Source organism: Epinephelus fuscoguttatus, linkage group LG1 (genome assembly GCF_011397635.1).
Source record: "Epinephelus fuscoguttatus linkage group LG1, E.fuscoguttatus.final_Chr_v1".
Taxonomy (NCBI): domain Eukaryota; kingdom Metazoa; phylum Chordata; class Actinopteri; order Perciformes; family Serranidae; genus Epinephelus; species Epinephelus fuscoguttatus.
Window position 1 is genome coordinate 29,706,663 of NC_064752.1, and position 119,546 is coordinate 29,826,208.

The 119,546-nt window shown below is 41.5% G+C and overlaps 6 protein-coding genes across 22 annotated transcripts; 4 read left to right on the forward strand and 2 right to left on the reverse strand.

The window, feature by feature from the left end:
- Window positions 1-1,292: 1,292 nt before the first annotated feature.
- On the forward strand, window positions 1,293-2,576 carry id1 (inhibitor of DNA binding 1, HLH protein). Its single transcript, XM_049587648.1, has 2 exons — window positions 1,293-1,790; window positions 2,012-2,576. The coding sequence occupies exons 1-2, from the start codon at window positions 1,308-1,310 to the stop codon at window positions 2,045-2,047; spliced, it is 519 nt and encodes a 172-aa protein (XP_049443605.1). The 5' UTR covers window positions 1,293-1,307; the 3' UTR covers window positions 2,048-2,576.
- A 3,655-nt stretch (window positions 2,577-6,231) lies between these two features.
- Window positions 6,232-40,915, reverse strand: ncoa3 (nuclear receptor coactivator 3). Of its 4 annotated transcripts, none has more exons than XM_049577587.1 (23): window positions 40,801-40,915; window positions 22,738-22,805; window positions 20,601-20,705; window positions 20,168-20,328; window positions 18,756-18,856; window positions 18,354-18,528; window positions 17,632-17,823; window positions 17,368-17,454; window positions 16,906-17,049; window positions 15,382-15,529; window positions 14,685-15,274; window positions 12,788-13,770; window positions 12,550-12,673; window positions 12,119-12,328; window positions 11,664-11,870; window positions 11,192-11,309; window positions 10,907-11,078; window positions 10,146-10,517; window positions 9,851-9,997; window positions 9,497-9,740; window positions 9,214-9,406; window positions 8,855-9,077; window positions 6,232-8,000 (listed from the first exon to the last, which is right to left on the reverse strand). In XM_049577587.1, the coding sequence occupies exons 3-23, from the start codon at window positions 20,684-20,686 to the stop codon at window positions 7,989-7,991; spliced, it is 4,689 nt and encodes a 1,562-aa protein (XP_049433544.1). In that variant the 5' UTR covers window positions 20,687-20,705; window positions 22,738-22,805; window positions 40,801-40,915; the 3' UTR covers window positions 6,232-7,988. The 4 variants fall into 4 exon arrangements, with proteins under 4 accessions (XP_049433544.1, XP_049433535.1, XP_049433515.1 ...); XM_049577578.1 differs by having other exon boundaries at window positions 9,506-9,740; window positions 12,089-12,328; XM_049577558.1 differs by having other exon boundaries at window positions 12,089-12,328.
- A 2,336-nt stretch (window positions 40,916-43,251) lies between these two features.
- On the forward strand, window positions 43,252-73,059 carry zmynd8 (zinc finger, MYND-type containing 8). 8 transcript variants are annotated; one of them, XM_049579666.1, is made up of 22 exons: window positions 47,721-47,816; window positions 48,653-48,775; window positions 52,983-53,050; window positions 53,973-54,124; window positions 57,021-57,242; window positions 57,451-57,564; window positions 58,090-58,155; window positions 58,363-58,455; window positions 58,555-58,642; window positions 59,443-59,498; window positions 59,628-59,705; window positions 59,825-59,940; window positions 60,023-60,522; window positions 61,277-61,411; window positions 61,576-61,731; window positions 67,253-67,786; window positions 67,930-68,451; window positions 68,645-68,841; window positions 69,385-69,465; window positions 69,576-69,654; window positions 69,761-70,000; window positions 71,146-73,058. In XM_049579666.1, exons 3-22 carry the CDS (start codon window positions 53,026-53,028, stop codon window positions 71,319-71,321), a joined length of 3,630 nt encoding a protein of 1,209 aa, XP_049435623.1. In that variant the 5' UTR covers window positions 47,721-47,816; window positions 48,653-48,775; window positions 52,983-53,025; the 3' UTR covers window positions 71,322-73,058. The 8 variants fall into 8 exon arrangements, with proteins under 8 accessions (XP_049435607.1, XP_049435599.1, XP_049435623.1 ...); XM_049579675.1 differs by lacking the exons at window positions 47,721-47,816; window positions 48,653-48,775 and adding exons at window positions 49,381-50,273; window positions 50,488-50,531; XM_049579650.1 differs by lacking the exons at window positions 47,721-47,816; window positions 48,653-48,775 and adding an exon at window positions 43,252-43,390.
- A 776-nt stretch (window positions 73,060-73,835) lies between these two features.
- On the forward strand, window positions 73,836-96,935 carry dido1 (death inducer-obliterator 1). 7 transcript variants are annotated; one of them, XM_049561198.1, is made up of 17 exons: window positions 73,836-73,957; window positions 75,477-75,571; window positions 77,400-77,518; window positions 77,804-78,884; window positions 80,284-80,680; window positions 81,721-82,089; window positions 84,510-84,729; window positions 87,668-88,229; window positions 88,347-88,506; window positions 88,653-88,769; window positions 88,859-89,020; window positions 89,334-89,490; window positions 89,600-90,107; window positions 90,375-90,522; window positions 90,625-90,714; window positions 90,817-91,012; window positions 92,606-96,935. In XM_049561198.1, exons 3-17 carry the CDS (start codon window positions 77,437-77,439, stop codon window positions 96,313-96,315), a joined length of 7,959 nt encoding a protein of 2,652 aa, XP_049417155.1. In that variant the 5' UTR covers window positions 73,836-73,957; window positions 75,477-75,571; window positions 77,400-77,436; the 3' UTR covers window positions 96,316-96,935. The 7 variants fall into 7 exon arrangements, with proteins under 7 accessions (XP_049417155.1, XP_049417366.1, XP_049417436.1 ...); XM_049561409.1 differs by having other exon boundaries at window positions 88,859-88,972; XM_049561277.1 differs by having other exon boundaries at window positions 73,849-73,953.
- An 838-nt stretch (window positions 96,936-97,773) lies between these two features.
- LOC125895394 (opioid growth factor receptor-like) lies at window positions 97,774-101,260 on the reverse strand. Its single transcript, XM_049587168.1, has 8 exons — window positions 100,665-101,260; window positions 100,291-100,353; window positions 100,157-100,195; window positions 99,734-99,788; window positions 99,477-99,555; window positions 99,326-99,392; window positions 99,096-99,244; window positions 97,774-99,000 (listed from the first exon to the last, which is right to left on the reverse strand). The coding sequence occupies exons 1-8, from the start codon at window positions 101,205-101,207 to the stop codon at window positions 98,655-98,657; spliced, it is 1,341 nt and encodes a 446-aa protein (XP_049443125.1). The 5' UTR covers window positions 101,208-101,260; the 3' UTR covers window positions 97,774-98,654.
- Window positions 101,261-108,031: 6,771 nt separating this feature from the next.
- On the forward strand, window positions 108,032-112,224 carry LOC125890541 (potassium channel subfamily K member 15-like). The gene is made up of 3 exons (XM_049579229.1): window positions 108,032-108,419; window positions 108,528-108,950; window positions 111,129-112,224. Exons 2-3 carry the CDS (start codon window positions 108,668-108,670, stop codon window positions 112,088-112,090), a joined length of 1,245 nt encoding a protein of 414 aa, XP_049435186.1. The 5' UTR covers window positions 108,032-108,419; window positions 108,528-108,667; the 3' UTR covers window positions 112,091-112,224.
- Window positions 112,225-119,546: the final 7,322 nt, after the last annotated feature.

Sequence of the window (119,546 nt, forward strand, 5' to 3'; positions counted from 1 at the left end):
TGATGCATGATGAAGTCTACACTATCTGACATAAACTTAATTCTAGCAAATAAACTGCATTAAATCAGTTTTTTAAAGGCAGTAAAAACTGTGCAGAGGGACACACAGTAGTCAGAGAGGGCTGTGTGGAGGAATGCCACAGTTATTCTGTGTTAAAATAAAGCCCTCCTCTGACAGCCTGGGCTCTGCAGGTGCGCTGGGCGGTAATCTCACCCCGCTGCTTTAAGGTGATAAATGAACGACAAAGCTCCGGAGCCGGTTTGTTCTCAGGGCTCCGCGCGCCACGCAGGTGAATGGAGGAGTGCGGAGTTGCGAGCTCTCTTGTTTGACGTCTCCATGGAGACCGCCCGAGCGGCGCCAGGCTGACAGGCGTCAAGGCTCGGATGAATGGGTGACGTCACCGCGCTGGCGCCTGCCAGTCTGCTCGGGCTTGTTTGGACAATCTGGGGGGAAGATTCAGAACAGAGCGATGCGATCTGAGTGTGCACACAAGGCTGAGCACACACTGCAGAAACATGTGAAGGAATCCGTGAAGCTGCTGCTGCTCACACTGGGCTTCCTTCAGGAAAAAGAGAGTCTGTGCTGCGAGGAAAGTGCAGTTTGTGAGCATAAAGAGAGCTTTGAGTTTAAAAGGCACAGATTGTGTCCAGGGAGAAGTGGTGTGGAAACAACCAACAATCTGTTCTCATGTAGTAACGATATTAAACTAATGATCTGATAAATTAAATGAGCTGCTAATCTCTTTACTGACATTCCACACAGTTTACAAAAGTTGGAGCTTCGTCATCTTAAACTAATTAACAAAAAGTGAATCTGTTCCCAGGATTGTGTGGCCACTCTGTCCCATCAGTTGTCTTCCTTCACTGTACCATTGTCATCCACATCTGCAGAGCCATCAACAATTGTGAGACGCAAATCTAGGGCACTGTGGTAGCCTAATTATCATTAGCCATTCATCCTATTCATCCTGTCCCATCCCACACACATTCTCACAGCGCATACCCAGGCATTCACCACCCCTTGACTGTCCCCAGGCAATCTACACCTGCAGAGTCCCCAAGCCATGGACAGCTGGATTCCCACATATTACCCATAAAAGACACACATTTGTTTCCATTTGTAACGCCATCCCTCAAACAGATTGTAAATCCCGATAACCAGGCGAGAGCGCTCATTGGCTGAGAGTGCTGTTGTGGACCGACCCATCAATACAAACGCCGCAGTCTCATTGGCTGGCTGTCTTCAAACAGGACCACTCTGGCACGCCCCCAGCTCCTGCTCCGCTATAAAGCCGAGGAGGTTTGCCCATGTGGATGTTGCAAACTGTCAACATAGCCTCGCTAAGAACTCTAAGAGGAGGAGAAGCCTCATTCCAACACAACCTTATCTCATCATCTTTGGACACTACACCTCCTACTCTAATCAACATGAAGGTTGTCGGATCTACCTGCGCCCTCAAGAGCAAGGTCGGCGGCGAGGACATGGTGCGCTGCCTGTCCGATCAGAGCCTGACCATCGCTAAGTGCAAAATTCCGCTGCTGGACGAGCAGATGACCGCCTTCCTTCACGACATGAACAGCTGCTATAGCAAGTTGAAGGAGCTCGTGCCCACTCTGCCCACCAACAAGAAAGCCAGCAAAGTGGAGATCCTGCAGCACGTCATTGACTACATCTGGGACCTGCAGGTCGAGCTGGACGAGCCGGAAAAGAGCCGCCAGCACTCCGCAGGGAGCGTCACCCGCACACCGCTGACCACCCTGAACGCAGAGATCGCTAGCATCGCAGTGGAGGTAAATATCTCTTCACATGCATTGCTAAATAAGTCTGACAATTGCTCAGTGTCCTGCTAAGCTGCTCACACCACTGTAACATGTTCTTGAACGTCTGTAGCCGTGCGTAAAGTTGCTGTGTCTGTGCGTAAAATTGGATTTACGCACCGGTTTGCTTGTGACTGCCTCAGATCCGTGTAACGCAGATGTACTAATCAGCTCTCTTTTTCCTCTCCCCGCAGAATGGATGCTCAGACGACAGGATAATGTGCCGTTAAGAGCTCATGGAGCATCGCACCATCACCCCACAGCGAGCACCGCGAAGAACCAACAAGGCTATCTGATGTGACCTCTCGACCACATCTATAAAAAACCTTGAACTGTGTAGGGACGTTTCAAACTCCCACTGCTAGAAAAGAAATTGTGTGGACATCCTCCTTCGGCGAGGATCTCTGTCACTCAGGGCTCTCGATTCATCAGAGGGCCCTGAGAGAAGATGAAGACCGGTGGTGTCCAGATATAGACTGGGTTAGCCGGGGGACCAAGACATGATCAGTGCGACCAGCATCGCCTGTTGCTTGTAGAGTTTCTAAAGAAAGCTAATGTTTCTGTTACGCTCTTTGTATCTTGTGTAAACCATATAGAGATATTCAACAATTTTGTAAAAGATAAAAACGTAATTTTTCTCAGATTCCTGAGCGACAAACTGTATTGTATATTACAATGCCACATTATGTGAAGATATTGTTTTCTTACAATGTACTTTATTGGTGTTTTTATTAAAACAAGACAATTATTTTTCAACAAGTATTCTCCTGTCATTGTGTGTGTGTGTGTGTGTGTGTGTGTGTGTGTGTGAGAGAGAGAGAGAGAGAGAGAGAGAGTGAGAGTGTGTGAAGTATGCTATAAGGTGCAGTATCACAACATATCCCTGGGGAGTTTTCAGTGTCATTTTCTTTGTTACAACTAGAACCATAGTTGTGAAACACGACACTGGGATGATTATTATGGGCTGTTAAAGCCTTATTATCATGGTGATTAAAAGCAGGCCTACTCATAGTCATTTGAATAGCTTATCTTGCTGTTTTGGGTACTTGGGGGAGTGTAAAATAGTTGTCAGTAAAAAGTGCTACACCTAGCAGAAGCTGTTAAGTCATTCAGGTAACATAAAACTTAAACTGGTGGTCAACATAATGGCTCCTAGCCAGTTAAACTGGTAATTTGCCTCTCTATGGGTCATTACCGTATCACATTACAAAAGGAAGTCTCATGTTAAATCGTCGAGTCTGAAGATCTTGACCAACTGAGTGTTTGAAATAAACTTTAACTTTAAAATAATCGCAGTAATGACAAGTTACATGTTTTCACAAATCCAATGACAAAGATAAAACGATATAAAGAGGATTGTTAGGCAGGAAAAGTGACGTAAATGAGATAAAAGTTTGTTTCACTCCATAAAACATCCATTTAAATATGGTGTTTCAATAAGTTATCGTGTAAATCAGCAGTTTTTTACTCTCCCCCGGCACCGTAGGGGTTAACATGGCTTTGGCGAGGCGATTCGTTATAAGATTTATTCTGTCTCCCTGGTGCAATGTTTTTCCCATTTCCCTGCGGTGCGATGCGCACAGCTGCAGCCCCGGCGTGGCCAGTGTGTGATTGTGTTTGTGTGATAGCTTTGTGCCAAGGGCAGGGGAGGGCGGCGGGGCCCAGACTGAGCGGCGCCTCGGCACACCTGGGGAAGTTCAGGTTAAATAGCTCCACATTCCTCAACACACAGCTGATTGAAACATTAACAAACAGTAATCCACGGGCCAGGCCGCAGATGGGCCGGGAACCACGCCAACACTCAGAGAGAGAGAGGGAGAGAGGCAGAGTTGCTCACGGGGAGAGATTCCCACAGTACACTCGTATGTTCTACATTTACTATTAATATATACACTTTGTGTTTTTTAGAAACACACACTGCTCCAGCTGTTTGAAAGCGTCCATAATTAGCTGAACTGAATACTCAACATATAGGCTACAATTCCTTAATGCTTTCCTTTATACTGTAAAATCATTAATAGCTGCGAGTTTCTAATAAAATCATCTACATGGCAGTTACACAGCCTTCTTACGTAATCTGGTTGAGCTGAGGAGAAAATGCAGACCAGCCTATTGTGGTCTCCATAATAAGTCTGTACGCGATATTTTATTAGCATTAAATCCAATTAGGTCCACGTCTTGGATTGGATATGTGCCTCTGTCACAATCATTATTATTATTATTTTAATCCGTCTGTCTGTAAACATGAATTAAACCTCACGTCCCTTCCTTTGACTCTCTTGTACCTGGCGCCCTCTTGCGACAGTGAGATGAATTACAGGATAAAAAGCCTGTCAGCGGCTGTTTGTGGCAATTGATATGTCGGAGAACACATTAGTAGACAACGGCGCCCCCTTCTGGTATCAGTGCCATGAAAAGGTCCGTTTATAAGGTGTTTTCTTGCTGACATTAAAATATATAACATAATATCAGTGTTTCCATTAAACAAAAATTTAAAGGGTACCTATGCCCATTTAAAAAATTCATACGTTATCTGTTTGGTCCAAGACAGTCCAAAAAAATTAGTAAACATAAACAAATCTCTCCCAAATCCGAAAATCAGAGTGCTAAAGCTCAAATCTGTGATGTCATCAAGTGTAAAGTCTCATCTGAATATGAAAAAGAAAACAAACAGTCTGTGGGTCCACAAAATCAGGCTCCTGCTAAGAATCGTATGCCTCCGAGCATGTTCTCCTGACAGTTGTGCATTGTTAAACAATGACATCACACTCATGCATCAACAATGCTGGAATGTTGCAACAGGAAGGAGTCACGGCAGAGAGGACAAAATGGTCTAGATGACAGGAGTGCAGCTTGAAATGTCTGTAAGATGATTATTACAAGTAAGAGTAAATAAAACAGCAATATAATAATAATAAAAAAAAATTCAATGCAACATAGGCTTAAATTCCAGAGATGACATGTATTTAACATTCAAGTACCACTGCTTTTCAACCAGACAACATGTCCATTACCAGGAGTAAAAATCAAGAGGTATCACTGTACTGAACTACATTTGAGGTATTTGTTTTGTACGTTATTTGAGTGTTTTCATTTATGAAATGTATATTTGAGAAATATTTTACCATGCATTTAAGATAGGGTAAACATGTTACATCAGTGTATATGTAGTTTAGAGTCTAACTAATTAGTGTTTCACATGAGTTGTTTGGAGTTATACTTAAGAGAGATTTACCCCCTAAATGTGTCCGACCCTTTCATTTAAATAACTGTTAAAGACCAAAAGGGATGTAATATGCAAAATTTCATTACAAAAAGTTAAACTACCAGATATATTTATTTATAGCAGAGCTTTGTTTTTTCTTCTTTCCAACTCCACAGATCATTTCATGATCTCCCAGATGTGTGCTGTGACCTAAAGGCGGGGCCCCACCTTTGGAAATCACAGGATGAAAGTGTATTCAAAATAGCTGTTTGTTTTCAGTTTGGCCCCTGTGATTATTATCACAAGGGCCATTTTTCTGCAGATTGGCTACTTCTATTTTTTTTTCTTAGAGGGGGAGCAGACACACACACACACACACACACACACACACACACACACACACACACACACACCTATACAACCTTTATTTGGCACAATTAACACCCATTTTAGTCAATCTATATATGTGGGTGTTGGCATATCTGTATGCATGCATGAGTTATATATGCAAATATAAATATTTGTGCTCATACACGTATGTATACGTATATGTGGATATATATGTAGTAAAATTTTTACTTTTTTTTGTTCCTTCTTTCTGTTTTTCTAACCCGGTGTATAAAATACAAAAAAAAATTAAAATATTGTATTGTACACTTTGTCATTGCACAGATTCACATTTATTGCAATAAAAGTAAGTTAAAAAAGACTTCTATTTTAAGGATATTTGCTAATAATACTTATGCACTTTCTCTGAATTTTGAATACAGGACTCTTGCAAGTAATTGAGTATCTTTACAAATACTGCTAGTATTACTTGGGTAAACAATCCAAGTACTTCTTCCACCACTCTGCCTCAGAGTATCACGTCTCTTCTCAAGTGCTTCTAAAAAGTTCTGTCACGATTTATATTTAAGGATGCCTCTTCCATCACTGTCTAAACCCAAATACGTTAATTGTATCCAGGTTTTCTTCATTACAACACTAAGCAGTGTAATATCCAAACTCAAATCAAAGCAGCTTTTTTTTCCCTGACAGAATATTAAATTTAAAAATGGAAATGGGTAAATTCCACATTAGCATCTTGCAATAACCTGACGGCAGCAGCTCTCATCAGCTTTGTTTAATCAGAGTAATTACTTTGTCCGTGCAACAGATATTAACTGTTATAGAGTTAGAGTCAGAAGACAAACACAGCACCAGAGCCACGAGTGTTTAAATAGAAATTTGTATTTACATCAATATCAACATCAACAGAAAAAAATCTGTAATATACATCCTGTAAAATGACAGCTTATCTTACCTCCAAACAAAAAAAACACAAAAACAAACCAAACGATCTCTTGCCTCTTTTTGCACTTCATTCAAACTCTACAAAGTTCCTGTTTCCTGAAGTAACAAAATCTGGACACAAAATGAAGTTGTTTTCCTGAAAGATAGAAGAGATATTGATATGTCTTGAGGTGGATTTCATTCCATTGGTATTTCTCGTTCACAACAAAAACATGCTTTGTTTTCTCTGGATGTCGAAACGTTCTGCTGTGGGGTTTGGAGTTTCCAGTCCTCTCCGTGCTGCACTGATAGCCTCCCACTGTGGAACAACTTCGCCCCGTGCTCCTTATGCTTACAGTACAAAACCATCAAATGCTTTTACAGATCCATGATATGTACCCATTTACCATCAGACTAATATAACACATATCATAAAAAATGTACACCAGAAAGCTCAGAAACTATACAGAGATGTGGAAAAATATCTTTGGATTGCGCATGTTGAGAAGGTAGATTCAGCGAGTTGAGTATAACAGTCAAAAGAAGATGGTGTAAATAAAAAAATACACACAGACACAGACAGAGCTGGTGGGAGAACACTGCAAGGACCAGGCGTGTTGGTGCGCTGAGGAGTTCCATACAGCTCACCTCATGCAGAACCCAACAAAATCATATTTCATGTCATCGACTATCCCGACAGAATTCACTTCTGCCACCTTCCGATAAAACCTCTGACAGCGTGAAAGCTCAAACCTTCAACTCATCAGATACTTGTCACAAGTAAAAGTGCCTCGCTAAAACATGAAATACATGACTTATCGGAAAATTTAAAAAATACAGCATTCGGAAAATGACAAACGAGGGAAGGAAACCCCAAACACACCTGCAATATTTGCAAGGGCATTAAAAAAAGAAAGCAAATCAACCAAATCAGTTTTGACCTATGGGACACAAAAATACAACCAGGTCTCATACTTTGTGCAATAATGGGCCTTTAAAAAGCACATTTGATATATTTTGTAGAATATTTACAATTCATATTCACAGAGGACATTTGAGACATCTAATACTGCAGTACCATTTGTTTGCTTATAACAGGTGTTACGATGCTCAGTTACAGTCTAAAGCATAGAGGCAAGAGTTATTGCTCCAATCTGCATAACATAGTAAACTGTGCTTATAGCTTCCGATGACTTCAAGAATGAGGAGCATCCAAAGGATAAGAAAGAAAGAAACAAATAAAGAAACCCATTGTTGTGAAGGCATTGAATCTCTAGTAAGGCTGTAATGATGAAGAAATATTGCATCGATCTTTGTTCCACACAGAAGCCTCCAGGTAAAGTGCAGCCACAGCTAGTTGTACCATAGTCCCGTTCTGCAGCCTGGCTGTGACGCTGAATGCTGCCCGACAGCCCCCAGGTAACGCCCGTCAACAAACACAAACATGCGCTCACCCAATATACAGGGATGTTTTGTTTGTCAGTCACCTTGACAGAGTTACAGTATGTGAGTCTGTCTTTGTCGTTCACTTCCTCCAGGACGAGCAGTGTGTTGTGCTGAGTCTCCTGCGTCACCTTTTATGCTGGAGAACTCCTATGTGTGTGTCTTTGTGTGTGTAGGTCCAGCTTTTCTCGGGGCTTGGACCACTCTGCCACAGCTGAAAGGCTCCAGATTCTGCTGTCAGCTGCGAGTCTTCAGCAATACTTCTGCAGAGAGAAAAACAGTGAGATGTGCAAACTCTCCTACAGGTTCTGAATTTTGCTTTACATGTCTGATATCTCCACTGTGTGTCAGGGGGACATATGCTTCTTCATATTTTGTGTCTTATACACAGTGTTACAATAAAGGATGTTCATAATAAACGTGGCTTCAGTTTTACATAATGAGGTAAACATATGTAGAAGTAATCCCCGTGACCAAAAACCTCAGGCTACAGACTGTTTTGAACACTGCTTTCAACAGTTTTTTTTAAATTCTGTCTACAGTATGATGTCATAGCATGCTGGATTTCTTTTTATGGTCATCTGCTCCAGGCACGCTGCTGCAAGTGTTTAGTATGTAGCCTCCAATGCTACATGCACATGCTAACATCATGGATACCTGATCTTGGTTACTGATGTTATAAATTTCGTAGCATATTCCTGCTGGAACGTGTCTGGTTGTGTTTAGAAGCTTTTATTGGTGATTTCTCTCTGTTACGACACAGACTTTGGCTTTTGTTTGATGTAAGAAAAAATGATGCTGCACATTTGTGATCACTCGTTAGCACAGTTAGCCTGTTATATTGCGTGAATATCACTGTCTCTCTGGATGTCCCACAGAACCCTGTTCTCAAACTCTATATGGAAAAACAAGGAACGAATAATCGACTATTCGTATTGAACAGCCAAATCTGATTCGACATACATAATTCTGAGCTGGTGCAGCCCTAAAAACATGTTCTCGTAGAAACCTTATATACAAGTATGAACCTGAAAATAGGCATAATAGATCATCTTTAAAACATCTGCTGACCCTCATGTAAGGCCACTGAAGTCCTACGTGTCAGTATATTACCTACCTGATCAGGTCCCATTGGCATTCTGCCCATTCCCATAGGGTTCATGCCTATTTGGCCCTGCATCTGGCCCTGCATCTGGCCCTGCCTCTGTCCTGGCATTTGGCCCATCTGTCCTGCACCAGCCCCGCTGACAGGCCCGGGTCCACCCATGGAGCTGTTCATCATCATGGGTCCAAACTGGCCCTGGTTGCCCTGCTGGGGGAACTGTTGCTGGGGGTATGTGCTGGAAAAATAAAACAAATTTTGTTTGACACAAGTCATTTACCTCTGCATATTCAGAAATATCACATGAGGAAAAACATTTCTGAGTATGGTGCTAAAGTGGTGATGATTAAAGAGAGAAGCCTGATGCTACATACTTGTTGCGTGGCATGCCGCCCTGTGGCCAGCCTTTCATGTCCCCAGATGGGTACATGGGCCCTCCCTGTGGATTGCCTTGCATCCCCTGCATCATGGTGTTCTGAGGAGGACCTCCCATTCGTCCCTGCATCATGTTTGCTGGTGGGCTGCTGCCTGGAGCCATGAATGATGGGTCCCCCTGCTGGTTCATCCCTGCAAGAACAACAACATGAGAACAGTGATGAGTGTGAAACTTGAATATCCAACAGGAAATGACACAGAGCTCCGCCTCAGTTGACTCACCATAGTTACCTCCATAGTTGAAGCCCTGCTGCCCAGGCTGGTTCATAGGGGGGCCTCCCATGGGACTGTCCATGCCTCCTGGTGCGGTGACATTTGGAGGAGGGCTGAAGCCTCTTGCTGCTGCCTGTCCCTGTCCCTGCTGCTGTTGCTGCTGCATCAGCATCATCATCCGCTGCCTCCTCATCTGCATGGTCATCATCTCCCTGCTGCGCTGAGCCATCATCTGGGCATTCAGGAAACCAGGCTGCAGACAAACAAATACTTTGACCTTCACTCTACAAATGCTGACTTGAGTGAAATTAAGAAGTGGCAAGTGAATGCACACTACATTAGATGTGGGGAAACCAGACTGACCTGACCACCCATGCCTGCAGGCTGCATGCCTGGTTGCATGCCAGGCTGCATGCCAGGCTGCATACCAGGTTGCATGCCTGAATGCATTGCAGGGTTTCCTCCGGGGGCATGTTCCATCTTAATGCCTTGTCGGGTCTGGTTCATAAACTGCCAGATGAGACGAGATGGAGACAATTACATATACCAGTTTGTTTTTATGTTCACTATTGACACAGAATCCAAGAAGCGGACCTGCTGTATCATAAATTTAACAATATAGATGTGTGTGTGTGTGTGTGTGTGTGTGTGTGATCACCTGCTGTCCTTGCAGTCTCTGCTGCAGCTGCAGTCGCAGAGGTTTGGTGGCAGTCATCATGCGAGGTCGCATCATGTTTGCACGGGGGGTGCCCATACCAGCCATGCCCGCCATGCCAGGAAAGCCCCCTGTCTGACCCACTTGATTCATCATGGGGTTGAAGCCTCCAGGAGACTGGCCCTGCATCGTGTTGCCACCATAACCAGGCTGCATGCCCATAGAGGAGGGCCCCGGGGGCCCCGGGTAACCTTGGTTATACATGGGTTTTTGGTCCATGCCTAAGGAGGAGTCTGGCCCTGGGAAAGACTCCGAAGGCGGGCGCTGACCCTGGCCTCGCTCTGGGCCCTGTTGGTTGCCTTCAGGTCCATGGGTCTGGGGTAAATAGAAGTTGCATGTCATGCTAGTTTGAAAACATTGACTTTAGCTGGATAAAGGTGTATGTAATTAGACAACTGACAGAGCACTGACATAAAACACATAAATATTAAACAACAGCGAAATAATTACAGGTATCACAACAGGCTTACAGATTGGTGGTGCAAGAAGCTACAAAAAATTGGGAGCTAACTAACATTTACTATAAGTTGAGGATTGAGAATCCACATTCAAATCACAAATCACACTGTCTAATTAGATAATATAAATTCATCTTCGATTGAATATTAACTTGAATTACTATTGCTACTTGTGTTACTATTTCCTGTTGACAAAATGAGTATATGTAATACTGTATATGATGTATACTGTTGTGAGTCTTGTACCTGTCCTACTATTTCAGGGATGCCAAGGGCTCGGTCTATCTCCTGCAGAGCAATGACATCAGTGGTATTGAGCAGAGAGTCCAGCTGGTCAAGAAGTGCCCGTTCATCACTTGGGCCCTCACTGTTGACCAGGGGCCCCAGCAGCTCCTCCAGGGGGTTCCCAAACTGGTCCCTAACACAACAAATGACAAAGAAATCACTTAAAGACAATATTAACGCCATCTTCTGAAGTTACGGTCTCAGTTGGAAAAAATTTAGAGGGATAGGGTTGTGTAAAATGTTAACCTGTTTTTGTTACTCTGCGGCCTGTCCATTCCCATGGGAGCGTCTGGCCAGGAGGGGGACTGAGGTGGGGGTCCATGTCCACCAAACGGGCTCATACCCATACTGGCTTCATTGTTACCTGCAGAAGTGAAGATGTGTAGTGTATGATTAATGTAGAGTGGAAACAATGACTACTTTTACATGCAATCAGAGTATAAACAGCTGCATGGAAAGGGAAATATTAATAGAATATTAATTTTTATTAGCCATGTAAACAGTTCAGTAAGAATATCATCTTTTTCAGAATATAAGTGAAACCTGGAAAATGTCTTGCATGGACACATCAACAATGAGTCAAATTATCCACCCAGTCAATTCAACTGAAAATGACTCCAACTCAGATATTTAAATTACTCTACTATATTAGGTACCAACAAAGTACAAGCTCCAAAACATGCAGCAGTTACAGTTACAAACACATCATGTGACATACCCATATCCATGAGTTGCTGCTGCAGCATAGACCTGGTCTTTCCAGGTACACTGTTGGAGCGGTTAATCATGGGTCCTCCCATTGGACCAGAACGACCCATGCCTGGGTGTCCTGGTCCGGCCACAGGGCTACCACCGGACCTCGGCATCCCCCAGTCCCCTGGTGCTGACATGGGAGGTCGCTGCGGCATTCCTCTGCCCATACCTCCTGAAAAACACAAAGAGCACAAACATTTAGTGTTTGTAAGCTCAGCAACACAGTGAATACTGGACCAAGAGCGTCTGTACTTTCAGAGAAAGTGGGTTTAGCTGACAAATTCAAAGAAAGTAGCATTGAGAAAACAAAGATGTCTGCTCTGATTGACCCAGGTCCTCATAGAGAGCCAGGCTGTCTGGGGCATGCTAAGAAGTAAGTGTTTAAGTTACTTGTTGGATTGCCCCGTGGTGAACACACACCCATGCCCCCTGGAAAGCCATTCGGGATGGGTCCAGGCCGGATTGGCGCATCCATCTTCTCCTGTTTGACCAACGTGGGACAGGGGACGTTCCGTCTACCGGCGAGCCCACCACCTACTGCTACCTCTCCACCCATGGGCTTGGCATCCATGGACAAGGCTCTTTGATAGGCACTACGCTGAGCTGGAGGCATTGGGCCTCTATCCCCATCTGAAACACACACAATACCAAAGTTAGGTCTAAGGTTACGACTGCCACTGACAAGGAAGCATCTACAGTGTGACACTTCATGCAAGACTCAAGAAGTTATTAGACATGCCAAGGCTGCTATGATTGTTATGCTTACCCTTCTCTGTTTTAACACATTAGGCACCTTTTTGCTGCCTAGTTAGACCTGATAATATGATACTCAACTAGACGAACTGACTTACCATGTAAACTTTCAGGCATATTTCCCTGTTTGTTTCCTACTTCCTTCCCCGCTCTGGAGTCTGGCTCAGGGTAGAAGCCAGAGTTGTTCCTCGGGACACCCAGAATGGTCTCCAGGGTCTCCGCCTGAACCACGGAGACACAAGAATGATAAGACAACAGTGTTCTACTTCAGATTTTAAATTACATTAAATGCATAAATAAGGCATAACAAATTGTTATACTGGGCAAAAGCCTTACCTCATCAGATGGCTCTATCTTGACTTTGCCATCCATGCAGTGGGGGTCTGAGCTGGTGACCCCTGCACCCTGAGCTCCTCTCCCCTCCAGCTCCTCCAGCTTTGGCTTGATGTCTCCACCTTCTTTAGAGTCATCCTTATTGAGGAGGTAGTGCAGGAGGGCGTGGGGCTTCTCCTTCTTAGGGCTGTGCTGCTCCTGCTTTGATTCAGATCCCCTAACCCCTCCAGTGGCTGCGGGCTCCGATGTCTCTGAATCCAGGCTGCTCTTCCCAGTGGCCTCGGCTGTGATACGAGCCACCTCGTCCGGAGTGTTTCCATTCTGCAGAAGCTTGTGGAGGATCTTGTGCTTCGCCTGCAATGACTGACTTGTCAAATGTCCTGTGCTGCCAGAGGAGGATACGGTGCTGTGATTCCCGCCTGTAGAGGAGGACACTCCTGTTGATGAGGAGGGGCTAGTGACACCGGCTGTTCCGTCCTTAGCCTCCGGTGTAGAGCTGGGCCCGGAGCTCGGTGTGTGATTAGGTGGCACCAGCTCATCTGTAGGGGAGGTGAGGAGCTGCAGAAGCTTCTTGTGGCACTTGGTGTCAGGGACTCGTCGGTTGGGTTCTCCCCCTGCCGGACCCGTCTCTCTGCTGGCCTGGCTGTCTGGCTTGTCAGGTAGGCCCTCGCTGGTGGGCGTGTGTGGGTGCGGTTGAGACTGCTGCTCTGCTCCGGCACCCAGTGAGCTGCCTGGGCTCTTGGAGTCGGAGTAGGCTGGGAGGTTTGGTTTACAGGGTCCCCCTGGTGCTTGGTTGGTGGAGTTGATGCTCGGGGAGCTGTCAGGCTTGTGAGGGGGAGGAGAGGTGAGGGGTGAGGGCATAGGATTGCCTACTCCCTCACTAATGGCTTGGAGGGCATTCAGGGAGCTGCTGGAGAATGTGGTCCCTCCTCCTCCTCCGCCTCCAGAGTTACCAGGGTGACTGGAGCCCATGGGAGAGTTCATACCTGCAAAGGACACAACCAGAGACATGTCATCAATGTATGAAGTTGATCTAACTTCAAAGCGAGGAATCTCAGCCTGTCTGTCTGTGTGTAATTTGCATATCTAGACAACCTTTCAACCGATCTACTTCACACTTGGTAGGTGTATTTTTGGGGACCCACAGATGTGCAGCATCGAATTTGTTGCAATTTAGACATGTGACATGTTCAATATTAATAAACTCTGAATAAAAAAGCAAACAGGCTCTGTGGCTTTGTGCCACAGTGGGCGCAGGCCATCAGGGTTCTATAGACAGAGTCAAGCATGTCTCACTAAGTGTATTTCACCATGTTTGCCATAGTTATAACACTGATAATGAAACCACCAGCAAAATACCTCAGCTAATTAAACCCATGATCTACTTTATAACCCATTGTTATGTCAAAGCAAGTGACTAATACACCTCTTTGGAAAAAAATACCTCCACTAAGTGTATTTAACCTGTCCTTGAAGCAAAAGCAAAACCAGTAACATGTCTCTGTTGGATATATGTCATTTTATAATGTTTTACTCTGTAGAAGAAGTACAGAGAGTAGTATATCACAGAGTTGCAATTTTTGTAATTTTAGGGGTCATTTATACAGGGGTACAGTGAGTTCAATATCTAAACATCATTATAAATCTATGGCTGTTTGGGGCCCAGGTGTGTTGCTCGGGACCCAAATAAGTGCAGAGCTGAGTGTGAAGTTGTTTGTAAGAGCAGTTCTGGAGAAAACTACATGCAGCAATACCACAGGCCAAACAATTAGCCCGTTCCAAACAGCATGTTTTCAACAGGCGCTACACTACTGACACAAATGTCACAAAAAGTGCAAGTGAAAAAGACTTTGTACATCCAATTAATAGTTCTGGAGAGTTCTATAAGTTTGGTTCTTACCTCCGGGAGAGAAGGGGCTGGCACCCATCTTGGGGCTTCCTCGGACTCTGGGTGAACCCATGACGTTGTGTGGGGGGCCGTTAATCCCTGGACTGGCCTGGGGGGGACTGGTCATTCCCATCCCGTACCCTCCACTTCCAGGTCCGCCTCCATGGAACTGACCCATCTGCTGATGCTGGTGCTGCTGCTGATGCATGCCATGGTGGCCCATCTGATTCATGGGCCCCATTTGGTTCATGGAGTTCATGGGGGAGTTCATTTGGTGCATGGAATTCATTTGATTCATCTGAGTCATTTGACCCATGTTGTTCATCTGATGCATGGAATTCATTTGATTCATCTGATGCATGGGATTCATCTGGTTCATGGGATTCATTTGATTCATCTGGTTCATGGGGTTCATGCGGTTGCCCCCAGTGTATGGAGGCACTCCTCTTTGTTGCATGTTGCCTTGTTCAGCCATGCTGTAGCCCCTGTTCATGCCAATGCCCCCTCCTGGGCCCATGTTCATCTGCTGGTTGGGGTTGTTCACACCCATGTTTTGAGGCCTCATTCCTCCTCCCTGGTTTCCACGATAACCATTCGGCTCCCTGCAAGGTTATACAATAACGAAAAATGAAAACAGAACAAAATATAAGCACATACAGCAAAGTGAGACAACCTTTCTTGCTGGCTGCAATTGTTAAAGCATTTGCACCTTTGTAGCAAGTGTGTGGAGAGGAAAGAGTGCGGTTCATTGGTGGTGGGATTCCTGCAGAGGTCACTCCTGGTCTGGGCTGTGACTGGGGTGCCATCAGAGAGCGAGAAGCGGTAGAGTGGGGTCTCCGCATGGCCATTATGGAAAGCTAGAGCAGAAAAAAGAGGAATTAAAGCCCTCCAGAACAGCTGATAAGAGATCAAAGCATCTGCACATTAACAACAGAAAACACTTTAAAACAGCTGCCAAGGTTGTGGCAGGGACTTGAGCTGTATTTCCACATAGTTGATATATACATGCTGTTCTGTACTGCGAGTGCTGGGGATAGTCAGAATCTACTGCTGTGATAACACAGATGCATTTTCTAGATGACACAAAGGCATTGTAAAGGTGTTGCTCAACTAAACGACCTGCTAAGAGTTCACGTGTAGGCCTGTCACGACACTTGCGCTATCAACTTAATCGAGGTTTGCAAGAACTAGCAAGGTCATGATGCCAGAATAAACAGCAGGGTTTTCCTGACCATTACAAGACTGTCTGGCACAGCTCCTGAGCGTTTTTTTTCTCCACTCCACCTAAGCTAAATGAACACACAAACTACGTTCGCTGTCATTTCTGGTCGCTCTGCTTCTGTCCTCTTGTCTACTCTCTGTGTCGAGAGTTTCACTGTGGGCAGGGCTCAGTTCTTCCACACAAACACACATGCAGATACCCATGCCTTTTTATTTAGGATATTTTACATTCCTTATACCATTGCCTGAATATTTTAAGAATCAAAAGTTTATTCTTCTTTCAAAGGGTGGTACTAGCTTAGATGTGCTTTTATATTATATAACATATCAGTGGCATAAGTTGGTCTTGAAATGGCAATAGTATCATTTATCGCAGTTATTGCTGGGATCACACATCAACCACCAAAGAAGTTATTGTGACAGGCCTAGTCACACGTACCGCTTCATCTACTCTTTCACTCTTTCATAACATTTACAGCGACATCTGTGTTAATTTGGCAAACAGGATCAGAGGCTGCTGTCTGTTTGATGAGTAAGAAGAAAGGGTGGAACAAAACTCCAAGCCGCAGAGACTCTCACATTACACAGGAGTTACAACAGTACTGAAAATTGAATTAAGAGTTTTAAAAACTAGTGTTTTCTTTCCACCGCCCCACAGAGTGCAGAGTGTTATTCACTGTGTCTCATAATGCCTCCTGCTGTACTGGAGATGACTCATTAATGGTTTGAGCCTCTTATTCACCTAGCAAGGGCCATGTCCCACATACCAAACATTTTAATGAGGTGACTTGTGTTTTGGTACACTCCCTGTATTCTTTTGTCATTGCTGCATATCCTTCTTGACAATGCTAGCACTTGCTCTCTTGACGCCTATAATAATGGATCATGCCTTTGCCAATGTCTGTGACCATGCTTTCGTTTTAAGTAATCACATTCACATGCAATGTTGTGTTATTGACCAGGTGATGGTGACATGGGAGGTTAAATGGTAGGGAGGTGCAAAATTACATACCATCTTGATAGTGCCGTTTGTAGGACCACGGTTGTCCCTCACTTCGATTGAGGAACATTTGCATGCAGCGCCTCACCAGATCCTCCCAGCCTGGACGCATCGTGGTGTGAAGAGAGGTGTTCTGTTCAATTTCAATCATTTTACCTGCAACAGAGGATGCACCACAGGGATTACACGAACGTTAATGGTTAATAGTGAACTTCTGATGTGGTGAATATGATTAATGAAGTATTTAAAAAATCTACACTGTACGTCTCTAAATATCTAAAATGATGTGGTTTGAAATGTCACATTGTCATGTCAGCACAAGTAATGAATTCAAGTGGGGGATTTTAAAGCTGATGTTTTGACAGCCTCCACCAGTACTATCTAACACAGCATTTATAACCTGACCTAGTTTGATTGTTAAAGCTAGTGTGCCTAGCAGAAACGTTCCCAAAAGTTGTGTCAAATGTAACTTACCAGACAGTTCATGGCGTGTGCTAAATCTCTCTGTCCTCTCCACCGCAATGATGCGTCGTGCCACACAGATCATACATGACTGCAAATCTGAGTAAAGAGACAATGCAATGATAAGTCCTTATTTGACTACACTGGGGGAGAGAGTGGACATTCAAATATCTTGGGGGTATAGTGTCATGTGCAACATTCAAGTACAAACTGACCAATAAATACAACAGATGGCATAGGCATAGGCATACCAATAATGTCAATAATGACTTTTACCTTCTCCCTCCTCCATCATGGCCCGGGGCTGAGTGAGGGCAAAACACTGCATGGTCTCATAGCGCTGGCCCCCAGGCCGCTCTTCCGGCAACCCATGACTCTGACCATGAACAAAGTTCACCAGCATGCGACAGTTGAAGGTGTGGCTCTTTTGCCGGGGTGCCTCTCCACCCCACGATGCCCCATTTGGTGCTATGAAGAGAAATAGGCAACAGGAGAACAGATGACCGTGACTGTATGTGTGTGTCCAAGAGCATTTTGATCAAGAGGTATTACTTCTAAGTATGAGTCAATACACTGTTTTTTTGTTTAAGGAAAATCCTACATAGCATATCTTATATGAAAACTCAACTCCTGGCATTTGCTTGTAGTGTTCTTAACCAGTGTTTTTCAAAATGAAAATAATGGCAGAAACAGGCGAACCAGCTTTAAAAGTGATATATTTTTCTTTTTATATAAGTGCTGTACCGTGGATCTAATTAATGTCACTGTGAAGAGTGGTTTATGTGGATTGTGGACTGATACATTTTTATAAATGTAACTGATAAATATTTAAAGAAATTTTCACAGGTTAAATTTGAGACTGGTATATGGTGTGGTAGGCGGTAGAATAAATGTTTAAATGGGTTAGCCCAAAGCAATCAAGCTGGGGGAAATACAGCACGATACATGTGTGAACTTGAATTAGTTTGCACCCACACATTTATAAACCCTTGTCTCACCATTAGACTTGGGGAGATTCTTGTGAAACTCCTCCTTGTCCTCGTCATGGATGATATTGTACACACTGGTGTTGATCAGCTCCTCCTGCTTGTACTGCAGGTACTGCGTCACGTTGTCTGACACAAATACGATGTTGCCCTCTCGGTTGACCACAAACAGGAAGCCATCCAAGGCCTGAGAACAGCAGGACCACAAAAAGGAGAGTGAATGGAGGGAGAGTTAGCAATAAAAATAACATTATATATGTCTTATTTGGTTACTATTTTTGCCCCTCCATAAACCAGCTGAGACATTTGTATCTCCTCCAAGTGAACATCAACAGCGAAGCATTGGTCCAGCATATGGAACAGCAGCTAATTAGTGTTGTTCTTCTGCCCCCCAGTGATTGTCCCCAAGCTGACCTGTAGGAGCAGCGGTCCCAGATGGTCCTTGTCAATGACCCCTTGACCAGTGGAAGACACATCCGCCTTCTGGACATCGTCATCACTGCAAGAGCTCTTTCCTGAGGACAGATGAAGCACACCACTGATGAAGAGAAATGTCCTTTTGCAACAGCTATCTATACCTTTCAATTTCTTATTTGGTACTTATATTACAAATCATCTCTATGGTGTAACTCAGTTGGTACAGCTATTGTTCAGAGAGCATCACTTAGTGGCAGTGACCTTAATTTTGTGAGGAGGGCATGATGGGCATGTTTTTTGGCCACAGTATAATTGATATTATTTTACAGTATCTACCCTGATCATGCTATGATGTCCAGTTAGCTGTGGGAGCTTCTTCCTAAATATAGTGAAGTAATTTTTTAATTCTGGCCAGCAGGTGGCAGCATGAGTCACGGATGAATGATTAGCATGCCTTTCTATTTTTAAAGTCAGCATGTGTCTGAGGCTTTGTTAGATACCACTCTATATAGCAGGGCCATCTGTGGCGCGAGACACTGAGCAAGACGACAAATAGTATGACACTGGATTTAATTCCATTTCTAACCTAACTAGCTGTGTGAGCAAACAGAGCTCAGAGGGTTGTGATTGACATGAAAAGGTGACACTACAGAGACTGATCGCAAAGAGCAAAGATGTGTAAACTGGGGGAGGGAAAAGGTGTGTTAAATGGACAACAGACAGAGAGGAGAAGAAAAAAAACAGAGGCCCTCCATCATTCCCATCCTGTAACTATGGCAACCTGGCTGCATAACACCGAGGCCAGCAGTAGCCAGCTGTGACCCTGTGGGTAGATTCCAGTATGATTGCTCTCTCTCTTCCTTACCCACTTAACCTCACAGATCTAATCTCATCCAAGCTAAAACAGGTGGAAGAAAATATCCTCTTTTGCGTATCCAATCACGTTGAATCTGCACAACGATTGGAAAATGGCCTAAGGACAGGAACGACTCTCTATATGGTCTGATTTCTGAGTCACCAGTGACATTTGTCTCCCAGAGAGGAGCTCGGTTTGGCACTAACAGATACACGCTGTCACTTACAGCCTTGAGCCACGACCACCAAGGATTGGTCTCAATTACTGGTGTTCGTTTACCCCCAGCAATACAAACAGCCCAACTGGCTGTCAGTCTGAAGCGGTCTGGCCATGAACCAAACACACCACTTCATCACTGGCATCATCTGTCCTGCAGCAGGGTGCTTGACAAGATTCAGCCTAACTTAATTCTACGTTTACTCCCCATAACAAGCACAGAAAAATATGAGGACAAATATAACGATGACAAAAAATATATAAATAAACCAGTAGGAATAATAATAATGATGATAATATTAATTGTGTATGTTTGTAGTGTGTACAGTGTCGGTACCTTGCTCTTTGATTTGTCTGATCTGTCTCACAGTCTCCTTGAGGATGGCACATTTGTCAGGCTTGACGTTGAAGCTGTCAATGTTGGAGAGGTTGGCAGAGATGAGCTCAGCCAGCTCCTCGATGTACTTGCTCTCCTGTTCCCTCCGACGCTTGTCACACCTGCCGGGGCGCCAAGGGGATTAGACATGTTACCATGACAACCTCACCTCCCCATGCCCCGTCCGTATGCAGGCCATACGGCCTTGGCTCAGATGCTTCAGATATTTTGCTAGCAGCAGACACACATTTGAACCAGGGGAGGTAGGGACGTTTACAGGAGGCCAGGAGGAAAGAAAGTGACCTTGTGCACTTGCTGACATTCACACCAGAAACAACAGCAGACAAAGCAGACTGATAAGTGACCGACACTTAACAGAAGTAACAGCACTCACCCTAAGCCTGGTGTGTCACAGGTGGACAGTTTACGTTTGCGGTCGGAGCACAGTGGCTCCAACGAGTTGTCTCCTACGCCACTCATCTTCAGCGCATATCAGCACCTGAAAGCAGAACACTGCACATCATATATACATGTATACGCACAGACATCTGGGCGGTGCAGAATCATCAGAGGGAATGAACCGGGACTGTGGTTTTGTAAGCTCATATGCGTGTGGTACAAACAAATCAAAGGATAAGTGTGGAATGGAAAGTGCCCTCAGCTGTCGTTTCTTTGCAAAGTTCAATCAGAAATTATGCCAAATTCAGGCAAACCTTGAAAGCTCAGTGTCAAGTTATGGGAAAAGAGAATCAACAAAATCCCCAAGCTATTGAGGTTATAAATGAAGTGACTTCCAAGGGAAGAGTAGATTGTAGATTCCTACAGATTTATGAGGGTAGACTATCCAGTTAGTAAAGCAGCCTTGGTTCCTGCTTAGTGCTTGATGGGAGTGAAATCTCATCTGTTCCACTGTGAGGAGCGACTGATGATGATGTAGTGATTTGGAGCCTCGGGGGAGATGGGTCATCCTGCGTTCAGCCAGCCTACCCACTAGAATTATACCACTCTTCCAGCAGTGGCAACACACATACACACTGCGTATACAAACTGTTTCCAGTACACTTGCATGTTCAGGCATGTCGCGGCACATTCTGTAAGAGAGATGAGCTACTGTCCCAGCAAGGCACATATTCACCAGCCTGCCTCTTTGTCTAACTGCCTCGGACTGTGTGGAGGGAAAAAAAAATACACACCGCTGAGGCTTGTGGAGCCCAGAAACAATCCAGACGAGTTTTCGCAGCGCATTTCAGGGACTAGTAAGAATTTACTCTGCATTCTCCATACTAGGCTACATCCGCTCTTTCTTCCAATGGGTTTTAACTGCTGTTTCCCCCCATACCATCCTAAGACAACCCCTCCCTTCTTTCCCTCCCTCCCTGGGTGTAGCAGTCCTGAACTGAGGACCCTGCCCTTGTTTTCTTGCTTTGGCATTGCCCTGCATCTGACCCCCTAAGAGTTCACGTTAGAGGAAACCTCTGTAGCCAGCCTCTAAGGTCACTGCTCTTTCCTATTCCCACCCAGAAACACACACAAAGCCGTAGCGTGCGGCTGCACAACCAGATTGTTCCACTACAACTATCCTCGACTCTGTGTCTGCATGTGTGTATGTACACACACAAACGCTCTTAAACACAGAGTGAGCTCATTCCAGAGTGGAAAAGTATAGAACGGATGGGAGCCATTATGCAACTCCTGCTCCGCAACTGCAGGCTAGGACATGCAGCCCAGTCACCCACCACCACTACTCCTGCTAGAAGAGCACCAAGTCTCAGACAGGCACTCTGCACCATAAATCTGCACCGCATGCTTCTTGTCTGTCTACCTTTCACCACCCCTCTCTAAATCTGCCTGTCCTGCTCTGGCTGTGACTCTCACTGCCTTCCCTCCTCTCTTTCTTCCTTCCTTCCTTCCTGGTTTCTGTCCTAAGGCTCACCTCTGCAGCAGTGGAGAAAGATGACATCAGCCCTCAGTCAGCCTCACATCCTGAAACGGACAAACAGCAGAGCTGGGGGCTGCTGGGGGCCTTTCTGAGAACAGGGAATGCATAGCAGGGTAGCACAGTTTCTACTTTGGTCATGAGGAAACAATGTTGGAAACTTCTGAGCTTCTGAATCTCTTTGCTTCATACAACTTCACCAAAACAACTATGTTCTCATGAGATTTAAACACAAGTTACTGTGTTGTGTTCATAATCACCCTTTTTAAAAGCCTGACTGAAATCTGAAAACTGACAACGCAAGTACGCAACGCTTCTGGAGCACAGTGAGAGATTGCAGCCCACCAAAACCACAGATGAGTCTCAACAGGCCTGGCAGTACGCCACTAACCTGAATCAGCTTCATTTGACAATGTGAAACTTGCTCAGGGACAAGATGAGATATGTTGCACAAACCATCAGGCACAAAAACAGCAGCTGCTCATGTGAGAAATACAACATCTCATAGTTAAAAATAAAATGGTCTGACAACAGATTGTCCACCTGGGGTGTGTGCATGAGCGTGTGGGTTTTTATACATCTACCACATGCTCACCTTGACCAGTACAAGTCCCAGTCAAGCTCCATTCAGGGTCTAGTGTCACTTCAATGTCTCAACATCTCCTGAAAACACAAACAGGAAACAAAATGATCATTAACTGTAGTGTCCTCTGAATGTCTGGATGTCAGCATGACTGGCTCCCTATTAAAATAGCATGAGCTCTTTGTATATTTTGCTTTCACAGAAATTCATGGGAGAAAACCTGATTTCTAAAATTGCACAGGAAGCCACAGCAGATAGCATCCTGTTTGCGTCCTCCCCTCAGCCTGTTCCACTGCGTCATCACTTCCCTTTCCTGGAAATGTGGCCACTCATCCACCCAATTTACATATTCGGTTTATCATGTTGGACCCCTGTCGTCCTGGTTCCTACTCACACCTTGTATGATTGCTGCTGGCCTTCAGAGGCTTTCCAAAGCTCGGCTGATTAAAAACTGAGACAACAAGACAGTTTGCAAATGACCCCATCCTCACAAAAGGTCAGAATATGTCACCTTTCTTTCCTACCATTTTTTAAATTATACAGTACTTATATATGTGACACTATGCATGTGCTATTAACCATTCTTTCATAATCTTCTGTACTTTAATACTCACAGTAAAGAAGGCCCTCTGGGGTTTTGTGTTTTCTCATCAGAGCAATTGGATAAGCTTTCATCAAAGCAACAGAAAGGGATCTCTCTTCAGCTGTCCACCAACATCTGTCTACAGTTATTCCATCTTAAAATAGCAGTGACAATATCATACTCGAAAATTATATCTTCTTTCTAACCACGTTGTAATGTCAAAGGACAAGTCATGGGGTCTCTACACAAAAACTGTGAGGGCCCGGCCTTTACTGTTTGGGTACAAACTGCTCCTAAAACCAGTAACCTTTGGCACCATCATACTACTGCCACAGATAAGCCTGTCAGATGTCCTTTCCCTAATGAAATCTAACAGTAATCACACTGCTACAAACTACAGCTACAAAAACACTTGTGTTGCTTTATATGACAGCTTTGCAAGTAAAAACACATGCTGATGTAAAACACAGGAACAGATCGGGCTTTACACTACTCAATATAGCCAATCCCAATCAGTTAAAAAAAATGCCTCAATCGAGATGGGACTGGGACATCCCCAGTTTCAGTTTTGCAACTTCTTTAAATGCCACCCACTCCTACACACTTGACCTTTAAGATTCACTGACAAAAAAAACACCCCACACCTGGTGTTCTTCAACAATGTGCTAAACAATAATTACGGATTTAAAACATTAAAAAAATGGATAAATGTTTTAACTCCTAAAAAGACAAAACAAACTAGATCATGATTTCTCCACTCAGTGTTATACTTTGTAGTCGAAAGTCTAACTCACAATCATCACAGCCACACATCGCTCGTTGCAAGCCTGCAACCTACTCTGCCCACAGTTTGTGTGTGTCTGTGTGTGTGTGATCCTCCACCACAGACCACTGATCACATCAGTCCTAAACGCAGGGCTGCTACTGAGCTAATGCTGCAGCTGAATAATTTAACACAGAGAAAGAGAGAAAAGTGCTCCCTTTCCGTCAACTGTCCAAACACAGTTTAATAATTCTGAGCTGATTCTTATGAACACCAAAACAACAAATCAACAATTCACAGAATATTTTCAAGCATCTTTTAGTTTTGTTGTATTGTCAACTCTTATTCAGGCCCACTATTGTTGTTAAAGTTTATTAATCCCTGTGTTTTCTGTATTTGTTTACTTACACAGGCACAAACACACACACATACACGCTACACGTAAATGAGTAACTTCTGTAAGTGAAATGTAATTCAAACCAGGAGATATAAGCACTGGTATGAATATGGGCCGCAGCAGGAGGAGGAGTCAAGGCAGGCTGAGTAGAATAAAGAGGGGGAGGAGGTGGGAGGACAGAGAGGGGGAGGGGAGGAGAGAGAAGACAGTGCACTGACACTAATAGTGCTGCTGGGTACTGGATGCAATATTGTGTATCTAACACTGAAACAGTTTCTAAGCTAAACCTGTTTGCTACTTTAAACATAAAGTATGTCATACACTGCCTTAAATGAACAAAATGTTAAAGCTGCAGTGAAATAGTGCAATGAGATAAATAAATAAGTAAATAAGTGCAAAACAGAACACTGTACGTGACTAATGCTGAGTGCTGTTGAGCAGATTAATTGTAGGGGTAGGAACAGAAGTTGTGGGTTGTTGTTGCTAGTCAAGTTGCCTTTAAAAGAGCAACCAGAGTTTTACCTGCAAGGCCAGCAGGTATCTGTCAAGCTGTGTCCAAATTCATCCCCTATTTTTACCAGCCGCAACAAGGTGGCTAATATTGTTTTCAACTTGTGAGCCTGTCTATCATCTGTGAGTCTATAACAGCTGGAATTATCTCTTATGATTAGTAAGTGCCCAAATTCACAATTCACTGCTTGCTTTAAACTAAACTATGTCATATGAGGAGTAGGGAATGAGTGGAAGAGGCATTTCAGACACAGTCTCAGTGTTGGTATCTTGTTTATAACAAAAACTCATAATTGACATAAAATACTGCTTATGCTTTGAAGTTGGCAGTGTACACTCAAAAGATATTGAAAGCATTATGTCTACTAATGCACTTCTATGGCTATAGTCAAAATTTAACAGTTAAATGTAAAAGTTTTCTAATTTCTAATTTCGAAATGACTAAAAAGGCCACCATGCTTATTCTACAAGGGCAGGGATTGAGCTTTGACAGTGAGTTTGCTTGTTCAGCTGGTCAGAAGTGACAGTGAGCAGTGAAGGGACAGACACAACGTTATGTACTACACACCTCATTGACTGTGAGGGATTTTGCTTCCTCATATCAAAAATGAAGACACGATACAGTAGTGGTTGTCACCAACATTGCTACCGCTACCGTATGAACCATGTTATTTAACTCATCAATGAAACGATTATCTTACTATGACACAAGCACTGTATGCCTCAGAGCTCTCATATCAAGCACAGCTTCACTAACACTGAGTAAATAAGGGGAGTGTAGGGAGCATCTACAAAAACATACAGGTCTTATTTGAGTCATTTCAGTGTTTCTGCAGCCTCTGTGAATGTTTGACGAGTTGCGGAGATACAAACATGTAAGACAAACTACTGTTAGATAGCTGAACGACTCTGGGGTGGTTTTACAATCACACTGAAACTCTGCTCTTTTCAACTGATAAAGTTCCTCATTAAATTGAATGTTCTGAACACGTAAACATGTTTGAAGAGACAATATAAGGGAACACATGAATTGGTGTTGTTTTTCCTGTGTGCCTACAAGGTTTAAGCAAGAGAGCCAATCGCACTTGTGGAGCAGAAACGCCTGTAGGGTGCTCCAGGGATGACATTTTTCTATAGGCCAATGCAGAAGTTAGCATTGCCCTGATTGGTTTCCTCGACAAAAAGCCAGTGGGGTTTTTCCATTGGACTTTGGATTACTGCAGAAAATAAGCTCTGTAGCAAACAAACATTTATGGTACTTACACATTTGTTCGTCTTCACAAACACCTCTTCAATGATTTTTGAAGCCTAAATGCAGTTGCCAGATGTAAAAAGCTATTGTAAGGCTATAAATAAACTATACTATGGTTGCGTGATTTAACATCCCTACCACAACAAGGCTGTTTGGCGTGATGACATTCTGTAGTCTCATTTAGCCACTTGTTAGCAACCGCTTTTTTACAGACACATAAAAGCTTCAAGGGTCATGAGTGGGGTATTTACTGATGTGCTTTATGTTGTAGAACAAAATGTAAAAGTCTCTAAAGCTTGTGTTAACCACAGACCTTATTTTGGCCATCTAACCAAAAACCCATTAAAAAAACTTATTGACTTTGAGATGAGAGAAGTGTGAGTGCAAAAATGCTAACTCATTTTCGTTTTAGGACTCATTCCTGTGGCACTCTATTCTCTTACAGATATGATGCTGATGAGATTACTTGAGTAGAACTTGGTATTGAAAGACACATTTTTTGTACTCTGTAGTATCAGTTTGTATTATGAAAGTATATTATTTTTGATACACAGGCGTTTGGCTAAAGGCCAGAGAGGCAGCAATATCAGTCAGTCAGGACCAGAATAGTGAGGAGGACATTCCTGCTCAGCCTGAAATAAAGCCTGCAATCTGAGCTCCCTGAGACAATGAGTGGCAGGCCCAACAATAAACACTGGCCCACCCAAAACAAAGATCACACAAAGTGGGGCACACATACACACAATTACAGACCCCCCAAAACACACCCAAAGCACATGTGTCCAAACTGTTTTCATTATAACTGTGTGTGAGAAAGAGAGGGGTTAAACAGGCCAGGGTTTGAGAGAGTGGAAAAACACTGAAACCCCCCCCCCTGAAAAAATAGGACTTTCTTTTCAGGATCATCGCAGACATGAGCTACCAGAAGCATTTAGCATCATTACTTCACAGCACTCAAACACACAGACACCACACAGACAAGGTAATAAAGCAACAAAAGGTGACCACTAGAGTTTGGGACATCAAGAGCAAAAAGAACAAGAGGACAGAATGACTTCCTGTTTTTCTTCAAAGACCTTCTCCACCTCCTGCTAAGCATACAACCAGCTACTGGGTGAAGTGCAGCTGGAGCTCACACAAGACCAAGTAGTTTTACCAAGAAGTGCACATGAGAATTTCCCTCCTTTCCAAAGAAACACCTTGAGTTTTGAGGTAATCGGGAAAGTATTTACATATTGATGTTACTGAATTTCATCGGCTTTGCCCACTTTCTGTGGGTGTGATGGCAAAAGAGGGGCGAACAAAAACCAGAAAAGCAATTTGGAGATAGAAAGCCCTCAGTCTAAAGAGACTGTTGTAACGTGAGTGAAGCTCTATGTCCACATTATAGGATGAGCTGCCTTCATACCTAGTTTGATGTATAACTGGCTGAGGAATGCATTGTCTCTTATAATCGACGTGTTTTTGCACTAAATAAAACAGTGTCCACGAAATTAATAGAACCAAAGAAGCATCATGTGGAGCTTGTTAGTGACAATTAATCCTGTGCAACTAACTGAGCAACTTATGGCAAATAAAGTTATCTAAATAAATCACAAGCTCTTCATAATGTATTTATGAGGATGTGGCATACTGAACTACTCAAATAATCACAATCTAATAAGCTTTGTATGCTCACATCAGCAGCTTAATCAGTAAATATATTTCTTGCACCACTGCACTTGTGTTTTCAGAGACACACAGGGGAAGAAAAAAAAGCTATGATTGGTCAATCAGTGTTAAGAGGAGGGGTTTAGCAAAGGGTCATTAGCAAACTGTCTTTCTTTAGCCCCTTTTAAACAGAGCATTGTTTCCCTAAAAATGATCCGTCATTATGCCGGCTTTGGCGTTTTATACTGAACCAAACAACACTGGCATATTGCTGCCACAGTGTGTGATTTTAGGTAGTACGTTGTCATTCCAGAGGCAAAAGAGGCGTGATGTGTAACACAACAGCGTCAGTATCAAGTCACATTTTACACAGATGTCAATTCAACTCTGTAGCCCCTTTTACCCTGCCTCTTCAAGGCAGGAATTTCACGCCGTTATTTTGCCTTGCCTTTCTGTGTAAAAAGCACAATCACGGAATGGGGGACAGAGTTGTCTTGCCTTTAAGTTGGCAGTGGAGGTAGTGACAGCGCAGAAATTATGTCATTTTAATAGGGACAGTCAGCAGGACAGGACCATGAGCAGGATGGGTGTGACATTTTGACGATGTGTTTTGTGTGCAACCCTCCCTGGGAGATTCAAAAAGTAGCTAGAAGCAGTTAGTGGCTAACTCAAAGAAGAAGAACAGCGGCAAAACCATGAGGTGAGGGAGCTCCTTACCCTCCGAGCTAAGGATGTCAGCCGCCATGTAACAGTGATGGAAAGTAATTGTTATTATCACGTTAATGCCATCATTACTGTTTATAAAGCACGTCATATGTCACACTAGAGGCTGACGCTGTTGTGTTACAAGTCATGCCTCTTTTGCTTCTGTGATGCAGGCTTGGTAGTTAGTGCTGTCATAACAAAGTTCTATTCATTTGAGTGAATTATCAGGGAAAGTGATTGATGTTATCTTTGAACTCTTCCTTGCAGTTTTTTTAATAGTAAGTTTTGTTTACATTGTAGATGAACAGATATTGGAATTTAGATTTAACAACTAACTTTACATTTTGAATCCAGACGTTAATTTGGGAATGATCTTTGCTACAGCACAACCCACAATTTCTGACACTTGTGAACTTTCAATGCTGCAAACTCCATTCTGGAACCAATCATTTTTTACCCTCGCTAGATGGCAGAAAAAATAATGAAACCATGGACGGCATTACTGCTCTTGCTTCACATAATTTAGAACCATATTTCACTTTGTTTAGCAGCCATCCATCATCGTGACATTTTGGGGATTCCCCGTTATTTTTGAGGGAAGATAACTTCCAGAAGCTAACGTTTTAGAAATTTTCAAAAACCCTTGTTGGTAAATATCGCTCATTAGCTGTTTTCCTGCCAACATCACACATGATTTTAATGAAACATGGGCTAGTGGGACTTAGCTGGAGTCAGAGGGTTTAATGGCAAGATGGAGAGTGCTGCCACACATTGTGATTCAGGGATGGAGATGAGGAGGACATGTGTCAAGCATGTGTGTACAAGTGTGGATTTTGAAATAGTGAAGCTGTAAATTGTTCAGAGAAAGACTCCTTTTAGATGCTGAGGCAGCTGTGAAATTCCAGCAAGGATTAAAAACCAGACTGAAAACACAGGCTATGTCTCTACGTTTGTCTGTAGTGTGTCTGCCACTTAAACAATATGTTTCTGTCTCTTGATTACTCTGCATACTTTTAATGTGATGGTCCATTCAAACCATGTCCGAACTGTGAACTGACACTGCCAAAAATAAAACAAATACAAAACCAATTTTGTTTTATTTCTGCTTGAAAAAATTCACTCACTAGGAAACGTTTTTCGAATTAAAAGCCTCAACAAGGCTGATCTAGAGTTAAAGGCGTACAAGGAGCAGTTCACAGTGGAATAAAGCACACCTTTGAAAACCACGGTAGTGACGCAAATGTGAGAGAGGAGGACAGAGAGGTGGAGTTGGGAAAGTAGACAGAAACACACCCTCACAGGAGCTTATTGGAGTTTTTAAGTATTTCAGAAAAGCATCAGTAAGAAGCCTCAGTCTTTAAAAAAATCCAACTTGAAGGTTCAATCCAGGCCTAAAATACATGACTAATGCTGCATTCACATGCTCTTTGGATGGTCCCATTTCCCAAGACGGGAAGTCGTTCTCCTGACTTTGGTAGGTTCATGAGCCTATTGCTCCAAGCATTTAAACAAAATATTGTTAACAGTTTGAAGCTTTACATTACAAAGTGATTTTGTCCCAAACTTGTTGCTGCACCAGTTCATCCCCTCAAACTACTAAAACATTGCCTTACCTGACAAATGTTAATAAATAACTTGTCAAATTAATCTAGATTATTATCTGGATAGCACCTAATGATAACAACCTAATACCATAGTATGAATTACATGTGCGCAAAAAATTGACATGTAATGTGTTAATTATTAATTAATTACAATCAATAGGACATTTACTTTCGTTCCGCTATTTCTGCACAGACTATAGGGTCAACTCGGCTACTCGTGTACCAAAGTTTCCGCCAACTTTCCGAGTTGTTCCAACATGAGGGGGTGTTCGCATGAATGTTCCCAGTTGAGAACTTATTTTTCTGATTATTCCAACATCACATGAATGCAGGGTAACACAATGTGGTCTGCCATGTTCTATACATTTAAACAGTTTCCAGATCTAATGATCTAAGTCACACAAACCCTTTGCAGAATGAAAAATAAATGTGGGGTGAATTATCAATAAATTAAACACGGCTGAGCCCATCTGTGACTCATTTACACTGTCTGCAAAACAACATACTGTTGTTGACGTAAACTACATGAGAAATTTTCTCATAAAAAACATTTACAAGAGCACATAAAAATATATTTCATGTATGAAAAAGTGGCTTTTTCCTCAAACTTGTAGTGCACATGATGCCCATAGATGCATGTGGTGACGGAGAGAAGATAGTTCAAAGCAGAGAGAAACTGCCTTCACAGGATTGCTTTTTCCCCCTAGAAAAAAACATCCCCCACCCATGCCCAGTGCACACAACACACACAGATCTCAGACAGGCTGTGTGTGCATCTCCTCATTTTTCTCACACAAACTGCATCGTGTAGAAAAACCAGGGAAAATAAATGAAGGTGGAGACAAAGAGATGGCAGATTCCACTGTGTGTGTGTGTCACACATGCATCTACAACTATCCATCATTAATACGGACAAAGAACAGAAAGGGCCAGGAAAGGACGCACACGGGCACAGATTCAACCAGCTAAATCTCAAACAACCCCTTCATTTTCCATAAGCTTGACGTGTTGGTGTATATAGCGGGGTGATAAGAGTGAGGACACGGCATCGTCCAGAGGAGATCACAGCAACCAAACAAAACGCGGGCGGCTGTGATCACATAAGGCTAATATTATGGAAATTAGTTCATTAATCAATGGCTAAACAGCCTTTTATCTGGAGAGCCAGAGCGCCAGGGCCCGATCAGCCGCCATACTGCCCATTGTGATAACACACACATCTTTACTAGCAACTGATGGAGATGCAGTGAGAGGAGACATCTCATGTAGCCTCAGATAATTCAGTGTGAAGATATGTCAGCCATTGTTATTACTTTTTAGATGACCTCATGTTGATATTAAAAGAGACCGTGGTTGGTTTTAACTTTCAGAAGCAGTGCGTTTGTGTACACGTTTCAACTGTGCCACTCAGTAAAAAAGCAGATATTCATTTTCAGACCGCAGCGCAGCTCTGACGATTTTCTCTCTCCCCTTCCTCCCTCCCTTTCGCTCTTGTGTGTGTCTCTCTCTCTCCTCCCTCTCTGTGCTCCCTCCCCCCTCCTCTCCCCACCGTCCCTGTTGGATTGGTGGAGTAAACACAGGAAGAGAGCGGGCTCTGTTCCACCACGCCAGAGCTGGGGCTGGGCGTTCCTGCAGAGCTCCTGCGCCGGGGTCAAAAGTTTACTGTGGTTTTCATTTCACCTTTCCTCAGCCAATCACAGCGCCACACTGCAGCGCCTGAACTCTGACCCCTGCAAAGAATTCCACTCAAAAGATGGTCTGACGCCAGTTTCACAACTGCACCCCCTCCCATCTCCCATTTTTCCCTTTACTACTCCTTTTCCTTTCTTTCAACTGGCCAGTTTCATGTGTTGACAGAGCCTAGGTGAAAAAGATTCCAGAAATGAGGTACGAGGGGTAACGGAGAGCAGGAGCAGAACTGGGGTTTTAACACACACAGCCATGCTTTAACAGAAAACTATCAGTACATGCTGTCTTTTATCTCCCAGCATGATGAAAAGCTTACAATGGCAAAATAAAAAAACAAAATGCCACAATTTACCTAAAAATCTGGGAAGGACGGGAATCATTTTACGATCCACCACATACCTGGAGACCATTTCAGTTGTTTGTTTCAAACCCAGCGCAAAAAAATCCATAGAATTATTACTTATTATAAAAAAAATAGAATATAAATCTAATTCTTGTTCAGTAGGTAAGGTGTACGACTCTACTCTTTGGTTTTTCTTCTTTGTGTTCCTTCATCTACGATGCTTTACTGATCCTACCACACATTCTGCCCACCACATGCAACAACATCAGTTCCAGGTTAACACTATTAAAAGCATGTTTAAATGACTTATGAGGACAGGCTGGATACGGGGTCACAAGGACCAAGTGTTGAAAGACAGACAGGGAAGGAAAATGGATGAAAAGGGACGAGGCACTCTGCTGGGCTTGTATCACAACACTCAGGAATCTGTTTACGAATCAAATCAGAGTAGCTCAGTCTGACTGGACACACACACACACACACACACACACACACACACACACACACACACACACACACACACGTGCGCGCGCTGAGCCATAATCCAACTGTGGGTTTGTTTTTGTCTTGGTGACACTGCACTCTGTTCCCATCTGCTGAGTGATTAAGCTTGCACCGCTAATCAAGTCCCTCACACTGTACATGTTGAAGGCAAAGGACGACTTACACTGATCAAAAATAACATATGCTGACCTCTACTTTAAACTGCCTTCTTAGGCCACATCCACACCAATACGTTTTCATTTTAAAACGAAAAAGATCTCCGTACACAAGTGTTTTCGCACCATTTTAGAAATAATCTCCTTCCATACCAATGTTCTTGCAGACCCACATACTGCTCCAAATGTAATCAAATTTGATGTGTTCAGAAAGGCTTTCAAACTGTCAAACAAAAAAGTATGAACCAAAGGAAATACATGGCACAGTTTTCATTTTATGATGTCTTTGTGGAGGAGGCTGTAAGGTGCTTTGGATTAGACTCAACTTATCCTATACTGGTCCATCGATAGGCCAACAACTTTTTTAGAGTAAGAGATTTGTCATATTGATGTTGTGATGATGGCACTCCACATCGTCACAAAACTCAGCTAAGCAGCTCCAGTGTGGAGCCTTTTCAAGGTTTTGAATCTACTGTTGTGATAATCCTAGATAACTATAGCTATTTAACAGCCTTATTTAAGTTAAGTTTGTCCTACAGCAGCAACAAAGTTTGCAGGCATGTGTTTACATCTTCCAGTTTAAGTAGAAAACAGTTAGGCCTAGGTGCTTTCAGAGCATGTCCCTCCTTTTGTACTAAATCACTGAGTAGCAGCACTACATTGAGTAGTATTTATACTGATAAGTGTCACTGGTAACGATACCCATTCCTACCTGTAAAGTCCTGCCTCACTGTTCTTGGGCTTTTGGCCTTAAATATCTTTGATATTTCTGCATTACTGTGCAACTGTTCTGCAGCTAAAAATTAGGCTGAACAATATTATTAATATTAATATTAATTAGTTAATTAATTAATCAATTAATTAATTAATACAATTATTTTCTGCAGGATGAGATGATGACTATCATCACTTTTCTTCAAAGTTCAAAGTCGTCACATCAAACTTGAACGTGGACTAAACATAACGCATCAGCAAAACATTAATACTGTACCAGGTCAAGTTTAATTGTCGAGTCCAAAATCTTGATCACAATTATTACAGAACTAACTGTGCAGTCTTCCTAGATCTTTTGCAGCCTGCTCATTTCTCAGTCAGAAGAACTCATGACTGGTCCCTGTCAGACACCTCCTTGAATGCTACATTTAAAAGCTTAACAGTAACGTGTTAGCACATGTTGTTTGTAGCATTGCTGTGGCAGCATGAACCCATTTTCCCTGGAGTATCTGCAGTTATGTAATTTCATTACACTGAACCCCTTAGATCAAAATATTTACACAATCACATCTTCAGGGAAAGGAAAACAGGGTATCCTGTATCTTGCACCTCATTTGTGAAGTTCATCATGATGATGGACTTTTTACCGTTGGTTGTGTACTGGCTTTATTTGCATGGGAGCTTCATATACCCTGAAAATCTGTGAAGCAAACAGTACAGTATATAGACTGTAGTAGGCTTTGGTGATTGAACGAATGTATCAGCTACTGGCCAAGTACATCACTGGTTGGTTTTAGGTATATTTTGGGCGATTTTTGTGATTTTAATTTGCTAATTTAATGGTCTGCCTCCAAAGAAAAAGTGGGAGTGTTCAGTGGGCAGCTTGCACAGTGCTAAAACAAGGTATGGAGACAGGTTCATGTTTAGTAAGCTAACCGAGTAGCTCAAAGAGGTCAGCAATGGCAGAGAAAGAGAGCAGGAAAAAACAGTATGTAGGGCCAGTACATTTTTTTTTACGTCTAACTTGGAGTAGTGGCAAGACTAACCAAGACAGTTTTGGAAAGTTTTTTTTGTTTTTGTTTAGTTTGAATGAAGCGTGTTTTACGATAAGTTAACAAGGCAATTAAGATTGTAGTAGTTCGGAGAAAGAGAGGAGAAGGTGTATGTTTTGGGCACAAATATGTCATTAATCACCAGTTGTTGGGCCGACAGTGGCAGGTTGGAAATGTTTAACATATCGCCCAACCCTAGGCTGTACTGCCCTACAAGTACTAAACAACAAAACATAACTCCATAAAGTTACTTGCAAATATTTTGTCAGGTAAGTTAGATGTAGATAATATGAATCTGATTGCAGACATATGTTCAATTATTAGAACTTTCTAATAGATTTTACATTTGCATTTTAAGAAATGGCAAAACTTAAACTCAATGTTTTGCACATTTGATGCCTATGGATGTGTAGGACAAGGACTCTTCTAGTCAGTCTGTTTTTATATTTAAATAAGAATAAGAACTGTAAATATTGACCTGTGAACTTTGTATTCTCTACTGGTGGTCTTATTATTACATCTTCTTGTGATTACTATCTGTGCTTGTCTGTCAAAAGAAATTTACTGAAGCTTACTAAACCATGTGGGTTTACTTCCACATTGTGCCAATATACACTTATTCTGATCTGCACTACTGACTGTGTTTTTGGCCCCCACAACTGTCAAAACTCTGCCATCCCAACTTAAAACCAAACTCATAAATTGCTCTAAATAATGTTTAGCTTTAATCCCATTTCAAGGGTGGCCACATGGAACAGGGTAGTACAGACGGTGGTGCTAATTGAACAGGGACCTTTACTTCTCCTAGTTTTAGTCACACCACAGTCATATAGAATCACTTGTTCCAGTATAGCAATAGCAATCAGATGAGCATATATGAACACCACAAGAAACAGGCCAAATGGAAACACGGTGATCACTTGCCAAAGGCAGAGCCACCTCCATATAAAATACTGGATCAAGCTATTTGGCCAACTTTTGTGAGTGTTGTTTAGTATATAAAAATACTGCATTGATGCAAAGCTTGATGTGATCATGTGGCAATGTCAGGAGGAGGCAACCTTTTGACTGGAGTGTTGCCTTAACAACAAGCCACATACACAGGGTTGACGTCATCAAGCAGAGTGAAGAGCAGTAATGCTGAAAGGAACATTTTCCACTTTGTCCAGAGAGGAGAGGAAAAAAATCAGTCCAATTAAGAAATGAGTGTTGTAGAAAAAAGGAACAGTAATAAATTATCTGACATATGCCGTGCCAGTGTTGACATGCTGTAGTAAGTCTGGAGCCTTTAACGATGGTGTGGAAGTCTGTCATTCACAACTTGACTTTTCTTTGAACTCAAGGCTGCAATAAAGTAGAAATCGCACTTGTGGAAAATCAAAATGTGGTCTAGCACAGTGCTGTGAGCAAATGTCTGCACATTCACTGCAATTTGTGGTAATTTCTGTTAATGACAGGAGCTTTTAAATTGCAGGTGAGCTATAAGATAGGAAGCAAGCAGTGCCCCAACAGGCCCTGCTTGCATGGTCACATACATGTGCATATCCTCTCCCAGCTTGCAGCTGCAGTGCCATGCCAGCCACAGCTGCCTCTCAATCCAGACAGACCCAGAAACCACAGCCCGCTGCCACATAAGTCTACCATCAAGCTGTTTCATCTTGGAGATGTATAGAGAGGAATAGGAACACAATGTAAACAAAAAGAATCATTTGCACTGTTCAACTACAGGGGATTGAATGAGGGGAGTGAAGGTGAGCTTTGTGTGACTTTGGGACAGAGAACCTGCGCACTTTGCAGATGTCGAGGCCAAAGCCCCTTGTTGATTTGGCTGCAAAGTAACTATTTTGCTTGTCCTATCATACCTTTAACAATTTTGGTAGCGTATACATGGGACAAGCAAACTGTAGACAAGGAGAAGATGGAGACAGTCCATGAAGCAGTTGAGAAGTTCATCCAGAAATGACACAGTGTCTCTTCCCCTCTTCACCAGCCTCTTTCTCCTTCACTTTATGCTGAATAACAGACAGAGAGAGCATCTGGTAGCAGTTATCTCACAAACCAAACTTTTTTTCACCCTTGCTGTCTCTCCCCCCCAAAGCATTTTTTATAAAAGGGGGCCCTAAACAAAACACAAACAAGGTCTTGCTAACATTTTACAATGGTAACAAAACTAGGCCAGGGAGCTACCCTCCCACTGGCTTGTTCAGGTGAACCCGTTTTACGAGCATTCTTCAGCTGGGGGAGCGAAAGTTAAAGGGGGAGTTGAAGTTAAAGAGGAAGGGCAAGGAGGGGAGGGGGGACAAAGCTCTTGGCACCCCCTTCCCTAATAAACTTTTGCCTTCCTCCAATCAGCAAGGACTACAGAGAGTGAACTGTTCCAAATCCTTGCTGGTTATAAACTGGAATTGGGTGCAATGATTGCTTCAGGCTGCCCGTTTGGCTTTCAGAAGTGTGTGCATGGCTCACATATGGCTCTGCTAGCCTAACACTTGGGTATTACCTCAGAGTTGAAGAAGAGGGGACCGAGGGGATGAATGAGATGTGACTTCAAATAGAGTTGGAGTGCAAACTGCACCGCTTGACTTTGGACTCAGTGGGCCGGCTGTCTGGCTTCCCTTCACTAGTGAATAACAATCTGGTTTCAGCAGCTTTCATGTCATATTCTCACTCTCACTTGTTTGGGCGAAGTAGCTGTAAATATTTTAGCAGTGGAAACACGACTGTCTTGTTGAGCAGAGTTTTCTATATTTAGTTCTACAGAGGTAGGCAGAACCTACCTGTTGAGTACTACCACACCAGTGAGGGGTATGGGCACTTGAACAAACACAAAGACAGCTCACTGTCACTGCATGAGTGACCTTGAGATGTGGGGACTACACAGGATGTTTTACACAGCTTGAGCTGACCACAGGAAACTTTCTTAAACCTTGGTTGTAAAACAGCCTCCAAAAACAAGTCAGAGTCAGGTCTGATGGAGTAAAGCTTCAGAGGATCCCATACAAATGTTGAGGAATCGAACTTGACTTGGAAGCAGGTAAATCCCATTAACATTTAAGAAAAAGTTATAACTGGAAAATGTAAAGATGTACTTTCCCCAAGTAGCAAGTTATCCTTAAGAGGCAACAACTCTGGTATTTTTCTTGACTAGCCTTACACTACCTGTACTGCTGCCTAAAAAAAGGTAATAAGACCATGGAGTCATATTTCAATTAGGGGAAACAATCAGGCTTTCCTTTCAGCTTTGTGTGTCATCAAAAGTCCTCTCAGAGGTACTGCACACCCACACAGCTATTAATCTTAAATTGAACACATACCAATTGGCAGTTATTCGAAACGAAACTTATTATCTCGGTCTCTCTTTGCGCACACAGACTGACGAAACACTAAAAGAATGCCATCTATTCAGACATCAGTGACACAAAAATGCAGCTTGACAAAGACAGATTAGAGACAGTTATCAAAAAGCGGCAAGCTCTCCCCTTATTTTTTTCTCCTTTTCTATGATACCAGTCAGTATTTAGACTTCATTGCAGCCACAAAGCAGACATATTTACTAAAGGTTGTAAAGAAGGAAGACCATACAGCAAATTTAAATTGGTGTAAAATGTTGTGAATTTTTTGTCCTTAAGTTTTTAATTATTTAAAAACATTAATTTTTAAACAAATTTATGAGAACCTCATAGAGAATCAAGCTTTTTAATTCAGCATGCTGACTTCAGAAATTCAGTTTGAACCTACTGTGCTTCCATGTGCATATATAATTATGCATATGTAGTGTTTACAATGTAGTGGGCTGGGGCTAGTGCTCAAATGGAGAACTGGAATCAATACAGAGAATCAGAATTGATGAAATCCAAACATTCCCCAACCTTACTGAGGAGCTAAGGGTGTCACTGAATAAATTCAAACAGTCAAATGTAGTGTATTTTTACAGAGATGTATTATAGGACATGCTTGATCCCCAGATTTATTAGCTTACTTGATCTGTTTCAGCAGCAATCTCACTTAAAGAAAAAAAATATCATATTGTAACAGGATGCTAAAATATTCAACGCCAAAAGTAAAATGTATGAGTAATAACTAAATATCAGTAATGCCAAGAAACACTCATTTGATTATCAATCAGGCAATCTGATGTAACCACAGAATCTGCCACCGGAGAGAGACTTCTCCCAGTCCCATGAGAAAAAGTGATAAGTTAATGAATTATTGAGAGCACAGGGGCCAGCAGACAAAGAGCGAAAGCCATGCATCCCAGTCACTTCTTCACCCCATCTGCAGTCAAAGAATCCCCCCAAAGATTGATTCATTGTTAACGCAGCCTGACACCCTGTGTGAGGGAGAAAGAAAGTGGTAGATAAAGGGACAGAGAATGGGGGACAGGGGGCTCCATTTGCCAAGAATATGAGCAGAAGCAGTTCATTGGACAGGTTCCCACAGTGGTCATTCTACCACTTACAAAAATACCACATACGTGGGCTTGAGTAATGGCATTCCATCAGACTCAAAATAAAGACAAGTTAGCTCATCTGACGGCTGAAGACTGCACAGCACCAATCTCACTTGTTTATTCCCAGCTACATGCCATTTAAAAGCCCACATTATTGAGATATCGCAGCCTATTCAACAGCCTGCATGAAATCATATAAGCAGGAGCACTCATCAGTAAGCCACATCCTATTTGATAGGCTGTGTAGTAATGTGAAAAGGAAAAACATCCAGATTATTTCTGAAACTCTCACGTGGAAATGAGCATTGAGCTGTAAATACCTGCAAGTATTGGCAGGGATGGCCCCAGGCGATGAGAGCGACAGCACACCTAGACCTCAACCGTTTGAGTGGAATGACTAACCTACCTCCTTATTGTCTGCCTGCACATGAGCATGCTCTCCAAGAATGTCCTCTTACCACCTCAAAAACTGAGTGCTCAGCATACACCTTGTCGAGGACAGGGAAAGCAAACCTGGACTCTACCTGAACCCTGAGAGTGATCATCCTCCCCCTGCACTGAAACACATCCATCTCCCTCTGCCAGCCTGTCTCTCTCTCTCACACACACATGCGCCTAAATATGATTTATCAGCGGTGAAAACCAACATTTATCATACTGTGATGGGCCATTATACCAGCCATTACAATCACGGATACGTAATCTCACTACAGCCATGCAAATAAATAACAGATGCTGTGGATTCTCCAGAGCAGCCACACTCAGCTAGTCAGCTCGAGTTGGGTTGTCAGCAGCAGTGGAGGACAGCAAAAATACAAGGTGGTTAATCATGCTCTGCAGCTGGTTAACATCATAATTTATCAGCTACTACGAAAATAACAGTTGTTTTCTAAGCATGTGTTCGTCTCTCATTTCATATGACTTGACTTAAGTAGTTTGTTGCAATTTATTTAGATGGTGTTGCATTTAATGTGACGATTTAAAGGTTAAAAAAACTATTCCGCAAACAAAATGCAGGTACATTACATCGTTTACTCTACTCTACATCCACGGAGCCTAGATATGCGTAACAAACGAGCAATAAACAGCTGTATTGTTTATTTTGTTTCCCAAGACAACTACTGCGGTGTAACTTAAACGTTAGCTGTGAACACAGACAATTCCTGCAGCCCCGCTTGTACCGAAACTCTAACGCAAGTCAAACCGTCTGATAAAATCTTCAGTGCTCAAAGCAGTTCAGCTGTGTTGTGGTCAGTGAACACAACACAGTGGCTCTACAAAGTTACCATCACAGTTTTAAAACACAAACTCATCATAAGAAGTGCTGAGTATCAACGGCTAACGTTCGGCTATTGCACCCCAGCGAATCAGAGAGCCTGTATCTCGTAAACTTTGTAGCTAACGGATAATGAAAACACCAACGGACACCGTAACCGTTAAAAACGGCACATTAACAAGTCAAGCCTAACGTTAATTAGCATTTTATCGATAGTTTATGAGCCAATATTATAATAACAGACATTCCATAACAAATAGTGGTAAGGTGGTTCGTTGTATCACGGTAGCTTAAAAACCACAGCCTGCTCGGAAGCGGAGCAACACCAACTGTCCCTGTGACAAATTTGCACGTTCAAACACACACACTGCCGCCTGTGTTCGAAACTTAGCTATAAATGAATCATAAACTAATTGCAAAAAACTCACCGGCTTCGACGCTTTCATTGAGTAGGGCAGTTTCTTTTACGCCTCTACAAACTCTCCGCCATCTTCGGCAGGACCGTGTTTGTTTAAATGCGAAACACTCCCAGAGCGGAGGGAGCCAGCTTGTAGCAGCGCGACAGGGCGTCTGGGTAATGTAGTTGCTCTGCGTCGCGAGCCACATTAAACTGCTTGACACGTACTGCAAACGAACTACACGTACGCCAATACCCTTGGGCGATATGAGCAGCAGTCACTGATATTATTAGGGGAGAGATTTAAAAACTTATTTATAGGCTGGCAGAAAAGCAGCTTTATGCAAATGACTTGTCATATCCCTGGAGTATTATGCTGTTATGTTATTCACTTTACAAACAATTACAAAAATATTTTTCACAAAATGAAAAGCTTGAATACTGTTTTAAATATTAAACAGAACACAAGTAGGCATTTGGAATTTATTGTAGGGAAACATATCCTACACATTGTATGAGGGCTGACTTCCAGTGAAGCACAATCTAAAAAGCTGTAAATTTTTTCCAATATTATTTCTACTATTTTCAGGATGTATGATGAGTAGTAGGCTACAATCTGAATTAGGTGGGAATAAATATAGGCTAATTGCACAATATTAATTTGCGGTCATGATTTGTGGTCCCTATATCGTTGAACAGAACAGTCCACCTGCTGCATCACATTTGGAGTTTTAGTACCTTGCAATTATGTCAGTTATAAAGTGACAACCACTCACATACATGCCAACATGTGCAGCCTGATACCCCACATATTGGGTCCAGTGTCAGTTATACTAGATGGAGTACAAGTGGAGCCAACGTGGCCCCTGCATAGCCACAGTGGATGGAAGAAACTGTCTCCATGGTGATCTCTCAGGCACACTAGTTTTGAGTTTTTACTACTAAGGCGGGTGTGAGGGCCAAGATGGAGGCAGAGCAGCAGGATGGGGGGTGAAGGGAGTAAAGACGAGGAGAGCCAGAATTAAAATCTTGGTAATTAGCCCCTTACTTTCTCTTTCCTGCCTGAGTATAATTCTGCAATCAGCTTAAAAACTTTGAGGTGGGAAAATTAAAGGGTGTGTATGCAGGACGGAAATATCTGTACAGTTTATTTGGGTGAAGCACACAGCTGCTGAGAAGGTTCATTACCAAAGTCATAGCATTTTATATTGTGCTGCCAATTCCCAATTTACTCAGACAAAGATATTGTTGGCACACATAGTACTCAAAGTGTTACACAACTAGCAGAGATGCACATGTAATCTATACACTATTCATAATATTAATGCAAAACTTGATTACATAAAGATTAATCTAGATTTAGGCGGATTGTTTGCTAATGTTAGATGATAATTAATGGCTCATGACATGATGAAATCACCTTAAGTAAAAAACAAGCACTACGCATTTTTGTTATGTGTGTTTTTGGTCTGTTTGTATATCTGCATGGGTGAGAGAGAGCCTCAGTTACATTCCATGGAGACCCAAAGAGGGGCCCAGTGGCCCTCTGTTTGTGCCCCTTCCCCCACAAAACATGGCAAACTGACCTCCCCCCTCAATGAGTGTGAGACACTTTATCCCATCCCCCCTCCCCACTCAGCCTCTCTACTTTGAAAGGACAGGAGATAACAGTTTGAAAGGACAGGAGATAGCCCCATAATCATTAATGTATTCAGATTAGTTTACCTGCAAACGGCTAACAGCATGCCTTTCTTTGCTCCAAGCCCATTCCCATCCCCCAAATTCTCAACACTATGCTCATGCAAAAGCACAAAATAACATCTTGTATAACCATTATCAGTTATAAAAACAAGTTATGACTAAATAAGATGACAAACAGAGTTGTAAAAATGAAATCCAGGTAAAGAAACTACATTGCATGATATTGTCGGTCAAAAAATGTGTACAAGTTTCAAGTTAAGTAAAACAGTGATTGTCAATTGCCAGTGGAATTTGAATTATTGCTTTTATAAAGTGTGGGAAAGAAGTATAACTTATTCAAAAATCATTGATAAAATTCCTCTGGCTTCTTCTGTATTGTCTATTCATCCGATTAATCAAATCAAGTCACCAAAACAGAAAGTTTAACTTTTAGGCCTAGATCTTTTTTAAACTAAAATTTCTGTAAGCTGAAGTCAATTACATAATCATACAAATCATATAATGTCACATAATCAATAGTTTGATCGTGGAAATTAAAAAAAAGACACTTTTAAATTGCCCTAAATGGCAGCTCAAATATTTGTCAAGGCTTTTGTTAAAAAAAAAAATGGTACTAATAAATCGGAATACAGCTCAGCAAGTAAGATTTAGAGCGTGTACACTTACAAAAAAAAAAAACATAAAATAAAATAATTCTCTTAAAATCACATTTACATGTATAACATTCAAGGCCTTGAATCCAAGGAAAAGTCACGGCCATTCTGGGTCTAAACAGAGCAGTAGCTAGGGCGCCATCTTGGGGACAACAGGGCTCGTTACCAGTTGGCCTTTTAAAAGCTCATGGCGCGTCGTCTGCAGTCTGGACACCAAACGGTAACTCACAGAGGAGACTGACAAAGGTGACAGTGACAACCTATGATGTAAGCCAAAACTTTATGTGTCACTAGAGTAATAATGTTTAATCGTTGTAACACAGATATATAACGTTAGATGTAATAGACTGGCGAAGTGTTTTCACCACGTCCTTAGCTGACGTATCTCTGTTTAATTTGTTTTAGGTGGAAGCTCAGTGCTAACCTTAACTTAAGCTAACTCACCATTAATTAACATTACTGCAGGTCAGTAAAGCAGATCTTAGCGCTATTTATTAGCTGTGTAAACGACTTGGTCTAAAAAAAAAAAACCAAACTAATTATACAAAGTAACTTTAAAACGCAACGTTAATTCTACTTCATTTTGCCTTAAGTAGTCACACACTTTTTAATTAGAAACCACCTGGCAATTAAGCTAACGTTAGCTTACTAGCAAAGAGACTAGCTAGCTAACCAAAGTAAGTCTAGCTTGATTTTTTGTCTTTAACATTTAGACGTTGCACTAAAAAAAATTGTATTCTTACTTTGCTGACAACCCATACTTACCAAGGCCATTTCCCACCACATTTTTTTTAAATTTTCAGTTTACCCTTATGCCAAAAAAGACTTTATACTCCAAAGTCAGTGTACCATCTGTAATTAGCTGTCACATGTCTAATGTGTGAACAGCTCTTCCCGGCCTGCACTGATATTATAAAGGACTCACACTGCTGGTAAACCCCTTGCAGTGATTTCCAAAAGCAAGGCTGGATGACCCTTAAGACAGAAACTTTTCGTTATTAATTCTGTCAGGGTGTCTGCAGGTTCTATAAAGGTATTATAATGTATTGAATTCAGTTTTCTAAATATTGGGCCTTGAATGTTATTGAATGTTTGCTTAAAATGACCTTGAAAAGGTCTTGAAAACCATTTAAGTGTCTGGTACCAGTACGCACCCTGCCTGTTACAAAAATTTAATTTAAAGATGTGATGATGATGATGATAATACTAGTACAAGTAATAATAACAATAACAATAATAATAGATGTTATTTAATGGCAGCTTTCATGGCACTCAGTGTTACCTTACTGAACGTAAATTAAAAATGAGATAGACAATAAGCAACAAAGCATATGCATAGATTTTGGGTTATAGAAAAAAAACCTGGTGCATAAAAATATCACTAGAATCTGGAAAAATTAAGTGTTTGACGCTCAAGATTTTCTGGCAGAGGTCCCCCACAGCCATTGCTTCATGTGTGGCCAACAGGATATAGCTCAGAAATTACTTAAAATTGGTATGAAATAAGACACAGTTGTTGTAATTACAAGCTAGTTAAAAAAAGATGGGTTTTAAGAGCAGTTTTTAATTCTGTAATGGAGTCCAGCATACAGATGTGAGGGTGAAATGAGTTTCAGAGTTTGAGTGCAGCTTAGGAGAAGGCCTTAGCACCCACTGTCTCATGTCTTGTCAACATCGTGCTTACTTATCACATACTTGAAAAGACCATTATTAGAATCAGATTTATTGGACAAGTATGTGAGCACATACAAGTAATGTGAACCAGTTAAACAAACAAGGACAACAAAGCTGCACACAACACTAAAAAACAGTATGTATTTAAGAATGGAGCAACATTGAAGATTTTAAACTGTGAGAGTATAGAAGCAAATCTGTTAGCCTCTTTAGACAAATGTTGTTAAATGGTCTCCTTCTCAAATGGTTAACTTATGTATTCTTGACATAAATATGTTTGAGAATCTCTGGTCTCGTGTGCACTGGGCTGTTATAAAGTTTTACAACAAGAGGTCGCTGTTGTCTTTCTTTCAGTAGAAGGAGAGGCCACAGGAACCTGAACAGTGCAGGCTGGAGCCTCTCAGCAGCCAAATATTATAAACTACAAAAACCAGAGTGTAATAAGCATCATCACCAAGTGAAACAAACATTCAATTCCAGCATATAAGCTTTAACCTACAAAGAAGCAATCATTTGTTTTTTCCCCCAAAACAAATTAACCCAATATATTGTGGATCAAATAAATGCTTCCTGCTATGATACATGACTTAACAACAGAATGATTCATGCCTGTCTAAAGTGGTGGATAACCTATTCTCCTGTTCAGTGATGGTTTTTCTGCTCACTAGGTAATTAGTTCCATTGTAGTTTTGAAATGATTATTGAACCTAGTCTGGAGATAAGTAGTTACTCAAGTAATTACTAATTTTTTTTTATAGATTTGAATTGTCATGTCTCAGTGGCAGTAGACGCACAAACCACACTGAACTTAGAATGCTGCTAAAAACAAATATCAAAACACAATTGCAAACAAAATAGAGACAAGTTAAAGGTAAAAAAGTATGCCCATTAAACATGTGTATATGCACAGGTTGCAAAGTGCTAAATGGTGTGCAAAATTGACATGAACTTCTGTTGCAATTGCCATGTATTTAGCTTTGCAAGTTTTTCACAAATGAATTAAAATGGAATAAATTCTAAATGTCACACTGAGATTAAAACCTCTTTTGCAAGTTAGCCTTTGCCAAGACAGGGTCATATGGCAGCATTAAAACAAACAGGACAGCAACAACAAATCACAACAGTGACAGACACATCAATCTTGACACATCAAGATATGTTACATAATGAAGTGCAGTAAAGAAGGCAGCAGTTTTTAGTCTAGAGTTTGTGAGTTAATTGAGGCAGCTGCAGCTAGCCGTGACCACTTCCTGTATTTAAATTCACTTAAATAGATAAGGATTTTGAGTTTGAGCTTGGCCTGCAGATCGTTCCAGGGCCAGAGACCTTAGTAGAACAGACTTGTTTTCCAGCTTCTGTTCTGGTAAAAGGCACTTTAATTCTAAACATTTACATTTGATTTTGCATGATTTACAAAGATATGGTTATAAAGTGTATAATCCCTTTATCTTTGGTCCACTCCCTCACACATTCAGCATACATGTCTGTCTTCTTAGCATGACACTAAATCCTTTCCTGCTGCTAGCTGTGCCTGTGCTGACAACTTTGCAGTATGTGTGGGGGCTGCAAACACTGTGGATACATGCATATGCAAAGTGTAACTAAAGTTACAATTATATATTAAACTGTGAAATATGTAAAAAGGAAAACTTCTGTCTGTCAAATGAGACTGGATTTTTTGTTAAATTAATACTTCACCATAAAATGACCATTTGTACATCAGTTAGTCATGTTGTATTACCTTGAATTCATGAAGAAAACGTTGTTGTTCTCACATGCCTCCACAGAGAGTGGAGAAGATTTATTTATTGATTGGGGACCATGTTTAACAACAGCAAAACTATATCAAAACATCTGTTTAGAAACTCACACAACTAATGCCGTACATACAAGTCTCATTTATCCAGACTAATGCTCAGTACTTCCCGAACACATGCATTTTTACAAAAACTTGACTATTAAAAACTTCACTGAGAGTGACACTTATCTGCTCTTACTTTAAAGCCAGACTCCAATAAGTCTTGGCCAAAAAGAAGTGTCAGGGGAGGGTTCCTTGGACCCCTCAACAGAGGTCCGGGCTAATTATTTTTATATTCATTATTAATTTTTGTTTCATAACTGGCCCCTGACATTTTGAAAACATGGCCCCCTGGCAAAGCAAGTTGAGTACCAGGCAAACAAAAGAAACCAAGAAAAGGGCAATGTTGCAAAAAAGAAGTGTGCTTACAGAGTATTCAGAGGTACCATATATTTTCAGGTAAGTCATTGACAATCTTGTGAAAGTCTTGTTGAATCATGCTGCATTGCAGAATGATACAACAGAAACTGGCTGTCACTGTTTCTTTAACAGTATAATCTTGGTTGAGCCACGTTGTTAACATGCGATCACACCAGTTCAAAAGCCACACTCTGGCAAATCACATGACTGTAATGTAGTCTGCATTTTTAGCATTGTTGTCAAACCTTCATAGGTTGTAGAGACAGAATACATTTCATTTAGTGCCTGTTTACTCATTGCTATTATGTAAATAACTGTTTTTTAATCTTTTCCATGATGGTTGGTTGAACTTGAGGGTGGGAGCTAGTGAGACAAATTCCTCCTTAGGAACACAGCCGCAGGCCTGTTCTTTGTGTGCACATCTGCTGACTTCCCATTGCAGCTACAGCAAAGGCCTACTTCATAGCAAGTTTATGAAACAGCCGTGGCTGAATGCAGTCCTCTTGGTAGCTGAGTATTTTGATCTGGGCCTAGCTCCTCTTTGCTCTGAGTACTGCGTTTTAGCTCGCCTGAGCTAAACAAAAGACAAGCAGCCAGGAAATGCACTAGCCAATCAGCAGCTGCCTTACATTCTGTCGGCATGCGTGGCCAGTCTCAGTGTGCCTTATATCAGAGCAGTGAGTCGGACAGCTTGGAGAGCCGTGGCTGTGCTCTGAGCAGGGTGAGGGCTGACAGGCTGTCCTCCATGTTTTAATAAGCATTGACATATCACACAGAGTTTGTAGCCATGCATCCACAGAGGTAAGCCTTATTTTCATTCTTTTACATATACAACACTGTTGATAAGGCACCAGCCACTGTGTGTGATCCGTGCCTGAGTAATAATACAGGTTTGTCTGACAGACTGGGGGAGGGGGAAGAGTTTTTGTCACCCCACAGCATAAGAGTGGAGCTTGGAAAGAGAGCATAGCATGGTATAGTACAACAGGCTGCTAACTGGGTGGCTGTCTGGACACATACATTAGGGGGGCACAGGTCAAGTGTAAGGTCATTGTATATTCAGAGTGTACTGACTAGGAAAACCTGCTTTCTTTTGTCAAGATCAAAAGAGGATTGAGTTTGTGGCTGCCCCAGGCCTGTGCTGTCAAGATGGCAGGCCTGTTGAGGGATCCATGCAGGATGGGAGAGACAGAGAGCAGTGCAGAGGGGAGTCCCCAGAGGAATTAACAGATGGTAAACTGACAGCACAGCAAGTTTAATTTAGGCCTCAAACTGGCATGAGAGCAAGGCAGCAGGGCACTGTTGTTAATTGTTTGTAGGACTAACATGGCAATGAAGAACTGTAAATCATCTAATTTTTCTACACCTTACCCCAAAACCCAGTTTACCTCACCACAATTCCCTTTTTTACTTGGTGAATAAAAAAAAATGCTGTTAGGGGCCTAATCTTGTAAGCTGCTCACCAGTTTTCTAAAATACCAATTATCTATGGACTAAATATGCCATTGCAGCTTATTTATCACAGGGTTGAAGGAATTGCCTGAGCCTAATGGTGTGCACTGCCTCCCAGTGTTGTTCTCTGCTGCCGAGTGTCAGCCATTTTAGAGAGCTTCCCCTTTCTGTCCCTCTGCTCCAAGCACACTGAGTATTTGTATGTAAGAGAGAAGGAAAGAAGAAGGGAAGGACTTCCTCTGAAAAGGCTCTGCATAGAAACCTCATCTCATCCAGAGAGGCTTGAAAACCTGTTTGAAGTCGACCAGGTTAGATTGAATTCTCTTTCTCATGATGTTGGTTTTCTGTATGCATGAATCAGATACAAAAATGATTACATTTAGTTTATGATTGTATCTATTTCAGCCTGTTTATCAGTATTTTTATTTTACTCTGGAACATTAAATATATTCCAAGTGGGATATGTGATTTCTGTCATTATTAGAGGAGGATGTCTGACAAAGGCTCTGCTTTAAGTATAAACAGGGGAACTATGGCCTGGATATAATGGCGCACATAATGTTGCTTGACCAGGGTTCAGGAGCAGTCTGCATTGACTGAAACAGCAAATCCCCCCCTCCCTCTGTGTTTTGTGAATGGTGCTTGGTAATTCGTCTAATCCCCTCATTCCACTGTGGTGTGGGGATTGGTGTGGGCACACTTAAATCTGCATCACACTGATGCACACAGCCTATTTAGTTTGGTGTCTGTCATTGAACTATCCAGCAGTTGACCTTCTTGGACCTGTGTAGATGATGAAGTTGGCCTTGACATTTTGGCCTGGATGTTTCTGTCTTGAACGATGTTTTATACTTGTGTTGCACTGTGTTTTAATTGTGTGCGTTGTTTGTATTCATGCTTTGAAGGTCTGTATTGATTAAATGAAATGCATACATTTGGTCAAGCAGAAATAACTCTGACAGAAAGATGGAAAAATGCATACTTTTTCTCTCAGTTATTAATGGCGTATTAGACTTTTCATCTTTATTTTGCTCACATCCACATCTCCAGGCAGATATTGATTATGAGACAGTATATGTTGAGGAAGCATTGCAGAGAGAGGGAGGGAGGGAGTTATGCTTTCCATGCTGTCTGGGAGGCCTGTGACATTTTCAGTCCCGTCTTTGTGTCCAGTATTAGGCCCATGCACCATATCAACATGCTGGGGCACATAATAAGCTGTATGTGGTCTTTTACAGCAGATTCGACTGGTGCCGTGTGTACGTGCTGTGTGTGCGGTGCGCACAGTGGTCAGAGAGAGGGAGAGAGAGGGAGAGGGAGAGAGTGAGTGTGTTCAAAATGGATGCCATACACATACACTGGTTGAGAGCACAGCGAGGGAGGGAATCTGATCCTCTCCCTGTCAAGCCTGTAGAGCTGCATCTTACATGTCTGATAAAAGGCACACGACCAGTATATGTCTGTATGGGGTTTAAAGGGAGTGAGAGACTCGGTTTTCAGGAGGTTTTTAGAAACAGTGAGGAACAGTCCTCTCTGCATTGCAGCACTGTGGCTGAGGAGAGCGGGGAGAAGAGAGCCTGTGTGGCACACCGAGCTGAGCACCCAATCAGGCACCTCCGTGTGGTGCTCAAGCCAATCGGCAGCCTGCAGCCGAGGTTAAAGATTGACAATTGCAGGAGAGAGCAGCAGGGAGAGAAGGCCTTCTGGGAAACCTGGACCCATCTTTTCCCTCATCCCCCAACGCCCTCAATAATTGAAAAAGATTAAAGAATAGGCTGAAGAATCTGTATGTGAGTAAGGAAAAAGGTATGCTGTTGATTTCCTACATTGAAGCATGGATGTTGTGGCAGTGGTGGGTGTGGAAAGGGTTGTATCACTAGGTTACAATAGGCTGTTAGTGTGCTCTGTGGTCTTTGATTTAAAAATGTTTTTGTCAGAATGGGCAGCATTGATTTTTGTCCTTGTGCCTGTCCCTGTCTGTCTCTTTGTCTTTTGATGCTGTATTTCCTGCCCTGGACAGAACAGGATGCTGCTGGGGTTGATTGTCTGAGGCTGTCCAGACAGGTTAGATGAGGAGGCCAGTAAAGCCATTTCACTGCACTCCTGTCTGTCTCTGCAGATGTGCTGTGTTCCTGTCTGATATTTCATCCTTCTTTAGTGATGGAGGAGCAGGAGGGGTAGGGGGGGCAGGGGGGTGGTGAACAAGACTGTTGAAATGGGAGCAGTGTTTTTGTTTTCGGCGAATGCCTTTATATTTTTCACACAAAACATCCAAATGGTGCTTTACTTGGTAGTAAGTCAAACAAAAAATTGGCAGAATTGAAGCCATCTGTACGGTGAGGCCAGTGCAGTTGCTGTGGCGTCAGAGATAGTGGCAACAATAATAGGATCGACAACAGAGCGCCTGCAAACCAAGGTGAATCATGTTGAACTGATACTAAGAAAAACCTGTTGGGCAGATTTTGAATAGAAAGTAGTTCACAGCAAATTGTAGGTTGCATTTCATGGAAATGTTTCTCAACACAACTGTGGCTGTGATTATGCAATCCATTATGATATGCTGTCTATTATTAGGTCACTGATCATTGAATATTACGTGGTGTTAAAAGAAAACAGGGAAGTCTCATTTACTTGTTTTTCACTTGTTGGGTGTCAGAAGGTTCAGACACTGCAGAATCTACTGTTCTGTGTTTTCGTGTTTACTATTTATAGATCCTCTGTCAGTGGAGAAAGGTGCCTGCTATTTATGATTGGAAAATGGCCTTACACATTGAGCTGCTTTTGCTCCTCTATTGGTTGGCTTGTATTTATTAAGTCTAAAATACAATCATCATTTATTTAGCTGTGTTATCAGCATTTTCAGTCATGATGAGTCGTGAAAGTTGCAGTTTATTTTTGGTAATAAGTCTATACAGGACCCGTATCATGTCTGGCAATACAGTATGTTTGGCATGAAGCATTTTGGTCTCTTTACAGACGTTTCATGCAGCATAGTTTATTGATTTTGTAATAATTGTTTTAATGTATTGAAATTATGTGACCTTGAGCAGAGCAGAAAACGTTGAAAGCAGTGTTTTTGTCAGCTGCATACAGTGCTGGTGGATTCAGAATCTACAAGTCATTATTCAGTTGTAACCATTCACAGACACAATCTGGCAATCTGTTCGTGGTGATCTCTTCATTTACTGACTAAAAGGAATATTTCACCAACAAAATGACCATTTGTAAATCAGTTAGGCATGCTGTGTTACCTTGAAATCGTGAAGACAAAATACTTGAACCATTGATTTATTGGCTGACTGGGGATCGTGAGAAACAACAGCAGAAACAAACTCTCACACAAGTCATGCAGTATAATCCAGGTCTCATTTATCTAGTTGTATGTTCAGTACTTCCCAAAAACATGCATTTTCGATAAAAAAACAAAACAAAAACGTAATATAATAACAATATATCTCAACGGGACCTTCCTGGCTAATTAAAGGATGACTTAAAAAAAAATATATATTGAAGTCTGGCTTTGAAGAGAGTGTAGATAATTTTCACTTTTAGTTGAGTATGTATAGCATATAATTTTTATATAGTTTTGCTGTTGTTAATTGCATACCCCAGTTAATCAGTACATCAGTATGTTCACAGTTTTCCATGGAGGCATAGGAGTTTTTTCACACAAATTTAGGATTACAGGCCATGAGCAATTGATATACAAATGCCAATTTTGTGAATGAAGTATTCCGTTATTCACTGATATGATTCAAAGCTGTTGAAACCTACGTTATAAGCATAGCACCTTCTCCATCCGTCTTCAGAAGTAGTTGTGATGTAGTACTGTAGATGTGTTTTAATACATTTTTTATAGAGGATTTATGATGGTTCTGTTCCCAACTGAGCACCCCAAATCTAGCCAGAACTGCATTGTTAAGAGACAACCTGCCGGCAGAGTTGACCTGTCTTGTCTAGAATAACCCCATTGTGGTGGGATGAGGGACATGAAGAAGATGGTGAGACTGTTTAACAACAAACCTCTGCAGGAATGTGTTACAGTCTTAACACTTAAAAAATAAGCTTTTACATTTCCACTAATGAGGCATACAACTGGAGGTCACTAATAATCACAAATTGTTTTTTGTTTTTTGGTACCTCAGTCAGTTTTGTTCAGATTTTAGCTCAGAGAAGAAAACTTGACACTGTTTGTGACTTTTTAATTGGGTTAAAATATTGATCTGGATATTTCAGTTGGCCTTCAGTGGCAGTTTAGCGAGCTACGCTTATAAACCAAATGCATACATTAATGACGTAATTGTTCTTTTAACACCTTAATGTATACAAGGGGTGGGTGGGTGGTGGTGGTGGGGGGGCTGAAGTAGAATGTACCTCTAAAGAACGCGTTGTTGTAAGGAATACTTTCAAATAACGTTCTCCGGGATAATAGCATGATTAATGGATATGAGAACTCTTCAGCTGTAGGTTATGTTTGACTGGTAGACTTTTGACCATGTTCTTATTTTGCATCAGTTTGGCAGAAGAAGAGGAGAAAACTGAGGTTACCACGGACGGAATGGAGATATCAACACGGTCCAAAGGTGAGAACACACTGTACAAGTTTGTTTTTGGATAGGTTGGCAAAGCTCTGTTTCTATACTTGTATAATTATTCAGTGATATGTGCAGTAGTTTGGTTGTACTTGTCTTGGTTTTATATTTCATGTATTATGAGGGGTGTCATGATTCTCCAAATTCACAATTTGATTTGACTTTGGATTTTAAGATCACAATTTGATTAAATTCTTTAATTGAACTTTTATATTTCAGCACAGGCGGCTATGCCACTGTTAGACTGTCAAGTCTTAATTTGTTAGGATCAACAGATCAATAGTTAGATATAACTGCCATATTTTTTGGACCACATGAGGCCGTGTGGTCAGTTTAAAATAATTTGTTTAAAATGTATTAACAATAACTTCTTTCCTAAGTCAACTGGGAACAAAAAGTAGAGCCACTAGGTAGAAGAAGGGTACTTTAAAACAACAGCTTTAGTTTCCTCCCCTTGCTTCACTTTTACTTTCACTTCACTCGTGTAGCCCATAAACTGTTGTTTTTCTGTCAACCACACCTTTGTTGTTTACATAACCCCAGTGGAAGGCAAAATGTTGCCACACTGCTGACTTCAGTGAAGCAGGAGGTTCCAGTTTTATTGTTTTTTCCGGTTTTCAGTTTACCGGTGAGCTAAGCTGTGTTGTCTTTCAAAAGTAGAGCGATGGTGGTGGTGGAGAACACAAATCCTGCTTCTTATTTTGATGACCAAAATTAAATTGATTTTTCGATCCAGAATCGAATCGTGACACCCCTATATATTATATAACTCACCGTGCTTACTGTCTTCACCTGAGGGGGATCTTTTAGAGTGCTGGGAAACTCTGGTGTGTGATATCTGTTGTTTTCCTGCCTTAAGTAGGCCGTCAGTGTGCCCTTCCTGGTTTGTGTAATCTTTGACCTTTGTCTGCAGTTTCAGACACAGGGTCAACAGAACGGATGACCCAAAAACGAAAGATGCCGAGTCCCTCTCATTCGTCTAATGGTCACTCGCCTGCTGAAACATCCCCTTGCCCAGTGAAAAAGAAGAAGAAACCAGGTGCTATGAGCAGCAGCAAAGACCAGGTAACAGTCACCAACAAACAGGATTTAAACCTGCTGTCAACCTGACTGACTGATTGTCTGTCAGACTTAAACTAGACAGTAACTCGATTTTTTTTCATGGTCAAGAGGTCAAGCTCTTTGAGTAAAAATGTGAATGAACCTAAAATGTATTCAGATTATGCAGTTGTGTTAAAGGCTCAGTTCATCCAAATCACCAAAAACACTTCTTGCCTCTTATGCCTAATGTGAATAATTTTGATTTTACCTGCCAAAGGTCTGAGATGCCTGCAACTGAGACTGCTTCAACTGCTTCAAACATGGAATTTTGGCATAAAAGTGATGTGTTTGAAGTGTTTGATTTGCTGTTAATTGGGGATGAGTTTGACCCCAGTCGAATATTGCACCGGACTGACATTAGGTTTAATATTTTACAGAGATTTTTTTCTGTTTTCTTTTATATTTTTGTTGTGAGGTTATATGAAAATAACAATAAAAACACAAACATCTTACTCAAGAACTTGATTTTATTCTGCAGGATGGTAGTGCATAATCTGCTGCTAGTTTTCTTATTTATACTGTTGCCAGATAAGAACTTCCTTTACTGTAAACAACAGTATACTGTTTTGTTTCAGCAGGACATTTTGGATCCATGGGGATACAAAATCCTGTAGAAAACACTCTTGAAAACAATCTGCTGCTGATATATTGTTATTCAGAAATCAAAATATCACAAGCTTTTACATCCAGACCCTCAAGACCAGTGTATTACACGATAGAGCTCATGTACGATGTCAGCAAATAAAGGACCTATCTCAGATACCATGACAGGGTATGATGACAGTCTTTTTGCTGTGGGGAGAAGTGATTGGTTGTGATCAGTGATTCATATTCTGTCAATATTTTAAAGGAATACTTCAACCCCCAAAACAATCATATGTATATCAATTACTCATCCTGTGTTATGTTTTTCTCACACGCTTCCCTCGAGAACAAAGTACGCAAAAACAGAAAAGAGAAATTTCTTGATGATTTAGAGGAAATGAGAGCTGCATTTAACAACAGCAAACTATATCAAAACATTTGTTTACAAACTCACATAGATCGTGCAGTATAATCCAAATCTCATTAATCCAGTCATATGTTCAGTACTTCCAAAACACGTGCATTTTTGCTAAAACATTATGATTTGAAACAATTCAGCATAACCAGTCTCACCCACAGACGAGTAGCGCACCTGTGCAATTGCAAAAGTGATTTAAATATTACAGTTCTAGGAAGTGGGAAGTTTGGGAAGTTCTGAGAATATGACAGAATAAATGAGTTGTGAGTTGCGAGTTGTGTGAACGTTTGTAAACAGATGTTTTAATACAGTTTTTCTGTTGTTAAAAGAAGACCCTTACAACTTCAATTCAACAATCATTTTCCTGAAGTTTCATGAAGTTTTCTTCATGAATTCAGTGTAACATGGGGGGAGTAATTGAAATATAAATGATCATTTTGGGGGTGAAGTGTTCTTCTAGGGCCAGTTTTATTTAGGGAAGGTTCACTGAGCACGGATGCTTTTTTGCAGGATCACCCTGCTTCACCTCAGCAAACATTAGGCACAGTTAGACACATCCACACCCGAAAGCTTCCCAGTTTAACCACAGTCTACACTGTTGGCCACTTTGCAGCTCCACTGGAACAGATAGAGGTGAAGGTCTTTCAGTTAAGAAATTTAATTTCTTGTAAAAAGTGAGATGTTTTGTATTTTCTTCTTCAATGCGCCCCTCTGCCATTAACTTTCACCAGTACTCTACAGTTTGCTCCAGGATTGAGTGCTTTATAGTTTTGTTAAACTGGCATCAGGGGTACGAAACAATGTCATGTGACACTTAGGCAAAGGCATTTCTTTGCTTTATATAGACATTTAAGCTCTGAACTGTTCTGTTTCTTGGTCATTTGCAAAATTATTGCTGTTTGAAGTATGAATAATGGCATGTTTTTATATACCTGAAACTGTTTGCACTTTGTTACATGCTGTTATGATTCCAGCTGTTGTAAGTCTGATTCCTGATTCCTTTAGGGGCTAAATATTGTGATATTATGACAGTATATCCTGAGCTAACCTGTGCTTTTTACCTAGTGTCTGCTGCATTGAGATCTAAATATTTAAGTATTTCAGGAACAGTATGACATGCACAATTACCTATTAGTGTGTTAAGTCTCTGTAGTTTACAGTGTGATGTTTAGGAGTGTCTGCCATATGAATAAATGTTGTTGTACACTTTTACACAATTGTTCAATCTCTTCGGATACTACTGGTATCAGTAATTCAATAAGTGATCTGAGGTATGATAAAGAGCTATCTGTGCACCTCTAGTTTTAACAAATGCTTTTGTAGTTGCAACTATTTTAGCAAAATTCTCTGCAGTCTGAGAGAGTTCAAAGTGCATGCTTTGCTTCCTTTGTGTGTAAAGCAGTTCACAAATGCACAGTAGGTAGATGATTGCTACTGTCTTTCACTTGGCTCTTTAAGATGATCTTTGTAAATGATTAGTAGCCACTGTAACTAATTGAGCTTTTACCAGTCTAATCAAGGCTGATGGTGGTGTTCTGAAACACAGACTCAAATCAGAGACCTGAGCAAGTCACATCATTTAGAAAAAGTATATATCCAGACCTGTCGTCTTTTGAGTTCATTTCCATCACAATGGAAAAATGTGATGCTGACTTTTGAATTTCTCAGCTCATCAACCAGCAGTGAGAGTGTAACACTTGTTCTGATCAGGGCTCACAGCAGTCTGTGTTTTGGACTTTAGTGACTGTAGTGTGCCTTTTTTGATGTGTGCTGTGTGTGCATGTATGCTTGGCTTCTCTAATCTCTTGCCTGATTTTGACATTCCCCAACTTTGTCTTTCTTTTGCCCGCATTCCAGTCAGAACTAAGACATGGTCCCTTTTACTATGTGAAGCAGCCAGCACTCACCACAGACCCTGTTGATGTTGTACCGCAGGACGGCAGGAATGACTTCTACTGCTGGCTGTGCCACCGCGAGGGCCAGGTGCTCTGCTGTGAGCTCTGCCCCAGGGTGTACCACGCCAAGTGCCTCAAACTACCAGCTGAGCCCGAGGGCGACTGGTTCTGTCCGGAGTGTGAGGTACTCACCCAAGAACGTGTAGATGTGTGGGCTGTGTAAACCACATTTCAAAGCAGTTAGTCTAAACCTGTTGTCATATTTGTTTAATAAGGAGGGCCTCTCAGTAAGTTTGGACGATGTGATAAAAACATGTTGAGCCTACATAGATTTTGTGCCACAATGGGATAAGAACAGAGTTTTCAACTATTTTCCTCTTGATGTCTTCCAGAAAATAACAGTTGCTGAGTGTATAGAGACTCAGAGCAAAGCCATGATGATGCTAACTATAGACCAGCTGTCTTACCTACTAAAGTTTGCCCTTCAGAAGATGAAACAGCCAGGTGTAAGTACTCAGGTCTCTCTGTCTCTATATGCAATTCATGCTGCCAAACTGATTATATTGTGTCGAGGCATACAGTCTAATTATAGATGGGGTACACTGTATATTCTCATTTCTGCCTTTTCTAATTGAACATTCAGATTCTGCAATTTCGTTATGCTTGCATAATGACAAAAAAGCTCTCGAATCTTGAATCTTTTGAGATTTATCACATGGATATTGGCATGTGTTCTTTTCTGGCCAAACTTAATTTTTAGATTGCTTATGCGACCAAATGACACGCTTTTTTTCTGGTCACCATATTCCCATCAGTCGTGCCAGATGTTAAGATCGGCACCCTGAAGTACTACCTGTCCACATATCGGTCCAGCATGAGATATTATTGACTTGCATGTGCAAATTATTTCTAATAACAGAACTAACAATCATAGTCATTGTACTATAATGGGCCTGTCATGGCTGGAAACCATGAAGGTAAACATGCTAGCTGGTGGTGAGGATACAGCTGCCCCTCTCACTCTCTTGCAGGATCATCCCCGCTTGTCATCTCGCTCCCCCCATGCAGCTTCCACGCAGAGAAAGACTTTTAATTGGGTAATAAATTACACCACTAACAAGACCCCGTCATGATTTCTTCCTCCACTGGTTTTTCCTCCTTTTGTTTGAAGCGGCTTATAGATTTTTTTGGGTGGTAGCATGGTGGTAGCATGTTCATGTGCGGTAGAGGGGAAGGTTATGCACTAAGTCTGGTCTGACAGTTTTTTTTTCTTCACTATCTGCTCTGTCTACTAACCTTTGCAGACCGAACCCTTCCAGAAACCCGTCTCTCTTGAACAGCATCCAGATTATGCAGAGTACATTTTCCACCCTATGGATCTTTGCACACTTGAGAAGGTAAACCACCAGCTGTCGCATATTTGTCTTTGATAATATGAATGTACAAGTGTTAAAAGGTTTATCAGTCGGACTCCATCTTTTCTTCTTGCATCACAGAATATAAAAAAGAAAATGTATGGCTGCACAGAGGCCTTCTTGGCAGATGCAAAATGGATTTTGCACAACTGTATTATATACAATGGAGGTACGTTTCATTGTGTGGACACCATATTTAGAGTAATCCTGAGTAACACAGACTAATTCCTGCATCTTAATTTTATATATATATATATATATATATATATATATGTCTTTACTATGTCATAAAAAAATCACTCGGAGCATGCTTTTTTTTTAATGAAGAGCTACGTGTGGGTTTTATTTCTGTAACAACAATATCTTCACAATAATGTTAGCTAGGTTGCTAAGCTAACGCTATGTTAATAGAGCTTATTAATGTTAGAAAACACAACACTTACAGCAAGTTTCATTGTCTGGCTGATCTGCTTCCACAGATGGTCTTTTCCATCTTTGTTGTGATAGTTTCTAACATACCATACATCTCGGGTTAGACAGTAACTATTGGAGCAGCAGTGACGACACCAGCGCGTTTCTGATAAGTTCAGAGATTTTCAACTGGAAGCACTCAGAGTGGGCTCACAAAAAAGCTGGAGCGCTCTGAAATAAAACGCTGGGTGTGGCGCTTTTTCTCTAGGCGGCAACATATTCTTACTCCTCATTGCAAAAAAACACAGGCTGCTGTGTGGACTCGGGCCCAAATTGATGTTCGTGAAATCAGCTGTGTTCCACTGTTTATTATCAGATATTAATTACTTATTTTGTTAGTTTTGAATCAGAGATTGCTTAGAATAATTAATTTGAAACAATAACATGCTGCTATCATGTAATACAATTCCACTGAATGATGATTTACAATAATATTGAATTGACATGCTGCCTGGTGTGTATTAAAATTGTGTAACATCATTCATGTCCTTGTTTCAGGCAATCACAAACTGACAGCTACAGCTAAAGTGATAGTAAAGATCTGCGAACATGAGGTTGGTATGTGGTTTGGGTCAAAAAAGATTTTTATATTCAAATGGGATTCTTATTTGCCGATTGATTTAAATCACTAGATGTGACAGCTGAAACTTCATTTCATTTGTCTTTTGATTCTTTAATTACAGATGAACGAGATTGAAGTTTGTCCTGAGTGTTATCTGTCTGCTTGCCAAAAGAGAGACAACTGGTTCTGTGAGCCTTGTGTAAGCTAGTTGAGTAACTTGACGTTTCTGTTGATGATTCCACCAGGTTGTTTACCCTTTTAAACATAGATCACTGGAATACAACCACTTAGTTCCAGTGTTTTACTGTATGTCTGCAGAGTAACCCACACCCTCTAGTGTGGGCCAAACTGAAAGGATTTCCATTCTGGCCTGCTAAAGCTCTGCGGGACAAAGATGGACAAGTGGATGCTCGCTTCTTTGGTCAGCATGACAGGTATCAGCCCTTTGTGCTTCAGTTACTCAGTTACTTGGGCACATTTCAAGCTTTGTTCATAATGTGAATCTTTATCCTTCAGGGCTTGGGTTCCTTTAAACAACTGCTACCTCATGTCCAAAGAGATCCCATTCTCTGTGAAGAAGACCAAGAGCATCTTCAACAGTGCCATGCAAGAGATGGAGGTCTATGTGGAGAACATGAGGAAGAAGTTTGGAGTGTTTAACTACGCCCCCTTCAGGACACCATACACTCCTGACAACAACTTCCAGATGCTGCTGGATCCCTCCAACCCCTCATCCACTACAATCAAACCTGAGAAACAGGAGAAGATCAAGCTGAGCTTTGATATGACAGCTTCACCTAAGATCTCTTTGGCCAGGACCATGTTGTCTGGGGCTGGGGTGGGAGGGAGCACAGCAGGCCGGCGTCTCCCTCTCAGCGATATGCCTCGTTCCCCTATGAGCACCAACTCTTCTGCCCATACTGGTTCGGATGGAGAGCAGGAGACAGCAGACAAGCCCCAGACAAAAGCTGCAAACAGCCAGTACAGTGCAGGAGAAGAGTCTATGGACTGTACAGGTATTTCAACATGTGTATCTCAGCAAAAATTGGAACGCTGAGTGAGTGTTGTTTGAACGTCAGTATGTCCTGTTATGTTAAAAAATAGTTCAGAAATTAAAGTTATTGCAGATGTTACCTGGGTGTTGAAGAAAGATTGAAATATTCCATTAGCACAAACAAATAAACTATCAATGACTCACTCAGGAGTCTAACCCCAGTCTCCTGCGTGAGAGTCCTGAGCCCATTCATCCACCATTACTTCTTCCATGTGAGGCCTTTGTCGCTCTTTTTTATAATGTTACCTGACTTTCTGGCAGAAAGCTCTAAAGGCTATTTCTCCCATGTGCGATCAAAGACAGCTTGAATTAAAAGTTTTGTCTCTCTCTAACACCACAGGCTTAAAACGCGTTTTATATATTGACAAAAGGGATGTTGAGTAATACTAGTCTTTGGATGTGGAATGGATGTCACAGTGTTGCCGTCTGATCGCAACCATTTCACAACCAAACAAATAAATTCTCAATAAAAATTATACCATATTAAATAGATGCATTTGATTTTTTTCATAGCAATAATATGATCAATACTGCCCGGTCTGCCTTGATCATTATTGGATGGGGAAGCAATGTCACCATCCGGCTGTCCACCTCATAACTGTTGCAGACCGCTGGCAAGAACGTCTGACCAATATTTGCTAAGAATTTAGTGTAGCAACAAGAATGTTGTGTCAAATGGAAGGAAACGTAATTAAATGGTAAATATCTCTGAACAGCATCACCTGCCCATCCTCGACCTGGTCCTGCAGGCAGTTCCTTGGACAGCCCTAAACCATTCCACTCTCAGGCTCCTGGCGCTCCTAAGCAGGAGAAGACACCACCAACAGGAAGCATTCTGAACCTCAATCTAGGTGAGTCTTTTATGGTGGTTATGTCACATGCATTAAAATGTTTAATAATGTCCATTCTCTGTGAGCAAATACAGGTCACCATCAGGCACGTTTCTGCTAGAAATAAAGTCTTTCTCTTGTGCAGATATTGATGTTTGGAATTATTTTGCGTTGTATTTTTCCAGATCGGAGTAAAGCAGAAATGGACCTTAAGGAGCTTAGTGAAACGGTTCAGCAGAAACAAGGAGCCACACCAGTCCTCACCTCTCCGAAAAGACAGATCAAGAGCCGCTTCCAGCTGAACTTGGACAAAACCATTGAAAGCTGCAAGGCACAGCTGGGTTAGTAGAAAACACAAAAAAGAACATTTCTAAAGCATATCTGTAATGTTTTTATGGTGAGTTGTTTATTTAAATCAAACAAAATCGTAGATCATCAAACACATAAAGAACTCCACTCGGAACAAGAAATATTCACTAGAAACAAAAAATGACAAATAGGAAAAACAAAATGAATAATATAATGATTAAGTTTAAGTATAAATAAATGAATACAAAGTGAATATAGAGAATATAAATAAAATAATGACAAAGAATAATACAACACATAAAAAGGTCAAAATACATAAAAACAATAACAAGTCAATGTGACTGCACAAATAAACAAAACACCTTAGACTCAGAACAGCATGCAGTCATTAGTAAATCCACAGTAACGAATGGCCACGATGACATCAGAGACCACAGAGACAACAGACAACAATATTTGCTAATAACAAACATACACATAGTAGTATATGTACATACACATACAAGTACATGCATGCATGGTTTAACCCCTGGATGATCAGTAGCTATAGTCCAGTTACTTATAATATTTAACATTAGTCCTATTAATTCTGGAAGTGACCCTTTCAAGTAAACAAACATCTGGGGAAACAATACAACAGTGTGACCAGTTTCATTATCAATGCTTTGCTGTTGAATTGTTGTTCAAACACTAGTTAATGTAGTTACATCATGACAGGCTTGTTTGCTACTTGCCATGGAGCACCTCTTCTGAATGTCAACTTAAGTTGTATTAGGTAAAAAAAAGTCTATGCTTTTTTTTTTAACTCTTTTTATTGAATTTCAAAGCTTTTCAACAGTCATTAGTGTACAGTGTTAAGTTAAACAGGCAATTTTTAAACATCAAACCTGCTTTCCCACCCCCCCACCCCCGTACCTTTACCCATCTCAGGTCATGAGGCACATAGAGACAAGTGAGTAAACAAACACACCAAAAATAAATAAATAAAATAACATAAAATAAGTAAATAAATAAATAGAATAAAATAAAATAAAATAAAACAAGGGGGAAAGAGTCAGAAAGGAAGATGATATGGGTAGTTGATCAATCCTCTTCTGGGTCTGGTATAATGTGTAAGAGGTCAGTATATTCCAGCAAAGGGTTCCAGGTATCCTGGAATTTCCTTATCGAGCCCATGAGGGAGAATCTAAGTTTCTCAAGTTTAATGTTATACATAACTTCTTTAATCCATTGATTGTGTCCCGGGGGAGAAATGTGCTTCTACCTAAGCAAAATTAAGCGCCTGGCCAACAAAGTTGTGAAGGCCAGAGCTCGTTGTGCGGCAGCAGGGAAGCCAGCGTTGGGGGGGAAAACCAAAGATAGCCGAAAGATCATTGGGAGTAATGACCACACCATAAGCCAAGCATATTGTTTCAAATATGTTTGACCAATAATGTATCAATTTGGGACAAGACCAGAACATGTGAATGTGATTAGCAGGTGACTGTTTGCACCGGTTACAGGAATCACGGACATCAGGAAATTTTTTGGACAATCTAGCATTAGTATAGTGGATTCTGTCTAATTTGAAAAAAACGAAAAAGATGAGAGTTGGGTAGATGGTCTTTAGTTGAGAGCTCTGCAAAAGATGAGAAAATGCCATCTGTATATAAGTCATTAACAGTTACTATGCCGTTGTTAAACCAAGTTCGAAATGCTGAATCTGTACTCGAGGGTTGAAAGCCATGATTGTTAAGTAGTGGGGCAAGACTGGAGGGTCTATGCAAGCCAAAATGTTTTCTAAATTGACTCCATATTTTAAGAGAATTAGACACAACCGGATTATTTGTAACGGATGTGGAGGGGAGGGGTAGCTGGGAGCATAATATGGAATGTAAAGAGATTTGGGAGGCCGCCTTCTCCAAGTAAACCCAAGCAGGTAAATTATCAGGATTGCCACCCATCCAGTATGGGAGTTTTTGGATGTTGGCTGCCCAGTAGTACTGAATGAAGTTTGGCAGGGTGAGTCCACCCCTACATTTTGGAAGTTGCAGAATTGACTGCCGGATGTGAGCAGGTTTGTTCCCCCAGAGGAATTTGGAGACCATCTTGTCTAAATTAGCGAAGAATGCTTTTGTAATAAGTACCAGAATCTGCTGAAAAAGATATAAGAGCTTGGGTAGAGTAATCATTTTAATCAAGCTTATTCGGCCCGCCAGAGACAGAGGCAGGGAGGACCAGCGATCGAAATCGTCTCCAGTTCTTTTAACCAAAGGGGTGAAGTTTTTACCAAAAATGTCAGACATAGAAGTTGTTATGAAGATACCTAAATACCGAAACCCACCCTCTGCCCATTTAAATGGGACAAGGGACCGTGGGATCTGTCCTGCCAATGAGTTAATCGGTAGCAGTTTGCTCTTTTGGTAGTTAAGTTTGTATCCAGAATGTTTACTAAACTGTCCTAAGATACGAAAAACAACAGGAAGAGATGTGACAGGGTCTGATATGTACAGTAGTAGATCATCAGCGTAAAGTGATAATTTGTGTGTAGTATCAAACCGCCTAATGCCCTTGAAGCCCTCGTCTGCACATAACCAAATGGCTAAGGGTTCTATTGCAATTGCAAACAGTAATGGTGACATCGGACAGCCCTGTCTTGTACCTCGCTGCAGGGGAAAAGAGGGTGACTGCATATTGTTTGTTTGCACTGATGCCACTGGGGCAGAGTACAGTAATTTAAACCACAAGATGAAATCTGCCCCAAGGCCAAATCTCTGCATGACTTCAAAGAGGTACCTCCATTCCATCCTGTCAAAGGCCTTTTCTGCGTCGAGCGAAACCACCACCTCTGGAGTATTTGGGTCAGGCATATTAAGAATGTTTAGGAGTCTTCTGGTATTGTGAGATGACTGTTTGGTCAAGTGAAATGATATGGGGCATTACTTGCTGTAGACGAAGAGCAAGAACTTTAGATAAAATTTTAAAGTCTACGTTTAACAGTGAGATGGGTCTATAATTATTACAAAGTAGGGGGTCTTTATCTTTTTTGAGAATAAGCGTGATTGTGGCCTTCGACAGGGTGTCAGGGAGGCGCTGGTCCGAGAATGTCTCATTATACATGCTCTGCAAAACTGGAGAAAGAAGAGTGGAGAATGTTTTGTAAAATTCCACGGTGTAGCCATCTGGGCCAGGTGATTTGCCACTTTGTAGCGACTTGATTGCCTCCTGTATTTCCATAGTAGATATGGGCCTGCCTAGGTCCCTGGCGAGATCAGTGTCAATTTTGGGAAAACTAATCTTGTCCAAAATACTGTATTCTATGTCTTGGGGGGAGTCTGAAGTGTATAGTTCAAGGCAAAACCTGGCAAATGTTTTATTAATATCCTCTGGGTCCAACAGGACCTCGCCAGATGAGGATTTAACAGCTGGAATCGCTCTAGAAGCAGCTTCTGCTCTGGCCTGGTGAGCTAGGAGTTTACCGGCCTTCTCTCCCGATTCAAAGAAGCGTTGCCTGGACTGGAGTAACTGTGTTTTAGCTTTATTTGTGGAGGCGAGGTCAAGTTCTGCCTGAAGTTGAAGGTGTCTTTTGTAAAGGTCAGGGTTGGGATCAATTGAGTATTTTTTATCAACTTCAGTAATTTTCTGCAGTAAATCTGCCATATGGGATGTTTAATTTTTCTTCAACTGGGAAACATTGGGAAACAACTCCAGTGCTTAGGGAAGTTGTACCATCTGATGAGGCTAATGTCTAGAGAGGTTGGGGCATGATCGGATATGACTGTGCTCTGATAGATGCAAGAGTGAACTTTTGGAAGTAGTCTATTGTCTAGGAGAAAGAAGTCTATGCGGGTGTATGTGCGATGTACATGAGAAAAAAAGGAAAATGCTTTACTTGTGGGAAATTTGTCTCTCCATGGGTCGGACAGCCCAAGCCGTTTAGTAAAGATGTCTAATGTCTTAGCCGCTTTGGACAAGGGTGAAATTTTGCGTGAAGATCTATCAAGGTCAGTATCCTGAACCATGTTAAAATCCCCCCCTATGATAATATAGTGGTTTTCAACGTCAGGAAAGGATGTAAAAAGTCTGGTTATGAACTGGTCATCGTTCCAATTTGGAACGTAAACGCTTGCTAGAATAACAGGAGTGTCCTGTAGTCTACCGGATACAACAACGTAGCGGCCATTGGGGTCCGCTACTGTTTTAGATGGTTCAAATATTGTGTTTTTGCGAATCAAGATGGCAGTGCCTCTGGTTCTTTGATTAAATTTAGAATGAAATAAGTGGCTGACCCAGCTTTTTTTAATTCTTGCCAATTCACTGTTACGAAGGTGGGTTTCCTGAATAAAAAATATGTCCCCCTTTAAATGCTGTAAATGGGTCATAATCCTGTTAATTTTAGTAGCACAGTTCGCCCCTTTAACATTCCACGAAATAAATCTGATATTATTGTTTAAATTAGCCATCTCTCTTTGTTGTAACAGAGTTAATCAAATTCAATAACTGTAACGGAGGAAGGTGATGTGAGGGCTGGAAAGGAGTAAATTGACAAGATGACCATAGGAACAACAAAAGGGAAGAGGGGTGAAAGCAACAAAAGAAAACAAAACAACCACCAGAGAAACAAGGGAGGAAAAAAAAGAAGAAATAGAAAAAAGAGGAAAAAAGAGAAAGGGAAAAAAAGCATATATACAAACAGACAAATAAACAAGTCCCCAGACCTGAGTATCCCCAGCACTGAACGTCATATGTGTCCTTTGCACAACAGTGCTTCATCCTTGCATCCATGCTCACTTCCGATCCCAGCTCCTAATGTTTCCCCGTCCCACAGTTATTAACAGATAGCTCAAGGACAGAGCTATAAACATGTACAACACACCCACACGTGTATACTAACTAGTATAATGAACGAACAACAGTCACACAAGTGGCCCTGAGGATTTTTTAAAAACAAGATCCTGGTTACTGCCCCATAATTTGTCAACATATGTTCCATATGGCAATCAAAACAAATAAACAAAAATATCCAGATTACAAACTGATTATAAGTCCACATAAAAAAAATACAGAGCAGGATTAAAACTAAAGTGCAGACCAAAACAAGGCATTGTCAAAGCTGCCTTAAAAATAAATAAGTAAATAAATAAACTTTGAACAACAAATAACTATAATAAAACAATAATTATAGTGAGACCCAGAGGTATCAACAAGTCCGCCAGAGCTCTGGCTATAACATTGTCGCTTACCTCTCACACATGTCAGCTGTTTTAATTAAAAGTCTATGCTTTTGATCAATATCTAAGTCCCATTTTAACATCACATTTTTCCGCCCCATTTCACTCCCATTTGGACCCCAGTGCACAATGCTAGCATTGTGTCAGAAACAAAAACATTGGATTGGTTGATGCAGCCTATCACAAGTCTCTGGCATCAGTTTAGAGCTTCATGTCACCAGCTTCCATTGAAAGTGATTTGTAGCCTGTAGCCATGTCGCTCGTAGTGTGAACACAGTATTGATATCTGAACCCTAACACTGAATGGCGATGTGATATTTCCCTCCTATTATATTGTTTGCAGGTATAGATGAGATCTCTGTGGATGTATACAAAGGCGTGGAACACAGTGACTCAGAAGACTCTGATAAATCAGACTCCAGTGACAGTGAGTATGCCAGCGATGAGGAACAAAAGACCAAGGATGGTCAGGATGCAGCACCTGATGATGAAGCCCAGAAGGAGCCTACTAAAAGTAAAGTCAAAGAACAGCCTTCCCTGAGCCAAGATAAGGAAGGTAAAGCTGATACACTTGTGGCATCTGAGACTGCAGCAGGTGACGCCACTACAACACCATCAGATGCTCCAACTAAAGAGAAAATAAGCACTGATTCTGAAAAAGAAAGTCCAGAGAAGACTAAAGCACCTCCAGCATCACCTGGTCTAAGAGAGAAGGCTCAGGCGAAGGAGGAGGCAAAGCAGCCTGTGGCAGTGGAGGACTCTGACTCAGAGAGAGAGCTGGTTATTGACCTTGGAGAGGAACAGGGAGGCAAGGACAGGAAGAGGAGCAGGAGAGACAACACCACTGCTAAAGAGTCATCTGCTGGTAAACCTGAAGGTAAGAGTTGTACTTTTCACAGCTGATCCCACAAGAAAGAATCAAACACACGCAGAATGTAATGCCCATTTTTGAATGTATGTAACATAGGAAAACATCATCAGTGTTATAACTGGTAAATAATGTAGGTATTTCCCTTGTAGGTAAAGCCCCGACCCCATCAACATTGCCATCTCAAAACAGTACAGCACCTTCCACGCCCTCCAGTGTTTCCACACAGTCCCCTATGGCCATTCCTGTCACCATGGTGTCCTTCACTGCTCCCTCACCCGCAACCATAAGCCTTGCAACTGTGTCCAGTGCCACCGCAACACCCCCCTCTTCCTCCTCCTCGTCCTCAGCCTCCACCACACCAGCTTTGAAGAAACAGCGTCCTCTGCTGCCCAGAGAGACAGTGCCGGTGGTGCAGAGAGCTGTTGTGTGGAATCCCACTGCTAAGTTCCAGACCTCCTCTCAGAAATGGCACATGCAGAAGGTGCAGCGTCAGCAACAGAATCAGCAACCTGTGGCGACCACACAGATGCAGGCGTCATCTCCCAGGCATGGCCAGGCTCAAGTGCTGACACAGACACAGGCCACTGGGAACGGGTCGACAGCGGTGTCCTCATCTTCAGCACAGCAGTCTTCACAAAGCACACGCTATCAGACCCGACAGGCCGTTAAAGGTAGATAAAACATTATACACTTTGCATGCTAATGACAATATTCAAGCATGACTTCACAAAGTGTGTGAGCCTGTGTACATAGTATCAAAATTTCTCCATTTAATGTTGTTTAGAAAATCTTACAGTTTAATCTCTACAGCAACAAATGTGTTTGTTTATTATGTTTCTGATTAATGGTCTTCTCATATTCCAGCTGTTCAACAAAAAGACACTCCACTCAGCACATCCACGTCAGCTGTCACCTTGGTATCCAGTAGTCCAGCTTCTGTAGCCATGATGGCAGCATCAAGTTTAGGTACAGCTGCTACATCTTCACCAGTGGCAACAGACCTGTATATCCCCACTGCCTCGGCGGATGTGGCTGCAGATATCGCCAAATACACTAATAAAGTTAGTATGATTTGTTGTTTACAGTTGTGTTAGCACTGACTGGCCATTCTCTGGCTAAATAACAAAGATGAAAACAAGAGTGGCCTAAGAGCTGTTTGTTTTATGTCAGGGGTGGGGGTGTTTTTTTTTTCTTTCATTTTAAATGGGGGATCCCATTTTCTACTTAAAATGGGACTTGAAGATGACAAGACAAAGAAACCTGATTAGTTTTGCTAGTAGGGGTGTAACAGATCTGAAACCAAGACTTAAACTGCTACATGAATATCTACGGCCTCTTGTCACTGTAAATTATGGCCAATGAGCCAGCCTTGAATGTTTGAATCTTTTCAAATGAAAATGAAAAATAAAAGTTATTTACTATTTTTTTCCCAGCTATACATAAATTGTACCAAATCGTCAACCCAAAACTGACTTACATACCAAACTATGAATTTTGTGTACTGTGGCACCCCTAGTTGGTAGTTCACATATCATTCAGACCCACCCATAAAATATTTTCTTCTTGAATGAGACATCAGTATTTTATGGTCTGCTCTTTTTCAGATAATGGATGCAATTAAAGGTACAATGACTGAAATCTACAATGACCTTTCTAAGAGTACGTCAGGGAATACAATAGCAGAGGTAGGTGTTTTCTCTTGGCCCTGTATAGACTCAAAACACTTCAGATCATCACAGTGGCTTTGTATGTGACTCTTTACTTACCTTAATGTGCCCATGGGTTTTTAATTCAGATAAGACGGCTTAGAATCGAAATAGAAAAACTGCAGTGGCTGCATCAGCAAGAGTTGTCAGAAATGAAGCACAATCTTGGTGAGAACTTCAGTGATCAGCAAAATACTACACATGTAGTCTTCTTCTTCCAAAACTGTGTAATGAGTTTTACTACATTTGATCATGTTTGTACACTTCACTGTAGAGCTGACAATGGCAGAGATGAGGCAAAGCCTGGAGCAGGAGCGAGAGAGGTTGGTGACTGAGGTGAAGAAACAGATGGAGCTGGAGAAGCAACAAGCAGTGGATGAGACAAAGAAGAAACAGTGGTGTGCTAACTGCAGGAAAGAGGCCATCTTCTACTGCTGCTGGAACACCAGCTACTGTGACTACCCCTGTCAACAAGCCCACTGGCCAGAACACATGAAGTCCTGCACCCAGTCAGGTAACGGCGTGTGGCAGCATCAGCATGCTGTTGATGACATTCACACAAGCAAGAGCTATTGTTTTTTAATGCCTTCGCGCCGGTGTTAGCTGTGGCTGGAGGCATTATGTTTTTGCGTTGTCTGTCCGTCCCATTCTTGTGAATGCGATATCTCAAGAACGCCATGATGGAATTTCTTTCAGTATGGCAAAAATTTGGTCAAAGGTCAAGGTCATTGTGACCTTGTATCCATCTCATTCTCATGAGTGCAATATCTTAACAAGGCTTTGAGCGAATTTCCTTAAATTTGGCACAAACATCCACTTGGGATCAAGAATGAACTCATGAGACTTTAGTGGTCAAATATTAAGGTCATTGTGACCTTAAAAAACATGTTTTGGGGCATAACTCAAGAATTCATAGGCTACTTATGACCTGTTGATCAGACAACTTCACACAAATGTCTAATAGGATAAAATGACAAAGTAATGGCATTTTATAGCCAAAAGGTCAAAGGTCACCTTCACTGTAACATCATAATGTTCTGCGAAACCACTTTTTTCCGACCACTTTATCGTCATAACTGAGGAGCAGAAGGGGAGACATTTCTTCAGATACTGAATTGATGACACTAATCTTGGGTGACCACTTTGAAACTGGGTTTAGATTTTCTGTGCTGCAGGGTTGCAGACATGTGTGAAGCAAAAAGAGCAGCCGCGCACATCCAAATAGTGAAGAAGGTGCTGAACTAAAAGAGTTAACCTAAACAAAGAAAGAAAGAAAAGTCTGCACACTTCAGCTCCCTTTTTAGGTCCATTTATTCCATCATCATGGAGTGACGTTTCGGGCCACAGGTGCCCTTCTTCAGACCCTGCTGAAGTGTGCGGACTTTTCTTTGTTTGTTTAGACAAGTGTGAAGCAACCATGTTTTAGCAACAACCATATTTGAAGCATTGTCAACTGTCATGGCTACGGAGTCTGGACAGACATAGATGTTAACTGCAACTGGACTGGTTCGTAGAAGCATGCAACCGCGGGGTGGTAATTCTATTTTTTTCAGCTCGTAATTCTGTCTGGAAGTTTCCGGTCCTTTGCTTGACTGCATAATCACCAGCTTCATATTCATGCATGTAATCTAAATTTTTTCACTTTTGTTCTATTTGTAGCCACAGCCCCGCCACAAGAAGCTGAGGCTGAGTCGACAGCAGACCTCCCAAACAAAGGTTTAGGGCAGACTAGCAGTGGCCCGAACTCTCTCAGAGACACACCAGTCTCTGCACCATCAGACAAAGACTGTGAAATGGAGAAGAGCACTGATAACGTTGCTGTCACTTTGTCCTAAACAAGCTTATCATACTTGAAAATGTAAATGTGTATAGATTTTTTTTTTCACTCTAAGGATATGTCTATGTAAATTGTTCTGTTCAAGCAAGGGAGCAATCCAAATTCGTTTTATTTATATATTTTTTGTTTTCAGGGCTCACGCACTGTCCCCACTGCACAGCGGTCTTCACATTTTAAATGTGGAAACAAGACTGACGGCAGATAGTTAGTAACCACTAGAGGGGGCAGTTTAAACAAATGTATACTGAATATTCATGCACTCCTTTACAGTCTATAGAGAGCTGTCGTACAGAGATCTTAAGAGCATGCCTGAGTGTCACATACACATAGTGTAAAGGACAGCAGTTTAACAGTTTAAGACTGCAAAAATGTAACCCGTGTTAATGGACCACCCAGATTTAGGTTAGACTGTTGACAGAAATGTCTGTAAATTCCATATTTTGTATTCTGTTAATTTATTTGTTATTCTAATGTTGCCTGCTGTATACTGCAAAGACAATAACAAATACAAACATTTTAAACAAGCTGTTTATATGGTTACACCGTGGTCTCATTAGTTATGAAGCAGTCTGCAGAGTATAGTTTACACTAAAGATCGAGTGTGCACCTTGTTTTTTAAAGGCCCAGTGTGTAAGATTTAGGGGGATGTATGTACAGAGATGGAATATATTATTCATGACTGGTTTTTTTTTTGTGTGTGTGTAATTATCCCCATATCATTGTGTTTTGCCACCTCAGACTGCGCCATTTATATCTACATACAGAGCGGGTCCTCCTCTATGGAGTCTGCCATGTTGTTCCTACAGTGGCCCAGAATGGACAAATCAAACAGTGGCGCTAGATATCGCCATTTGCTTTTTCAAATCGGCCCCTGTAGTTCTCTGACACGCTTGGCACACAGGAGAAGTTTCAATTGGTTGAAATGAGCAACCTCATTGGTAGATGCCACTAAATCCCAGACACTAGACCTTTAAACTAAGAACTTAATTTCTGAAACTCAAGTTCAGATAATACAATCTTTAAAACTGTTGGCTGTAAGCAGTGCCTTTTAAGTTTTATCTTATAGATGTCTCAGAGGACCTTGTTCGTGTGTTGGATTTATTTTGGTATATGTGCATTTTATAAGACTTTATTTATTTTTTTTATTTACTTGTTCATATGACAAGGATAAATGTTTACGACACTGCTTCATATGTAAAATACAAAATAGATGCAATTTGCTAATTTGCAACCTCTGTCCCTGGTTAGGCTTGTAGAATTAAAACAGTTAGTGTAAGATCACTGAGCAAGGAGTAATTCAATACAATAATATAACACAACATACACCGTAAAATACGGGCAAAGACTAAGTCAAAGAGGAGACCACAATAAGAACAGAGACAAAAAACAATTAACAATGACTATGGTATTTAATATGAGATCTGTGTGTGTTTATGTGTACATGCCCACACATGTAGGTCCATGCACTGTGCTTAACGCACATGCATGAGCATGGGTTCATATGTGTGATCAAAGATTGTGACAATCAGTGTTGACAGGCTTACTTCAGTTTTAGCCATTGCTTTAAATGTGTGTTAAAAACCTTGAGTTCTGTCAGTTTTTTTTAATCTTGTCGGCTTCATGCTGACTATCTTTAACTCTAACAGCTGTGGCGCATTTTGATATTAAGGACTTGGCATGTCAGAAGTCTTGAAGAAGAGGTTTATTAGGCCATTAAATACAGACTTATGAGAGGTTAAAATTCTGCAGTCACATACTTTAATGTTTTATTATTATTATTATTATTTACATTTCCACTCACCATTGTTGTGGGCCTAAATAAATTCTTACATCCAGTTGTAAAAATGTGTAGCCTATGCATTGAATTAAAAAAACAACCCATAACATTTTCCTCTGAATTTTGCCAAACCTCAACAGCAGGGGCTAGTCTTGAGCTTCCCTAGCTAGGGTAGCAATGGAGTTCAAATCCACAAAAGTGAAAGTCTTAGGGAAAATAGAGAATTTAATAGTTCATGGACAGATTAATTTGCTTTCACCACAAATGCTGCAGAGAGAAAGTACCAAATAATCATACATAGCCCACTGCAGAGTAGCCACCTAGTGGTAAAACATTTTTGAATGCTCACTTACACCTTTTCAATGTCAGTAGGCTAATTTAGACCAAATAGGCTTAAATATGTTTTGTGGCTCCTGGCAGATTTTTAGAAATTATTTTTGGTCAAAAATGTCTATTGATAGTAACAGTTGTCAACCCCTGGTATAGGCTATTGTGTACCATACAGGTGACAAATTTAAGTGGTCAAAATTCAGGCAAATCCCCATTCAGTTTAAGATTCCCAAATCCCAAAGTTTTCAGTTTGTAAATCTTTGCTATTTTTGTGATTATTAGAGGGCTGTGCATTTATAACCTTGTATGTGACTGGTACACCTGTCCATACAAGCCAAACAAACCTAGCATTGCTGCATGTGCCCGCTCAGTTACCCTCCTGACCAGCGGGGACGCTGTAGACACATAGAGCGTTTTCCATAAACCGTCAGCCATCTGCCGCAGTCAGTTAGCTAGCTCCAGCGGGAATGGAAAATGGAGGACTGACCGAAGAGCGAGGGCATATCATCGACATTTCTAGCGTGTAGGTGGGTAGAGTACACCAATTAAATATTGTAGCAATGTTAGTGTAGTTTTCATTTATGTGGAATACGTCCGTGTCTCGGCTTTGTTGCTACTGCAGGAGTTGTCCTACTGAAGGTATTGAAGGCGGTGCTGAATATGATGCGCCTGACGACGGTTGTAACGTTAACGTGTGTACAGCTAAACTAAGCTATTCATTTTGAACCTGTACATTCGCCATGTTTCGTTTGACAAGGCTCTTTCTACAGAACAAATATATCCAGTAGCTCGGTTTTGTGCAGTAACGGTATGTGCTTTTTGAATGTTAGCAAATGCTAAACAGCTACAGGTTGAGTGTGCCGCTAGCTTGCTCATGCCCGTGGTGGCTAATAGCGTTAGCCGTGGTTGCTAGCTACACGTTTTGCAACGCTTAGTTCCTCGTTGTGAGACGTAACGACAAACGAAAGGAACGAAGAGGCAAAACATGCAGTGGCGTGTCTAACGACATTCTGTGATTTGTTGGATGTGCCCCACCCAATAATGCAGCATAAGTTGTGCCACTTACGGTTTAGGATTGCTAACGGTAGATTGAGTCGTGGTTTGGCAAAATGTTGGCTATGCGGCCATCATTGGATGTGTAGGGTGTGCAGGAGGTGAGTTTATATGTTGTCGTACTTTGCTGTCTGATATCGTCAATATTGTCGGACTTGTTTCATACATATTCATAGGTAACGTTTGCAAGATCACGTGTGATAACGATGCGTGATTGTGATCTAACAATATTTAGGCTATATTATGCGCACCAAGGCCCCGTGCAGCCTCCCTCGTTCGGTGCAAGGCAGCAGCTACTGGACCTTAAATCGTCGTCTGCAAACATAGCATCAGTGTGTCGACATGCCATTTCGCTCAACCTGTGCTTGTTAGAAAGACTATTTTATCGCTGTAGTGTTAAATCTAATCTTCGTCCCGAGCCCCTCCCACCTCTCATGGCAACAGTTTTCCTGCCATTCACGTGGCACAGTGTCGTGACCACGGGTACACGGAGGAATCCTCTTAAATCACTTTCAGTGTTTGGTGTTTTTTTTTTTTTTAACTGTTGGCGGTGTAAAAGCAAGGCTCATTAATGCCCAAATTTTAATCAGATATGATTATAATGGATGCATTTTGATATAATCATATACAATTGCTTTCATCCATTATAATATTTCGATAAGTCACCAGAGAATTGTACATTTACTGTCACTTGTCAACATACTGTTCACTTAGTTACATTTGGTTCTTTTATTTATTTGCAGTTACTATAAATAACGCAACTCATTGTTAACTCATTAAGTCGACATTCAGTTTTGTTTGGATATTTTTTGTTGATCATATAAAGATCAAACTTTGAATAGTTGTGAAACGGATACCAGTTAGTAAATATCTTCAGTTTCAAGAAAATTAGCATGATGTGGTGTTGTTATTTGTATTCACTAAACAAGGCTTCACTGTTGCAGCCAAATCAGAGAACTTTGACCCTAACTTGTGTTTTTCTCGTCCTGGCAGATCCTTTAACCTTGTACCAAGACTGATGATTGCTGGTGCAAGGCCTTTGTTTTGTTTGAAGAACAACTCTGTCACTCATCACTGCTGAACTGCAGGTACAGATATTGGCTTTTTTCATTATGTGCCCTTCAAGTAATGATTAGTAGGTTTGGCTCTTAGTTACAACAGTTTCTAGTTGTAATTTTCTTTAAGACTTAATAGAAATAATTCACCAGTAATAATTTATTAGTAGTGTTTGGCTGAAGTAAATTTGGTTTTGGACTTGTTATTTAACATTAATAAATTACGGATTTCTGGTTCTCGTCCTAATTTTTGCATATAACTTCCAATTTTTTCAAACGGCAAACATTAACTGTGATTTTAACATCCATGATTTGAAGTTGAAAATGTAGAATTTAAATTGCAATATTCTACAAAAGCGGTTATTTAACAGTATTATACAGCCTTACATGGCAGCATTTGACTATAGTGGGTATGCACGTGATGTTAGTACCACAGTCAGTTCCCCCGACTTGCCACACTCAGCATCTGTCCTCATGCATTTGCATGAAAAGTACTGCTAAATATAAAACAACTGTGTAGTCTAATTTGCAACTCAACCAGTTAATGCATTTTACATTTTGAAGGCTGCAGATGGTGAATCAGGTAGCCTAAATATTTTTCCAAACCTGACCACAGACAATCAGAATGGCCTTCAGTGTCCTTGAGAATTTAATTAAGTTGGACACAGTTGGACGAAGCATGCTTTTCATGGTTGATGACATACATGTATGGTATGCTGTATATTTGTGTCAGGAAACTCACCTACATTTCAGTGTCTTGTGCAGTCTGACCAATACTGCATTGTTGAGGCCAACACTGCAATCTGATAATATATGTTTATGTTCATTATTCGCCTATTATTATTATTATTATTATTATTGTTATTGTTATTTTTTTTTTTTTCAACATACATATGACTAAAACAATCACAGTACTGATCCCTTTATTTTTTAAAAATAAGAATTTATGAACAATAAGCATAATACGCAGGACATTTTACATATAAAAAATCAACTTGTCAGTGGTCTCTGATGGATAAACTGTGTACCGAAAATACTGTTTCCAAAGTAACTGAACCTTAGTTTGGCATTTCTGCCCTGCAGTTTCTTGTTATGTATCAGGTGACATATACACTGATAAAATATATCTGCAATAAGCTAGTATTCACTGATATAATGTTTAGGAGATTTATTTACTGATGGCCTTCATGCTTTCAGGATGTGAGTTTGTGTTGAGATAGTGTGTGATGGTATTGGTATCATGCGAAAAAGTGACGTCATTGCATGCCCTCAGTAGAGTTGACATTTAAAAGGTGTTTTGAGATAGTACTGTATGGTGCAAATAAACTGTAAGTGTTTATAATTGTAACACTATTTTGGAGCTAGTATGTAATAGAAACTGTCATAGAAAAGGAATGACATTTGCATTCAGTCATTCTGTTTCTATGTATAGAACAATCCCAGCCCTCCTTAATTATTAAAAACGTGGATGCCCTTAGGGCTGGGCGATATGGAGAAGATCTATAACAGTTTCCTCTGTATCAGTATTACAGCGATGCCGGTGGGTTGACTATTGGTGCTTTCAGGAAATATTTACACAATGAGATGTTTATTAAATAATTATTAGTAATTTGGATAAAATCACTAAGTTGGTAAAGAGCAGTCTTATGTTAAGAAAATTACATCACTTTATTGCAGTGAAGCCTTAAAAACCAGGAAAAGACGACACTTAAAATACTAGTGTCCAAAATATAAAATGATATCTAGTCTCATACATGATATCGATATATTGCCCAGCCCTAGCAGCTTACAGTATGTGCCATATTATGAAATGAAAAGAGTGACTCATAGCTGGTCTCTTGTGTTCTTCTCTTAACTGTAGACATTCTGTTTGAAAGTAGTGATTGACTCCATCATCTATGGAGGAGAATGTGAGCCCTGAGCTCTCTCTAGCTCCTGAGCCAGAGCAGAGCCAGGACCGCATGGATAGCTGCTCTCAAGGTACCTTGGCTGAGCTTCTTTTCCCCTCATAATAAAGGGGTGGGGATGTTTTAGTAATACTGGGCACAATTGGGGTGTCAGGTTCTATGATTTGTCAATGATATTAAATTTGGGTGAAAATGTAGGGTAAGTACAGGTAATATGCAATTAATTCATTTTCATATCTGTTTTGGTTTATATGTATGTTTGATCACAAAACAATCAGTAGTGTCTTGGCTATGTTGTTTTGTTGGTGGTTGCATGCAATGTTGTTTTTGCCCACAGTCTTTGATTGTTTGTTCACAGGTTTTGGAGACGGGGATACAGAGCAGAAAGAACAGTTTCATACTGAGAGCGAGAATGCGGCCAAAGAGACACTAGAGGAGCCGGACAAGTCTTTCAGGGCCAACAGTGAAGTAAAGAAGACTTGGGCTTTCCGACGGTCCACTGTTGCAAAGAGAGAGATGCCAGTGGAGGCAGCAACAGACGGCTCTGAAAACCGCTGTCCTGTACGGCGCAGTGGCAGGCAGTCTAAGCGAACTGACAAACTAGAGGAATTCCTCTTGACTGCCAAGAGAGGGTCAAGAAAGAGCGCCCCTCCTAGTCTGGAAAGCGGTGACCCTCCCTCCCAAACCCCAACTGATGCAGAGACTGCCTCAGAGGCCAGCTTTGATGGTAACGCTGACACCAAGGCTGCGGAGGACAAGGTAGAATCCCCAGAGAGGAAGACAAGAAGTAGTGCAAGGAAGCAGACCCAGAGGAGAGGTCGAGGTGGCAGACAGACACGGGGAAGCAGTGGAGTGACAGTCAAAGATGAGGGAAGCTCTGACAATGAGGAGGATAGCAAAGACGCCACCAAGGCGGACCAGTTACCAGATAAAGATGAGGAGAAAGAAGATGGAAAGGGTGATGCCATTCCTGAAGATGGAGGGAGCACTAATGCAGCACAGCCTCAGCCAGAGCAGGACTCTGAGAGGAAAGAGGTTGTTGAGGAGAAGAACCAACATGGAGATGAAAATGACAAAGTGAATGATAAAGAGTCTGATGAGGATAGCAAAGACAAACCCGCAGCGGGGTTGGTGAAACGTGGACCAATAAGAACCTATGTCAACAAAAAGAGGGCAGCCAATAAGAACACTACCCCTGTTAAAGGTCCTGCTCCTGCCATCAAGACCCCCACTGTTGTCAAGAGGGAGATCAAGCCCAAAGCCGCCCAAGCTGCTGGAATGACACGCATGGCACAGGCACAACAGGCCGATGATGATGAGAATGACTCTTCAATGTCTTCATCTTCTTCTTCGTCATCATCATCATCCATTGATTCTGATGAGGGAGGTTATGACCCCAATGCACTTTACTGCATCTGTCGGCAGAAACACAACAAAAGGTACTTGTTATGTTTTTATTTGTTATTGCTGTAGTTGTGATCATAATGACTGCATTTAAAGTATTAATAATGAAGTACATTGTATGTTTAATGAACTTGTTACCATTTGATCTTTATTGTACTTTTTTTTATTTTAGAAAAATAGTAATAACACCAGTAGATTGTCTTAAAATTGTTAACACTTAAACATTTTGCAGAATGTTTGAACACCATTTGACAGCCTGGCTCTTCCAGAGGGTTTTGTTTCATAACAGATTAATTATTTGCATGTGAACATGGGAAGCATGCACTTTAGATATTACAAAAAATGAAAGAATAATAATAATAATAATAATAATAATAAAGAGCTTGTTGTTAGATGCGATAAGTTATATAAACCACGTTACATTCTCACTTAATTACTCTTGGCAAAAGTCTGACCCTCTTGATGCGATGTGTTCAGTCTACTTGGTCCAATTCCAAAAAAAAAAAAATCTATTTGGACTTTGAGGGAAAAATACTTTTTTTTCTTCATATATATTTTGTATATTATTTCCATCCTTTCATCATGGATGGGTGGCTCTCAATTTAGCCACTTCCTTGTGACAGTCTTTTTACCTGCTGCTAGAAGTCTTTGCTCCAGTTTGTAATCCCGGATAATCCAATCTTCAATTGAGATGTCAATCTTGTACACAGGATTACATCTAAAAGGAATGTCTACTATCAAATATATTTCCCATAAGTTTATGTTCTGTCAGTAGGGCACAATATCTTCAATACACTTTAAACTCTGCATATTTAAGTTTTATGTTATGAAACTCGAGTTGTCGGGCTCATAGCTACAGCCACTGTCTAATCCCATGTTCATTTGTGTTGATGCACTACTCCATGAGTCTTCAGCAGGTTTTCCCCTGCGGGGTTCATAGAGTTACTGCAGGGGGGCTGCCAAATCATTGTTTGATGTTTTGTTGTTGTTTTTTTCTTTTCAAAACTTAAAATCTGTTTGAAAATACACATTAACATGAATCAGACTAATTATTGGCAAAGATAAATCAGCCTGTTTGCAAAGAAAAACAACCCATTTAATTTACAGTACACGACACTGATGATAGGCTGTTACCCATGAATCATTGTCAATGAATCCATAATATATAAATCAGTAAATCTGTCAGTAATTATTGTTTTAATTGCATAGTATTGAATGCACCATATATAAGTATGTTAATAAATGGCACTTAAGACTGACCTTAACGTTACTGTGGGCCCAGTTTAATATGCAGCTCAGTTGTGTATATGTGGTGTGGGGTCCCTGCTCTGTCTGTCTTTCAGCTGCTCTACTCAAAAGTATGAGGAAAGCCAGCGTTTTTGTTGAGCACTGCTTTGAAGAAATGTGGCACTATAAATATTCTGTGCTTATTAGGTTCATGATCTGCTGTGACCGCTGCGAGGAGTGGTTCCATGGAGATTGTGTTGGCATTACTGAGGCCCGCGGGCGCCTGATGGAGAGAAATGGGGAAGACTACATCTGTCCTAATTGCACCGCTAAGAAAAACCAGGTGGTCAGACCTGCCACGTCTGTCCTCTCTGCAAGCACAGATATTGGGAAACCCAAAGCTCTGACTTCTGCTCACGCTGTTCTTGCTATGACGTCTGCTGAGAAAACCAACACCAGTGGGCCAGACGTCAGTCAGCCGGCTGCTCAGGCTTTGGCGGCACCTCCGCCCTCCACCACTGGAACAGAGGACATGGGCATCAAAGGCAGGATAGAAAAAGCTACTAATCCAACTGGGAAAAAGAAGATAAAGATCTTTCAGCCGGTAGGTTACAACTGGTATCAACTTAAAGGCTTTGAATTACTGTGTTAGTATTGTTTGGTTTGCTGTGCCTGTTGTTCTGTCCTTCATAGCGCATGTCAAGTGTTGTCCTGATAATCTTAATGTCAAAGTTTTTATGATGCCATGGTTAAATATTTAATGCTGTCAGCAACACACAGCTGAAGTCAGTTTCACCACAGTCACTGTCAAAGGTCTTAAATGTGTGATTGAAATGTAAAGTAATTATTAATCCCCCAATCTGTCATTTAGAGCAGTGGTTCTCAAACTTTCTTCAATAATGCCCCCCCCCCTTTGAAATAATTTTTTCAACCAACTACCCTGCAAAACACTTTTGGTAGGAAAAAAATGTCTGTATAAAGAGATACAAAACAGCTGTGTCATCAGTGTTGGATTTACTTAACGAGAACCTGAGACACTGAAATGCTAAATTTCAAATGTTTAGAATCATCACTAAATTAAGGGCAAACAGATTTTTGGTCACCGTGCAATAACACTATGACTGCACTGTAGTTGCATTGGACCATGCCTTTTTGAAAAGTTGCACGGAATAATGCATTATTTATGATTATTTAAGGAATTATGCATTACATTTCTAAACTAACTTAAAAAAAAAACTCTCTCACCCCCTGCACTACCCCAGACTACCTCTAGGGGCAGTGTACCCCCATTTGAGAAGCACTGATTTAGAGTACGGTGCTGTATGACTCGAGCTGTTTTGAGTCTGCAGTGGTGATGTTACTGCATTAGTGAAAGCAGATTATGGCCCAAAAAGAAGAGGCCAGGGGCTCCAGACTCTAAATCAGTATACAAACAAATAGTTAAAGGCATGGCGATGGCATGAGGAAGCCCACCACTACTTAAACTGATCGTCAAAATATAGTACACACTTTTTAAAATCACTGTTGTTAGCAATACAATTAATAGTAAAATCATTAAGTTGGCATTGTGACACTGTGACACTATGCAAAATGACATCAGTCTTCATTAGCCGTTAATTTTTATATTGTACTGACTTGGAGCAGACCGTACAGCAGCCAGCCCAAGCCCAAGCAGCCCCGTCAGTGCCAACCATGGAAAAGAAGGCAGCATCCACAGCAGAGCAGAAAGCACTACCGGACACGGAGCAGAAAGTGGCGTCAAACGTGGAGGTGAATACAACACCAACAGTGGAGGTTTCAGAGGAGAAGGCCGGGCAGAAGGCTGAGGAGGAGTCTTCCCTTCCCAAATGTATCGGGCCTGGCTGTGAGAATAATGCCCAGCCAGACTCTGTGTACTGTGGCAACGACTGTATCCTAAGGCATGCTGCTGCGGCCATGAAGTCCATCACTGATGTCAAAGATCCCAAGCAGAAGGACAAGGCCAAGGCTCAGAAAACCAAGTCTACACCAAAGGTAACTTGGGCCACTTGAAATGTTGCCTTTTGCCTGTCCTTAAAGAAAACATGTTCTTACCTTTTCTATTTAATTAGAGAAGCTGTGCAGGGTTGCAGACATAATATTCTAGCTATAGCAATGCAAAGCACTTTCTCAGAAGTTGTGTATGACTGCTTAACAATCTTTGTCATTGTAATGTCAATATTAGACTTTTGATCTTATGTCCCATTTGAGAAATTATCTCCTAAATTGTGTTTTGAATAGGATGAAGAATGTTTGGGTCATTGTTAGCGTGGCTGGGTACGAGTACTTTTCTATCCTGTCTCCGTTGTTTCATTGTTGATTAGCAATACAGAAAACTAACATCCATGTGTATCTATCAATCACGACATAATATTTTCACACCCAAGTGTTATTACAGTCATGTTTGGGATTTAAAAATAATATAAAAATCCCATTTGAGGTTTGTCTCGCCAAGGTTCCTCTTATGGCTGCACCCTCTGCAATAATATGATGTTACAAGAGGTCATATCTTAGCCTGACTAAAATGCTTTAGAAGTCTTTGCTGTTATTCTAAAATACTGCTTAGAAGTGAGATTGCTAACGAAATGGTTACTGGCAGTTGCTACTTTGTGATGTCATAATGTCTTGATGTTAAAATGCCTGTCTTACGAAGTAAATTTAGTGGGTTAACAACCCAGGTTTCATCTTCACAAAGGCTGTTTCATAAAACAAAACTGACTCACATTTCACAGGGTCAGATCACAAAATGGACCTGCAGTGGAGCAGGTTAAGTTCTATGGATAAGTTAAAAATAAACATGGAGTCTGACTGCTGACCAGTCAGCTCATGGCAGCAATCATCCTCACTGGATCATGAGTACACTGAATGCTAATTAGAGTATATGAAGGTGTTGAGTAATGTATGTAGGGGCCCACATTGCTTTGCTTCACAAGCTAAGTTATTGTCAGTGATAACATAGTATGTTGTTGTCCACTAATGCTACTGATGTGGCCCAGTTCCAGAGTATATGTTGTGACTTCATAGGTGAAAACTGTTTTCTAGATGCAGTGCCATGAGTTGTGTAAGTAAATAATTTTCCCAATGCGCCTTAAGAATGGTGGGAGATAAGTCTGTTTTATTTAACAAAAGGGGTATCGAAAGGAATATGGCTCCTAACATCTAATCTATACAATGTTTTGGTAACTATACGCTGGAAAATATCAACAGTGTCTTACTGTCTTTTAATAACAAGTATTCTTACCTTTACCTTACTTTGTATAGTTTAATGTTGTCCCTGTGCCCCTAATATTACCCTAATTTTGCCTCTGCAATAACATAATAACCCAGCAGGAGTCAGCAGTCCTGCTCTTGACTGAGCAGTTGTTACAAACCCTGCCTTTTTCATCTGTATTCAAAGCTAAAATAAAAAATCCTATGGTCTTATTACTTCAAAAAACCAAATGGACTTTTATGAGATTGCATCTTAAAAGCATGCATTGCAGTCTTATTATTTTAAGTGCAGTGTACATTCAGGGAAACTATCTTCCAATCAGTCAGCTTTTTCCTAATTTATATGCACTGTTTTGATTTCGGCTCTGTTAGAATCTGTACTGCATTTTGCTCTTATTCATGGTTGCGCTAGTTCGTCGCCTCTGTCTCCCCAAGGGCGTGGCTTTGGAGCACAGTAGAGGAGAGACAGGAAGTAGACATTACTTGACAGTACTTGAGTTGACAACAACTTAAAGTACAATAAAAGCAAATTACAGAAAACTAAAGATGGGTGGACTGATGTTAAACAAGTGTGAATAATACATGTAATTTGTTAAGCTATGATGAGCCACTAGGCCAACTCTAACAGTGTAAAATGCCCAAGGGTGAAGCTAACTCTATAAAAATAATATCAATGCTGCCCATCTGCTTAAACTTGAGGAATTACTGCTGATGATGAGCTTGCTTTGTGATTACAGGTCCCTGAAGGCAATGTCTGAAATTAACTTTTTAGCTCGCTTGCATAGACCAGTAAATTGGACCTGCCAAGAATAATTTGGTACCGTGTACATTTTTCATTGAAATGTATCCAAGTTTACAGAAGCTTAGATGCTACATGCAGGGCAGTGTAAAATGCTGCCAATGGAGAGCCTGGTGTTTAAGAAACACTGTTAATTTCGTTTGTACTGGACTCTGTACACTGTTCAGTGGCTACTGAGGACAGAAACTGAGAGCAGGCAGGTTAAAGACCGTAAGGGTCAATTATTGTTTACCATGGACAGATTTCCCTGGCATTTGGCACTACATCATAGAGGGAATCTATTTTTAAAAGCCAACATGGCTCAAGTCAAACTGTTCTGTATTTTGACCGTAATGATTTCAAACAATGCTCGCTGAGTGCTGCAACTAAAAGACCTGACTGTGTTTGTGTCCTCCTGTCCACACAGAGGAGCGTCGCTGGTGGGAAGAGGACGCAGAAGAAGACCCAGGAGGAGTCGGACAGCGAGGAAGACTACAGTCCTGATCCAGATGAGGACAGCGAAGACGAGCATGCTGAGGAACACCCGCCCCCGCCGGCCACTGCGTCCTGGTCCAGCGACCATAATTACATTGCAGTAACACCAGAAAAGACTACACCCATATCACCAACAGTGTTAAACAAAAAGTGTATGTATCTCTTTGAAGGTCTTGGGCTGTTGTTGAAACCACGTTGTTATGTTTTCATTATAAATGGTGCTAAACGTAATTTAGAAACGATCCTGACATATGGGGACAAACATAAGCGCTCTGGAGATGAACTCCCCTGTGTGCTAGACTTAAAATTATCTGCAAAGTGTTGTGATTTTGATAATGTGAAGGTTTTGTTAATGAAATGTCAGCAGCTGTGAAAAAGGTAAGTGCTATTTGTGGCTTTGGGTAAGTATTCAATAATCCAGAACATTTTTATTCTTTAAAGGGGCGCTCCACAGGTTGCACTCAAGATCATTTTATCAGGTGCCTAAGCATGTTGGCACAATTTTATAAAGTCTTCTGTGGCTGTGATCTCAGTTTGGGAGACTTTAAATTCCTAACAGAAAGCCTGCGTTATAAACTAAAGGCAGGAGTTTGGAAAATGTAGTAACTCACCAGGCAGGAAGGGTTTGACAAATGATGTTTAGGTATTCTGGGAAAGGCTCCAGCTTTTTCCTTTTTTGGATCTTTACCCTTGCCATAGACTAAAGGTCAGGATACCTCAGCCTCAGTCAAATTGGACTATTCCTTTTTAATATGACTTTCATGAGTCCCTCCACTTTTAAAAGTGCAACACTCAATTGCTGGAGTTCCTCTTTTGAGTCCCTCATTTAAAATGCAGAGCTGTACGTGAAAACCTATAAAAGATCATGTGGTAGAGATAAAAGCAAGGCAGTAATATCTTATGCTTCACCATGAGGTGTATGGATGTGATGAATGGATTGGTGCATGTGTGTATGTTTGGAGTGTGATCTTTAAATTACCTGCTCAAGTCTCTCCACTTCCTGGGTTCATCACCTCAGCTGTTGCCCCATATAAAAGGTTCTTTCCTCCCTTTCTCCAGCAGGTAGGTGTCTCCGAATTCTCCTATGTTAACGTGGATCAATGAAGTTACTGTAGCTCATATTCAGCTGTTAAGCACAACTTTGTGTTTGATCAACCATCAATGTTGTGGGTAACGGGCTGACTTGAATTTTTTTGATTTCATATTGAATATGTTGCATTACCTCTCGTGGGAAACTGGCTTTGAAATAAAAGGTGATATAACAGATTTTAGGATGGCTTGATTGATTATGTAAGCAGTGTTGGCTTGCTGTAGGATACCTTGACCAGTTCAGTTCAAACAAATACATACTGATGAATCTACACACTGCGGAGACGTGAAGCCCAAGAGAACCCCAGATGGTGAATGGCTGCAGAAGAAGGAAGCTCTGCCACAGAGATTGGACCACCTGGAGATACTGCAGTGAAGTTCAGACGGCTCATAGCAGAAGAAAGAAGCTCAAGACCTGGGCCTCACGCTGAGTCAGAAGAGGAAGACCCATGCTCAAGTTTTTCCACACACATTTTGCACCTGATGAGATCTGATATATATATTGAGAGGAACATTTGTTGCCATGAAATGTGGACAGTTTGTTTCACCTCTCCTTTATAAGGGGTCACTGAAGGCACCATGAGGATCTTAACTGATGAGTTAGCAAATGTTAACTTTTAGTACATGCATCTTCTCAGGTCAGGAGATCAGTATGACCACTGATTGTTGTGTGATTAAGAGAAACAGGAAGTCTGGCTCACTGATTTGTTCTTTCATAGCTCATATTTTGCTGAGTGATATTTTTGTATGACAGTCTATTATTTTGAGGAGATGGTTGACTGGTTGCTTTGGGACTCTACTGTTGCTCTGCACAATATTGTGGTTTTTATATTTAAGTGGGTGTATAGTTTGTGTAAACTAATGCAGCTTTAACATGCAACTTGGACATAGATGATGCACTAGCACATGCAGATGACATTTTGAAAAGTGTTATGTCAAGTGTGTATTGTCATTTTAGTCTTGCTGCCACTTGGTTGATAATTCTCTTCACATAGTCTGATGTGAATAGTGGTTCAAGAAATGTATTACTCACCTCCACCTGAATGATTAATTCAAATGAGAGAGCCATCAACAAGACTTGGGTTAAGATGCTTTGTGGGTCAGAGCTCATTGCTTTGTCAGCTGGTTATAGTATTAGTGGTCAGGGTCCACAGCTGAGCTCATGAGCTGCATGAACACTGTGAGAATAAGTAGGTTATAAACTTATTTCTATATCATTTCTTTTTATTCTGATCACCATATCCCATGTGAGCAGGAGCATTCATGCTTTGGTGGCAGTGAAACAACATTTTAGCCAGTGGGTAATGGGTTGATGCTGTTTGTCTCTCACATTCAAGTGAGGGACCCTGGTAGTTGTAGTCCTGTCTCCTCAGTCACTGCTGATAGGAGGTTTACAGTAATACTGTACACAAGATAAGTCACTGGAGTCTTGTGCAAACTCTTGCTGAGGTGGAGAGGCAGAGAGATAGATTGTAGGTCATCAGTTCCCTCTCTCCTGTTGAGATCTGTGGGTGCAGAGAATCAAGGTTGTCTGAAGGAGGAATACAAAGACCACTGCCACTAAATAATATTTGGGATGAACATACTTCTCTCTCAAATGACACTGCATGAACTGCACAATGTATCTGCCATCCACTGCTACAAATAAAGAGGGCTTTTTAACTGCCCAGTGGTCAACTTTGTGTTTATTTCAGAATGTTTAGTGCAATATGTCCAGTGTACAAACAAGAAAAAATGTGAATTACATTTATTTTTTTGATTGAACAAGAGAGGGATTCATTGTAGATTTTACCATTTTATATCACTTTTAAGGGGTAAAGCTGACAATAGTCCTCTCAAAACAATGTGGAGCTTTTCCAGTCGTATGAATGTGGTCTAAATTATCAATGTAAAATGATTTTCTGCAGTGCTGGTTAAATACTGTCCCACTACATGCTGTATCTGCTGACAATGTAATGATGGCATGTTTTTAAAATGTCTGATCTTTTTCTTGGTTTCCAGCCCCTTCTAAAGAAGAGAAGCAAAGTGAGAAGGAACAGAAAGAGAAAGAACCAACCCCGACTCCTGAGAAACCATCCCTGGCGTCCACAACACCAGTCAAAGGAAAGAAGAAGTCCCCGGCCACTAAAGGGTCCAAGGTTTCCCCAAGGGGCAGGAAGCCTTCCGCTCAGTCTCCCAGCTCAAAGATGTCCAAGAAAGCTACGATACCTCAGAGTAAAACCACTACAAAGTCCAAGAAACCAGGTCCGAAGCCCGTCCCTACCCCGTCTCCCTTTCCCCCAGGTCCGATCCACGTCACAGGAGCGCTGAGGGTCACCAAGTCCAACTTTACCATTCCTAAGAAGCAGCCACAACAAAAGGATTCTCCATCCCATAGCAAGTCATCCCCGTCCTCCAGAGTCCCATCATCTCCTGTTTCCTCAGCTCCACCCACTCACTCCCCATCCTCCAGACCCCCACATCCAGCTGCGTCGGTGCCCCCTGCGTCCCCCATGCCACCGCCACCCAACAACCAGATGCGAACAAACATCCGCCGCTCGCTGACAGACATCCTCTATAAGAGGTAAGAGGCATACTAAACCTAGTTCAGAAATATTTCTCTTGTTAGACTATCTGTAAATCTTTTGCTGAGCACCTTCACACATCAAACACCAATATTTGTTGTGTCTCTTGCCACCAGGGTGAGCGACAGTGATGATTTGAAAATGACTGAGAGCGAGGTGGCAAGGCTGTCAGTTGCCATTGAAAAGGAAATGTTCAACCTTTGCCTTAGCACTGACAGCAAGTACAAGAACAAGTACAGGTCCCTCATGTTCAACCTGAAAGATCCTAAAAACAAAGTGAGTCAACATACACATTTATGCATTTATATTTTCAGTCAAGTACACATCTTGAAATGCCTAAAGCCTGAAAAGCTTTGGTCTTTATGATTCTCTTGACGTCCCTCATGTTGATGTTAAACAACTGTGTGGTATGTTTGTCTCAGGGCTTGTTCTACAGGGTGGTGGGTGGCGAGGTTAGTCCCTTCAGACTGGTGAGACTAAGTGCTGAAGAGTTGCTTTCCAAAGAGATATCTGAGTGGAAGAAGCCAGATGCTCCTGAGGTAAATAATACTTTCCTTTAACTAAACACTAAGCACAGGTCACCTTGATAGGAGTTTGGAATTAAACTGAATATGGTCATCTTCTGCAGGCCCAGTCTCCCAGTTCAAGGGCCCATTTGGGGCATTCCAGACTGGGCAACAGGCATGACTCTAGCTCACATAGTATGGATATGGAGGATGCTCCACCAACATCTGATGGAGATGTATGTATCTCTGCCACCACTTCATCTGCTCGCATGGCTTCTGCTGCAGTAAGTGGTGGCATGCTGTCTTTCTTAAGCTTTCACACTTTGATTTTCACCTTTGCATGGGGCGCTTAGTACCAGGATATTTCAGATTATTGAAGATATTAGTCATCTTGCCAACTGTCCTGTTTTTCAGTGCTTTTTCTTTGTTTCTGAAGCTTTTTCTTTCCAAATCATTGTTGAGCAGTAAACCTACTTGCATCTACCTTGCACAATACGCAGTGTTGTACATCTTAATAATGAAGAATTACAGGTGTTACGTGGATTATTATCATCTGTTCCAGTTCAACTAAGATTTAATCGTGTTCTCTGTCCTCAGGACCAAGATGACTCCACTCCTTCAGCTTCGGCTCAGTCCTCTGCTGCGGAGGGGAACACTGGCAGCAGCATGCCAGACATTTTCAGCAACATGCTCAAAGACACCACTGCTGAACACAGGACTCATCTGTTTGACCTTAACTGTAAAATATGCACAGGTAATTGAGAGGGTGACATGGAAGTGTCAGGGTAACATTTATCTAGTGAATTAGATAAGCATGATTTGTTTTACTACAGATAATTTTAATATTGAGTCTTGCCCTTTAGGTCAGAAGACAGAAGATGAGCCTGCAGCTAAGAAAGCCAAACTGGCCAAGAAGCCTGAAACTAAACCTCCGAGACAGGAGCTGCATTCATCCAGGTCAGGGGACGTCTCCCCTGTCAGCCAAACACAGGTCCCCGCAGCTTACCAGCCCCAGGACCCTGTAGCCTACCAACACGCAGTCCTTCCATCCCACCAGTCTAACATGGAACCAGCTGTCACAGAACCACAGCCGCAGCTTGACCTCAATATGATGGTACCTCCAGTCCAGGCCCCTGCAACCATTGCCCCAACTGTGTCTTCTGTCAGCATCACCCGTAGAGACCCACGCATGGCCAGGCACAGCTCAGGTGTGACCGTCACCCACACTACTCCAGACAAACCCATCAACAACTCATCAGAGCCGCTACCAGCTCCTGTTAGTGCTGCAGTGGAGGTTGCACCCAAGGCACCGCTGCCAATGCCCCCAGCTCCACCGTCTTCAGTAGCTGTTTCCAAACTAGGGAAAACAAGGTGCTCTATCTCATCACACTTTTATGAAGGGTTTTGTGATGCACTAACATTTGTTAGCAATGTGTATCTGTATGGTGTGCTAAAATTGCATGAGGAACTATATCTAAAATTCTGTTTTAAACAGGATTGGTGGTGCTACAGTGGAGTATGATGGGCAGTGTCAGTGTTATATTCCTACACAGTATAGCCCCTTTTACATTCATAGAATAGTACAGGCATGAGATTATGATTTTGTGTTTTCTCTAAAAGACTGTTTTGTTTTTACAGTACATCTGACCCTCCTCTTGAGGGAGAGACAGCAATCTTCCTCCATGGTCAAGAGAAGATTTGGAAAGGATTAATTAACATGCAGTCTGTGGCCAAGTTTGTTACCAAAGCTTATCTGGTGTCTGGATCCTTTGAGCACCTGAAGGAGGTTAGCAGTTAGACTGATGATTAATTGCAAACAATATTGAATGCAAAACCCTTGGAGAGGGTCAGCAAGATCGTCATACTTAGTGTTGTCAATGTTTTGCAGGATTTGCCAGACACCATTCATGTTGGGGGACGGATATCTCCAAGCACAGTGTGGGACTATGTTGGAAAACTGAAAACCTCACTCTCCAAGGTTTGTTTGGAGAGAAATTTCATTGTATAAAAGTGCTTAACATTTTTATTTTAAGGTCTGGCATCACTTAAATACTCTCTTTTGCTCTGTCTGTGTTTGCAGGAACTGTGTCTGATCCGTTTCCACCCAGCAACAGAGGAAGAAGATGTGGCATATGTCTCTCTCTTCTCTTACTTTAGCAGCAGGAAACGATTTGGTGTGGTGGCTAACAACAATCGGCGAATCAAAGACCTCTATCTCATCCCACTGGGCTCAAAGGACCCATTACCCTCCAAACTCTTACCGTTTGATGGGCCAGGTAAGCATTTACAGGGTTACACAAATATACCTTTGCAGTGACGTGAATGTAATTGTTTTTATTTTAATTTTTATGCTGTTACATTTTTTATACCCATGGTGAGTATATTTAGTGTCATCTTTGTCTTTGGACTCAGGTTGAAATGAGAGCATGTTGATTCATGGGTTTGTACTGTAGGGGGCACTCACACTCCTTGTTGAGTCTCCCTCAGAAAACACCTCTCTGCATGTAACAGCTGCTGTGTTCTCTGCTGTGTATCTGACTTTGTACCCTACATTTCTAATAAAGGAAGTTTGCATCGCAGGTTGGTGCCATCTGAGTCCAGTCTCAGCCTGTTGTTTCTTAAGACTTGGCTCCTACATAAACAGAGTTGAACAACTGTGTAATCAATAAATCGCTATTCATTAGGTTGTCAGCCATTTCATGCCATGCTAGTGTTTATGGTTTATGGTGCAGCATTGGGATTAAGCAGGAAATGTTCTTAATGTGTCCTCCTAAATGAAGAATCAGCACTTGGTTTAAACTTTGCCATCAGTAGTTGTACAACAATGTTAACAGTACCCACGTTGCTATTGCAGCTCTGGTAAGTACAGTGGTTGTACACCTCAGAGGGTCTGTCTGCTCCTTATGTAGTGCCTCAGACATTTTCTTTTCTTAATTGAGTAGCCTCATAAAGATAAAACTACACTTTTTGATCTCCAACATCAAATTTCAGTAGGGGCTAATGTATGCACCTTTCTGTGGATTAATCAAAGTTATATTATAAGTTACAATTGGTTTCAGTCTTTTGCAGTCATTTTTTAGGAATGTTTGGGTGCAGTCTAGCGATTTCAGTCAATAATTTAGAGGGATTGTGATTCATTTTAACTCTTGGCTGTATCCTATAGAAGCGTAATGCACCACTTGAAATATTTGCCCTGTTTTTCTGAATTAATGAGATTATCTCAAAATTATGAGAAAAGGTTTAATGGGGAAAAATCTGCTCTTGTTTGAATTTAATTAATGATGATATGATGATGATAATCTTGTTAATTCTTGCCTAAGAATTAACAAGATTACATTTGTTTTCAACAAAATAATCTTATTCAGAGAAACAAGCAGATTTTTTCTTCATTACATTTTTTCTCAAAATTTTGGAATAATCTGAAAAACAATTGAAAAGACAATTGATTTTTTTTTTTCATAAGTGAACACATTACACATTCGCAATATCTGTCAGGGCATCTACAAAAAAAAACAAAAAACAAAAACACTTCAAAGTTACAAGCCTCCTGATTACAGATGTTTCTCTGCAGCTGGTACTCATTTACCCATGTCAGCAAGTTTTTTTTACTTCAGGTTTTTTAATTCACCACCAGGTACAATGACAACTGACTGAAATATAAAATTGCATATTTCTACTATTGTCATTTGTCGTATCAAAGGAAACACTGGAGAAAGTTGTGAGACTTTTTGTGCTACTCATTTTGTATCTTTGTGGGGAAAGTCAGAAATACTGAGTTTAATACAAAAAAATGATAGTTTCTTTTATGAAATTGTGTCTGTTATTCCACACGCACGTTTTCTAAGATTCTTGTTTCGTCTATCTTGCAGGGCTTGAACCAGCTCGTCCTAACCTGCTCTTGGGGCTGCTGATCTGCCAGAAGGACAGAAAGCGAGCTGCTGCTCCGTTGGAAACTGTGGAAAAAAGGTCCAAGACTGAAACTAAAGATGCTGACGACACTGGCCTTCCAAAACCATCTCCTTTAGTCAGAGCAGAAAGAAGTACACGACAGAGTCTTGAAGTCCCCTTTAGCACAACTCCTCCAGGGTCACCTCCACCCAGCTCTGAGAGCTCAAGCAGCACAGTGGCCACCTCCTCAGTCCTTTCCTTCTTGTCTTCTGTCAAGTCTACAGCCACATCCACTACCACAGGCAAGGACTCCCCATCCTCATCGAGCTCTGTTGCTTCCTCTGCAGCAACTGCCACTCCTCTTCAGACCATTCTCAACACTCTCTTTGGGAAGAAAAAGCATGACTCAGAAGCTTCCAACTCCCCGTCTGATCAAGGCGGGGAACACTCCCTCCCACCCCCTATGATGCTTGACCCCATTGTGCAGCAGTTTTCTAAGGAGAAACAGTTGGAGGAAGATGAAGATGACAGACCGTACGACCCGGAAGAAGAGTATGACCCCAGTAGGGGCTACAATGTGCCTAAGAAGCCCGTTGAGTTAGTAAGCAAACCTGAAGTCTCTAAGCAGCCTGAGGTGGCAGCAAATGAAGGAGATGATGTAGCATATGACCCAGAGGATGACTCAATTTTTGATGATGTCAGAACTGTAGTACCAAGTCAAACTAAGGTTGCAACTGACCCTTTGACTGATCCACAGAAGATATTGGAGAGCCTTAAACAGATTGGAGAGCAGACATTCCAGAAACAGGGAGAACAGCAAATATCATCTACAGGGACACCTGTTACCTTATCAGCACTTCCAGACACACTCTTAACTCAACCTACCAAATCCCTTTTAGCCAATACTCAGCTACTGCAGCTTGGCAAAAAGGTTGAGGAACTAGTGAAGTCTTCATCGGTTGCTCCCTTGATCAACCAAAGGAGAGATCCCCGACAGAGCAGGGATCCTCGCCAGGCTGCGGCTGGCTGGAAACAGACTGATGAACCTGAGGAACAAGAAGAGACATCTGCTCCATTGGCAGATTCTACTCCTGTCTCACAACCTGTGGTTCACGAGCCTGAGCTGTCTAATGTAACTGAACTCCCAGACTCCTCACAAGGCCCAGAGATACCACTGCCTCACGAGGAGGTGAAAAGAGAAACACTACCCTTCATGGAGTCGAGTGAGGCGGAGGTGGCAATTCCATTATTAGGGGAGGAGGTGGAACCTGATATGGAGGTCAACTATATGGATGAGAAAGAAGTGAAAACTGAGGAAGCTGAGCCAATCAAGGCAGAAACAGAAATGGACAAGTACAGTATTTGGCCAAATGCTGCCAGTATTTTAAAAGCTGGTGAGGACTCAGAGTATGAAGAGAATAGCCAGGATGCACCTACCACAAGTTATTATAATGAGCCTGCACACACCTCCACGATAACTTCGACAATCCCAGTACTCACACAGAGCTCAGCAATGGTTGACACTCTCCGCTCACTTGAGTCCCATCACATGCCACATCACATGTCAGCGTCAAGCTTCGACAGCGAGTACAGATCTCCAGCTGACATTCCCCCACCATCCAACTTCCCCCCGCCTCATCCGATGCAGGGACAGAACCTGATAATTAGGCCTCCGCCGATGTCTATGCCACCACCCATCCAGGGTCTTCCTCCAATGTCAGGTCCCCCTCCTATGCAGGGACCCCCTCCACCCATCCATGTTCCTCCCCCTGTGCGTGGTCCTCTCCCTATGCAGGGTGACAGTAGCCAGCAATATGGTCCACCTCCGACTGCATACCCTCCCTATCAGAATCAGTGGCCAGGCACCCAGCCACCATCACAGCAGCAGCAACCTCCTCCTGGACCACCACCTCAGAATATCATGCCACTTCGAGGACCACCACCACCATTCCCTCCAATAACCCAGAGGGGCCCTACTCCTCAAATGTTTGATCCTTCTGTTCCCCCACAGTACGCTGGACAGCAAGGCCTCCCTCCAGGCCTTCCCCCACCTCCTACCTTTGATGGACAGAGCAGTTTACCTCCACCAAGATTCACTGGTCCTCCTCCACCATTTAATTTTCCTGCAAACAGAGGTCCTCCTCCACCTTTTACAGGGCCACCTCCCAGTCACTTTGAAAACAGACTCCCACCTCCATCCCACTTCCCAGGCCCCAGAGGTCCTCCGCCATCTCAGTATGGTGACCATGGGACTCAACCTCCACTAGACCAATCTCGAGGCCCTGCAGAACAGTATATCAAAGAAAGTTCTAGCTCTTTTAAACTAAATGTGGACCAGATTCCAAACACTATCCATATTTTTAAAGACAATCAGGGTCCTCCATCAGGTCCAGCATACCGGGGACCTCCACCTAACCAGTATGAGGACAGAAGAGGCCCACCTTCTAGCAGCGAGATGAGCGGACAGCACTACAGTCCACATAACCAATATGGGAGCTCCAGACCACACTCATCACCACCACATCGAGGATCTTTTGATGAGCACCGAGGTCCTCCCCCGCAGGAGGGTAGACCCCACCCTTCTCAGCGTTTTGGAGGATCAGAACGGTACCGCTTAGACAGGCACTCTGATGAGGCTAGACCTGTTCGCCATAGCGGGCCTTTACTACCGACACCTTCAGAGGCTCCCATAGGCCCTCCAAGTCGCATGGGAGCCCACAGTCCCGACATGCACCGGGACGACCCCTGGCGCCGCCACTCTCCTGAAATGAGAAGGAGGAGCACCACCAGTCGAGAAGACTCAGAACCTCGCATCGGAGATCGTTTGAGCCGCTTTGAAGGAGGGCACAGAGAACCTCTTCCTGGTCCTGTACCAACCTCTGAAGAGAGACAGAGGGAGCTGTCTGAGGACCGCCGGAGGGAAAGAGAGCGGGAAGTCTCCCACACCGGCAGGCCATCATGGGACAGGAGCCAGGGCAAGCGGTGGAGCAGAGAGCGAGAGTGGGATAGAGCCAGAGAAAAGGACCGTGATCTCGAGCGCAGCCGAGAAAGAGATCCAGAGCGTGGCCGAGAAAGAGATCCGGAGCGTGGCAGAGAAAGAGATCCAGAGCGTGGCAGAGAAAGAGATCCAGAGCGTAGCCGAGAAAAAGACCGGGATCCAGAGCGTAGCCGAGAAAAAGACCGGGATCCAGAGCGTAGCCGAGAAAAAGACCGGGATCCAGAGCGTAGTCGAGAAAGAGAACGGGATCCGGAGCGTGGCCGAGAAAGAGACCGCAGCAGAGGGAGGGAGAGTGAGAGGCACAAGGAGACAGAGGGAGAGCGACACAGGGATCAAGACACAGACAAAAGGAGAGACCGGGAGAGAGACAGAGCCAGGGATTCTGACAGGAGAGACTACGACCGCGACAGAGGGAGAAACCGTGATCGAGAGCGTGAACGTGACCGTGAGCGAGACCGAGACAGGAGACGGGACAGATCCCGAAGCAGGGAACGAGACCGGGACAGAGACCGTGGGAAAGACCGGGGCAGAGACCGAGACAGGGAGAGGGAGAGAGATAGAGACAGGGACAAAGACAGGGATCGTCGGGACAGGAGCAGAAGCAGAGACAAGAAAGAGGAGAAAAAGGACAGTAAACATGATGCATCCAAGGAAAGTGATAAAACTGCAGAAAGTGGCAAGAACATGTCCTAGTCTCTGTTTTATGGACATGACATTATGGTTTGAAGGACACTTCAATCTTTGAACGGTTGAAATCCAGTTGTATCACTGTAAATGTAGAGCAGTATTTCGTTAAATTTCCACAGTTGTGTTCGTACTAGAAAAAAAGTTTGACAATGTTTGTATTCTTTTTGTCACTTAAAGGTTTCTAACTTTGTTTTATTACATTTGAAAACAAAAAAAAACAACTGAAGGCCATCTAAGTTGCTTGTGTACCAGATGTATTAAGTGGGCTACTGAGTCCTATGACATGTACCTTTCTCCTCTCTAAGCAGTCTTTTTTTTTTTTTTTAAGAAAACAATAATGTAACTGAGTAACACACCATTTGCAATATGTAAATATGAATGTATTTGTGTATATACTGATGTTTTTAATCATACTTTTCTAAGTAGAGAAAATAAAAGCCATATATCTGAGATGGATAATGTGAAAGTTAAGGAATCATTGTTTACACACAAATGTGTGTTTATATGTCCAGCAGCATTGAACTTAAACGCTCCAGTTATCTACGGTAATACATCCCATCAATGGTTGTTAATGAAATGTTCTGATTTTGTTTCAGCTCAACCAATTAAACCTGTTTGATGACTTATGTGTCTCTCTGTTATCAATACTTGTTTTTTAAAAATAGAGTAAAAGGTCAGTTGAAGGTCCAGCGTGCAGAATTTAGTAGCATTTAGCTGTGATGTTGCAGAACTGAAAGCTCTCCTGTGTGCCAAGCGTGTAGGAGAACTACGGTGGCTGACGTGAAAACAAACTACGTCACATTAACTGCTTCAGAAAAACAAATTGGTGAAATGCCACATCACAGTGAAGGTTATCTATAAAAGACTACTGTAACAATTTCATTACATGCAACAAAGTTCCATGACTTTTCCAGGCCTGGAAAATGTAATGTGAAATTCCAGGCCTTTCCAGGTCTTCTGTGACAGTGGAAACCCTGCCCTTAAAGTCTTGGACCCAAAGTAATGTGAATTTACCTGCGATTTAGTAATACAAGAGTAATTCTGGATGAAATACAGTCATAGGACAGCCTGTTTAATGAATGTGACTTAGGCTGTTGCAGCACTTCCTAAATAATTACCTCAACAGAGGTCAACACTTAATCTCACACACAACTCGGGGAAAACAGTTCCTCTTTCTAAACCAGTAGTTCTCTTAACTGCAGCTAGACAATAACACAACTCCAAAAACAGCTGATAGTAAAATCTACATTTTCAGTAATGATAAAGCCTTAAAATGCAACACTACCAGTACAGAACCACTACTTGACATTATCTTTTTGTCATAATCCATGCAAAAAGGTCACTTAAACATAATCACATTAATATGCATAATGCTATTACTCTAATAGGATTAAATATAAGGGCTGAGAATCTCACAATCGAGACGACATCAGGATGTGGTCACACTGAATAAAAAAATAAAACTTATTAGACAATAAGAGACAATAGTCTCAAGTTTATTAATTACAGTCAAACTGATGAGCAGTTCATTCATTTGTCCTTCTTGTCAACACCGTAACATGCACACAGCAACTTCATTACAGCTGTACATTTTCTGATTACAACCTATGAAACCACTTCAAAAAATTGCACCTTTTTGTTTGATAAGGCAAATAAAAATAGAAGTGTAATACCAGACTGTGAATACTTTAGTAAACAAAAGCATCTGTATAAATACCAATGCTGTAAAGCACAGTGAACCATTGTATGAACTCCTGAGAAAAATCAGTCAGTATCTGGAGTGTATCTGTCTCTACATCACTGGATAATAATTCATCACTGCACACGTCTACTCTCTCTTTGCTCCTTTGACCCTGTGTGACATTCTGTTTAAGGCTGGATATTACATCTGCACACAGCATGTCCCAAATCTATACTACACACTCATTGTTAGCAGGTTTTAGTAAGTAGTGTGCTCACACTGGAAAAGTAACAAAGTAAGACTCAAAGCAGACAGAATGAATACTAAATACTGTTGATATCTGAGTGTACTGTTGACGCACACTATTCTACCACAGCGCAATGCACAAAGAAAATGAAGCAGCTGCTGTACACAAACTGTAAATGATGCTAAAACAGTCATAATGAATCTTAGAAAATGAAGAAAACAAGTACGAAATTTTAGTGAAAACATTTGGATGTCTATTTGTTAAGTTTAGGCGGCGATCCAAAATTGTGGTTTAACTGACAACCAATGTCACACATTTCATTTCCTGTTCCTGATCTATGATGATTATGTAGTACTATGCATAATACAGTGAACATTAGTATGTAGAATAGATTTGGGGCACAATTAATTGCTTAATTTAGTTTCTGGCTCTGTCTTCACTGTTCAGACCGAACTCTGCATGCATTTCCTCTTGTGGCGCCAACTTCTCCGACCATCTCATCTGAACTTTCTTTGGACACCATACAAACTCCTCTTTACGGTCATAGTTCAAGTAGGCGAACTTGATGAGCTTCCTGCGTTGTCTCTTATCGAGGACAGCGAACATAAAGTAGTTGAGGACACTGTCCTTGACGTTTGGGAGTTCTCTGTGGACCAGAGTCTCCTGCAGGAAGAAGCGGACCAGCGGGGCTTGGTAGTGAGGGTACCCCAGGGTCCCCTGGCACTTCAGGATGCGGGTGATGCGCAGACTGTTGTGAGTGTGACTGTCAATGGAAAGCAGTAAAATCCCAAACATATTACTAAGATGTTTTTTGTTACTTTTAGTGAGCAATATCTTTTATTAAAATTTAGGGATTACCAGTTGAGGTTGTGGAATCTCTCTCTCCAGTTTGGTGCTCTCCGGACTTCTCCTGTTTTCTCATCACACAACTCAATACCATAGAAGTCCAACATAAGCTTGTATGACTTGAGCAGATTTTCCTTTGCAGTGCTGCTCTGACGAAACTCCTTGAGGATAGGTAAAACTTAAGTCAGAATACGGAAGAACTTTCTTTTAAGATTTTGATTCGGTAGCTTTAAGCAGTTTACCTTTATTTCCTCTTTGGTCAGCGTACTGGCCTCATAGTTCACCCCTGGTTCCTGCAGGGGGAACAACCTGTGAGGAAAAAAATGTTGTTACAAATTGTATAAACAGGAACTGAATATTTTACATCACATCTGTTATTATAGAGTAACTTACCACTGAATATAGGAGTGTACATACTCCAGTGTGTCATAGTCTCCATACCAATTATTGTGGAAATCGTGTATGTAGGCACCTGATGAAAAATATAAAACACACATTATGATTAATGCAGTGGTTCCCAAGCTGGTGTTTTTCCTTTTCCTATAGGCATTGCTGTTCTCTAGTAAAATACTGAATAGGGGGTGACATTATTAAACCACAACGTCAAGTTCCTTTGAGTCATGTCTGTGTGCTTGTGACTGAAGGCCTACCGTCAGGTACAGAGCACTGCAATCCGAGGTAGAAGTTCAAATTAGGCTTGTCCTCCTACTCAACAGAAGAGAACTGCATTTAGATATTTATTTTAGATAGTCATTAACAGGCAGATTGCTCAGTGTGTGACATGCACTTGTAGATAAAATATAGGCCTATATTAATGAAGGTTCAATGTAGCACAGTGTTAACAATGTTACTGATACTATTCTTTCTCACACCTTCAACTCAAACCTTTGTGTTGCCCTGCCCAAAATATATAATCTAATAATTAAATCAATATCGTAAACATGCGGATGACTAGTATATTGCTCGACTAGGAAAATAGTTCGTGCTTTCACACCTGTATTTAGAGCTGTCCACTTGTGACTCATGTTAAAACCAGGTGTGAACAGGGCCACAGTCATCCTGTGTGTACTTACCGATACTGGCTTTATCCAGCGTTGTGGTATCATCTGGGACTGTGGGGAAACGTAAAAAGACAGTAGTTTGGTTAACACTTAAACATGAAACAGGGTATGTTTGGTGTGTGTGTGTGTGTGTGCGTGCAACTTACAGGATAGTCATGCCTGTAGTTCTGCATGTCTTTTGCTGCACTTTCAAATCTGCTGAACTTGTACTGGAGCACAGAAAATAAACAGTCAGTTTAAACTCAGAGTATTTAATGGTTATAGGGGGCCTGACAGCGAACACTGCAGTAAATTGTGTCACCCTTGCAAAAGAAGCAAGTGTTTAAAACAAAAACTGCAGTAAAGGCATTCCCCACATGAGATGAAGCAGATTGTAAAACTGTCAGGTCACTATTACATATCACCATGAGCCACTTTTAAAATCTAAAAATAGACAGTGAGTCCCTTGCAAGCCTGAAATAAAAGCACCTGCCTCTCAGAGCTGTGTGCAGCAGGCCTCTGGAGACTCTGGTTTACTCACATGTCTGGAGGCCGCTCGTCGCCCACTCCTCCTGAACGCGCCCTCCTGCTGCCTCTGCGGCTCCTGCTGCTCCTCGGTCTCCCAGGTTGAATCATAGCCACAGTAAAACTCATCTGAGGTCTCAACTTGGTAATCCTCGTTGTCAGACTCATCATCATCTTCGTCAGATTTACCCCCCTCTTCCTCAAACCTCGCCCGCTTGCAGGCGAGCTCTCTGTCGGTGTGCGCGGCCCTCTTGGCGGCGGCAGCCTCATGTTGACCCTCACCAGGAGCCCCCTGGACCTCCTGTTGGTAACCTCTCTCTACAGGTTTCTCTCCGTCCTGTGCTTCAGGCTCCTCTTGGCTTCCGCGATCTTTCGGCCAGCCTAATGATAAAAATCTAAGTCCGGATAGTGGCCTAAACACCCCTCTGATACAGCGCCATAAGAAACACAGTCCGCGCCATAACCACTCCACCACAGGGTAAAGTTTGTTCGTGCCAAACCAGGCCATGATAAAGATAAGTCTGCTAACGAGGCCAACCAGCAGTGACACGGTCCTCATCTGAGCTGTATGTGCTGCTCATGTTCATATGTTTCACTTTCACTTTCTCTGAACTCCAGGCTTTACAGAAAATAGAAACTGTACTCACAGCCCATGAACTACACCAGCAGGTCCAGGCTGGTTGTTTATGGGTCAACTGGAAGCAGAGAAATAAACACACCACCTTCCTCATGTGTTCAAATTGGTGGAGATATTCTAATAGAATTTATTATCAGTGTTTGATCAGCTTAAAAATGTGACTAAACTTTGGTTGAAGAGTGAAAGCTATAGAAGTGTAACCTCATCCCTGTTGTTTTAACAGTACTTAAATTACTGCTGCACATTAACTTTGTCCTTTCAGTGCCGTTAAATCAGCTGTTACACAACCGAGACCTCCAAATACTTTCACTTCTATAAAATAGGGATGACCTCAACAGGAGTGGTCTCACTAAAGGCACCATCATTTCCTAAAGTATAACTTTTTTTCCCACAGAGGGTATTTTGACATGTCACAGTATGATCAGCGCAGGTTTAAATATTAAAATAAATGATGGCTGAATTCCATTTAGCTGCTTTTACTTCAGGATCCTTGTATCCTGCACGCTTGCTCACTGTCACTCTCACTGGAGCACTTGAATATTGCAACAGAGCCATGTTAGTGTCATTAGCAGTGTCATGGTAGTTATGTATTACTTTTTAGCACTAATTAAGTAATATAACGGATTACCAACAGGATTTTGGGGGGATATTATTATATTTACAATGTCACTTAACATCTTAACCCTTTAACGTCCTGCTCAACTGTTTGGGAGAGCACATTTTAAATCACTATATCTAACGTGTTGAACTTAAGTCAACCTGATTAAACTGTCTTTACTGTTCAATTTAGGCATGTTATGTTAAAAAAAAATCCACCATATGTCGCTGTGTCTTTAAAGAGTTTTTCCTCTCAGGATGTTAGTAGGCTAACAAAAAGTCACTCCAGACGTGAGGCCTGAGGTAGGTATGTTTTTTTTGACATGTTATAATCTCAGTCTGACTGACAGATTTACATAACTTCAGACACAAAATAAAAATCTAATAGGAGTCAAATTATTTTTATGGTAGTTGAAGCTAAGCCAAAGTCATTTTTTGCTAAGAAAAAAAAATCCAATGTTATCCAATATACATATGGTGAAATAATGTTATCAATACCATATATTAAATTTTTTTCCATTAATATTTGATGCAAAAAAATCCTATCCATATAATTTTTTTAACCATTTTTAGATCTTTTCACATGACTGTAATAGTAAATATCGAGAATAAATACAAAGAAATAATACTAGTACTGCTATTATTTCTAATTCCATGGTCATAAACTACTACATGTTGGTATACTAGCATGTTACCAGCATTATAACAGGACATGGTTTTTAATGTTGATATTTTTCTGTCTGTTTAACCATCACCATGAAGGGCCATCCCAACTGTTTGATAGAGGCTGTTTGATAAAATTCAGGGTTTGTTAAAAATAAGCAAACAAACAAAAAACACTGACTTTTGTTATTATCTCCCCTTTGAAATAAAAAAATGCAACAAAAAAAAAAGAAAAAATTGAAAAATTAAGTAATTTATCCATTAGTCACTTTTTTGTAAATGGTCTAGGGTATTTAGACGTTCTATATCATATTGCTAGCAGAAGATTTTATTACAAAGATCTGCACAGAACTGGGTTTGAACTGTAATAAACTGGAGCTCCTGTGCTTTGATTACCTGCTGTGAAACAACATGACCCTCATGCATTTATAACACCTAGTCCTAATGCAAAAGTAGTGTAAGAAGCCACTTATTACTCAACACAGAGAGTAATATTGTAAAGTAACTCATTACTTTCAAATGAGGGTAACTGGTAATATGTAATGCATTACATTTTGAGAGTAACTTGCACAACATTAGTTATTAGTCACACCTTTGCTTTTCCCACTATGACGAGTCAAACTGCTCTGAGAAAAGCCCACCATTGCATTGATTTTAAACTTTTACAAATTACTTTTAAAGCCCCACACAGCCTTGGTCCTTCCTGCATTATATATTTAGTATGCCCTATGAGCCTAGCTGCTGTGCTCCTCAGGTAAGACCCTCCTAACTGTTCTCGCAGCCCACCTCATCACATAAGGAAACTAGGCATTTCCCTGAGAGCCCCACAGCTGTGAAAATTCTTACCTGAGGAAGTTAGGTTAGCAAACTCAGAATATTCATTTAAAACACTCCTCAAAACATACAAAACAGGCTTTTTTTTAAATGTTTTTTTTTTTTACAGTAAATCTGTTCATTCTATCCCTCTGTTATCAGTTGTATTATTTACTTTTTTAATCATGTCATAGCTTATGTTAAAAAAAATATATATACATGTAAATATATCTTGAAGATGTATGCTGTTTTATCGTGTTCCAGCATTTTGTGTGATACAGATGAAGTGTATTATTTATTATTATTATATATGCAGTGACAGTGGGACATTAATTACCCTAAGAAATATGAGCAGCCATGAGCTCATTCCACTGTCATTATGAACATTACCCTTAAACTCCATTACTCTACACATGAATGATTATGTGATTTAAATGTAGGCCTAAGCAGGGCGTTTTAATGAGACTGAAATGGATAATTAACTGATATGTTAATGAGTTGCGATATAGTCATCCCTTAATGTAAATCTGAAAAAAGACCTTGATATTTCAGTTCAGGTTCATTTTCAGGGTGGCGTTTTAACCCCTTAGATTATGTAGACAATCCACTGAAAATACCTTGGTATGTTATGTCCAGCAATTTATACATTAATAACAAATTTGAGCCGATGCCCAGAATTAGTACTTCATCGATACATGCAACAACAATGGCTGGATCGAAAACAGGGTGTGGGGTTAGGTGGGGGAGCCCCTCTGTGCAGAGTCTGCATGTTCTCCCTGTGTCACTGTGGCTCTTCTGCAGATACTCCAGCTTCCTCCCACAGTCCAAAGACATACAGGTTAATTGGTGACTCTAAATTGTCCGTAGGTGTGTGTGAGAGTGTGAATGGTTGTCTTTCTCAATGTGTCAGCCCTGTGATATTCTGGTGACCTGTCCAGGGTGTACCCCGCCTTCTCATCTAATGTCAACCCCCCATGAGCCCTAACAAGATATGCAGTTATGGAAAATGAGTGAATGAATTCTGTTTAGACCCGCTTGGTTTATTTCTTTGCTTTTTGTCTATCCAGCTGATTTAGTATACTGAAATGTGGGCAACAAAGCCGAGGTAGTTCACTGACCAGGGCCTTCACAGGAAGAATTACCCTGGTGTCGCAACATGGAGAGATTTTTATTTTAACTCTGTGACCTTGTGCAGAAAATGACACAATGGCTATAATTTTGAAATACAAAGACCACAGTCAGCACCAATTTACTGTCATTTGAGAATACAGCGATCCATATAAAAGAAAAAGAATCCATCCTCACACCAGGTGCCTTATCCAGAATGAGGCCCCTCTCCCCAAAGGTGACGTAGAGGAACTGAAGATCACATCTGTGCCCTTTTGACTAATAAGGCACAACAGACTGTTCACATTAGCTGCAAAGTTCAAGCCTGTTCTCCTCTGTGACACTGATGACTTATCACCAAAGAGATACTCACCTCAACTTCACATAGGCCCCCATTTTTAGAATTAAACATGCATTTTCATTTTCATGTCCAAAATACGCCGTGCCTCTGTAACATATGATCATCATAACGACTGTCTTTATCTCCGCTGCCTTCACCGGCTGTTATCAGTGTAAAGATAGCATCATGTTTGCAGTATATTTTCCCGCCTCATTTTCTACGGGGATGGCACTTGGATAGATGAGTGTCTCGACTCCAGTCAGTGGACATCCTGCTCTTAATGTCTTCCTGTGGAAGATAAAGGGATGCATGAACCGTCCTGTAGAGCACGGAGAGATATGAGATGAGCACATAAGATAATACAGCATCATTACTTCATGGCTGGAGAGCTGTTAAACCACAGGGTCCTTATTAAAAAAAAGTCACTTGTCCTTCACAGTGATTGCACGGTACACTGCTGAACGGATGTGTCTGTTTCTTCTGTAGGTTATTTGTTTCCCACATTCAATGTGAAATCTACATAAGGAACTGGTGTTGAATAATACTGATGTAAGCACTGTGTGCTCTCATTAAGTGGACTCTGGCAAGGCTATTATCTCTCAGGGGCTCCTTTCAAAAAGAGATAATTGCTCTTACCGCCAGTGAAGAAAATCAAGACTTGTCTGCATGCTACACTGTTAACATCTGCTCGGCAATAGATTCATTCGTGCTTACTAAAGTGGGATGAGGTCCTGTACTGTCTCTGGAAGATAAAAGCAGAGTGTAGAGATAGCCATATGTTCTATATGGAAGGGAGGCAATAAATGTGGATTTAAATGACAGATCTCAGGCTCTTTATGGCCTGGTTTAGTGCATGAATAGGTCCCACAAATTGGAATGTCTTCATGAAATAGATGGAAACTTCATGCAGGATATGAAACTGAAATAACTTGCAGCGTGGAGCTAGTGGAGCTACGGCAGGCAGCCTATTTTCTAACTGCTCTGCTGTGAACCCAATTAGCATGACACTGAGCAAAAACCTAGCAGATGCCACTGAGAACCTCAGCGTGGCTCCACGAGCCTCTGTGTAGCCACACTGATACATACACACAGATAGACATATAATTTCTCCCTGTCTCTCTCTGGCTCAGTCTGTGCTTTGGACATAGTTAATGACGAAGGCTTGCTGGATCACTCAGTGACTAAGTGTGCTTGATAAAGGTCAGCGCTGCCACAAGCTAATGCTTCATCGCTCAGAGTAATACTTTAGCCGAGCGTATTGTGAATGTGCCGCACATGAACGCTTCACAGGGCAAAATAATCAAGAGAGTATGAGTCTGGAAAGCACAGCTGTTTCTGCTGTACTTCTCTGTGGCAGCCGCAGACACAACACACACAGACGCTCTGACACTTGTGTATCCCAAACCTCTCCAAACACAGGATCAGTGATTAACAGCTCAGAGAGTCCGCCTGACAAAGTTTGCAGCATAAATACTTCACAAAATGGGACAATATTTAAATAATGGACAGACTGAGATGATAACTGGGAACTAACATTTATTTTTGCTTTGGCTGCCTTGTAAATTTACAGAAAAGGAAAAAAATCCAGTCTGAATTAATGGGGCAACGGGAGTAAAGTGGCAGTAAATGTTTTCTAAGCTCCCATATTCAGCCTGCACTGATTTACTTTTGCTTACTGATGTCCACATTAACATTTTTCTGCCTTATATATTTTTGTAAAGCTCTCCACAAGTTCAGAAATACTGGCATTTCTTGGTTCTGAATACTGAGAGTATAAAATCAGGGATACCAAGATCCTTTTAGTTGATTATGCATGCATGCTCACAGACACACATGCACAGAACTGCACAGGAGTATGTTCATTGTTTATTTATTTGGTTATGGTTATGCAGTGTTAGAAAAAGAAGATCCCCTACAGACATGTTTTTCACAGTGTTTTTTCACTCAAGTTAACACATATTTTATTAATAGCTTATATTTTTAAAATAGACTGAACTACGTGTTTCACGTGTTGCTTTGTCAGATTTGCTCTGTGCTTAATTACCATCAGGTTTGCCTTTTAAATAATCATGATCCGATCAGCAAATAATCCAACAGGTGCACTACAAAATGTTAAGAATAAAGACAATAGCAGCTTACATACAAAATTAATTTCAATACAGATTATATTTCAGAGGATAATGAGATACAATGAATGTTAAAGTACAACAGAGGATAAGTAGATTCAGACTGCAAACAAGATACCATAAATAAAAAGGACAAAATACATGAAAAACTGTCAGAAAAAAAAATTGAAAAATGTATGAAAATGTACATAGAAGACAATGGCTAAGATAAAGAAATACATAATATAATACATACACACCATAGATAGAATTCACCTGTCTTAATTAGGGAAGGGACGGAAGAGGGTTTTGCCAGGAGCAACACACTCTCACTCCGACCTCGTCACATATCGACATTTGGTCATGGAACTTCCACGTCCTGATACGACGCGCAAGGTACCCTGGGTGCGTTGGTTGTTGACGTTCTGCCTGTTACATGCATTGTCTCCTGTCAAAATACACTTCCGTTTTCACAGGAAGTTTAATGATTACATACAGTCTCTTTCAAAATAAACACACTACATCAGTACAGCAATGTGAATTGGCATTTTTTTCCCTCCAACGACTAACACATGTGGTTGGGTTTCAGAAAAAAGAACAGTGTTTGGCTTTATAATCTTAAAGGACACAAACACCACTCTTCCAAGTGAAAGTCGGTGTTTGTTGGACCCATCCACCACCACTGCTGCCCACCCTATTCAGACTTTTATCAGCTTAAATTTCGTCCTTGTCCCGATGCGTTTCCCCTGACACCGCCGAGCACTGTTAAACTATAATGGCAACCTGCTGCGTATCATGCCGATGTTAGGACGGCTTTTTTCGTCAGTATCTGACACCACAAGTCACTGCCCAAGCACCAGATTTCAACAACATCGGAGTGAAACTGGGTTGCCAGGAGGGATTTAAGTGGCTGAAATTTATTTATACAAAGTTTTTAGAATATTATAGAAATATTCTATGAATAGAGTATAAATACTGTGTATCTTGTATGTTTTTTTCTCACAAAAACTTTCAGTTTCCTAGTTAAAATTTTTAAAATGACATCTACTCCTTCTCCCTCATAGAACAATCCAGAATCTATGAAAAGTCCATCATTACTGTAGTGGCACTGGAGGCTTCAGGTTTCCACATTACACTTGTGTAAGATGCATATTGGACAACAACTGACAGTTGTGATGACACAAATCTGCTCTAGCATACAGCTCATATTTAAGGTGATAAAAGAGGAACCTTACTTTTTCAGGACCTAAAGACTTTTAGTGTCAAACTCTGCACAAACACCATTCTACACAGTGAGGGTCAAAGTGGAGTAACAGTCAGCTGAAGGCATTTTGAGTGGAGAGGAACTTTAATGACTTGATATCTCAAGACAGAGTGAACCTGACCTGTTAGGTAGGCCTATACATCTAAGGCAGGCAGACCTCAGCAAACGAGGTCATTTGAGCACCTTTAAGTGGGCTAGACTAACATCCTGTGGAAAGGCAATGTGTTGCCAGCTGCTGAGCTCAGGTAACTTGTGTAGACACGCGCCTTTGGTGCCATTTCACCTGATGACACGCTATAGAACAGGCTACAATTTCAACACCTAACCCACGAGGGCTTATACTGTAATCCTAGCAGAGCACAGGGGCCTCAACGCATCACTGAAGATGGATGGAGTTGTTGGATGATGCTGCTGTGCCCTCTGCGCGTCTGTTCCTGTGAGCAGGAGCACCCTCCGTCCCTCCCACCGCTCCGCGCGCACTCCGGAGTTGAGGATGAAGACGCAGAACATCAGGACCCTCTCTCTCATCCTCTCCATTGTTTTCTACCTGCTCATAGGAGCCGCCGTCTTTGACGCGCTGGAGTCAGACAGCGAGAGTTCAAGGAAGAAGGCGCTGGAGCAGAAGCTGAACGAGCTGAAGAACAAGTACGGATTTAACGAGGATGACTACAGAGAGATTGAGAGAGTGGTCGTACAGTCGGAGCCGCACCGCGCAGGGAGGCAGTGGAAGTTCGCCGGATCCTTTTATTTTGCCCTCACTGTCATCACCACGATCGGTAAGTACATACTTTGATGAACTCTCCGAAAAAAACATAGGGCAAGCAGCATTTCTGCGTCCCCCTGTGTGTGAATGCTCTTTACAGTTACAGGTGGGAGTCCTGTCAGGGCCCCAAGTTTAGGGGCCAAAAGTGGTCAACAAGGATTCTTAGTGCTTACAATGAATTCTCACAATGACCAAAAAAAAAAGAGATGGAAACATTAAGAAAAACTTCTTAACATTTCTCAAAACTTCTCATGATATACATTTTACTTTGCTGCTTCCATCTATATGCAAACATAGACAAAATACAGTGTTTACATCCTAAACCAAGACCCTCACAAACCTCAGAGAGCAGACACATGTGACAGTATTGTTGCAGTATAACTTTCTGTGAACACGTCAAAGGTCCTGAGTGAGGACTGTGATGATAGGCTTATTTAATGTAGACCTATTAAGTCAGATTTTGATGAAAAATATGACTGGGACTCAAAGAGCATGCGGATGAGGAGCAGGGTTAGTTATACTGTTGGAGTGGAGGACTTTTAAGAAGTTTATGTGGACTTTTCAGGAGTTTTCCTCACTGTTAGAAACCATTAAACTCAGGCTGATCACAGCCTCTGTGCTCCATAGAGAATAAACCTACAACATTAGAGCTACCTTTGAGCTCTTCACACGGTGGAGTCAGATTGTTACCCGATTACTTAATTGTGTAATGTGTATAGATATAAAAGATTTGATTTATGGAGATGCAAATTGCCTTTTGAAATAACTGACAAAAAACTGACCCAATAAAACAATTTGAATTTCCATTCAGCAACATAGCCCTGCGCACAAAAAGTTCATGATACCCTGATGTGGATTGTGAATAAATGTTGATGAGATCAATCACAAGTTGTGAACACAAGTTGTGATTGATCTCATCAACTGTAGTTTGGTAGTGTAATAATGTACTCAACATGGTGGGAAAAAAACCCTCTCTATTAACAAACGCAGAGCACCTGTTTTTCAGTGGACCACTTAAAATCAGTAAAAGCTGAACAAATGTGAACTCTGCTTGTGAGTCCACTGGAGCACCAAAAGAGGAAATGCAGAAGTGCCCATTATCATTCTGGTGTCAGGAAAAAACACCCTGGGTTGTTTGAATTCCTCTAAGCCAATCAAAATCGTCTTGGGCGGTACTAAGCCCATGATGCAGTGGCAGCACCTTTGCAAAATGGTAGCATGCAGATAGCAGCAGAGGAGGAGAATGCTTGCTATAATTGCCTGTCAGTGGCTTCTACCTGCAGTCTTCATCCAGTGAGTCAGACTAGGACATTAATATAAGTGAATGGTGTATGCAACAAATATTTGTAGGATGGAGGTGTAATGTGACCTTTGTGATGGGAGATGTTAAACCATTTCTCACCTTTTCATTTCTGTTAATTCATGTAGTTTAGTGACCTCAACTCCAGCATTCCTGCTTAACTTCAGCCTGAACAGAGGTCTGATTAGATAGATAAAATGAAAACACCTGTTGCAGGGCTTTTGATAATAAAAAGCTGGACTTTTAATGTCTTCTTTTATGGATTTTTAAAACACGTTTGCTCTCTGTCTGTAGGTTAACCTATCCACACACCTTACACCTTTATTTAAAGCTGCATTGATCACTTTTTAGCCCACAGGGGAGAGAAAAATATCACAACAAGCAGACAAATGTTTGACTCTCCTCACCAGCTAGAAGGCACAGCTTTGAAAATGCTTAACCTCTGGGGCTGATGAGAGAAGCTCAAACAAGGAGCTGAAAAACTCTATACAGCAGCAGAGGTTTGGTGATGATTGTCAATGATTTTTTAACAATCAGCAGTGAGTGAGAATGTTCCAAATATAGCCTACACCTTAACAGATGTTAATTTTTTTTAAGTGGCTAAAATTCGTTTTTCTGCGACTCCTTTCAACAGCAGTACTTTGCTCATCTTCCTTGCTGGTAGATTTGGTTTATCAAAGTTGATAGCAAAGCAGCACAGTACATAAATAAGAACGGCAAATTAGCAGTGCGACCTAATATAAACTCTGGATCAGAGACTTGGTTCTGTGTGTGAGCGTTTTAGCCTTGCAGTATACGAAGCAGATGTAATCCTAATGACTGTGAATCTTTCTAGACATTAAACATTAGTACTTAACATCATGTGACCTGCAATGTACTGTGATTTCGTAGGTTATGGCCACGCTGCCCCACGCACTGATGCTGGCAAGGTCTTCTGCATGCTTTACGCTCTCCTGGGCATTCCTCTGACGCTGGTCATGTTCCAGAGCCTGGGCGAGAGGATCAACACTTTTGTCCGCTACCTCCTGCGCAGAACCAAGCAGTGCCTGGGCTTACAGGAGACAGAGGTGTCCATGGGGAACATGGTCCTGGTGGGTTTGTTGTCGTGCATGAGCACCCTGTGTATCGGAGCTGCAGCCTTCTCCCATTATGAGGACTGGACCTTCTTTGATGCCTTCTACTACTGCTTCGTAACGCTCACCACCATTGGATTTGGGGATTTTGTGGCCCTGCAGAACACGGATGCTCTCCAGAACCGACCCCCCTACGTGGCATTTAGCTTCATCTACATTTTAGTTGGGCTGACAGTCATTGGGGCTTTTCTTAACCTGGTGGTGCTGAGGTTTCTCACTGTCAGCACAGAGGAGCCTGACACAAGGACTGAAGCAGGGGTAGAGGATCAGAGAACACAGCCTAAGGATACGCAGGGGGATTTGGAGGTGTCGGTGGCAGAGGCAGAAACTGCTGATGTCAGCTATAAAGACCGCGAGGATGGACACAGCAGCCTGTGCAACCTGAATCTTCCCATGGAGGGGGGCACCAGCTGTATGAATCTCCTCCCCTCTCCTACAGAGGAGAGCAGACTTATTTCATCTGAGCACTCAAAGCTCTCTGAACCAAGCAAACTCAGGGCCTTGTTCACCTGCATGTGCTGTGGCCCGGACGTTTACGACAGCCCCTCTCCGTCTCATCATGAGGAGGCGGGCGGCCACAGCAACCCTGTCTTTTACAACTCCATCTCCTACAGGGTGGACCGGGCCTCGTGCAGCTCCTGCACCGCATCCTTAGAGGCCTCCCCCTGCAGAGCAGCTCTCTGTAAGAACAATCCTCACACCAGGAGGAAGTCATTATAACTCTGTGAAACTTTGACTTAGTGGCCTTTGTTTTGGACTATTTGTAGACACCACATAACCCTGATTTTTTTGCTTGGTGGAACAAACTGCCCAGTGCTCTCCTAGTTACAAATGTAGCATTACTTGTTGCCAGATAAAACAGAGCACATGATGAAAATCTCTGACAGTTTGTGTATTTTTCTACATTAAAAACTACCACTAAAAAGAATTACAGAATTAAAGTAAATATATAAACCCGTGTGTTCCATCATTACTGTCCCAATACACTGTGTGTTATATAAAAAGCATGTACAGGAGGTGGGTGAAAAATGCAACCTGTGCCTGAGAAAGGTGTGGTTATCTGTATTAATACCTTCTGTGTCAAACTCTGTGTTGTCACCTGTGACCTTCAGTTATTTCCAGTCAGTAATTATCACTGTCTTCTTATAGAAGCGTACACTTTGTTGCTCTGGCTGGTTCCCCTGGTAACGTGTCCATCTTCACTGCTTAGTGCAGTGGAAAACTGGGGACAGACACGTACAGTACAGTGAGCGTGTGATTGTCTGAAGGCAGCATCCAGTCCAGAAGGCATTCTCTGTGATGAATGAGTGTGTCAACAAAGAACGTCACACTAAAAAAGTGGCAAATTAGAAATGTTGCCAATCGAGTGTTTGTGTGGTTAAATCACACGTCACTATTATTCAAAGTAGATGTTTAATACCAAGCATTGGACAAGAAAATATGCATTAATTCAGAGTTTTAAGAAAGGTATAAGAGATGTTTTTTAATGTAGAAAATAAGGCATTTTCCTTAAAATGTACTGAAAGGGCCACTCCACCGATTTTTATAAGTCCGTTTAGGAGAGGTGCTACTCATCCTGAGAAAACAGTTGTATAATGCCTTCCGTGGCTTTGGAGGAGCTCTCTGAAGTCTTAAAAATGAACCCCGTTGACATCATCAGGGTTGTTGGTGAAGATTCTCAGTCATCCAGGTCATGGTAATAAAAAGTGCTATATCGTAGGCAACTGGACTTCTTGAAAATATTTGACCTCTCATCCAAGAAGTTTCTTCAGTTCTAATGGACTGGTGTGGAGTCACAGACTTTAAACTCTGTGTGGGTGTGAACCCTTACACAGTCATTGAGGTCACGTGAGCTCTGAGTTTCAGCATCATTGAGGTCACAGAGGAGGTGGCCTACAACACCATTTATCACCCACTTACAGCACAGTCTTGGGATCCCATCTGACCCTAATGACACACAAGATGGTCGGGTGGGTCAGCGACTCACATGTGACCTTAACAATTTGAAATTCAGAGTTCACATGTGACCTCAATGACTCTGATGAAAGAGTTTAAAAGCCTGCAACTCCGCTCCAGCCCCTGAGAACTGAAGAAGCTTCTTGGATGAGAGGTGAAACGTCTTCAAGAAACTCAAGCCAGTCCAGTTGCCTACGATATGGCACTTATGGTCATCTTTACTTTGGCTTCAGACTATAGCCATTTAAGGAAAATAAAAGAAACGTGAGCATTTACCAGGCAGCAAGGATCAAACTAAATTATGCTATGAGTTGCATTGTGGGAAATGCAGGCTGGTGTTGTTTGGAGCTTAACAATTAGGGTATCCTGGCATTTTAAATTTTGTGAGTTAAGCTGGGCTCAGACTAAAGGTGTTTTAGCCCGATTTAAACCCAATTCACCCCTCGTGATGCTCAGAGGAAAAAGACAGTCAGAGGAGCAAGATTATCTGGTAATGTGAGAGGTTTACAGAACCAGTCTTAAACTTCCCGAACTGCTCGCGAACTCATAATTTCAATCATGTTTGATATTTAGGATCAAAAATCTGGATTATGATGATTATGATTAAGAGTATGGAGCAGCTGATGTTGTTGCCAAGCAATGGCAAACATTATAGCCCATGAGGCTAACATTAGCTAGCATACAGTTGTTGACAGATGTTAAAATTGACAGCCAAAATCCTGTGTTGACTGCGTCTCCCCACCCATAGTTCTCATCCAGACTTATCTAGCCCTCTAGTTTTGTGTTTCTCACTGTTGAGCATTGTTAACATTACAGCAAGTACTCGCACCACGTCAGTCTTTGTTTTGTTTACATCTGCTTTCCCATGAGATCACATGAGGTGGTGCATTCATGTCCCCTCTGGCATGATGATCTTAATTATATTCTGTTCTATGTATGTTTGAGATTAGAGAGAAGTACATCTGTGAAATTTCTCCTAATGTGCGTAATGCAACCCACTTTCATAATCCATCAGGGTTTTAAAACCCCTGTTGTCTGAGCTCATCCAACTGTCTTAAATTGCAATACTAAATTTTTGGAGCGACCTTTTAAATATTTGATTTCACATGTGGTTTGGTGTTTAACCTGCCAAGTAAGATGAGTACTGTACTTTCATGGCGTGATCTCAGATCTGTAAAACACATTTTAACAGACTGTGCAGTCATCTTCCTTTGCAGCCTCACATTCATCTTTTCTTTAGGTTTCCAAACACAGTGGAAACAGGTCACATTTGACAGTGTTGAGAGCAGCACTTCTGTGATTGTTGACCTCAGTTACAACGATTTTTACTGTAGCCATCAAATCACCGACCAATTTACACCTCACATTTGAGGTTTTACCTTAAAAACTGTGAAGACAAGCCAGTTGTTTTGGGACTGTCCATGAACTAGAGGAGCCATATTCATGCACTGCAAACAAAGACACTGAAGCTTCATGGCTGCTGCTCTGTAGCTGAGTTTGAATCATAAAAACTTGACCACTACCAGCTCCCCAAGAGGACTTCATTTGCAATTATGATCTCCTCCTGTTAATATTTCAGCAGTCAGTATCTGACCTGTACTCCGACCTCCCTGTGGAGGGTCAACTTGAGGATCACTCAAGTTTTGCATTATATTATAGCTGTAAGGAGCCTATTATTAGGAGCCTCCTGTGGTGACCAACAGTGACTTGCATTTAATTTCTTCTTGTTCCCATTTCTCCCACTAGGGAGCAGCATTGGTCCACGTAAACATCTGAAAGACCTCTGCAGCACCGGCAGTCGTGTCTGCTGAAATCTTTGCATGATGAAGTTTGATTTTTGAACTTAAGGGACCTCAGCAATGGCACAAATGCACACACTCGTATTATCTGTGTAGGTGTCGCAGCACAGGAGATGACACTTTGTCCTCAGAGAACTTTACTCCTGCGTGCCACAAGCGTAGCATAAAGAATTAAAGCATGACAGCAGGAATTTGTTTTCATCTGACAGCGTAAACTACGACACAGATTACTTCTGTGGGAGCAGATATCTGAGAAGCTTTTCAGCGAAGCATACAAACATGTATTCGCTTCCAGTGTTATCAACATTATCAACAAGCAAAGAGAGGCCTGAACAATGAGCGTCATTTCTGTGTGCCATAAAGATCACTATTTTGTGAGTGATGAAAGCTGGTATCTAATTTGCATAATTACCTCATTAATATTGCAGATGGTGCTTCACTTTATTCTGTTATGATGCCTCAGAAGCCTCCTCATATCTGTGACTGTCGCTGCTCCAACACTCTGAGCCTAGAAGTACTGAAAACTATCTACACAGACCAACCATCAAATGCAACAGCACAAAGGAGGAAAGTGATTGTATAAAATGAATTGCACATGCAGAATTTGTAGCTTCACTCTGACACAAAGACCTTTGTGTGATGATTTTGTGCTGTTATATTATCTCATGCATGGCTGCGGCGCAGAGATCAAACTTTTTTCAAGCTTTATTATGTGGCTCAGTGAGTGGCAATCCTTTTAGCAATTTCTAAGAGGGTGATAAAGAAGGTAATTTTATATTTTATATTCACTTTTTTCAAAGGAGATATTCGCACCTCCAACCTCACAGGCAGATGCATAGGAAAGTATCACTTGAATCTTGGGAAAAGAAGCTCCTGCACACTGCTTTTGCTCAGCATCACAATTTATTGATCATACTAAAGTTGCAGCCCCTCTGGACTTTTGTCAAGTGTTTCAAAACAAGTCTCACAAAACTGATCTTTAATAGATAATGCTCTGCCAATTTTGTGTGCTCAAGTGTGGGACAATTATTCTCCTGTGACATTTTGTCACATTATATTCCACATATACGAGAAAGGAATAGAAGAAAAGAAAAACAAAAATAAACTCAACAGCACAGCAAATAAGTTACTTACAAGAATATTTACAGAAATTGCAGATCAAATGAGGGAAAACATCGGCCTTGTGGCTTTCATAAATCATTAAATGTTGCATACTTATCCGCACCACTTGTATCTTGAGTGTACCACAAGTAGGTTTATAAAATCCCAAATGTTCCTCAGAGCATGACATGCCATGGTATCTCGTCGTTCAGCCCTACGGGGGATGGAGCTTGCAAATTAGATATCCAGTATACTTATCTTCTATTAAGTATGTCTTCAATGTTACCTCCTCTCCAGCAGGGTCTCTTTAATGTCATGTTTGAAGTCACTGAAATGTACTGCTACTGGGTAATCTCAGACATTTGTCCTTTTAGAACTCTTGTGTTAGCTGATTCCCACCTTTATAAATGTGATGTCTTACTAATAATCCACAAGGACATTTAATCATATAAATTACATGAGAGGTGGAACATATGATGACATCACTAATAAAAATATATTTTTTTCCTAGTGTGGGGATATTATTACACTGAGTACATACTCTGAATTTGTGGCACCAATTTGGAAGAGTTTTCAACAAGGACTGAGTACTTTTGTTATATTGACAGCATTACAAGGCAAGGTCATTGTAGTTGACTAAAATTAAACAAAAAATTAAAACTAGGAGTAAAACACATTTTAGTTAATTGAAATAAAAATAAAAACGAGTCCTCGGAAAAAATGGCCTTCACAAAGCGTTTCGTTTGTATTTTATCACCTGCACCAAACTAAAGTGAAATGAATCTAACCAACACTAATTAACAAAATAAAAACAAACAAACAAAAGAATTACAAAACAATCATAACTCTGGCACAAGGCTGTCTCCAAGATGATGTCCACTTCAACAGACCATTAATCGTGTTTCTATTATATATTATTATTTTATATGTTCTCACAATGGATGTTGTTGCAGGCTGTGAGCTGCAGGTGGTGATAGTGATCCTTTACAAACAATCATATCCTTGAGGTGAGGCCGAGTTTCATGCACACATACACATGTGGTCACGTTTACGATAATTCAGTTCTGTGGGAAGTCCAATCATTTTGATATTAAGGATTATCTTCTGTGATTAATCTTCATGCAGGTTCCTCCAGAAGCTCTGCTGAGGTTACTGAACATTATACTCAGCTCTGCTGAGGAGAAAATGCAAGACTGCAAATCTATAAACTTGTATTTCAGAATGTTAATACCCACACAACAATGTTATAGTTCATTAAAGAAACAACAATACCCTTCATTTTACCTCAGCATTCATTGATTACACTGTTGAGTTCCATCATCCAAGCAATGCGCACATGCTTTCCTCTGCCGCATCATACAGTAGTTGTTCAGGGCTGAGAGAGGGGCTGAATAATTGATTATATTGTTAGATATTTCTCTTTGTGAATACACCCTGTTAAGTCATTACTGTCCCGTGCTGAAGGGTCTTTCATGTGCATGGCAGGGGATAACAGATTAAATCGGAAACAAGCCGTCAGTTCAAGCAGAGTGCAACTCTTCTCCTTCTAAAGGGTAAATAATACATTTTATATGGCAAAAAATATGGGCTGGAGGCTCATAAAAGAAGCTGCATGCAAATTAATTATTTATGAATGTACAAATAAACTGAACCAATAGTGGTTGCCATGTTTTGATTACGGAGAAATATGTTTGTCTGTGTACACTGCATTCAGTCTTTCAGGAGGAGCTCGGAGATTATGAGTTATTTTCTTGGATGTGCATCAGAATGCGAAAGCATATTTGTGGCTCCCAGTGAACACAATGAAAGATTAAGGAACTAAAAACAAGTGTCATATTTATTCAGATTGATTAAATAAGTCGAAATTAGGATTCAGTTGGAGAGCATTGAGAAAACAGACATTAATAGAAGTTCATTGGTGGGGTAATTGCTCATTAGTTTTAATTTCCAGCCAATTTGCTGCTTGTGTCGAACAGTGTGAAAAGGCTGTTTTTACTCCCTGGTTGTCTTCTCCAATCAGACGTATGTTTGACACACTGTGTCTCTTTGACATTTTGTGTCAAAGAGATCATGCTGTGTGATCACTTGTAGTTTAAATTAAGTCTTAATGGAGCATTTGAATCACCCCTTAATCACCGGGTCTGCATCTCTGCAATAATGATATCTAAATTTGATAACAGAAATCACAAACTGGCAATAAAGTAAAATGAATAATACCACTCTTTCTGTGTTTGCTCATAATGTCTATGTCACCTCTGAGCTGGTGGACCAGAGCCTTCAAGTAACCACATTAGTGTACTTTGACTGTTTGACTGGTCAAACAAGACAGCATTGCCTTTCCATTTTAATGCGACGTGTTCTACTGAATTTGTGTTCAACAGCAATAAACAATGTTTTCACAGGTACATCTGGCAATGGTTGGTCAGTCAGTTGGTCTTTCCCCCACTTTGGTTGACACTGAAATGTCTAACAACCATTGGATTATCGTAATGGAAATTTGCAGAGATATTCATATTTCCCTAAAGATGAAGCCTGCTGACTTTGGTAATCCATGACTGTTCTTCTTCTATATGATATTTTATGTTTGTCATGCATGATGTATCTTGCGCACAGTGAGTTTACACTTGTGTAAAATGTGCTAGGCCTATATAAATAAAATTGACAATATTGTAACTGTAGTTCTATTGTCCTAACGAGCTAAAAGTTAGTCACCATAGCCTGCCTACCTCTCTTCAACTTAGACCAGTGCATCAGAGAAGTAGGGGCCCAGCCAACCCAGGTGGTAAGCAACCAAACTGGGTGGAGCTTTGGTCTAACCTTGTCTCCCTTATGGGGTGAAGGAGAAAAAGCATATAACCTTATTGCTCTCAACCCGGATGAATTCCTATGTTCTTGGGAACAAAGGAGGGATCTGGTCTGAGCGAAGCGCCACTGTGGTCACCATGAAGCAGCAAGCCACTGGGGAACACCGTTAAGGCTATTAGTTCACATAATCTCTTAGCTGAGGTTAACACAAGCAGCAAAACTGTCTTACTGTGCATTCCCACCAAAAGCGTCGTAAGCGGCCGGCAGCCATTCATTTTCAATGCACGCTGGCAACAAAGGGCGTCAGTGGCGTTGGCTGCAGCGAGCGGTGCAGTGCCAGCGACCAGAGCGCCCGCAGGCAACTATGTCGCTTTTGGTGGGAATGCACAGTTAGATGACAACACCCTCAGAGAATAGCCGAACAACAGTCTATTGTATTTGCAGGCTATTCCCTCGAAGACGAAATGCAAGTATTCCCTGTGTTTCGGAACCACCTTGACATGAAAGTCTGTGTC

Coding starts and splice junctions, on each gene's coding strand:
- dido1 (XM_049561198.1), top strand. CDS start 77,437: ATGGAGGAGAATGTGAGCCCTGAGCTCTCTCTAGCTCCTGAGCCAGAG. Junction 88,507..88,652: donor TGAAAGATCCTAAAAACAAA/GTGAGTCAACAT, acceptor TGTTTGTCTCAG/GGCTTGTTCTACAGGGTGGT. Junction 89,491..89,599: donor TAACTGTAAAATATGCACAG/GTAATTGAGAGG, acceptor CTTGCCCTTTAG/GTCAGAAGACAGAAGATGAG.
- ncoa3 (XM_049577558.1), bottom strand. CDS start 20,686: ATGAGTGGCGTAGGAGACAACTCGTTGGAGCCACTGTGCTCCGACCGC. Junction 18,529..18,755: donor TGGGACCGCTGCTCCTACAG/GTCAGCTTGGGG, acceptor TGCTGTTCTCAG/GCCTTGGATGGCTTCCTGTT. Junction 9,078..9,213: donor GGCGGCATGCCACGCAACAA/GTATGTAGCATC, acceptor TTATTTTTCCAG/CACATACCCCCAGCAACAGT.
- LOC125895394 (XM_049587168.1), bottom strand. CDS start 101,207: ATGAGGACCGTGTCACTGCTGGTTGGCCTCGTTAGCAGACTTATCTTT. Junction 99,789..100,156: donor GCTGGATAAAGCCAGTATCG/GTAAGTACACAC, acceptor TCTGTTGAGTAG/GAGGACAAGCCTAATTTGAA. Junction 99,393..99,476: donor GTACACTCCTATATTCAGTG/GTAAGTTACTCT, acceptor TTTTCCTCACAG/GTTGTTCCCCCTGCAGGAAC.
- LOC125890541 (XM_049579229.1), top strand. CDS start 108,668: ATGAAGACGCAGAACATCAGGACCCTCTCTCTCATCCTCTCCATTGTT. Junction 108,951..111,128: donor CACTGTCATCACCACGATCG/GTAAGTACATAC, acceptor GTGATTTCGTAG/GTTATGGCCACGCTGCCCCA.
- id1 (XM_049587648.1), top strand. CDS start 1,308: ATGTGGATGTTGCAAACTGTCAACATAGCCTCGCTAAGAACTCTAAGA. Junction 1,791..2,011: donor TCGCTAGCATCGCAGTGGAG/GTAAATATCTCT, acceptor CTCTCCCCGCAG/AATGGATGCTCAGACGACAG.
- zmynd8 (XM_049579642.1), top strand. Junction 58,156..58,362: donor AGAGAAAGACTTTTAATTGG/GTAATAAATTAC, acceptor TAACCTTTGCAG/ACCGAACCCTTCCAGAAACC. Junction 61,412..61,575: donor CATTCTGAACCTCAATCTAG/GTGAGTCTTTTA, acceptor GTATTTTTCCAG/ATCGGAGTAAAGCAGAAATG.